General features: G+C 32.7%; 8 protein-coding genes and 1 pseudogene across 12 annotated transcripts; 6 read left to right on the top strand and 3 right to left on the bottom strand.

Annotated features, from left to right (window-relative positions):
* The first annotated feature begins 9,480 nt into the window (after nt 1–9,480).
* LOC132602885 (uncharacterized) lies at nt 9,481–23,205 on the top strand. 4 transcript variants are annotated; one of them, XR_009567886.1, is made up of 9 exons: nt 9,481–9,688; nt 14,618–14,740; nt 14,851–14,946; nt 16,231–16,318; nt 16,795–16,879; nt 16,963–17,158; nt 17,630–17,813; nt 20,901–20,964; nt 21,052–21,123. XR_009567886.1 is itself a non-coding variant. In XM_060315677.1 (8 exons), the coding sequence occupies exons 2-8, from the start codon at nt 14,630–14,632 to the stop codon at nt 22,878–22,880; spliced, it is 582 nt and encodes a 193-aa protein (XP_060171660.1). In that variant the 5' UTR covers nt 9,483–9,688; nt 14,618–14,629; the 3' UTR covers nt 22,881–23,205. The 4 variants fall into 4 exon arrangements, 2 of the variants coding, with proteins under 2 accessions (XP_060171660.1, XP_060171661.1); XR_009567885.1 differs by lacking the exon at nt 17,630–17,813 and having other exon boundaries at nt 21,052–21,127; XM_060315677.1 differs by lacking the exons at nt 16,963–17,158; nt 17,630–17,813 and adding an exon at nt 22,833–23,205 and having other exon boundaries at nt 9,483–9,688; nt 21,052–21,141.
* On the bottom strand, nt 19,115–20,051 carry LOC132602884 (probable carboxylesterase 17). The gene has a single exon (XM_060315676.1). The coding sequence runs from the start codon at nt 20,048–20,050 to the stop codon at nt 19,115–19,117; it is 936 nt and encodes a 311-aa protein (XP_060171659.1). The 5' UTR covers nt 20,051.
* Nucleotides 23,206–26,904: 3,699 nt separating the features above from the next.
* Nucleotides 26,905–29,162, bottom strand: LOC132602047 (LEAF RUST 10 DISEASE-RESISTANCE LOCUS RECEPTOR-LIKE PROTEIN KINASE-like 1.4). Its single transcript, XM_060315070.1, has 5 exons — nt 28,858–29,162; nt 27,902–28,142; nt 27,668–27,809; nt 27,454–27,575; nt 26,905–27,358 (listed from the first exon to the last, which is right to left on the bottom strand). Exons 1-5 carry the CDS (start codon nt 29,034–29,036, stop codon nt 27,203–27,205), a joined length of 840 nt encoding a protein of 279 aa, XP_060171053.1. The 5' UTR covers nt 29,037–29,162; the 3' UTR covers nt 26,905–27,202.
* Nucleotides 29,163–34,446: 5,284 nt separating this feature from the next.
* LOC132602883 (protein FLX-like 4) lies at nt 34,447–41,070 on the top strand. Of its 2 annotated transcripts, XM_060315675.1 has the most exons (5): nt 34,534–34,595; nt 36,383–36,446; nt 38,521–39,101; nt 40,281–40,420; nt 40,501–41,070. In XM_060315675.1, the coding sequence occupies exons 3-5, from the start codon at nt 38,596–38,598 to the stop codon at nt 40,737–40,739; spliced, it is 885 nt and encodes a 294-aa protein (XP_060171658.1). In that variant the 5' UTR covers nt 34,534–34,595; nt 36,383–36,446; nt 38,521–38,595; the 3' UTR covers nt 40,740–41,070. The 2 variants fall into 2 exon arrangements, with proteins under 2 accessions (XP_060171657.1, XP_060171658.1); XM_060315674.1 differs by lacking the exon at nt 36,383–36,446 and having other exon boundaries at nt 34,447–34,595.
* Nucleotides 41,071–47,210: 6,140 nt separating this feature from the next.
* LOC132602881 (GDSL esterase/lipase At2g30220-like) lies at nt 47,211–52,040 on the top strand (annotated as a pseudogene).
* Nucleotides 52,041–52,173: 133 nt separating this feature from the next.
* Nucleotides 52,174–59,408, top strand: LOC132602882 (cytochrome c oxidase subunit 6b-2). The gene is made up of 4 exons (XM_060315673.1): nt 52,174–52,330; nt 56,772–56,860; nt 57,534–57,615; nt 59,122–59,408. The coding sequence occupies exons 1-4, from the start codon at nt 52,319–52,321 to the stop codon at nt 59,173–59,175; spliced, it is 237 nt and encodes a 78-aa protein (XP_060171656.1). The 5' UTR covers nt 52,174–52,318; the 3' UTR covers nt 59,176–59,408.
* Nucleotides 59,409–65,066: 5,658 nt separating this feature from the next.
* LOC132602879 (tetraspanin-8-like) lies at nt 65,067–68,713 on the top strand. Its single transcript, XM_060315670.1, has 2 exons — nt 65,067–65,932; nt 66,964–68,713. Exons 1-2 carry the CDS (start codon nt 65,435–65,437, stop codon nt 67,267–67,269), a joined length of 804 nt encoding a protein of 267 aa, XP_060171653.1. The 5' UTR covers nt 65,067–65,434; the 3' UTR covers nt 67,270–68,713.
* LOC132602880 (tetraspanin-8-like) lies at nt 68,571–71,957 on the top strand. The gene is made up of 3 exons (XM_060315671.1): nt 68,571–68,712; nt 68,765–69,277; nt 71,487–71,957. Exons 2-3 carry the CDS (start codon nt 68,780–68,782, stop codon nt 71,790–71,792), a joined length of 804 nt encoding a protein of 267 aa, XP_060171654.1. The 5' UTR covers nt 68,571–68,712; nt 68,765–68,779; the 3' UTR covers nt 71,793–71,957.
* An 11,100-nt stretch (nt 71,958–83,057) lies between these two features.
* LOC132602878 (WAT1-related protein At4g30420-like) lies at nt 83,058–87,274 on the bottom strand. The gene is made up of 7 exons (XM_060315669.1): nt 86,894–87,274; nt 86,212–86,280; nt 85,982–86,098; nt 85,474–85,726; nt 84,726–84,884; nt 83,952–84,100; nt 83,058–83,558 (listed from the first exon to the last, which is right to left on the bottom strand). Exons 1-7 carry the CDS (start codon nt 87,070–87,072, stop codon nt 83,342–83,344), a joined length of 1,143 nt encoding a protein of 380 aa, XP_060171652.1. The 5' UTR covers nt 87,073–87,274; the 3' UTR covers nt 83,058–83,341.
* Between the last annotated feature and the right edge of the window lie 15,047 nt (nt 87,275–102,321).

Here is a 102,321-nt window from a genome sequence, read left to right as displayed (position 1 = left end):
GTATCAGACACCAGGTGATCAATCAAAAAAAAAGAAAAAAAAAGATAGTCGTTAGAGAGGGGAACGATTGAACATTGCGATGCAAACAACTTTTTTTTCTTCATAAATGCGCATAAATATATTTTTCTAAAAAATAATATGTATGTATAGATATAATAAGCTGACACCGTTAATGCAACAAATATTTATTTAGGACATGAAATAAGATTTTTATACTGCTTTGAACTTCTTGTTCTTATGTCAAGGGTATACCGAAAACAATCTCTCTACCTCTCAAAGTTAAGGTACGGTTTACATACACTCTACCCTCTCCAGATCCCACTTTATGGGATGTCACTGGATATGTTGTTGTATTGACATGAAATAAAGATTTCGAACTAATATAGTTCTAGACTCAAAAGTACTCATAGGCAAATCAAATTACGATAATAGACTGATACCGCTTGTGTAAACTATATAAATATTTCTTACTCCATTGTAAATACATGTAAGTTATTCAACAATCTTTTATCATTAGAATTTAGAACTCTATTTTGCCCTTGTCCTCTTACCCATTTAGGTGGGGATAGAGCAATAGGTGTATGTTCTAGGTACATTAGCTTTTTCAGATCTAGGGGAACGAACAGAAAAGAAGAAACTTAAAAGGAAAGGGAAATGATGGAATACAGAGTGGAAAAGAATTAACTATAAACGAAAGTAATTTCCTCTTCTTTCATGGATCAAAGAATTGCGGTGCTCTTTAATAGTAAAGTGTAAAGATTGTAATATTCTTGGGGACAAATTATAAACAAGGATACATAGACGTAATAGAATTGTAACTTTATCCCCTATAATAAGTTATTGCTCGAAAAAGGTAGAAAGAAAGAAATCACGATAATGGTATCATTCGCTGGAAATGATATCTCATAACCACTTATATTATAAATTTGAAAAAATGACTTTAAAAACATCTGTTGTATTCTTCTATCAATATTAAGTAATTATAAACTTTTATCGATCTTTCGTAAAAAGAGGTACATAACTAATAAAATTTATAATATATCATAAAACGGATCTTCCCACTTTGGACAGAGTGATGCATCTAGGTGGTTTATAATTCACATTATAAGTGATTATTTGTCATGATACGGAATTAATGCGAATTCAGGTAGAGGAAAAAAAAAATCTGTCATAAAATTTCGAAAGTTTATGCTTGAAAATACTATGGTTTAGTTAATTTATTTGATTATACATGATTTCTCCGTAAGAACTCCGAATCTTTTTTCTAAAGCTCATTTCTTCTTCATAAATGATTCGCTTGCCTTGAAATGAACTAGATTAATAGAGAAATTTCAATTCATCGAACCTTTTGATACAATCAAATTAAATAAAAAGCTCCAAAGACACCATAGTCTAAGAGCCCGAATGATGTGAATGAAACATATCCTCCTGCGGGTGAAGGGCTCCCTCTCCCTCCCATGTTTTAGACTCCTCCATAGTTTTCATAGAAAAATTATCCCAACAAATTCATAAGATGTGATCTCATTTTTTTCATTGATTCAGATAAAGACCAGAGATCTTGCGCGACCGATCTAGCATAAAAACTCAACAAGATAAAGAAGTATCGTTAATCTCTTCATACTCGTTCCAAACTTAAAGTACCATTTGTGCAGATAAAAATCCCCTTCGTTAGATTAGATAATGGATTATAATTACAACAACAAAATATAAAGTGGGGTTTAGGGACGGCAGAGTGTACGCTGACTTTACCCTTACCTTGGGATATATAGAGGTGGTTTTCTGTAGACCCTCGACACATAAACGAGCAGCTCATGGATCAAAGTAGTACGAAAAAAAGAATTTACGGAAGCGAATAAGCCATGACAAAAACTATAAAAACATGATAAAACAGTCTGAAAAGGATAATGGATTACAATTACGAAATAAAATAAAAGTTCTACAAATTTATCTAATACAAAACAAACATTTTCTTTCATATCACAGAGCACATTCAGATCCCCATGTTAATCCATAATTTCCTTATTTTCTGGGATAGTGGCATAATAAAAGCAAGAAATCTTTTTTTTTTTTCCAAAAAGTTTAATATTTTGTTTTTCAATTTCCCAAGATTTGCATTAGAAACGATAAATTGAAATATATATATTTTCATGTTTTTCTAAATTTTCGTTGGATCTTACAAGATGAACACTAATTATTGCTTTGGATAATAGGGGTGACATTAAAATATGAATGCTTATTATTGGTTTGGATTCCACCGGTGGGCATAAATATCGAAAAATAAAAAAATCAAACTAGATCGAATTAATTCGGTTCTTCGATTTCAGTTCTTTGGTACTTCGGTCCATTCTTAGTTCTATCTTGGAAAAGTCACACAAATACAACTTTTTCAAATGGTAATTAAAAAGATTACAACTACTTTCAAAATATTACATAAATACAACTTATTCAAAATTTAACTTCTTAATTACAAAAATACAACTTTTCACATTCCTAAAATATTAATAATACTTAATATTAGGAGTTACTATCATTAATGCATATACACTTTTTACTTTCTCTTTCTTTCAAAATCATTAGAATGTAATTATCCAAATAAACATAACAAAATCAACTTCAAATCCCATATTCAATCTACCGTTTTAAAAAGACTTTTTTTTTCTTTCATTTCCTCCTTTTTTTTTAATTTCACTTGATGATGATTCAATTATTATTTTTTGACTAAAAAAATTATTTGAAAATATTAATATTGAGAAAAGTACATGAAAAGATATGGTATGTGAAAATATGGTATAAGAAATGTACATGAAAATATACCTTAAAAAGTATATGGTATATTCAAATTGGTATATTTAACTGAAAAGATGATAACAAAATATTTGTGAATATAATAGTATAAATTAGTGTATTTAAGTTTGTATATTATATATAGTATATAATATAATAATATTATTTGTGTATATAGTATATAATATTATGATATACCTAATATATGAATATATTAATCTATGTGCCAACCAATTGTACTCTACATTAACATATAAAATATACAATATACAATATATAGAAAGAATAATATAATTACTTATGGATTACCACTAAAATTGGATCTTAATTAATAATTGACAACCCATCCCATAAAACTTAGTTTCCTTTCTGCCATCACATATTAATTATTCAATTTTTTCTCTCTCTTCCGTGAAATAGGAAAATTAAATCAATTAAGTTTATATTTGTATATATTTAATATAATAAACAATATATGCCTAATATATACAATAATTTATGTGGTCATATATATATATATATATATATATATATATATATATATATATATATATATATATATATATATATATATATATATATATAATACCTTTGTTTACTATACATAAGAAATTATTTTATATATAGTATATACTAGTTAATATACATAAAAAATTATTTCATATATAGTATATAATAGTCAAATATACGTAATATATAAGTACAAGAATATATATACTTGTTCAAGGAACTGTATAATAAATCATATAAACAGTATTATGCTTTTTTATGGATTAAAATGCTAGCTAAGAATATTGGGATGTTTAGAAAAGTAATTAATGTGTTCTGATATGTATTTAATTTGGTTATCACTAATATAGGAATGTTACACCTCGAAAAAAAATTCCCTTAATGTACAGTGGATAGACTAGCGAATGGCACGAAGTATACGATGTCTTGATAAGTAAGAAATAGCATTTGAGGATCCTAATTGAGATTTCAAAGGCATTTGAGGTAAGAGAAAAAAGTTGTTAACGAAAGCAAAGTATATGTTGTGTGTCGGGCAAGATTTATGAGTATCGAATTAATGATGGCTTAATGATGTCTTGGAGAAGAGTTATAATGTCCCTTAGATTGGTAATGAGGTGTTAAACAAGTGTCAAGAAGGTTCCATAAGGATTGGAGGTCAAACGAGTCGACGAGAACGAACTTCGGAAAGCTGGGCATTATATGGCCCAACATACTGGCCTTATGTTAGGCCGTATGTTGTGACCAGAATGGGTCCTTCACTGGACCAGATCTACGACCATACATACGGCCAGTATAATTTATACGGCCAGTATGTTGGTCCGTAGAATCTGGTCGGGACAGCTTTTAAAATTTATATACGGGACCAATCTCATTCCATTTATTTCATTTTTTCTCTCCACACTTCAAGAACACTCTAGAGAACTCTCCACTCTTCACCCACAAGAACCCAAGAGAGATTGGTGATCAACTTCATCAAACCAACAAAACTAAGTGTAAGAAACTCATTGAAGTTCATCTAAGCCATGAAATTCCAATGGAAGTGAACTAGGGTTTTGGTGCAAGAGAAGTATTTCCACTCAAGGCTTATTCCTACACTATCTAAGGTAAGTTTTATGATCATTCCATGTTGTTTAAGGTAATGAGAGGTTGAAAGACTTGGATTGTAGAAGGAGATAGAAAATGGGTCATGTATGAGAGAATAATGAGATTTTTGAGTTGTAGTTGAAATGAATCATGATTCTTGAGATGTTGTGATTATAAGTATGTTATAGATGACATTTAGAATATGGGATAAGCATTATATGTGAGAAAACACAATAGTGAACTATGGCCATGAGTAGGGAGGAATTGAAGTGAAATTGTGAAATGTGGATAATGTAGACGAATGATGATTGTTGCTTATAATATTGTGAATGTTGTTATGGATGTTTGGGAGTTGATATGTGATATGAGGAAAGTTGTATAAACAAAGGAAATGCTGCCCAATTTTCTCTAGCTTTAGTAAGCACGTTCTTATAATCGCTTAGCTAATGTTAATACGAACTTTTTTGAAGGTAGAAACGCGGGCATCGAAGGAGAACGATCAAACAATAGAATAGCTAAACGAAAAAGGTATGTGAGACTAGTCCCTTCTTTCTAAGGCATGAATCTTATGGCATGATTTTCCCTGCTTCTCCATGAATTCCCTATATTCCGGAAACTAAGAGTCGATGTTCATGAATAGCCATATGAGATAAAGATAAGAGATACATTATGGGCACGATAATGATGATGATGAGCTTAAGTCTAAAGATTCTACAGTCCATGGCATGATGTTTCTACAAAGCTAACGATGTTAACTACGATCCATTGATGCTGTTTATTGTATACACTCACGTTATATGTTAATTCCTTCAAGGTGAGGCAGAATGTTTATGAATGCTCCATAATGGAATCGGGGGTTCACGACCTTATGTCACCCCGATAAAGTATAGTTGTCTTTGAGTTTCTATGCATGTATTATGATGAGTACATGATGATGATATTACACCGCGCCTATATGGCCGGGCAGACACCGCTAAGGTGGGCAGTGTATACACCATGTCTAGATGGCATGGGCAGACACCACTAGTGGGCGGCATGAGATGGTACCCCCGGACGTGGGAGGCCTGGACGCGGGCTAATGATTATCACACCGTGCCTATATGGTCGGGCAACTTATACATATATGCATACATGATATGATGATGATTATGAAGTAAGCCAGTATGCATTATTTCTTTCATAATTGACAGTCAGTTACAGGTTGCTCCTTATTTGATGTTTCCTTAATTCATTGGCGTATTATTATTATTATTATTTATGCCTTACATACTCAGTACTATGCTCGTACTAACGTCCTTTTTCTTTGGACGTTGTGTTCATGCCCACAGGTAGACAAGGAGACGGTGCAGATCCATAAGAGCTATCAGCAGATTTTCAGGAGCCCTCCATTATTCCAGAGGTGCTATTTTGAAACAGTATATTTTGTGTGTATGTATTTTGGGCACGACGGGGTCTTGTCCTGTCCATATGTCTAGTACTCTAGTAGAGGCTCGTAGATACGTATGTGTGGGTAGTATGGTCTCACGGTTTCTCATTGTATGTATATATATTATTTTGATAGCCGGAGGGCTTATGTATATAAGGTAAATATGTTTCAAGTGGAAATGGTTCTTCTATGATTATAAGCATGAGATTAATGAATGACCGCAAAATAAGTAATTGATTGAGTGGTGCTCGGTGGTTAGCCCCGGGTACCCGTCATGGCCCTAGTCGGGTCGTGACAAGGAAATTCCTTATTATTAGCCTTTTATTCATAACAATATTTTTTTATTTATGGTATAAAGTGATAACAAACAACCTAAGGAAACTCTAAGAATTAAACAAAAATAAAGGAAAACAAAAGATAGATGAAAAATTGGGGATTAAGGAGAATAGAGGATAAATACTTGACCCAATTAGTAATGAACCTATAGGCAAATCTAAGTATATGAAACTTAGACCCTCCTATTGTGAATTCAACCAAAAGAACCAAAGCAAATTTGAATCAATTAGAAGACTCAATTGGAAACCACAAATGAGCAATCTAGATGAATTCAATGGATAAGCAAATTCACTTTGCAACAATGAAATCACACTTAGTGTAGGTAACCAAACAAACTATCTATTAACTAAAATCTCTCAATATTTGAGTTCACACAATATTCAAGCTAAATTTTCCAAATGGATGAAAAGAACTATTTATACTAATGCCTATTACACCAAAAGGCCATAAAGTGGCTCTTTTTGCAAAAATACCCACACGGGTCTTCAATTGCATCCAAAGCCTCATAACTTGCAATTATGACCTCCAATTGCCATTCTAACCTCATAACTTGCAAGTATGACCTCCAATTGCAATCTTAGCCCCATTGTTGCACTTTTAGCCATTTTGCGCTTCTAGCCACTTTGCAACTCTTCCAATGCCAACTCCCAAACGTTGTAAATCCGAGACGTCTTCTCTCCAATCTCTTCCAAGGCTTCCTTCTTCATGAACAAGGCTTGCAACTCTTGAAGTTCTCTTGCTTGACTCCTAGTGAATGGCCTTGTACTTGTTGGGTTCGTATTATAAAGTCATACATATACCCTAAATATAGAGTATATATTGTAGATTTGTAATTTAATTAATAGTTATTGATTACAAAATATTTTATTTATTTACTTGTATTTATATAACTTTCTCTTTTATCTTTCCTAATACTTCGATATTTGGTTTTAGGCAAACTCTAGCCCCTTTGCACGGTTTGCCCTTCATATGAACTAGTCTTTAATTTTTTCCCTTTAGCAATTAACTTATGCCTAAAATATATAATTTTTAAAATATTATGATGATAAAATATAAACTTATGTCGACATCATTCGATGCCTAGCCCAAAACAAAATGCCTAACAGCACACACAGAGCCCAAATTGTCATTAACTTCTGAAGCAAAGCCCAAAACCAATTCGCAGAATTGCCCTTCTTTTGGGGTGGTCTTTAAATTTTGCCCCTCATTTTGAAATCTTTAAATTTTGCCCTTCGGCTAAACCTCATGGGTTCCAGGTTCGAACCCCCACACAGTCAAAATTTTAAAAAAAAATTCGCAAGGCAGAGTTTAAATTTCGCTATGCCCCCACCGGCATACACTTGTGAAGGAATCACCAAAGTTATGCTAGACCCAGCATACTTATGCCTTATGGGCAAACTTGGCATAAGTATGCCGGGTCCGGCATAACTTTGATAATTCCTTCACAAGTTTATGTCGGGTCCGGCATAAAAGTTTGTCCATTAAAAGTATGCCCCCACCGGCATAAACTTGTTAAGGAATTACCAAACTTATGCCGGACCCGACATACTTATGCCTTATAGGCAGGCTTGACATAAGTATGTCGGGTCCGGCATAACTTTGGTAATTCCTTCACAAGTTTATGCCGGTGGGGGCATACTTTTAATCGGCAAACTTTTATAGTATGCCACATAAGGCGGAATCTTTCCTTAAGGCATAACTAAAAGTTTGCCTTATAAGGGAAAGTCAATACCTTAAGAAAAAGTTCTGCCTTATGGGGCATACTTTTGGTTATGCCTTAATTAAAAGTCTGCCCCATAAGGCATAGTTCCTTAAGGAAGAGTTTTGCCCCATAAGGCATAACTAAACTATGCCTTGAGGAAAAGTTATGCCCCCTCCGGCATAACTTTAGTTTTTCCTTAAGGACTTTATGTCGGATCCGGCATACACTCCCCCAGCCCTGCCTTGCGAAATTATTTTTTTATTTTATGCCTGAGCGGGGGTTCGAACTCAGAACCTCAGGTATCCAGGGCAAAATTTAAAGAATACAAATATGAGGGGCAAAATCTAAAGACCACCCCAAAAGAAGGGCAATCCGTGCAAAAAAATGAATCATTCGCCTTTCACCATTTTTTTGCACGGATTGTTCTTCAAAAAGCGCCGTTCTTTAATTTTTGGCCCCTCAAAATATATGTTCCTTCCCACTAAAGAAGAGCAATTTGAGTTGCAAAAATTAAACAAGGTTAGCGTTTTTTTTTCTCCTTTCTTCTCTGTTTTTTCTACTATTCTCAATAACTGATATGAAGAAGAGGAAAGAAAAAAAAATAGCGTTTTTTCGTTTTTCTATTCATTGCAATTTCCTTGATATATATTTCTGAGTTACTTTTTAGATTTTTGTTCGTGTAATTTATACTTGAGATAAACATATAGTACGAATAATTTTCCTGTTGCATATTACATACTGAAATCGAACCAAATTAAAAAAAATAACCTAACGGAACCTAACTAAAGTTGGTTTGGTATTCATAGCTTGTTTGACCAAGTTTATTTAAAAAGTGTTTATTTTTTTTAAAAAAGCTAGATGTATTTGGTCAAACTTTTGAGAGAAAATAAGCACTTCTGGGAATCGCAGAAGTAGTTTTTCAGAAGCTAAAAGAAAAATAGTTTTTTCCCAAAAGTCTTTTCCGAAAAGCGCTTTTGAAAAAAATACGCTTGACCAAACAGAAACTGCTTTTGAGTTTGATTTAAATTCAAGATTCATTTTTATATGATATTAGAATAAGATCGATTGATGTTACTGTGTATCCTAATTTGTCCCTTTTGTTATTTAATTTACGCTCCAATTGATAGATCTGGTTGCATTGAGGTTGACAATGGGGAGGATATTATATATATCGATGATGGGGAGAATATTATATGTTGACACCCAATTTTGTCCCTCCTTTATTTCCTTGGGCTTCTAAAATTTATTGACGAGCTAAACACTTTATTTTCACTATTATTTTTATTGCCACTACTATTAATATTGTTACTTTCATTTTTATTATTTTTACTATTAACATTACCAGCATTACTTTATCACAAATTTCAAAATGGTTCGTCATCATTTTATTTTCAAATTTTGTACGCGTTAAATTAATTATACTTTATCAAGTCCTTTGTTTTCTACATATTAATCACTAGTTATCATAGTATATATTGTACTAGTTATTAAATTAGAAGCCAAATTTAAATAAAGGAGGAAAAGGCCAAATTCGGATCTTATCAGCCCACTTTTTCAAATGACTTACCCGACCCGGAGCAGCCCATTATCCAATTACCCGACCCGGCCCAAACGAAATAATACATTTCAGATTAGGTTTTCTCAACAGCAGAGCCGACCCTCAATCTCTCTCTCATCCCTTTCTCAATTTGAACAAAGGATCGGTTGCCTTCAAAATTTCTCAACAGCGCAGCCGACCCTCCAATTCTCTGAAAATACAAAAAAAAAAAGTCTCATTTTTTTGTTATTTGACATCAACTTCAAAATACCAAACATTTTTCTTACTCTCTTTCACTGTACCACAAAAGGTAATTTCTTCCTCTGTCTTAGTTTATTTTCATTCTAGTAGTTTATGAGTTTTGTGTGAATTCATTTAGTAGTAATTTCGTTAATTTAGACAGTCTACCATGTTAGTGTAATCGGAGATGTGTTGCTGATATTTAATAATGTTCATGCATTGCTAGTTTAATTTGATTTTCAAGATGTATTAGCTATGCGATATTCTGTCTTGTGGAATTTATATCTACGTCAGTGAACTCACTAGTAAATATTTGATTAAGCCCGTTTAAACTGAGCGTGTTCCATCTAAATTAATTCGTCTTAATCCATTAAGGTATTAATTTGGTCTGGTTAAGCATATTTATGTTAGTTCAAATTATTCATATTTATATGCTAGTTCAGCTTAGCTGGTACAGCATACTGGTGTTAGCTTAATCGGCATATTTTAAAAATGAAAACTCATCCTGTCGACTGAGCATGTTTCTTTTAGCTCAAGCTATTTAAATGTTGGTCTTTGTAAAATATGTTCGCAGGTTATGTTTTGAACTAGTCGAGCATGTTAATTAGCCTATTTAAGTCTACTTAAACGTTACTCCAGTTTAGTTAGCCAAACAATTGCTTATCTAGTCTGTACCCACAACCTCTTCCCTCTTAATCTGTTCTATCTACTAAGTTTACTGCGATAGTTTGTTAATTGCTGCTGAAATCTTAAGTAAAAGAACAAATACTACACTTTGCAATGATGCATTTTGAGGTTTGAATACTACTATGTTCTTGAGTTGAGACTATGCTCAAATTGCAATATCTTGATGAATGACTTTCTTGCAATTAGATTTTACTATTGTTGCCCCTATAAGATGGTGATGGCTGTAGTAATTAGGAGATGAGGCTACAACTATGATATATTAGATGGTGTTTGGATCAACTCAATAAATACATAGACATATATTTTTACATACATTATTATTACTCCCTCCATCCCAATTTATGTGGCACCGTTGAAATTTCGAGCGTCAACCGAGTTTTTCTTTGACCGGAATTTCTCTTTATGCCTTTGAAATATTTTAAGTTGTTAATTATTGTAATTTATTAGTATTTTTTTATATAGTTTCTAAATATATAAATTTTGCTTCAAAAAACTTAAAGCTTCTATGTCTGAATTCATGATCGAAATTTAAAGGTTTGAATCTCGAAATTCCAACTATGCCACATAAATTGGGACAGAGGGAGTGTTAGACTATAGTTATTTAATACATATTCAATTTATAATTTGTTGGAGCTTTGAGGTAGGGCCTGTGACTTAGTCAACTTGAAGTTCTTGTTTTAAGGATTATAGTTAGTGATAAAGGTACTTTTTTAAAAGATATGAGATTTGTTATTGGGAGTTTATACAACAAATAAGGTATTAATTGAGCAATTGCTATCGAAAATTCGAAATCTTGATTGATGCTTTTTTTTTTTTTTTCGTTATACACGGTGAAACTGCTGGATAGTTATCGTTATAATCGTAATGGAGTAATATATTTGAATTATGCTTTCACAGTTTTTTTTTTGGCTTCTTTATGTTTGTTTTATTTATACAATACAATAGTTGTGGCTGAGCCATAGCTAACTTTTTTGTAACCCTCTCGGCTTTTTGGCTGAGATCAAGTTTAGTATCTTACTTTTTAAATAACTTAGTGACACCATCTCGATGTACTTTGAGTGAAACGATATTCTTTCGTTTATTGTTAAAAAGTAAAATGTATAGCTTATGCAGATCTTATCATTACTCTATGTTGTTCGGACTCTCCAAAAATGTTGCAGCATCCGTGTCGGATCCTCAAAAAGATGCACTACTTTTGGAGGATCTGACATGCACCTGCCAAGTTTTTTGAAGAGTCAGAGCAACATAGGTTATACTTTTGCACCTTTTTGGGGAGTAATATGATGGGACGGTGCATCTGCACACCAAGTCAGACAACTGTAGTTATCTATCTTTTGTCGATAAAACAAAGAGCTTCTTTGTATGCTAGCTTAAAGTGAAGTACCCAATCATAGCTTCGTCTACTGGACGATGTCGCACGGAGCACAAAGATCGGTTGAGCGTAATTAGACGACTAAGTGGACTTAATCATCTCGCGAATTAGCTTTTGAGTTTGATTTAAATTCAAGATTCATTTTTATATGATATTAGAATAAGATCGATTGATGTTACTGTGTATCCTAATTTGTCCCTTTTGTTATTTAATTTACGCTCCAATTGATAGATCTGGTTGCATTGAGGTTGACGATGGGGAGGATATTATATATATCGACGATGGGGAGAATATTATATGTTGACACCCAATTTTGTCCCTCCTTTATTTCCTTGGGCTTCTAAAAAAAAAAAGGAGGAAAAGGCCAAATTCGGATCCTATCAGCCCACTTGTTCAAATTCGGACCCTAATGACTTACCCGACCCGGATCAGCCCATTATCCAATTACCCGACCCGGGCCAAACGAAATAATACATTTCAGATTAGGTTTTCTCAACAGCAGAGCCGACCCTCAATCTCTCTCTCATCCCTTTCTCAATTTGAACAAAGGATCGGTTGCCTTCAACAATGGCAGACCGCGAGTTTGAAATTTGAAAATCGGAACCCTAGCACTCATCTGCTATAAATACAACTTGAAATCGGGGCTCCAATTCTCTGAAAATACAAAAAAAAAAAGAAAAGAAAAAAAAGTCTCATTTTTTTGTTATTTGACATCAACTTCAAAATACGAAACATTTTTCTTACTCTCTTTCACTCTATTACTGTTTTGGAATCCGAGCATCCGCAAACTCGGAGATATTAACAGTCGAGCGTGGATTCGCGACCCGTTCACTGTACCACAAAAGGTAATCTCTTCCTCGTCTAGTAGTTTAGTTTGTTTATGAGTTTTGTGTGAATTGATTTAGTAGTAATTTCGTTGTCTACCATGTTAGTGTAATCGGATATTTAATAATGTTAGTTTAATTTGATTTTCAAGATGTGTTAGCTATGCGATATTCTGTCTTAAAGTGAACTCAGTAGTAAAGCATGCCAGTATCATTTTTAATATAACCTGTTAAATATTTGATTAAGCGTGTGTTCCATCTAAATTAATTCGTCTTAAGGTATTAATTTGGTATGGTTAAGCATATTTATGTTAGTTCAAACAAGATGTTTAATTCAAATTATTCATATTTATTTGCTTTTATTGTCCTGTGGTATCGGTGTCGCTTGCATTATTTTATTTTATATTATTTCATTTCCATATCGCTTTGAATCTCTTAGCCTTATCTGACTTTTTTTATGCTTTTATGCTTTTCTTGAGCCGAGGGTCTTTCGGAAACAACTATCCTACCTTGGTAGGAGTAAGGTCTGCGTACACTCTACCCTCCCCAGACCCCACGATGTGGGATTTCACTGGGTTGTTGTTGTTGTTGTTGATTCATATTTATATGCTAGTTCAGCTTAGCTGGTACAGCATACTGGTGTTAGCTTAATCGGCATATTTTAAAAATGAAAACTCATCCTGTCGACTGAGCATGTTTCTTTTAGCTCAAGCTATTTAAATGTTGGTCTTTGTAAAATATGTTCGCAGGTTATGTTTTGAACTAGTCGAGCATGTTAATTAGCCTATTTAAGTCTACTTAAACGTTAGTCCAGTTTAGTTAGCCAAACAATTGCTTATCTAGTCTGTACCCACAACCTCTTCCCTCTTAATCTGTTCTATCTACTAAGTTTACTGCGATAGTTTGTTAATTGCTGCTGAAATCTTAAGTAAAAGAACAAATACTACACTTTGCAATGATGCATTTTGAGGTTTGAATACTACTATGTTCTTGAGTTGAGACTATGCTCAAATTGCAATATCTTGATGAATGACTTTCTTGCAATTAGATTTTACTCAAAGCATCAATCAAGATTTCGAATTTTCGATTGATGTTTTTTTTTTTTTTTCGTTATACAAGGTGAAACCGCTGGATAGTTATCGTTATAATTGTAATGGAGTAATATATTTGACTTATGCTTTCACTAGTAGAGTTTTTTTTTTTTTTTTTTGGCTTCTTTATGTTTGTTTTATTTATACAATACAATAGTTGTGGCTGAGCCATAGCTAACTTTTTTGTAACCCTCTCGGCTTTTTGGTTGAGATCAAGTTTAGTATCTTACTTTTTAAATAACTTATTGACACCGTCTCGATGTACTTTGAGTGAAACGATATTCTTTCGTTTATTGTTAAATGTATAGCTTGATAGCTTATGCAGATCTTATCATTACTCTATGTTGTTCGGACTCTCCAAAAATGTTGCAGCATCCTTGTCGGATCCTCAAAAAGATGCACTACTTTTGGAGGATCTGACATGCACCTGCCAATTTTTTTGAAGAGTCAGAGCAACATAGGTTATACTTTTGCACCTTTTTGGGGAGTAATATGATGGGACGGTGCATCTGCACACCAAGTCAGACAACTGTAGTTATCTATCTTTTGTCGATAAAACAAAGAGCTTCTTTGTATGCTAGCTTAAAGTGAAGTACCCAATCATAGCTTCGTCTACTGGCCGATGTCGCACGGAGCACAGTGATCGGTTGAGCGTAATTAGACGACTAAGTGGACTTGGTCTGTGTTATCTAATTACCCAATATGATCACTTGAATTCGTTTAACAAATATTTAATACTCTTTTGATTGCATATGAGAGAACCTTGAAAATTTGTTAGAATGGAGAGGACCGAGGCCAAGAATATTCTCTGATGGGGTACTTTGCATGGATCCTTGCTGAAAACAAAACAAAACAGATATATGTTGTAGAATAAAACGATCCACATGAGATAAAGAGCCATGTCTTATAGTCTTTCTTTTGCAAATCTACCAACATGTCTTATAGTCTTTCTTTTGCAAGTCTACTTTTCGCAAGTGTGTATTTTTTGTCTAGTTGGTAAATATTTGTTGTGTATCTTGCTACAGATTTAAGGAGGCATGTTTTATCTGAGTTTAATAGAACACACACTGAGATTGCCGCCTCATCTCCTAAGTCTTCCACTCAATGAATCAATCAGAGGAGAACTTGAGGGTCTCTTTGTGGATAAGGTTTGCTTTCTTCTTCTCTTTTGAGGCTGCATTTTTGTTTTCAATCCATTTCCCTACTCAAAAAGATTTAGCATCATTAAAAGAGACTAACTTTTTGACATGATGCTCAGGTTATTGCAAATTTGGGCCTCGCCATATCTATTTACGATATTCGCTCCATAGATGGTGGTTTTATCTATCCAAGTGAAGGGGCCTCAACATATACGGTATTCTACTTGTTGCTGCAGTTAATTATTCTTAGTTTAACTTAAATGGATTGTGCACACATGTATTATTGCCCCTCGTGAGAGATTCCCGTTTTCCAACCCCGCTCGTTGAAACTGTTTTCTTTTAATATAAAATGATTTCAGTTGATAAGTTCTCTGGCTTTATGAGTATCACTGCCCTGTACTTGGAATTGAAAGTGCACCTTTTTCTTGCTCTAGATTTGAAGGGTGATTATTGGGATCTCACCATAGCCACAACTTTGTTCTAAATTAACCCCCTTAACTGATCCAACCCCCCCCCCCCCCCCCCCCCCCCCAAAAAAAAAAAAAGAGGGTTCTTCCCTCAATTTTCTAAAAGATTAAGGGATGTGATAACTGCAAGTATTTTTGACCTCTAATAAATCTGTTACCCCCTCCTTGACATGATCTATATAAGGATCTGATGTCTCAATCTTTGGAAAAAAAGTGCTCGATATCCTTGTTTTTGCCTATAACAGAATGGTGACCTTTCAATTAGAAGGAAAAATGATGAATCCTGGCTGGACAGCATAATAGCCAAAGAATAATCGATTTTTACTATAGTTTATGAGCTGGTTCTGGAATAGCATTTCAGTTTTTTCAATTGTGTCATGTGACTAAGGGGTCGTTTGGTTCGAAATAAGTTATGCTGGGATTAGTAGTGCTGGGATTAATTATGCTGGTATTATTTCTTATCAACTGTTTAGTGTGTTGTATTAAAATAACATGCATTGCATAATTCTGAATAGTACTGAATAGAGCACTAAGGGGTCGTTTGGTTGAGAAATAAGTTATCGCAGGATTACTTATAACGGTATTAGTTATTCCGCCCTCCCACAAGGGATAAAATAACACTACGAGCCCGGGATAACTAATCCCGGTAATAGTTATACCACGATTTTATCCCCACCAAATGTGGGATAAACTTATCTAAAATTCAATTGCGGGATTATTTATCCCTTATCCTTCGTACCAAACAAGCCCCAAGTATAAGAATAGTGCTGGTATGGTTAATGCCATGCTTTACTATGTATAAGAATAGTACTGAATAGGGTGTATAAGTAACATTGGTATTAGTTGTACTAGACTTAAATTTACCAGACATTGTACTAAATTTTTATACCAGCATTATTCTTATACCAACATTATTCACCTAATACACCCTACCAAACGAACCCTAAGGGCTATAAGCAATCAGCTTTCTATTATTTGTAGTTTTCTGTGATAGCGTGCTCATTAATACAGAATAATCATGGTATCTTGCAGGTCAAGTTTAGACTGGTAGTGTTTCGCCCATTTGTAGGAGAAGTAATAACTGCTAGACTCAAAGAGTCCAATGCAGAGGGTTTGCGCTGTAAGCATCAATTTATTCTCATCCAATTTTTCTCTGTTGAAGTTTCTGTGATATATGTTTTGGAAAACATTTGTCCAAGTGTTGTTGACAACTATCCAGCACTGAGAACTTTTACTTGTTTGAACCATGAAAATATTGAAGGATATTTTAGTCATAGTTCCTTAATGATTAAAAATATGTAGTCTCATTAAATATTAATACAGAACAAAACTTGATGAAAACACATTTTTCTAGTTCAGGAATTATATGCTGGGAATATTTTATTAGCTACTTTCCGCTTTAGTTTGGCAGAGGATAACTAAGTTTTTGCATAATGAAAGGCTTATTCTCAGACTATCATTTGCGGAATTCATGGGCTAGTATAGATTTTCCTTTTCATTAATATTTTTCCAGTGATATATAAGGTGCATGTTAATTGATGAGGATAAACTTTCAGAAAAGGCATCTTAATATTGGTTTCTCTTTGTACTTGGCAGTGTCGCTTGGATTTTTCAGTGACATATATGTACCCGCACCTCTAATGCCAGTTCCATCACGTTCTGAACCTGATCCGGAAAACCAGTAAGTGTTTTCCCGTCTCAACATCTAATCTTGTGGTGCGATCGCATCAACTACTTGGTCTTTCTAATAGGGGCCTTACACAGCGCGGATCCTGATTGGTTGGGGGCCGAGTGCGGGTCTTTCAAATTATCCCTTATTCTAGAATGTGGTGCGATCGCATCAACTACTTGGTCTTTCTAATAGGCCTTACGCGGCGCGGATCCTGATTGGTTGGGGCCCGAGTGCGGGTCTTTGAAATTATCCCTTATTCTTTCTAGAGGGGCCAAATCTACAAAAACAGTAAGGGATAATAACACTTTTGGTCCTTCAATTATTGGTAAACTTTAATTTTGGTCCTTGCAAAATATGATTAAGCACATTTTACCTTCAGTGGTTTGATCCCTTTATATACGAGATAATATTATATTTGAACTATTTTTAGAACTTAATCACTCTCAAATATGGAGTAACAATGCCAGTGGCGGATCTAGAATTTATAAGTCGTGGGTGCTTCACTAATTTTGGTACAAGTATTACAATGACCATAAAAATTAAACATGGGTGCTCATGATCACTTTATATACATTTTTAAATATATTTATGCATACATAACACAATTTTGAGCCGAGGGTCTCTCGGAAACAGCCATCCTACCTTGGTAGGAGTAAGGTCTGCGTACATTATACCCTCCCCAGACCCCAAGATGTGGGATTTCACTGGGCTGTTGTTGTTGTTGTTGTATACATAACACAATTTGATCAAACTGTGTAGTTGCTTCAGCACCTAGACCTCCCAACGTAGATCCGCCACTGTTGGTGAAGTGTGCTCATCAGTGAATTTGGTGACACCCATGATCAGATTCTAATCTTAGGGACAAAAATTTAGTAGGAACCTCTGCAGTTAGGCTATACGATGGAGAGGTTTACTTGGATGGAAAAGCTAAAGGAATAACAAGGTATTTATAGGCTGAGATGAGATGTTACTTATTCTTGAGATTGTTCCCATTGCAGATGACAAACCATATTCTTTGGTTGGTCCTGTCCTCTGTTTTTTTATAAGAATAAAAGTTAATAAGTGTTCCAAGAGTTTATAAAGTTGCTCTTTCCCATTATGTTATTTCTATTGACACACTCAAGTTTTGTCTGGTAACTTAGTATATCTGGACACTTAACTCTTATGCACGGGGGATTCCATTTCTCATTTTTATAGAAACTGTTGAGAAACATGGACTTTGGGCTAATTCAACCCAAAATAGCTCATGAGGTGCATAGTATAGTATAGGCTAAATGTCATAGATTATTTATGCTTTTTCTCATTGTACATAACGTCTGACATTCCTATGTTTGTCCTTTATGTTGCTCTCTGAAAAGGAGAAAATGCGGTTCCCGAAGTTCGTTAAATTTCTATAATTCATCACTATTTTATTTACAACAGTACAACACCATAGACAAACACATGCTGTAGGTGTCATTAGTACAGTACACTGAATTTAGTCTTTCTCGAGAACATTGATCTCAACTTTTCAACTACAGATTAACTTTGAATATTTCTTCGTGCAAGAATTCTTCAAGAATTGGCTTCATAAAATAACATTTATGTCCTTAAACTCTTCTGGACCCCATGCACAGTGAGTCTGGATTTCCCTACTGATATAACTCTATTCTCTGCTTTATCCATTAACCTTATGTTATTGATTCAAGAATTGGCTTTCATAAAATTTAAGTTAAATTTAAGGATCAATCTGGTTTTGTCAAAATGGAGTTCAACTTAACATTATTAAATTCCATGACAAAGAAGACATGAGGAAACAAACAAAGATAAGAAATTGTTACATAATGGTATTTGTTTGTTGATGTGTGAGCCAGCTGGAAGTAAATTAAACCAGAACCGCCGGTACTGATTAAAAATTAAAATTATAATTTTACCATTCCTTCATGGTATCATTGGATTGTGTCCGTTGAAGACAGATGAAAAATCAACTCATTTGTTGATCACCAAAAGTAGTTCTTTGCATTAAAAAATGGAAGAACAGAAACTAAGTGAACATTACAGTCTAAAAAGTAGAACATGTGAAAGGTATTAGAAGAAAAATAGCTTTAGGTAGACAATTTATTGTGGCCTATAGCCAGTCTATAATGTTTCCATCTTTTCTCAAAACAACCCTCTACATAAAATTCTTCTGTCAGAAAAGTAAAGAATTGCCCTTGTTTCCTAAATCCATTTTTCATCAACTGACTATTAAAACCATATGAAATTCTAAAAACTATGTATGAAATCACTCATTTGCTTCTGAAGCAAACAAGTAGTCTCTGATTCAGGATGAAACACATGATAAACGTGAACCTCTCCCTCAGCTTCAACCAGCTCAACTCTTTTCACACCTCTCTCCTTCAAGAATTCAGCGTACGTTACTCCCCTTTCTTTCAAGAAGTTCAAGCCAGCCACAAAAACAATCACTGCTGGAAACTGAGACCATTCATCCACAGATAGTTCAGCATTCTCAAAATTACATCCAAAATAATCACGATTTGTTCCTTGAGGCAAGCTCAGTCTCCAAAACATGTCGTTCATCTCCACGTCCCCTGCTGATCCATTAGCCATCTCTAATTCAGTCCTTTTTTCACTCCCGAAATACGGATGAATTGGCAGCAATCCCTTTAGTCTACCACGAAAACCTTCACTTGTCATCGCGCTAATAGCAACCTGATGAACTATGTTGCCTCCAGCACTGTCTCCAGAAAGAAAAACCCGAGAAAGATCAGCCCTTTTCAGCCATGGTTCATTTTCTAAGTTCTTGATCAGCCATCCCAGTGCAGAATAACAATCTTCATAAGCTATAGGAAGCTTATTTTCGGGTGCAAGACGATAGTCTACTGAAAGGATGATAGATTTGGAAGCAACACTTAAATCTCCAAGAAAAATATGGTAACCGAGCCATGTAGTCGAGCCAATGCAAAACCCACCACCATGGAAGTAGACTAAAACAGGAAACTGCTGGTGAACTCCTGATTCAGGAACATCAGGAAGGTACATTCTACCAAATATTGGTTTCAAGGGGTCAATGACAACATCCTTAGACTTGTAGCCATTGCAAGGTTCAACTGATGCAGTGACTATTTCAGGCTCGAATCGTTTAACTGAACCATTAGAAAAAACTTGGATGTAACCTGGTGCTTCTGCAACTATGGACATTTTCTTGGGAATGTGTAAGATACCACTTGCTATATGGTATGAAAGGACATGCTTTTTATGGGGATTTATATAGAGTGGAGATTATGATACTAGAGCATAGGTACATGATCGAACATGGATGGTAGGTTGATCACACAAAGGGCAATGAATCTTGAAAATGAGTATAGCAAGAATCATGAAAAGAAAGTGCAAGTGAAATGCGAGAGGGATTAAAAAAAGTTAAGTTAATAACGCTCCAGGTAGGCAGTGGCGGACCCAGAATTTAAGGGTCGTGGGTGCAACTAAAAGATAACTACATTTAATATTGTTATTACCAAAAATGAAATGTTGACCAACAGGTTCGAACACAGGTCCCTTTCCACCCAAGCCTTTAAATTCCACTTGGAAATCCAAGCACCCAACTGTCTTATTCGTTTCCAGGGTGCTTTTTTAACATTTATACCCAAATTTCATATATTTCTTATATAACTATACCTAGTCTACGTTGGATTTAACGGGTGCTGGAGCACCACGAAAAAGCACATAGGTCCGCCCCTGAACAATGCAAACTTAACGTAACATATGGGTAGTTAGATAATGTAATAGTATATAATGCGTAAAATCTTTGAAGATTCAGAAAAAAAGGGATCAAAAAAAAAAAGTGCAGATTTTAATGAATTGAAGGTTGAATGTGCTTAGCTAAATATCACACGGATCAAAATTGGACTGAGTCAATATCTAGGGGACTAAAACGACTAACTTACCTTTTCTCAACATCTAATTTTGTGGTGCGATCTCATGTACTGTTTGGTCTTTCTGAATCATACATCTCTTAAGTTTCTTTGCATATGTTTTTATTGTCCATTTTCAGGAACCAAGTCAGGTGGATATGGACGTTTGATGAACAGGAATATCCTATTGATGGCGTAGATGAGGTTGTTGAACGTAACACTTTTGCTACTGTTGCACCGTTTGTCAAATGATGTACTTGAAAATTTTGACATTGGTTTTATGAATTGCAGATTAGGTTCCAAGTTCATAATGTTAGTTATCCTTCAATACCTCTTGAACAAGATAAAGATTCAAAGCCATTTGCACCTATGGTCATAAAGGTATGTCGACTCTTAACTTCATTCCTGCTGTATATTTTTTCCTTTCCTATTATTAAATTGATACTGTCAGACCTCTCTATATCGATCATCCTTTATAACAATATTTCACTATAACGGCCCAGTTTTTGCTGGAACCGATTTTCATGCTGTGTTATAAATAATATGTCCATTATAACAATATTCATGCGGTTATAGAGAAGTTTGATTGTATAATCTTGTCGCTAAGTGCTGGTTAAGAGGTTTTAATGCTTGGGATGCACTGGATTTCTTGTGCCATAGCCCATACGTAAACTCTTGATCTGTAATTACAACCATTTTACTGGTGGCATTTACGTTTAAAATAGGACATTAACTGAGTAGTCGATGATGGAGTATCTGTCACATCATTCACTTCATGAAGTGAAACTTCAGAGGATTTAATCTTGGAATTTTGGATGAAGCAATTTTGTTTATCAGTAGCATTTAGTTACACTAAGTGGTTATACCTTGAAACCGAGTTAAAATGGAATGCAGATCAGTCTCCAGAACCCACTGCCTGATAATCCGCATCTCGCGTCTTATAAGCCCACTGGGCTAAAACTCGAGACTTCTGGTTAAAGGCCGGAGGAATTTTACTAATAGCCTGTTTGGCCAAGCTTATTTTCCTCCAAAAGTACTTTTTTTTTTCTTTCTATAAGTGCTTATTTTAAAAAACAGTAAAGTGTTTGACCAAGCTTTTGGGAGAAAATAAGTGCTTCTGGAGAGTAGCAAAAACAGTTTTTCAGAAGCTAAAAAAAATAGCTTTTGCCCGAAAGTACTTTTGAGAAAAATACACTTAGAAGCACTTTTTAAAAGCTTGGCCAAACATTAATTATTTTTCAAAAGCGCTTTTCAAATTAATTGGCCAAACACAAACTGCTTTTCGCCAAAATTATTTTTTTGAAAAGCACTTTTGGAAAAAAGTACTTTTCAAAATAAGCTGATTTTAGAAATTTGGCTAAACAGGCTATAAACCATGACACTCGTAGGTGGTCACTTTGTTACCTAGATGTCCTGAACTATAATGGTCGGAACTCTAGTGGAAAGATTAGGCTTTACTGGCCATATCTAGTAATCTTTTATTTGTGATACTTAATAGGCGTAGTAGAGCGTTGTCTCATGTATCCCTTCATACTAGTAGGCGTAGTATTATCTTTGTAGTTTCCTGCCCTTTGATTCTCTGCTACTATCTGTTATGTCTTGTACTTTGTATATCGTATTAGTTTGCTGCAGTTACTGTTACTTTTCTTCATAATAATTATTTATGGTATTTTGCCATGGCTTCTTTTCTTTCGTCAATTCTTGTTTGACCTTTTGCCCTACTTTTTCTTGAGCCGAGGATCTTTCGGAAACAGCCTCCCTACCTTCAAGGTAGGGGTAAGGTCTGCGTACACTCTCCCTTCCCCAGACCCCACTCGTGGGATTACACTGGGTATTATGTTGTTGTGATACTTAATAGATGGTGTGTTCATGTCATTTCCACTTTTTGTTTTTCTGCGTAACGCGTAACGTTGCTGAGCTTTTATCCCTTTTCTGTTAATCATAGTCTTGCATATGGTTGAGTTTGAAATTTTTTCTCCATTATTCTTGTTGCAGTAAGACTTAGTGAGCAAAAAAGTTTAGTTTATGCTTATTCCATTAACTCTGAATTTTTCTTGTCTGTACATTATCAGGGATCTCTTGATGCTGATGGACTAGGACCCATTTCATGGTGGATATAGCAGAAATTACTCTAGAATCTGTGACAATGAACTATATTTATTTATTTGTTATTTTGTTGCATGGGCCTTTGGTCTAAGGTAAGAGCTCAGTGCGTGATGTGTGATCTAGGCGCTCGTCATGGGTTCAAACTTTGTCGCAGACAAAATCTTGGTAGCGGAAAATGGTAGAGGAGTGGGTTCATTATCCCACCGAGTTTTGAACTGTACGCCACTGATCCTCAGGAATTTCTGATTATAAAATATTTTTTTATTTTTGTTGATAGAGATAAACAGTGTAATTCACCTCCTGAGAGAGCAGCAAAATGAGATCTTTGGGTTAATTCAAGTTTCTTTTGTTTGAGGTATAAGCCAAGTTCATCTTGGCAGATAAATCCGTATTGCTTTATAGCATGTTTGGTTTACGGTATTAAAATCACCATAAGTTATGCAGATTTTGATACCGAAAACTAAACATTCTATAACTAATACGGTACAAGTTGTACGAGAATCTAAGTATTTTTTTTTTTTTTTTGGTAAATAAAAGATTTCATTACCAAAATTGATGGACAGTACATAGCAATGATCTGAGTATTGGACATTAGCCCCAATACTTCAGCCATACTACCATACTCTTAGACTAGACTATACGATTACAAAGCAATGCACCATACTTTCTACTAACTTTCCTCATCTGCAAGGCAACTAAACATGATAGAAGTTAAGTCTGGTTGGCCATTGAGCAACTGTTGCCTTCATGTTCCCCCTGAAGGGTATTTCTTGAATGATCTTCCTTACCAAATTATCCACCGGCTGTTTCTTGTTTTGAAAGCATCTCAAGTTTCATTCCTTCCAAATATGGTCCACAGCAGCAGCAGCATGAGACATCCTATAAACTTAATCTGTAGCAGTCTTTTCTTTGGCATATTGAGTAGCTAGTGCAAGTTCTGCATCCCAGTTCAAACTGCTCCTTTGTATTCCTTGCCAACACAAGAGTTTCTGCCATTGTTGACTAGAGTATCCGCATTCAAAAAAATAGATGAGAGTGGGATTCATCCATTTGTTCACATAGGGGGCAAGCTGTAGCATTTGTGATTCCCCAATTGTGTAGTCTATCTCTTGTATATAAATTCCCATGTGCAGCCAATCTAATTCTCCACCCAACTTTTGGAAAAACACCTCTGATTCTCTGATAGAACTGCTTTGTAGGAAACCTAGTCATCTGTTGGAGTTCTTGCATTGTATAACCCGCTGCATTCACATGTTTACTTGCCTTCAATATTTTCTGCATGATCCATGATGCTTGTTTTATACTGGATAGAAGGTGAAATAACTAATACTAATACATGAATAAGAGTATCTAAAGACGAAACGCCCTTACAATAAGAAATTTCTAAAAACTAATTCCCATATTTTTTATTTCACATAACAATTTTCGGGCACACAATCCATGTAAGACCTTATACATCAAACCAAATGAACTTTTGGTAATTCCTCAAATACATACAGATATAATTTAAATAAAATAGGTCTGCCACACTGTTTTCGTACACATGGAAAATATAACACTTAGTAATTTTTATGTAATAAATCAAAAGCTACTAATGGGTGAGAACTTTGGGACAAGGTCCTTCACTAAGTACACAGAAATATGATAATAAGTTGATTCAGTTGGATGAATGCAATCAAAGAAAACATATTGTGAAGTATTTGAACAAATTGGAGATATTCTTGTACACAAGGGTCCTGCTTCAAATAATCCAGTTCCGCAACAATCCCTTTTGGTTTCTTTGAATCCTGTCATAATTATGTAAAATAAGAAACCTTTTCTGATTCACAAGAAGAATAAAAATGTGATAGGGGGGAGGTTTGTAGAGTATAAACTTGGCTGAAAATTGAAATTGACACCCACTTAATTATGTGGCTTAGTGATTAATGAAGTGAGTGCAAATCTTGGATATCAGAGCTTAAATTCCAACAGAGATAAAACACTGATTTATTCCTACCCCCCTAGGACACATTTATTATACGAGTTTCACTTTAAGGAATTTATTTTTCTATAAAACCAAAAATGAAAAAATTGAAAAAAATGTTTTCCTCCATACCGAACACACTACCAGTGTGCAAAATCAGAAAAAATAGGGAGACAAATATAAGTGTTAAGCTTTATGTGGTGAATGAGCTCCTTTGAATCTTTGTGTTGATCTGTATGGGAAGCAAATGTTTCATGAAGGCCAATTGGAGTCCATGTAGTAAAGCCAAACGCTTCAGTCTCTAGTGTCGATGTCGTGGGTAGGTTACTCGCAAAGCCCGTTATCTCCAATTCCATGAAGCCCGTTGGCATCATTAAAAGCTGCATCTGTATTCAATTTGTAAAATCCTAGAGGGGTGGTCCAAGCAATTAACAGGGGAAATTTCGTAATATGACCCTTTTGATTAATTATGAGCGTGATAGTATTCTGCTGCCATGTTGCAGATAATATTTGTGTTAGTCATTGCATTTGAATGAGAAAAAACATTATCATTACGAGTTTTCCATATATGCCAAAGGGCAAAAGAAATGAGAGTACTGATAGGCATGTCATAGGGAAGATGATCTAGGTTTGCAGCATATAAATTCTTAGGAGACTGATGCATGTCATTTGCATGGCCAAGTAGAGGAGCAATTTGCTGAAGTAAACCTAACTTCCCCAACGGTGTAAAGCATTAAAACATTGAGAAAGAATATGATGAACAGTTTCTATTTCGCCTTTAGAGCAGTTGGTGCATAAGTTACGTTGTAAAATGTGCAATCTGTGCAAGTGTGCATTCGTGGGCAAGCGATTGTGAGAACAAAGCCAAATAAAGTACTTAATCTTGTTAGGAACAGCAAGTTGCCATATCCACTTAAAGCTGTTGTAAGTAGATGGGTGTTGATCAAGAGAGACTTTACCGAGAAAGTAAGATCTTTAGTAAGACCCCACACAAAGAGTATGACATCTTGAAGGAAATTTTGGTAGATAGTAACTAACAGCTGATCTTTGGATAAAAGGGAGCTCAGAACCATACTTACTTGAATATATTGATCAATTTGAGGTATCATCTTAAAATGAAACCTGCCACATTGATAGCAATTGCAGTAGGTGTGTCCCTCTGCAAGGAATTCCAAATGGTCCACTAAGTTTGGCCCATACAACTTGAGAAAATTCTCCAAAACAAAATACGCGTTTTCTACCAAATTCAATTTATACAAAAGGTAAAAGCAGCTAAGCCAAGAGGGTAGCTGCTGCCTCATTTTCATCTCTTTTTCGTTTCTGCCCCTTCACCCCCATCTTCCCAGCTGTTGTTTTCAAAACATCTAAAGCATACTTCATAGTTGGTCTATTGTCTGCTTCGAGATCCATGCAGTCGTATATAAGCTGTGAGATCTTAGCTGCCGTTTCAGGATCAACTTCTTTGAAGCTTTCATCGACCAAACTTTCTTTGCCAAGTTCAGACGGATGTAAAATTGCATACTCAAGGTCCTTTTTGGCTATCAGCTCCAGCAGCAGGAGACCAAATATAAAAACATCAGATTTCATCGTCGGCTTACCTGTACTGATACAGAAAAAATAACATAAACTGCTTCTACTACAGAAAAGAAGACAAATTATGTATAAAATAAAAAAAATGCATATAATACTAACAACAAATACAATGAAATTTACTCGAGCCAAAATTCTTAATTCATACTTATTTTCATTAGCGCTTTTCTGTTTCAGCCAAAAACCTAGAAATATGAGGTTATTGGCAGAGTCAACTGAGGATTAATGCAGGGTATGTATAGGAACAAGGCATCACAAGACGTCTTCAGTAAAAATTGAAAGAAAACGTTATCAGAACTTAGTATTTATCCGGGATATAACGAACCACAACCAACATCAACTTGTAACTTGCAAGAGAGACAAGATGCTAGGGATGAAATGAAGGAAGCTTCAATATGGAGTAATGGAAATCACCGAAGAAAAACAATGGTGCTAGGACTCTTCAAAAATGTCCACGCGTGCGTGACGCACGGATCCTCCAAAAGTAGTGCATTTTTTATCTAACATGGTGGCTGCAACAATTTTTGGAGAGTCCGAGCAACATAGAAGTAGTATTTTATGACATCGGGAATCAAGGATGCAAGAAATCAGATCATAAGGACGTTAGACAATTGCTCCTCGATGACTCAAGTAACAAATATATTTTCATGCTTACGTTTTGCATAGCGATTTTAACAACTAGACCTAACTTGCACTACTAAGGTATTCAGGAGAAAAGAAAAGAAAAAAAAATACAAAATGATGAAAAGAAAAATGGTGGGCTCTAATTGAGGAAACCTAGACCTAAAAAAACACAGTAAACATCATAGATGAAGAAACGTGAGCAAACATGCCTGTGTCTGGAGCTCCTCGGCAGACAAAAAATTTAAGAGGAATTTCAGAATTCCCGTCCACGTGATTAGAAACGGAACCAAAGTCAAATACTTTTATATTCATTTCCTGCACCCAAAGCAATGCAATAACTCGTAAAAAATGTTCAAATATTTTAAAGAGAAATAGGAAGTAGAGAACACGAACAAGGGCCCAAACTCAACCTCATCTATCATAATGCATGATAAATTAATACTGCCAACTACAACCCCCTTTTCATGCAACCATACAAAGAGATCTGCAAGTTGAATTGCCACGTTTATCCGGTTGTCCCACCCAAAGTCATCTAACAAACAAGGGGAAAAAAAGAAAGTAAAAGAGTATGTTAAAAAGTACAGCAAAGTCACAGTGAATAATAGTCTGAGATGACTTAAATACCAGTAGGAAGCACATCAGACAAGACTCTGGTAAATTTTCCATCATAGACAGCTGCAAGCCTTGTGTCACAACAGAATGTTGACAATTTTGCCAAATTTGGATGCGTATTTGCATTTTTGTTTGTGAATAATTCAATCTCATTCTACAAAAGAACCGTTGACATCATTCAGCACAAGAACAAAAAGGAAAAAAAAAATAGAAACCAAATTCAGCCATATAAAATAGCAAACATACACAAAAATAATATGGACGGTAACTCTGTATAGGTCTGTAAGGAAGGACAAAATCCCATGTCTTAACAAATGCTGATCGTTTTTCAGATCCTTCACCAACAGTGCCATGGAACAATCTTCCGTGGAGAGTCTTCCGGATAAATCTATCACTATCCTGGTTGAAATCAGTAATCTGTTGCAACTCGGAGTGGCTGCAAAGCCTCACCCCACCAACCATCCTTGTCTCAATTTGGAAGTTGAAGCTGCATGCATTTTGGCAAATAGACAAGATCAAAACAAGTGTAACCACATCATCCCAAGCAAGTTTGTTTGATTTAGGTACACAATTTTACTTGAATAGCAAGGGCCGAACAATTATCATCAATCTTGTCAAAGGTAAAATAACATCAAACAACCTTTTGTTTTCGATTATAATTTTGAATTCCTAATCACTACTGTTTGTTTGGATAGTTGTTACGTATTGTTTCATAATATATCGTATTATGTTGTATTGTAACGTAATCGTACTGTATTGTTTAGATGTTTGGATATATTGTATCTTTTCCCATCGTTACATAATTTTAGACATCAACATGTTGAAGAACCTACAAGAAAAGTAGGGTACAGTGTAGAGCTAGGTATATATGATGAGGGATAAAATATGATTCTTAGATATAAAAGTAAAGAGAAAATGAGAAAAAATAAATAAGGTAAATATGCGATAACACCAAATAAGTTTTTCATTGTTACGAAATTATGGATTTTAACGATACGATACAATAAAATTAAACAAGCATTGTATTTAACTAACAACACAATACAATACAACAGTGTAGAGCTATCATACACAGGTATAAAATATGAAGTAATGACAAAATGAAAAAAATAAGGTTACGATAACAAACATTGTATATAATACAATACAACAGGGAACACCCATCCAACATATAGTAGAACGTAGAACATGCATTCATTCACCTTATGTATTCTTGGCAAAAGCGATCAAAATTGTCTAGCATTTTGAGGTGCCTGCATTCAAGAAGCTTCACAGGGGCACGCCAATCAGGAGACTCATCATAGTTGAAAGATTGGTAATGATATGGACAATATCCCCATTCGTGAAGCTTCTTTCGGATCATCTCAATGCCACCCTCCATCTCATACGACCAATTTTGGGGAAACAGGAAACAAATGGGCGGGGGTGCTTTAAGATATAGCCGATGTTCATAAAGTTTTGAAAGCAGAGGCACTTTAACAACAGTCCTTAGTAGTTTATTGAGTTTATTTCTTGTATGGTCATTGGTCACTCAAGTTTTTTTATAAAAGTTTTTATTTTATTTTATTTAAGATAACAAAAATTTTCAAGTATTACTATTTTTCTCAAAAAACATCTAAATATCTCAAAGGTCTCCTTCTCTCCTAGTTGGCATGTCATGTCGCTAAAGCCTCCCCCCCCCCCCCCCCCTTTTTTTTTTTTTTTTAATTTTACTTATAAACATAATTAACTCATTTAATCAAGTTCATAGTTTATATTCAATCAAATATGACCCAGAAGGAACGAACTATCATGCAATCCAAATAAATTAGAATTAAAAGGATAAAAAATTTAAATCTGTAGATAAGTTTTAAAAATTAAAAAAAAAAATGAATTTGAGTTACTTTAGAGCTTTAATTTAATATATTGATAGATATTAACATGAAAAGTTGGAATATCGAAATCATAACATGAAATAAATTAAGAATAAATTATATTTCATATAAGACTAATAGTATAATATTTCAAAATAAAAAATAAGAGTAATAATATAATTTTATAAGATAAAGTATTATAGTAATGAAAACTCTATTTCCTTTGCATGAGAAATAAAAAGATCCCAATGGTATAGAGATGGATATCCCAAAAACACACTACATATATAAGAACAAATAACTAAAATTAAAGAGGAAAATTTTACAATAACTTTATTTTTAAAAAATATATGATTTAATTAGATTTTTTAAAATTTAACCCAAAACGAATGTAACCTTTGTATTATTTGTATAGTTCTATTTTAATGCGGAAAGAATATGTCGTTTATGAAAAAAAATGTTATTTGAATAGAAATATTAAATCACTTGAATTTTAATTTAAATTGAAAGATAATATATTTGAATCGAGATTAAAAAAATAGATTTAAAAAAAGTGGCTTAATAGAATATATGTGTAACACCTCAGACCTTTAACTTAAGCTTTGACCATAATTCTAGACTTAGAAAACCAGATAAAGAATGTAATGGGAATTTTCTCTTCAGCTGTCAGATGGGGATTTACGCTCCAGAATACAAACCATATTTCAGTATACGGTCCGTATTTCAAGTCACAATTTGGCATCAAAATCACTGTGCATTTTGAAATTTGGCTTGCGGAATTTATATTGTTGAATACGGACCGTATTTTGGTTTACAGCCCGTAAATTATGATCATATTTGAGGAGGAAAATAAAGCAATGTTTCTGTTTTGAAATGTGTTAAATTACGGTCCAGGTTTACGGACCATAATTCAGAATACGGACCGTATTTTGGTCCTTATTTCCCAACCCGCACCAGAACCTATAAATACCGAGTTTCAGTTCTAATTATTATTTTTACAAGTCACCCTAGAATGACTTGTTCCTTTCTTCCATCACCAAGAACACCAAGATAAGTCAATTCTAATTATCCCAAGTGAATTCTAACATAAGATTACGAACATTAAGCATGAATCCAATGTTCTTAACCTAGGGTTTTCAAGAAAACCCATTTAAGGGTTCATGACTTAGGCTTTTGGGATCTTCTCAATTTCATACCAGTAGTTACAAGACTTGGAGCGTATACAGGTATGTAAGGCTAACAATCTACGTTAGGGAATGTTCATGATTCTCCCTACGTCTCATTCTTCATACTTATCAGTAATTTGACTCAGAATACAGTTTAGCCCTAGTTTCATGATATGTTGTAGAACTGTTATCTTCTAGGGTTTTCAGTTACAGAATTCGTTCATGGTTGTCAATTTGAATATCATGAACTCATCACGTGATCTTTTTAGACTTATGTATTGTTACCACATGAGTCTTGGTCTAGAAATTCAGTATGCTCAGAAACAGTCAATGTTTTCAGTTCAGTCCAGCATGTCTAATTCAGTTAAGTATTGTTCATTGTTGTTATGGTGCTCTCGTTTAGCTGTGATTGAAACTGCGTTCGGGTATTCTCCATCGATTCTAACCTTTTTCCCATATCAACGATGAACGCTGCTAGTTGGTCACGAACAATTCAGATTTCGTCTTGTATTCCTTGTAACTCTGGTGGTGTCATCGTAATCTGGTCAAGTGCTGGATCGGTTTACTCTGATACCATTTGTAACAAGAGAAGAGATTATTTTTTTGTTACAATTTGCAGAAGAAAGAGAGAAGAGAAGAGAAGATTTGGCTGCATAGTTTCTTAATTGATTCATTTCAATATAGAATACGACGGATATAAAGAAAATACAGCTGACACTGGATCGCATTCATAACTGAATTAAGGACTATACTACAATTATTTGGTAACTAACTTAAGGACTTATAAGCAAACTACTAAAAGAAACATAACTAGACTTGGGGGACTTAAACGACTTATTTAATACTTAAACTTAATTCATCACAATTACACAATTGTGACACAGACCAAAAGTATTCGGAATAAATAAAGGGTTTACGCTTTACAATATTGTATTGTATAGTATCGTAATATATTGTACAGTTAGTTGGTTAAAGTTATACATGTATTAGTAATACATGGGTTAATTATGAGAGAATTTATGTATTATTTTATGTGAGGATTAGTTATGCAGATTGCAGGGTTTAGTTATTCATGTATTAGTTAATCCATCTTTTATCCGGCGTAAAATTATATATAGGTTCTCTCATAACTTATACATGTATTAGTTATGCGGGTTTCTAAATTGCAAACCAAGCACTTTATTAATTTTATACATGACTAACTTACCTCCTAATTAGCTATCAAATATGGTATAACTTATGCAAGAAGAGATAAAAAATTGGCTAAGTCTAGAAGCTCACGACCTCACCGAACGAGGTCCAAGTCAAGCAAACTCTTCGCTATAGAGCTCCCTCAGTGAGACATGATTGAAGATGGGAAAATTTCACCAAGTACGGGATTCCACAAAGCCTCATTGGGCAAAGCCCATAGCGAGCACTGAGCTCGCTGTGGAGCTCTCTTCTGCCGACGTGAAATATGGGCTAAGTCCTAGACGGTTTTGGATGGGCCTTGGAGGATTTATCCTAATACTATAAATAGACTCTTTGCACGATTTTTACAGAACTTTTGACCTAGAGAGAGCTTAAGCAGCGGTGGAGCTCAGGGTCATTGGATTTTACCTTTTTTTATATGTAACACTCATTTTTACGTTTTTATTTGGATGATATGTTGTTTTTCCTCCATGTATACGTGGAGATAAACTCTTTAGTTCTAGGGTTTTGGCCCAAACATGAATGTTGATGTTTGATTATCGTTTATATCTATTGGTTTTTAATCTTTGGGTTATTTATTTATTCTTGATCCTTATTGTTTGATTATTTGACAAAATAGTTGAGTACTATATGTGGCTCGTTAATTGGACTTGAGAAAGGAAATTGTGTAATTAATAAGAATAAGTAGAGCTTGTTCGTGAACCCTAGTTAGGAGATCGTTTCGCTAATGAGGATAGAAATATACCCTTTAGTCTCGCTTAGTTGAATATGGAGATTTAAATGCGTTCTTGCTATTTTCTGATTACCATAGAAATATAGGTGTTAGAGTAGTTAGAATAGACTTGTGAGCAATTCGAGAGCTCATAAAGTTAATATCAACCCGTAAATTAGTAACTCAGGGAAATCAATATATAGGTGTGTGATTGGCATACTCAACTGGATTGTTAGTTGTCATAGCCCTCTTTCTTGGTTGAAGTTCATTATTTGTTTTCTTCTATTTTTAATTAATTTAGACTCACAATTTTTTGGTTTACTTCTTGTATAGATAATTGAGATCGTTAGGCCCCCTGTGAATCCGTAAATCTGAGGAGCATGCCGCAACAAAAGGATGGTCCCCTATGTATTTCATTTTTTCCTTAAGGGTTTAATTAAGTAAATAGTTAAGTACAAGCTTCTCTGAACACTCGATTCTCAATCATTTTATTACATCTACGACCACGTATACTTGCGAGTGCTTTTGAGAGCAACAATATATCTCCTAACGAGCTACCAAATGACCTTGTCTTTATGAAGCGAAACCGGAGAAGATGAAAATGTGAAACAAATGACCTTGTCTTTTTTTTTATTATTATTTATTTATTACATAGGGGTAGAGGAAGGGGAAACGAGGGAGAGAATTACAATATGAGGAATAGAACCCTCATCAACAAAGTAAAAGTTCAGTAGCCAACCAACTTGAAATTTATCTCTTATTCTTTTTAGAGGGACCAAATTTACAAATTAAAGAAAATGTGACTGAAAATGAATACAAAAATATTGTACTTTTTGTGATATTTCCCCCTTCAGATATCTTTTTCATCTCCTTTATACCCCTTTGGCAATTTCGCGTCTGTGATTGAAAATTTTATTAATACAAAGATATGATCTTTTTCTCTTCTTCTCTTCTGGGTATGTTTTAATTTGATGAAAAATCTTCAATTTTGCCAAGCATTGTCAATGAACTATCCGACATCTTTCCTTTTTAGTATATCAAAAAAAGAATAAAATCTTTTTTATAATAATATAACTTTAAAATTTCCATTTTACTCTTAGCGAAATAATTTATAGCCATACAAATGACTTTCTTGGAGAAAAAATTTAAAAAATCTTCCTTTCTCTCTTAAAAGTTGTACCTAATCAAACCCCTTCACGTACATTTGGACGAAGGAAATAGTAAATAACGCATATAATCTCCAAAGATTCAGAAGAAAAAGAATTAAAAATGCATCTGACTATTCATTGAAGGTTAGATATCATAGAGTATCAAAATTGAAATTTGTCCAATATCTAGGGGACTAAAAGTGCAAACTTCCCGAAAAGCAACTAAAAATGTTACAAACATATTTTAGACCATATGTTTCAAAAATCTTCTTTTCTACCTTAATAGTTGTACCTAGTCAAACCACTTCACATACATTTGGACGGAGGGGAATAGTAAATAACGCATATAATCTCCAAAGATTCACAAGAAAAGGAATTAAAAATGCATCTTACTATTTATCGAAGTTTAAATATACTTAGAGCCTGTTTGGATGGGCTTATGCCTATAAGCTGCAAACAGCAAACAGCTTATAAGCTAAAAAAAATAAGTTGGGGTAGTCTAACTTATTTTTTTTGGCTTACAGGCTGCTTTAGATAAGCTAAGTCAAATGGACCAAATTATTTTTTTAAGCTTATTTTAAGCACAAAATGACTTTAAGCTGGCCAGCCAAACACTCAAAAAAACTGAAAACAGCTTATAAGTAACTTATAAGCCAATCCAAACGAGCTCTTAATTAGATGCAACTTATAAGCCAATCCAAACGCGCTCTTAATTAGATATCAAAGAATATCAAAATTGAAATTTGTCCATATCTTAGGGACTAAAAGTGCAAACCTCCCAAAAAGTAACAAAAAATGCATATATGTCCTTGAGACTATTCTATTTTCAAGAAAATCACAATCCTTAACGGGCTATATGTTAATACAAAGGTATGATCTTTTTCTCTTTTTCTTCTTTGGGTATGCTTTAATTTGATGAAAAATCTTTAATGTAAAGGTTGTTTTTACCTTCTAATTCGTTCTTGTTGAATTGGTTTTTTTTTTTTTTTTTTTTTAATTAGTTTAAAGGGAGATGAAATTGTTTACTGATTTAAGGAAGTGATTAAGTAATGTTAAAATGTTTCTAGTATGGATGTATAGCTATTGCTGCTTACTGCCTAGTGGAGTAAAAATTCAATTTTGGCCCTTGGTTTGCTTATTTGTTTATGCCCTTTTTGATTCTTGATTTTTTGTTAAGTTCTCTGTGTGTTTCCTTATTTTTTTTTTTTAATGACATGGGAACCCGTGTCCGCTACCCTTCGGGTGCGCACAGGGTAAACCCATAAGTTCTCTGTGTTTTGTATTGACCCTTTTGGGATTTCAACCTGAAAAGATTTGTTTTTAGATAACCGCGGTGTCTAGGCCAGTTTGGGTGCACCTCGACTATTCCATAGGTACCTGCTAACTCCCGCCAATGCAGGTACCGGATAACTCTGTCCACCAAGACTTGGTCAACTGAGCAGAAATCACCTAGTGTTTTTGTCTTTGCTGGGGATTTGGACTTGAGACGTTATGAGTCTCAACCTTTGTTGCTCGGACTCTTCAAAAATGTCGACGGGTGAGTGGCGGATCCTCCAAAAGTAGTGCATTTTTTGGAGGATCCGACACAAGTGCGGCAACAATTTTGAAGAGGCCAAGCAACTTAGGTCTCAACCCACTCATTAACCACTAAGCTATACTCATGAGTGCACCCTGAAAAGGTTTGTATCATGTGTTTGGGGGTTGGCAGGTTATGAACAGCCTGCAAGAAGAAAAACGTGGGTGGTCGGGGGGGGGGGGGGGGGGGTTGTTGTTAGAGGCGGATGTAGCATAACGACATCGAGTTCATCTGAACCCAGTACTTTTGACGCATAGCATAAATTTATATGGAAAATGTATGAATATTGTAACAAATACTAGTAGATATGAACCCATAACTTTAACGATATAATGAGTTCAATGCTAAAAACGTTAAATGCTGAATCCATAAAACTGGTTATTGTAGTTGGTGGGGTTGAGTGTTTTCTTTTGGAAAGTCATAGTGGAGGCAATGCTAGTAAGTTTAAGAATTTGTGATGCACATTAAGTTTTTGTTTCCTGAAATAGGAAATCCGTGCTAGTGGTTTTATCGTCCTGATAGATTAAAGAAAGTTTGCTCCGTAGATCTCCTGGTCTGGAAGAATATGCGGTGATTGTTAGTCTTTGATCAAACTATTGCTGTATGGAGCTGTAAAGCTTGGAGGGATTGAATTATATGAGGATTAACAACTTTACGAAAGGATTAATTAGAAGCAAAGACCATAATGTTGTTGTCAAAATGGATGTATTAGAATCTTTCTTGAATTGCTAGAGATGATACAATAGAAATTATGGCGAAAGCTTTTCTTATTAAAGCCCAAATGAGTGTAGAAAGATAAAGGCTAGAAAGAAAACTTGCTTTTCTTTTCCTCCGCCAGGCATAGGCATTGTTGTGGCTCAATTAGGAAAGCAACTGGATTATCATAGTTATTTGAAGTTGAAATTAGTGTCATGAATTAGCGTAGAGGAACATGTTCGAAGAGTAATGGAAGGTGACCAGAACATTGACACATTTCTTAGAAGAAGCTCTATATGAAATTTGCAGCATATTTGCTGAATTCACAAATCTTTGAAATTTTGAAAGGTTGACTCTCACTTGTTTTTATAACTGTGGTGTCCAGATCAGGTTGTGCGCACTTCGACTTCCACGGAGTACCTGCTACCTTCCACCAGCACAGTTGTTAGGTAATTCTGTCCACCAAGGCTTGAACAAATGAGAAGAAATGACTTAATGTTCTTGCCACGCTAGGATTTGAACCAGAAACCTCATGGTTCTCAACCCATTTTATTTACGATTCGGCCACATCCTTACCAACTTCGACTAATTCTACGGAGTACCTGCTACCTCCCACTTTGTTTTTCTTCTCCCTAATGATTTTCTTTTTACCCATTTCTACTTGAAAAAGTATGTTCTCTTTTATGTGAACGCACTTTTCCTACCTTCAATCTCTTCTAATTTACATTCTCTTCTAATTTACATCCTACTTCAATTTCACTGATTCCTTCCCTGCCTCTAGAAATCTGCATCCTCTTTTCACTGTTTAACAATCCCCTCTCCCGCGCCGAGGAAAAACACTCACATACAATGAGGCAAATGAGAAAAAAATAGAGACTAGAAACCCACCATTTAACTGAAAAGGGAAAAAAGATCTGTCACTTCTTCCCCCTTCTTTGCCGCAGGAGAAATAGACCAAATAGCTGTAAAAAATTGCCTAGGTACCCTTTTCCAGCCAAATTATACTATTGGAGACTAGTTAGTCAATGTTAACAGTGGACGTTAGCTAAGCGAATGCTGGTAAAAGGCGCAAACAACAGATATTTCTCTTTATGTATAGATTTGGTTTAATGTGGGTCATTTGAATGTAGTAGCACTAAGTGAATGTTGCTTCACATTTCTGGAATGAATTTGGTTGGTTTTTCCCGAATGGCCGCGCTAAAATGTTTTAAAGGTGAGAATGGCTCTTTAATGTACAAGTATGAAAAACTTGGTTGCCTACTTGCTCGTTTTCCCTCGTGTTTAAAACTGGACAATATTTGCTACACTGAAATTGATTCTACAATATTGCTTGAACAATTGATTCAACTTATAAAGGACATGATCCTAGATAGAAAAGTGTGGAGGTTGAGGATTAGGGTAAAAGGGTAGTAGGTAGTCGGGTGATGTCGCACTGTAGGTGAGAGAGTTAGGGGTTAGCCCCCTCTACACGTATTCTCAGTAGTAGTAGTATTTAGTAATCGTATAATTGTGTATTCTTCGATGTGTACCACTAACTATTGCGCTTTTTCTTTGCATCTTGCTCTTTTGCTGTCATATTTTTCTTTTTGTCTGCATCGAATTCCTTTTCCTTTTCTTTTATGTTCCTTTCTTTACTTGAATTTTCTTTCCTTTCGAACCAAGGGTCTTTCGGAAACAACCTCTCTGCCCCACAAAGGTAGAGCAAGGTCTGCATACATCCTACTCCCCAGACCCCACTTGTGGGATTACACGGGTATGTTGTTGTTGTAATTTGTCAGGTGAAGACCTGCCAAGTGACTGTACATCTGTCTTCTTCTCTTGCTCAACAAAAAATTTGAAGGTTGTGAAGAAAAACCACATTGTTTACGGAATAGCTAACCTTTTGATCTGATTCTCTGTAACTTAGCTACAGCTTCTCCTTGCCTGCCAAGTCGTGCTCGTTTTCTGTTCTAAAATGGTTGAATTGGAATGAAACACATAACTGGTGTGATTAATAGTACAACTAGAATTAGCACCCTAGGGTGTGGCCTAGTGGTCAACGAAGTTGGTTGAGAACCATGAGATCTCAAGTTCAAACCCCAACAGTGACAAAAACACTAGGCGTTCTTCTCAAAATGTCCAAGCCTTGGAGTCTTGAACAGAGTTAACGGGGTACCTGTGTTGGTGGAGAGGTAGGAAATACCTCGTGGAATTAGTCAAGGGGAGTGCAAGTTGGCCCAGGCACCACGTTTATCCAAAAAAAAAATAGTACAACTAAAGTTCTAAAAGGTGCATGTAATCATTGGATGTCTTAATCTGCTTAATTTTTCTACAACCCTAGAAGTACACTGTTTTAGTTCTATTACCCAAAGTTAAAATGTTAACTGATGTGTTATGATCTCGATCTTCCCAAATTAGCATTGCTTACCTTTTACGATTCATTGTGCGAAACTTAAGCTCCTAGCCTAAAATTGTTAAGCTGCAGTTATTTTTTTAAAAAAAATTAGCAGCAGTTTTTTATAGTTTATTTTCTCTCCAAAGCAGGTAAACACTTCCTAATTATTGAAACTTTGAAACAAGTATTGGCCCCTTTTAGTTCTGGGGCCTAGTGAAGAATAGATGGCTTCCAGAAGACAAGTACCGGCATCATATGGACGGTCACTACAAGCTCCGGGGATGGCGCTTCAGGAAGAATTGCAAGCTGGCCGCCGCCGCATTGATCCACGTGCTCAGGCTGCAGAGCTAGAGCAACTTGCTGGAGACCATCATCGGTTGGCAGCAACATATGTTGCCTTAAAGCAGGATCTTTCTGCTGCTCATCGAGAAGTAGAGAAACTCAAAGAACATATAAGAAGTAGTCGAACGGAAAGTGACATCCAGATCCGGTTGTTGCTTGACAAGATTGCTAAGATGGATCAGGTGGACCTAAGAACCGTTGAGAGTTTGAGGAAGGATGTGGAAGAGGCCCATTTGGAGGCACGAGAATTGGTAACAGCTAATATGGAACTGAGCGGGAAAATACATCACGTTATGCAGGAATTGGAAAAAGCTCGTGCAGATGTCAAGAAGCTTCCTGAGATGCATACTGAACTTGATACTTTAAAGAAAGACCACCAGAAGCTGCGGTAAGTCGAAGCTTGCTTTTTTTTACCACTACTATTTACTCCCTCTATCGGAAATAGCCTATCTACCTGCCAAGGTAGGGGTAAGGTCTGCGTACGCTCTACCCTCTCCAGACCCCACGTGTGGGATTACTCTAGGTATGTTGTTGTGGTTGTTGTACTATTTACTCCCTCTGTTTCGATTTCATAGACCTCCATATGCATCCCACATATCTAAGACCTCAAGATTAAAGGGCATTTTGGTACATTGTACATATCCTTAGTTTTAGTTTAAGACCACAAGGTTCAAAAGTCTTCCTTACTATCTTAAACTGTCTGCTAAGTAAAACTAAGACAAACAAATGGAAACGGGGGGAGTAATTTTCTTGACTTGCTGTTTAGGTGGAAGCATGGACAAATTCCTTACCCATCAATTATTACCCTTGAAAGAGTTTCCCCTACTCATTACCCTTGAAAGGGCTTGGTTAGTTTGTCGACGAAGTGTCTGGCTATATATATCAATCAACTATGCCTCAATTCCAAACTAGTCGGGGTCAGCTTTACAAATACTTCGTATACATGTTGCTACCTAGGGGTTCTGTAAAGTTAGAGGGTTCTTTAAATCTTACTAGGGGTTCTGTAAAGTTAGAGGGTTCTTTAAATCTTACACTTACTCCAATCGAATGTACAAGTTTCTAACTCAAATAAAAGGACTTCCTGGAGAACACCGGTTCTAATGTGAGTGCAACAACAATAACTAATTATTGCTCTTGTGGATCATTTGTTTCTCTGTGTTTGCTCTTAACCAAGTCCCCAACGATTTATAGAGATTATAGGTCTTTGAGATACTTTCTCTATGTTATTTTGGGTCTACCTCATCGTGTTTGATCACACTTATTCATTATGGTGTCACACACACCTATTGGGTCTGATGCATATGGAGGTCTATGCAAGACACTCAAACCATCTTAAACGACCTTAGCTCATTTTATCTTCTAAATGCACTACTTGTACACTTTGTTGTTTAATATTTTCCAATCTTGTATGATCATATAACCATCTTGACGTTCACGTTTCTACGATTATTGATATGTCGAATGTCCAAAATTCACTTAAATATAAAATTCACTCTTGGTGGGGCAGGGGTGGACTATCTTGATTGTAAAACCCTCTGGATTGATTTATTTTATTTGGAACATGCAGTAAGACCTTCCAGTATGAAAAAGGTTTAAACATAGAGAAAGTTGAGCAAATGAAACTTATGGAGAGAGACTTGATTGACATGGCCAACGAAGTGGAGAGATTGCGTGCTGAGGTGTTAAATGCCGAGAAAAGAGCTCAAGGTATTATGTATGATAGTTTTTGGCTCCTATTATTCTATTGTTCATATAATATATACTAAGAATATTTTCATGTTCCGTAGGTTTTGATCCTTATGGTCGCCCCTACATTAATTCAGATCCCATGTATCCCGCTCCTCCTATGCATGTAACAGCCCTCGTAGACAGTTATCAGAGACCTCATATTCCAGGGGCGCTTGGTGCTATGGGAGATGGAACGTATCCATATGCTCAGGGCGGATCGGGAACTCCACCTCTCCCTGTTACTGGTGACAATGTTGCATGGGGAGGAAGTCGTGATGCTCCACAAGCCAGGAGCTGAATTTTCTGCTCCGTGTAGTTTTGGTCTGCTTGGATGAGTTGATATGTCACCCAGTTCTGCATAATCCATATAACTTTAATCCAAATTTACTAACGCGATTCTTTTCGTGTATAACTTAAGCGGGTTTTAGTAGCTCTAAATTCTAAGGTAAGATTTGCAAAGCTTGCATAAGATGCTTATGTAGTTTCAAAAGATTATAGCTTCCAACAGAATTGTACATTTTCCAGTATGTGAACTAGTTTTGCCTGCACATCAAAATGGAATGTTCCTTCCATTTTTATACTTGGGAGCCTTTAAGAGGGTTGTTAAGGATGAATGTTTTGCTGTTTTATTGCTCACCAAAATGAACAGTTTGATTTTGGGTCCAGATATTCAATAGGTACTAGCTCTAATTTAAATGTCAATGAAATTATCCAACAAGTTCAAGGGGATGCTTATGTATTTGGTCTTAGTTCTTCTAGACAAACAGATATGATGGACATGGAGTTTTAAATTCTACAAGTGAAATTTCATGATAATATCTTGGAGTTTCACCTGTGAAATTTGAAATTCCGTAACAATGACTATTTTTCGATCACAGGGAATGTCAAGTGACTATTTTTTTGTAATAATAAATACGGGATTTAAATGAATATTGACTTTCTAATTAGATCCCACTTGTGAGATTACACGGGATATGTTGTTATTGTTGTTGTAATTAGATCAAAGAAGTTCTAAAACTTCATAAAAAGAAAGCGAGAAACTCATGGATGAATAATGGCTAAAACCTAAGTCATGAGAGACAAAATTTGAAACATTTTTATGGATGACTTTGTTATATAGATGAACTAGACGGCCTATGCTCGTGCTGCGCACGAGCCCAACACTTTAGATTATAGTGCGTTTATGTGTATGTAGTTATTTTTGAATAGTGATTATATATATATATATATATATATATATATATATATATATATATATATTATGTTCAAAACACGATTAATATAACATTGTAGTTTGTGCTCTGTATCTAAAATTTTATTATATTAATGTTTGCTATGAACACAAAATCGGTAATTTATTAATATTTTTTAAAAGAGAAGACTTGTTTAAAAGGAAACTATTTTCTTCTCTTTGAGATAAAACAATAGCAATATTTAAGCATCAGTTGATACTTTCAATTTTAATTCGATTAATTTAAAGGTGTAAAATACTTATTATTTTTTATCAAATTTTGATTTGGACAATTCTAATTCAAATTATTAAATTAATTTTACATGTTTAAAACTAAACAAAGTAGAAATTGATTTTTTATTTAAACGAAGAAATACTATTTTTTAATTTTTAGTAAATATTCTCGGTTTAGCTCATTTTACTTGTCATGTTGTCTTTTGCATGGTTTTTTAAGAAAACGTCGATTATAATTATAATTTGACTAATTTACCTTATTCATTATTTGATCTGCATTTGATATATTTTTTTTTCGACATTAATTTTTTTTCACATTTATTAGAGTAAGAATAAAAATAAAAAAATAATTAAATTCTATCTTATTTTAAAATATTATATTTATTTTAGTAAACATAACAAATAAATGACATGGCGGAATAGCAAATACAACAATTTAATATCTAGATTAGATCTCAGGCTAATATAAAAAAAAATATGTATGGTTTGACTACTTAACCTTTTGAAGAAAAACAATTTCATGGATTGACACGCACGTGGTAATAAATTCATCATTATTGACTTAATGAGATACATTAGAAATTACATGAATATTGTTTGATTTTTTAATAGGGGGTGCACTTTTTTTTTTGGACATTATTAATTTGCACTATTTTTATGCATATATATATATATATATATATATGTTCAAAACACGATTAGTATAACATTGTAGTTTGTACTCCGTATCTAAAACTTTATTATATTAGTGTTTACTATGAATACAAAGTCTGCACTTTTTTTTTACATTTTTTTTTAATATGGGGTTCATTTTTTTTTTTTTATATTACTTGATTTTGTTAATATGTGATCCACTTTTTTTTTTTTTTTTTATATTGTTTGATGTCGTTTAGTATGAGATCCACCCTTTATGGGGTGCACTTTTTTTTTTTTTTTTGGACATTATTAGTTTGTACTATTTTTATGCATATAATATATATATACATATACTATGTTCAAAACACAATTACTATAACATTGTAGTTTGTACTCCGTATCTAAAATTTTATTATATTAGTGTTTGCTACGAATATAAAGTTTGCACTTTTTTTTTAACATTATATTTTTTTTAATATGGGGTTCAGTTTTTTTTTTTTTTTTTTTTTTTTATATTGCTTGATTTTGATAATATAGGGTCCACTTTTTTTTTCCCATGAGTTTGGAGATGGTGAGTGCCATTTTTTTTTTATTGTTCGGTGTTATTTAGTATTCCCTTTTTTTTTTAAGGGACAATGGACGACGAAGCATGAGTCTAAACCCATGCTTTATGTAGTTTTTTTTTTTTTTTTTATATTGATTGGTGTTGTTTAGTATGGGGCCCATCCTTTGGACATTATTAGTTTGCACTATTTTTATGCTTATAATATATATATACACTATGTTCAAAACAAGATTAATATAACATTATAGTTCGTGCTCCGTATCTAAAACTTTATTATATTAGTGTTTGCTATGAATACAAAGTCTGCACTTTTTTTTTTTGACATTGTTTTTTTTTATATTGCTTGATTTTGTCAATATGGGATATTATGTTCAAAACACGATTAATATAACATTGTAGTTTGTGCTCCGTATCTAAAACTTTATTATATTAGTGTTTGCTACGAATACAAAGTTTGCACTCTTTTTTTTTTTTACATTGTTTGTTTTTTTTAATATGGGATTCACTTTTTTTTTTTTTTTATATTGCTTGATTTTGTTAATATGGAGTCCACCTTTTTTTTTCCTGTGAGTTTGGAGATGGTGGGTTCCACTTTATTTACTTTTTTTTTAATATTGGTTGGTGTTTTTTTTTATTTTTTAATATTGGTTGGTGTTTAATATGGGACCACACTTTTTTTTTAAAATGCTTAATTGGTTGGTGTTTTTTGAATTTTTTAATATTGGTTGGTGTTTAATATGGGGACCACACTTTTTTTTTTTAAAGTATTCTAAGTATGTTGTTGTACAATAATTCCATTTGCTCCCACTAATGGGGTGATACGCATGTGACAATAAATCCATCATTATTGATTTAATTGTTTGATTTTCTAAGCACTTTTGTATTTTAAGTATGTTGCTGTACAATAATTTCATTTGCTCCCTCTAATGGGTTGATACGCATGTGGCAATGAATCCATCAGGCTATATGGGTCCACAATTTTTTTTTTCAAAAATTGGAAAACGGATATATATATATATAAGTATTTTAAGTATGTTGTTGTACAATAATTTCATTTACTCCCACTAATGGGTTGATACGCATGTGGCAATAAATCCATCATTATTGATTTAATTGTTTGATTTTCTAAGCATTTTTGTATTTTAAGTATGTTGTTGTACAATAATTTCATTTGCTCCCTCTAATGGGTTGATACGCATATGACAATGAATCCATCATTATTGATTTAATTGTTTGATTTTCTAAGCATTTTTTTTTAACATTGTTTGTTTTTTTAATATGGGATTCATTATTTATTTTTTAATATTGCTTGATTTTGTTAATATGGGATTCACTTTTTTTTTCCCGTGAGTTTGGATGTGGTGGGTTCCACTTTTTTTTCTTCTCTTTTATTTTTATTACTGGTTGGTGTTTAATATGGAGCCCACAATTCTTTTTAAAATATTAGTAGTTGTTTAAAATATGTGAGCCACAATTTAAAAAAAAATATTAGTAGTTGTTTAAAATATTAGTAGTTGTTTAAAATATGTGGGCCCACAATTATTTTTTTTGGGCCCACAAACGGACGTCGAAAAAGTGACCATAAACTGGCTCTAAAGGGTAGAAAAATTGGAAGGTAAATTTTGAGGATTTAAAAAATACGAAGAATAAAAAGACAAATCTATCCTCTACTGGTCCACCAAACCGCGGGTCAATTTTGACCCATTAAAAAGGAATGGCGTCGATACATTTTTTATATTAACAGTTTAAAATTATTCCAAAAATATTTGTATTAATATTTTGACCTACTTAAATTTAATTAATTAGAAACCTAAAGTATGACCAGATACACTGAGACAATTGTGAATCAACAAAATGAAAGCTACCTCTCTAGAACATAAAAGAAAAAACCTTTAGAAAAAGAAGAAAAGTTTAACCTTCTATCTATTCTGTAATTCATAATCTAGGAGGTTAGTAGTTGGGAGGAAAGGAATATTTAAGTTCTTAATTTTGAAGAACTTGTTAGAGATATCCATTTGATATTTCAAAAATGGCAAATCTCAATCAAACTATAATCTTTTTATATTACTGATAAATGAAATTAATGGAGTTGTTACAAAAGAAATTAAAATAAGGAAGCAAAATGTAAGATTGTAAATCATAAATGAGGTTAGTGTTATGAAGTAAAATCTAAGAGGTATCTTTGAGACTATCCGAAATAATTAGGGAATACATTCGTGTTCATAATTTTGAAGGAATTCTGAAACTTTTTTAACAAGATAAGAAATTTCCTCCACCAATCAACACTAGGTTTTGGCTTAAATATTTATCTAATATGGTATTAAAGTTAAATTCTTCTAGTAAGCTTATTTTATAACCTTTCTCTCCATCTATTCTATTGCTCCATTCTCTCTTTCAAGTTAGCTCATCAAGTAACTTTGTGCTTCTCTCATTCTCTCAATTACACTGTTGATTCACGATAAAAAAAAAATTGTACTCGATATTTACATTAAATTAATGTGTTTTGTCATTATTAAGATATTAAAGTTCTATTTATTCGTCCTTTTAATCTGAAGATGATGGTATTTCCTATATTATGCAAGGAAATTATATTCAAGTTCAATCATATGTTCTAAACGAATAAAGAATAAAATCCTTTTGATTTTCGCTAGGTAAAGTTAGCCAGCTTATGACATGGGTTATGAGATCACGAAAATCAAGTGACTTTCTAGTTTCAAAAAGAATATTTAATAACCTCTTGTAGTATTTAGATAAAATTAAATAACCTTTTCGTATGTAAAATCCTTTAAGATGAGAGAGCTACTTCCAGAAACTTTGCCTTTTAAAAGCAAGGAAACATGCATGAATGTTCAATTTAAGAATTCAACATTTGAGTGATTTTCTAGATTTCTTAAAGAACTTAAGTTTTAATTGAAAATCCTTTAAGACTATTGTATTCTGTGAAACATTGACACATGGATGAATGTTCCTTTGTTCTGATGCGGCTGAATGCTGAACCAATTTTCATAATCATATAAAGAAAAAGACTTATATTAGAAGGTAATAAAAAAGATCGACAAAAAACATTCTTTTATTTTTTCCCATACAAGTTTTTTTTTAATATATTTTTATTTATTTAATTTAAAGCATTCGAGTATATGTAAAGAAACGGATCATGGGCCTAACTCAACCCCAAAAGCTAGCTTATGAGGGGAAGATTATCCAAGTCCATATAAAGAGACCACTCATCTCGTTAACTACCGATGAGGGACTTTTTTCATTCTTTAACGCCTCACCTCATTCCCAGGACTGGACATCTGGTGCGTGGGAAATTTAATTCGGGGGCCCACATCGGGTGAGATGGGTCCTGCTCTGATACCATATAAAGAAATGAATCACGGGCCTAACTCAACCCCAAAAGCTAGCTTATGAGGGGAAGATTGCCCAAGTCCATATAAGAAAACCACTCATTTCATTAACTACCGATAAGGGACTTTTTTCATTCTCCAACTATAATAAGCGTTTTCACGCTAATCTATTCAGAACATAAAAATCTCCATTTTTTCACTGAAAAATGTCCAGTAGCCATTGAATGTCGGTGGGAAAAACCTAAATAGTAGTGTTTTCACACTGAAAAATTAGAAGATTTCCCAGTGTTTCAATGCGAACTTGTTTGCCACCATGCATTTTCCCAGTGAACTAGTTCGGTGGGAATCAGGTGGGAAAATCATGTTTTATAGCACAAATTTTCCACTGAATGTCGAGGAAAAATCATTGTTTCTAGTAGTGATTGTTTAATTATAACTAGTAAATGAGTGATAAAGTATTTTTTCATCAAAAGTCTTGTGTTCGAGCTCTATTGGGTATAAGGTCGCTTTTATTAGGGACCGTTTTATCCAACAAAGTAGAACTTTCTAGCATGAATATTTCGAATTTAGTTGGATCCCAACGCGAGTACCAGACACAGGCTGGAAACAATAAAAAAACAGTTGAAGGTAAGGACGGAAAATTTGGTGTTCTTGTTTAATTGGTTAAAATAAAAAATATGAAAATTAAAGATAAAAAATTGTGTATACATATATATATCATTTTCGTTAAGTGACCATCGCAAAATTTTGCTCCTTTCCTTAGAAAATTGTATTAGTTTTTCTAGAAAGCAATTTCTTTTCCGTGTATCTTTCTTTCAACAATTTTCTTTCCGCCCATTGTGTGATTTATAAATAAAAAAAGAAATAGTAAATATATGGCTATATATAAGTAACATAACTTGTGCACGTAACCACATATCTCTGAACCATCAAATACCCATAAATCTTTCTTCTTGAAGTGAATATCAAATTTTTCGTTCCAATTCTTTTAAGCCATGGCACCTAAAGTTTTTTTCTTCTACTTTTTTTTTTTTTTTTTTGCGTGTAACACAATTAAAAGTCAGTCCATGCCCAAATTTACATCAATTCTTGTTTTTGGTGATTCAACAGTTGACTCTGGAAATAATAATTATATTTCCGCTTTAATCAAAGCTAATCATTCACCTTATGGAAAAGATTATTATAATCATATCCCAACAGGTTGATTTCCAAATGGAAAACTTATACCAGACATATATTTTATTAAACTTAAAGAAGCATGGTGTGCCACCATAATTAAACCCAAATTTATTGGAAAATGATTTTAGAAGTGGGATTAATTTTGCATCAGCTGGATCAGGATATGATAATTTAACAAATTCAATTTTTGGAGTAATTCCACTGAGGAAACAATTAGAATATTTTAAAGAGTATTTGGAGAAATTGAAAGGCTTTTTTTGGAGAGAAAGAGGCTGAAAAAATTGTGAAAGGTTCTTTGGTTTTTGTTAGTGCAGGGAATAATGATTTTATTTTAAATTTCTATGCTGTTCCAATAAGAAGGGTTGAATTTAGCATGAAGGAGTATCAAGATTTTATTCTAGACAAGCTAGAATACACTGTCAAGGTAATTCTCTATCACATTCTTGTCTTTTTTCAAAAAAAAAAAAAAAGTTTTGTAACAAGGGAAAATCTTAGAGCAACGGTAAAGTTTCTATGATCTATAGGTCACGAGTTTGAGTCGTGAAATCAAGTATTACTTGCGTCAGGTTAGGTTGCCTGCATCACATTGCTTTGGTGTGTGGTCCTTTCCTGAACCCTGACCGCGGGATGCTTCTTACACCGGATTGCCCCAATTTTTTTATAAAAATGGACTTGGGCTAGTTTGTTGTAACATGTCACCACGTTAATGATATTATATTGTTTACTTTTGATCTAGGGCCTTACGACTTTAAAAGGCGTCACTATGGTTTAAGGCTTACTCATTTATACATCAAATATTCCCGTGTTTAAAATCGATACGGGATTTGTCTAGGATGTTGCTTTTGCCCACACTTCTCAAGTATTTCACCAAATACCAATTATTTTTTACCAGCACAGATTTGTCAACAAAAATTTACGACGAATGAAAAGAAATCACCTATTGTTAATATTTTTGTCTTCTTATCATTCTCTTCTGTACATTTTTTTATGAATATCTTTAGCAAGTTTGAAGGTTTAAGACTTTGTGTATCTGATGTATCAATAGTATCGAGATTAGCTAGTCCCCGATCTTAACTTTCAGGAAAATTTTCCAAAATTTGGAACATTACTTTTGATTTAAAAGAAATCAATCTTTTTACAATGACATCTATAGTGTACGTACTATATTGCTCGGAAAATAAATGATATACACTAATAATAAAAAGCAAAAAGAAATTAGCTATCCATGAGTTTTAAGCTTTAATAACATGTTGGATACTAATATTGAAAAATTACTATTTAATACTGAGTTCAACTCATATAAATAGGTAGTCTAAATAAATTCTACACTAGCACGCTATCTTTATCAGTTGTAATATATAAGTTGCCTTTTTTTTCAAGATTAGCAAATTCTACTTTTTATGAAAGATTATCTATTGATATCTTCTGTACGACTTGATGATAGAAGAAAAACTACTCTACGCTGATGATGTCATATATATACCGTTCGGCTAGCTAGTTTACAAAATATGTACACAATATATAGGTAATGTTCGAAGTATACTAAATATATAGCTAATATATATGCATACCTATCCACTACCTATACAGCCGAAGTGTATAGACAATGTATACTTCAATCATGTTTAGTAAACTAAATATATAGTTTTGGATTTTTTTATATTGTTAGTAAATAAAACTAACACAATTAATTCTTTATGTTATTTTACTAGGAACTTTATGTACATGGATGTCGTGAGTTTATAGTTAGTGGACTACCTCCAATGGGTTGTCTTCCAATTCAAATGACAGCAAAATCTCCACTTCATAGAAGTTGCATTGAAAAAGAGAATTCAGATTCTAAATCTCATAATAACAAACTTGAAGAATTGTTGTCACATTTACAAGCACAACTTCCAGGAAGCAAATTGTTGTATGCAGATGTCTACACTCCTTTATCAGACTTAACCAATATTCTACACTCCTTTATCAGACTTAATCAATAACCTACAACAATACGGTAAGCTTTCAATTATATTGCTTGAATTCTTCAAAAATATTCCAGAATACGTATATGTTTCTTCAAAAATAATATTTTTCTGAAGAATCCGACACGAGTGCAACATTAGTTATGAAGATGTCGAGGAACATAGGCTTACAGTGCAATTCAATTGAGTTATTCAGTTATACAATGTTTTACGTCTTTGCATTCTCTTCACATTATGCTTGACTTATTTTCCGTCTGAATTAGAAAAAAAATTGTGATTACATTATAATACTAGTTTATACTATATATTTTTTGTTCATATGATCTGTCTTTTTAAGGTATTTACACATCACTTAGGAAGTAAAGGATGTTTTGTTGTTAAACATAGTCGTGATTTTTTCCAATCTATCTTTCGAGAATGGGTTGCTTTCAACTATGTTGTGCGGATGTTTAAATAATATCGTTGGGTGCATGCCGAATTCTTAAAAAATAATGCATTTTTTTAGGATACGACACGAGTGCGATAACATTTTTAGAGTGTCCGAGCTACACATTGTTTGAAATTCAGGTACTTAAACAAATTATAAGAAAAAAAATATATCTAAACTTGGTAAAAATTGACGTTGGGTTATGATCCATTTATTAGCTCATTTCAGTCCAAGTAATTTTGCACCCCATTTTACACCTCTAATTTTAACCAAGTTTATACTTTGCTAACCTCCCAGTCACCTTTTTTGTTCTTCTTATAAATCTAAAACCTTTTTTTTTTTTTACATAATTATGACAGGATATGAAGAAACAAAAAGAGGTTGTTGTGGAACTGGATTATTTGAAGCCAACTGAATATACTAATTATCAGATTACTGAGTACTTATTGAAGAATTTTCTCCCAAAGTACTCAAACCACTGAAAGCGTTTGATTTATCACAAAAGATTGTGTTATATTTTCCATATATATGTATGGAAATAGTGTGGCAATCATTAAATAAATTTTAGTTTGTATGTATTTGAGGAACAACTAAAGGGCCATTTGGTTTAGTACGCATTAGTTATACGAGGAGTGTAATACATGGACTGTTTTTATGGAAATTAATATGTGAATTGTTACGCGAAGAATAAATTATAACAAGAATTTTTATGCAATAAAAAAATAAGGGGAATTGATTTTTAGGAATTACCTATTGTAAGGGTATTTCATCTTTAGATGCTCTTATCCACGTATTGCTAGTACACGTATTACTTAATTATTTTACTTTTTATCCTGTATAAAACAGTACGTAAATTCCTGAATAATTTATGCTCGAATAAGTTTTATAATATTTGATTTCCCGATATTATCCGTTTCGCTTATGATGACTTTAATACTGAAAACCAAATATGATATAAAGCAATAGTGATTTATATATTAAGATTAACTTGGCTTATCCCTCAAAAAAACCAAACAACTCCTAAGTTCGTTTATTTTGTAAACTTAGTGCTTTGAAAATCATGACACAAATCACAATTAAATATTTAGTGATAACGGTTTTCTTAAAATCGATCTGCATTCAAGTGATCATGAAAGTATATATTATAGAAATAGTCAACCTTTCTTAAATTTCTGGTTGAGAGAAACATTTCACTTATTGACATCAGGAAAGACTAGTAAAGATTGTTCAAACAATCTTTTATAATCTGGTTGAGAGAAATATTTCACTTCTTACATCTTTTCTTTTTCTCCTTCATTTAACAGTCAAAAAGTATTTCATTTTATTTTATCAAAGATTATTCAAACACAATCTTTTTATCTAAAGACAGAAGATAACTTGTCAAATTATTTGATCAAACACAAATAAATTTTTGAAAACTTGATCAAACAAAATAATGCAACATAAGGTTCACCCAAATCATCTATTCTCAAACTTCATTTGAAAAAAAATTATCACAAGATATAATATACTTTTTAGAAGTTTGGCCAAATTAAAAGGAAATCTTGAAAGGAATTTTTACAAAAAATATACAACCCACCATAATACACTACACCTACACAATCATATTTTTAGTTTACATTCGTATAATCAATTTTTTTTCCGTAACAGTGTTTATACACCCGATATGCAATATTATACAATATTTAAACACTTACGATAAACAAATGTGTCCACCTTGTATAAAGGTATATAATAGCATATAAAAGGTGTTAGAACAAAAAACTAAATTAAATCAGGTAATTAGGAAAAAAAACTAGGCTAAATCGAGTAAATATTCTTTCCCAGTAGAGCGTGATTTTCCAATTAAAACTTCCTTTTTGGTCCAAAATAAATACTCTCTCTGTTCTAATTTAATTATCTTACTTTCTTTTTTAGTGCACCAAAAAAGAGTGTCTCTTTTTATAGTTAGTAATTTGACAATTCAAACATCCTAACATTTTAGTACATTATACATATCTTTAAATTATGATCACAAAATTTAAAAATCTTTTATTTTTTAAATTTTGTATTTAGTCAAACTAAAACACTTAAATTAGGACGGAAAATAAGTAAGTACAAAAAAGGAAAAGGAAAAAAAAATAGAATTAAAATTAAAGACAAAGACAACATGTCAGAATTGGTAAACCTTATGAATCGGATCCTAGATTATAATTAATTAAATCAACCCTTTATTAATATTATAGCCCTTTTTCATTTCGATCTTTTTTTGAAGCTTCTTTCATTGCTCTCACTTGGATTTGCAATCAACCATGGCTGACGAGGTAACACAAAAAATTATTCCAAGAAAAAAATAACCCTAGTTTTATTTTGTTTTTAATTTCTTTTATTTGTTTTTAATGATTGTATTTTTATTTATGTTTTTTTAAAGATTCAATTTTTATATGGTAGAGTACATTAAAAGAACAGATCTTTTTAGAAAATTTTTAGAACCCATGTTGCTTGTTGTTGTGTTTGATGTATATGTGCTTAGATAAATATGTATAGATGTGGGGTTTTTTTTTTTTTTTTTTAATAAGGTGAGTTTTAAATATTAGTCAAAGAATTGATTGTAGAGAAAATATAAAAGAGCATTTTTTAAAGGAAATTTCTGTAGTTTCTTTGGTGATCTGTACAGATTTTTTGTAGAATCCATGTTGCTGGTTGTTGTGGTTGATGTATATGTGCTTAGCTAAATATGTATAGATGTGGGGTTATTTGTTTTTGTGTATAGGTGAGTATTAGTTCTAAGTCAAAGTATTGCTTGTAACCTAAGTTGCGCGGACTCTTCACTTTTGATGCCGCACCCGTGTCAGGATTCTCCAAAAATACACTACTTTTGGAGAATCCGACACGCACCCGTTGAAATTTTTGAAGAGTTTGAGCAACATAGCTTGTAATGGACAAGGATTTTGGTAGGATGGGTAAGATTACTCCACCTCTTATCCAGATGTCTCAGGTTCAACCCTGAGGATGGAAAAAATATTGTTAGGGGGCGCTTCCTCCTTACTGGGCCTTTACGCTGTGCGAATCCGGGTTAGTTGAGGCCCGGGTACCGAACACTAGGTGGGAAACAAAAAAAATGAAGTATTGCTTGTAGAGGTTATTGGTTCTCTAGGTTGTGGATGAATATTAACGTTTGTGTCTAGAAAGGTGTAATGATAAGTTTTTGATATAAGCGTTGTCATGTAAGAAATAAATAAAGAACTAAAACAAGAAGGGGAAAAAGAGTTGAATAATTTGGATGACTGCATAATTAAAGGATTTAGGTATTGGATTCAACTACACTAACGTGTAATTTGGGGCGGATTTAGAGTGATATTTATGGTTTCATGTGAGCCCAGTAGTTTTTGATATATGTTAAGAGTAAATTTCTATAGTTTCTTTGGCGATCTAAACAGCTTTTCTGTAGTTGGTGGTTGTTGTGGTTGATGTGTATGTGCTCAGATAAATATGTTTAGATGTAGTTTTTTTGTTATTGTTTTGTATAAGGTGAGTTTTTTTTAGTCAAAGAATTGCTTGTAGAGGTTATTAATTTTATGGTTTGTCGATGGATATGAAAAGTTGGTGCATGGAAAGGTTGTAAAGTTTAAGTCTTTGATATAAGTGTTTTCATGTGAGAAATAATAAGGATTCAAAACAAGAAGGGGAAAAAAGTTGAAGAATTTGGATGAATAGGTTGTATTGGATTCAACTAGAATGTTGAATGGTGATAGAGTGAAGAATTTTCGGTGAGATGTTGATATATGATAGAGTAAACACAAAAGAAAAGATTTTTTTTTTTAAAAGAAAATATCTTTAGTTTCGTTGGTGATCTGTACAGTTCTTTGTAGAACAGATGTTGCTGGTTGTTGTGGTTGACGTTTATCTGCTTAGATAAATATGTATAGATGAAGTTTCAAAAAAAAATAAAAAAAAATATGTATAGATGTGAAATTTTGTTTCTTTGTGTATAAGGTGAGTTTTTAGCTTTTAGTCGAAGTATTGCTTGTAGAGGTTATTTGGTTTTATGGGTTGTGGATAAATATGCAAAATTGATAGCTGGGAAGGTGTATTTCTTTGGTATATGATAAAGTAAATATATAACAGATTTTTTAGAAAATTTCTGTAGTTTTTTTAGGGATCTGTTGTAGAACCCATGTTGCTGGTTGTTGCGGTTGATGTATATGTGCTTAGATAAATATGTATGGACGTGGGATTTTTTTTTTTTTTTTTTTAATGTGTATAAGTGAGTTTTAGCTTTTTGTCAAAGAATGGGTGGTAGAGGTTATTGGTCTAAGCGTTTTCATGTGAGAAATAAATAAAGAACTAAAACAACATGTATAGATATGGGATTTCTTTTCTTATTGTGTATAAGGTGAGTTTAGTTTTTAGTCGAAGAATTGCTTATAGAGGTCATTGGTTTTATGGGTTGTGGATAAATATGCCAATTGATATCTGGAAATAAAGAACTAAAACAAAAAGGGAAAAAAGTTGAAGAATTTGGATGAATAGGTTGTATAATTAAAGGATTGGTGTATTGGATTTAACTAGAGTAGTTGAATGGCGATAGAATGAAGAATGTTAAGCACTTTTGTGAGAAAGTACTAAGCTTTACCAGCAATTTAGATAAATATTTGAGGTTTCATCTCCAGCTTAAAATGAGCTTTGGAAAATTTTAGTTTGTAGCTTATAGGCTTCAAGTCATTTTTTCTTTTCTAACTTGCTTTTATTTGTTTCAATTGGTATATGATTGGGTAAATATAGAAGAACAGATTTTTTTTAGAATTTTTTGTAGTTTCTTTGGTGATCTAAACAGGTTTCTGTAGAACCCATGTTGCTGGTTGTTGTGGTTGATGTGTGCGTGCTCAGATAAATATGTATAGATGTGGTTCTTTTTTTTTTTTTTTTTTATAAGGTGAGTTTTAGTTTTTAGTCAAAGAACTGCTTGTAGAAGTTATTGGTTTTATGGGTTGTGGATGAATATGAAAATTAGCGTCTGTAAAGGTGTAAAGTCTTAGTCTTTGATCTAAGTGTTTTCGTGTGAGAAATAAATAAAGAACTAAAACAAGAAGGGGAAAATAGTTGAAGAAATTGAAACACTAGGTGATTTCTTCCTATTTGTCCAAGTCTAGGTGGATAGAGTTACCCAGTACAAGTGCTGGTGGGATGTAGCAGGTACCTCATGGAATTAATGTAGGTGCGTGCAAGCTGGACCGGACATCACGGTCATCAAACAAAAAGTTGAAGAATTTGGATGAATAGGTTGCTTAATTGAAGGATTTGGGTATATTGGATTTAACTAGAGAAGGTGAATGGTGATAGAATGGGATTTTTTTGTTCGTATATGGTGAGTTTTAGTTTTTAGTCAAAGAATTGCTTGTAGAAGTTATTTGGTTTTATGGGTTGTGGGTAAATTTGCAAATTGATATCTAGGAAGGTGTAATTCTTTGGGATTATACTGGGTATGTTGTTGTTGTGTAATTCTTTGGTCTAAGCCTTTTTATGCGAGAAATAAATAAAGAAGTAAAACAGAATTAGAGGTTTTTTGGGTTGTCACGTGCGAGGCCGACACATAGTGACATGCCAAGGCCAAGGCTCCGACGCATAGCGACATGTCACAATTAGAGGTTTTTTGGGCTGTGACGTGCAAGATTGACACAGGTTTTTTGGATGAATAGGATTTGGGTATTGGATTCAACTGGAGTGTTGAATGGTGATAGAATGAATAATTTTTAGGGTTTTGTGAACTAGTACTAAGATTTAGCAGCAATTTAGATAGATGTATGAGGTTTGAGGTTTCCTCTCCAGCTTAGTATGAGTTCTAAAATTGTTTAGTTTGTAGCCAATAAGCTTCAAGTATTTTGCTTTTTAGTGAGATGGTGGTAAGTTAATCCAATTTATGTCAGGTTAACAATTCATGTAAGGCCAAAAACACATTCAAAGTTTTCACCTTTGAGATTATGTGAGGTTTGTTTGTGGAAATGACTGTTCAAGCTTCTCTCAATATTTTTGATGGACAAGTTTGCTAAGTGTCACTGTGTTTAAAGAGTGGGACCGCGTAATGTTAAACAGAAATTACTGTTGGTTTTCACTTTTGAGGACAAGGAACCACTTTCTTGAGTGCTTATTTGGGTGTGTTTGATATGGAGGAAATGTTTTCCTATTTTCCCATGTTTGGTGGGTCAACTCCAACATCAGTTAAATGTTGGAGTTGGGTAAAAATGTATTACTACTCCCAATATTTAGGGATTCAGTTCACCAAGGGGTAGCTTAAATGATGATTGGATGGGATGTTTACAGCATCGTAGTAAAGATTTTTTTTTTTGGTTATGACTTTTTTTTATATCCGATTTCTTTCCAAATAATGTGAATATGTTTACGTGTTACATTAAGTTTCTCGATCAAATTTGCAATTTGGTATAATTTTTTTGGTTTTTGGAGTGAGCTATATTTCTGCTTCAGAAATTTATTTGATACAGCTGTTTCTGCATATTTTGGTGTTCAGAAAGCTTCAGTTCTAGAATATAGAGAACTTTATCATTCTTGTTGTATTCAGCAAGTATTTTATATTGATAAAAGGCAAAAACAAATTATAACTAAAAATGGAAGATAAGTGGCAATGACCTCTCGTTTTAAGGTGTTTAAGAATATTCTGTTACTTCGCGAATGGATTTACTTCACTTAGATTGCGTTTGGTACTTGTTTCTCATGTTCTATTTCTGCCTTCTCCTGTGTGGCTTTCAGATTGAACTTAAGACTGCCCCAGCTGATTTCCGGTTCCCAACAACCAATCAAACAAGGCACTGTTTCACACGCTACGTTGAGTTTCATAGGTAAACTCCCATGTTTTTTTACACTGTTTGGTGCTTCACAGACTTGTTGCTTGTGTAAGCATGATGTTTAATGGATTAAGAATCCCTTTAGAAGACTAGGGGATTTTATATTTATTTTTTCTATGAAAGAGAACGACGGCTTGGTCTAGGCTAGTGTTTCCACCAGATTAAAATCATCTGCTAAAACTAGGGGCTTGGTTCGAGACCTGATAAATTCTACTCCTCCGTCCCAATTTATGTGAAGGTGTTTGACTGGGCACGAAGTTTAAGAAAGAAAGGAAGACTTTTGAAACTTGTGGTCTAAAATAAGCCATAAATATTTGTGTGACTATAAATCATCTCATTGAGGATAAAATAGGCATTTTAAAGTTAAATTGTTACTAAATATAGAAATGTGTCATTCTACTAAAAAGGAAAGAGTGTCACATAAATAAGGACAGAGGGAGTATGAATTTATGCAGCCAATCTTTTGAAAAAAGTAAAAGAAATTGTCAGTCCAATACATGTGGTCAGCTTTTAGAAGACCGTTTAACTTGATTTTGCTTTTCTAACCTTGTGAGCTTGTTAAGCTTGAATTGTTCTTGCAATATGTGGATCGTCTGAAGCTGTTGTTTTGAGGCTTTAATCATTTTCGTCGTTGTTTTACTAACTCTTACTTCTTTACAAATTTCAGGTGTGTTGCTGCAAAGGGTGATGAGGCTGTTGACTGCGATAAATTCGCAAAATACTACCGTGCACTTTGCCCTGGTGAATGGGTGAGTCATATGCTTATAAATTGGATTTTGGTGTTTTTCAAGTTATAAGGTATCTTATAATTTGTGGCGGGTCATTTTTCATCGCTTTGCCTTTTCTCATTATTTCTTCTCCCCTTCCATTTCTCGTGGTTTATTGATCTCAATTGATCAAGCTTGGATATTGGAGCTTTACTTGCCTTTGAAAACTTTACCGAAGTTTAAGCCATAAATTTAGGTACTAGGTTAGTTTTCCACCAAGGCCTAGACAGACGGGAGGAAATGACATAACTTTTTGTCTCTATTGGATTCAAACCCTTAGTTTCCCATTTTCTTTTTCCCAACTTTATCAACCACTAGACTATACTTTTGGGTTCCGTTTCAACTGTCTATCTTGATTGACTGGCATTCATATAAAGCAAAGAGTTCAATTTTCTTCTCTATAAAGAATTAGAACAAACACGAAATTTTTTGTATTGGAGTGTAAAAGTTTTGAAGTGGAGATCAGTTTGTGACTCCAATCTTTTCAATTTTGATTTTTTATTGGTACATGAATTGGTCCTTTTATTTTCCTTTGTAATAAGGTACAGGAATAAGTTGGGTTTTCTGTAAGATTCCTCTGTAACCGAAAGCCACCTGTATAATTTTGTAAAAAACTGATCTTTCTTTCTTTCTTTCTTTCTTTTTTTTTTTTTCTCGGAAAACTCTTTCAAACTTTTTTATCAAAACATTACCTAAATGGTTTTAGGCAAATCAATTTCTCCAAAACTCGAGGTTCTTTATATTTCGCAGTTATCCCTGCATGGATGTCTAACTAAATCAAAATGACTCCCGGTCAACAATATTCGATAGAGTGCAAGTTGCCTGATTACTGCATTCCTGTGATCTGATCTAGGAGTGACAAACAGACGGGTCAGGTCGGGTCAGATATTGCGGGTTGAGAACGAGCTAAATAAAAACGGATAAAATATCCGACCCGCCCATATTTAACACAGATAAAAAATGGGTTGACCGACGAATGATATCGTTATTATCCATGATTTCAGGAATAGGTGGGTGAAAATACAAGATAAAAGCCAAAAATAAGCTAGACTCCCAGGAAGCAAGAACTCATGAAAAAAGCAGACAATATGGATATTCATTTTTTAGTGGATAATATCCATATTTGGTCCATTTTTAAAGTCAGTTATCGAACCAATGTTTTCTTAACCATTTTGCCAGCCCTGGTCTGATCAATGTTTGATATTTCCAGTCCCTCTTGTTTGACCTTTGATGTTAAACTATAAGCTAAAATCTTAAGGTTGGTTGTTGTAATGCTATTCTCTCTTGTTTTACGTTGAAGCAATTCATTCCTTTATCTTTTGTCATCACCTAAGTTGCTCGGACTCTTAAAAAATATTTCCTCACCGGTGTCGGATCCTCCAAAAAAACGCATTACTTTTGGAGGATCCGGCACGCACCTGTTGGCATTTTTTAAGAGTCCGAGCAACATCATCACTAGTTATCATGTTAATACGCCTGTTTCTGCAGGTCGAGAGGTGGAACGAGCAGAGGGAGAACGGGACTTTCCCAGGCCCTCTTTAATTAAAACATTGGATCGCAGCATCCTTTTGGTTCATGCAATATTGGTTTCCATTTAATGTTCTTTTTTGAAAGGTGAACCTGGTTTAATTTTCTTTTGAATTGTCAAAGGAGTCAATAAGGAACTTCTTCCTAATTGTTGTTGAAAAGCCTTGGAGCTGTATACAGTTTCTCAGTTTTTATTTTTTGGATGTTTGTTCTTATTCAAAGTTCAAAGACATGGTTTCTTCTGCTTCTTTCTTGTTTGTTTTTTTTTCCTCTCATGTTGGGAATCAGTATAGCTCTTTCATTAGAAGAAACATTGTTGAATTGTAACAACAGTAGGACAGACAAGTCTAACTGTTCAATAAGTCCTGGAGGATCTACCACTATCCCTCCTCACCACCGCCGCCTGTCTGTCATTTGCGCATGACCTGCACCCTCCACGGATGGAATTTTTTGGCTGCACTCTCTGTTTACATCATTCTAATGAATACATGGCCTGTTTTTATGTAAACTGTTATCACTTAACCATAGTTAGAATTGAGGTGGTAATGTTTATTGATAGTAATGGTTAAAGTGATAATAATGTATGTAAAAGCACACGTTATGTATTCATCGGATTGATGTAATCACCAGTTGTGAGTTTCTTCTCTTGGTGGAGGATGAGATGTTGGTCTTAAGTGCTTTTTGGGACAATGTAATAAGGCTGGTGGAGTGTGAATCTTCTCTAGTATGAAAGGAAGATGACAATTATGAACTTGTCATAATGAAGAAAATAAACAGTAATTGGCGTACTGTTTTTACACTTTAGTGTGTCAAAAAATGAAAAATAAGAAAGAGAACAAATAAGCATTCTTAATTGAAATGAAAATTGGATTAATTATGAAGAAGAAAATGATAAACAGGAAAGGAGAAAAATAAAAATTACTCTTTAAGTTCTTATTAGACCAACATGGTTGAACCTAACATATATTTTTTGCTGCTATTATTCTTAACGATGTTGATAGTGTTAGAAAAAGCAGACTAAAGTGCAAACTAAAGGGCCCGTTTGGCCATAAGAATTATTCACTTTTTTTCTGAAATTGTTTTCACTTTTTTCCGGAATCAGCAATTGGCCATGAAAATTCTAAATACAACTTGAAGTTATATTCCGACATTTGAAAAACAAGAAAAACTTGCTTTTCAAGTTTTTCACTTTTTTCACAACCAAAATAACTGCATTTCAACAAAAAATACAATTTCAAAAACTATGGTCAAACACAACTGCAACTCCAACTCTAAAATTCAAAAAAAAAAGATTTTTTTTTTGTTTCTATGGCCAAACGCCTACTAAATATATCAACGAGTTCAACGATATTACTGGATTAATTAATTTCGAAAATTGTTGTTAATTAATTCAAAGTTAAAAAGAATCGATATGTAACTCTAGGATCAATTTATTGCTCGAATCTTTTAAGTAAGGCATTTCTTGTTACGTTCGTTACTTTCATCCATTTATTTGTTTTAATTAAGTAGATCTTATCTTACGTCTATTTAACACTTATGCAGAACTTCTTTCTTCTCCTTGCTGTCTTGGTCAAATCCAAAACAATAACAAATGGATACTTTAAAGATTACAAGTGTACTTTTGTCGTTTAATCCAAAAAATAAACAAGGAATTAGGTTTATCTAGGCTGTGTTATCCATGTGATATGCCTCAGTCAATGAGATGTTCCCTCACTTTTTTTTCCCTTCCCAATGTTTTAAAAGATGGTGGGAATTTCATGGTGGCTTTTGTTTGAAAGTAATTGGAAAACTGAAGTTGAAGCTCACTTTTTTCAATTTTTTTCAGTTGAATTGATTTTGTAATTAAAATTGTTCTCCACGTTCTATTTTATCAATGTCATTATTTTCTTGTTAGTTCATCTTTAAAATGAATGACACATTCTAACCTTAATTAAACGTTGTTTTATAACCTGTTATAAAATTTAATTTCTTTATAATGGTATCTTTCATCTGGATATTTTATTATTGTTACAGCTAATGATGTTACAGAGGATATATGATATATCATAACATGAAAAATCAGTTCCAAAACTTAGTTGTTATAGTGAAATATTTTTATAGAGGAGGATTGTTTTAGGAAGATCTAACAGTAGCATTTATAAGATCACAAGTTTAAAAAGTCTTATAACAATACTGATGTTATGTCATATTTAGATCAAGGAAAAAAAGGATTTAAGAATTTCCAGATTCAAACAAAGGTTAAGACTTAAGAGAATGAATCTAAAATAAAATGAGAAAAATTAGGTGATCCATAAATGAATGACTGATAACTTTAAGAACATTCGAAGCAAGTTCATTTTAGTTTCACATAATATGCTTGTGCTACAATAAAACTCAGAAAAGTTCACATTTTGCACGTTACGCGGAGTATAGCATATCTGGTCAACGTCATGAATAGAAACTTTATAAAAATTCGATTGACTACGTGTAGTCTATGAATTTTTTATAGTCATATAAAATTAGAACATAGAAAATATTACCTAATGGTGACGGACAGACCCTTTTATCCCCGAGCGTGTAGCCAAGTCCCTATCATACTAATTATCATTTTTACTATATTTTATCATTAACGTTTCTCACGAGTTTATGTTACCTGATTGTGTAAATAAATTCTTTACACCATCAGTATAGCTTCCAGTGCAGAATGTGAGAGATTAGCTAGCTATGGATGGTTTCAGGAGAAGTAGAGGTAGGCCGAAGAGTATTGGGGAGATGTGATGAGACTGAACATGACAAAGGTCCAGCTTACCGAAAACATGACCTTAGATAGGAGACTATAGAGGACACGAATTAGGATAGAAGGGTAGTAGATAGTTATGTGTTGTCCTACTTATTCGTTCATACTACTTATTCAATTTCTGCTACTTTCTGTTATTTCTTGTATCTTGATTGTCGTATTGATTTGTAATAGCTACTGCTTTTTTCATATTGTCTATCATGTTTTTATAGTATTTTGCCATGACATTTTATACTGCTTTAAGTTGCTTGTTTTTGTGTCGAGGATCTACCGGAAGTAACCTCTCTGCCTCTCAAAATAGAGATAAGGTATGCGTACACTTTACCCTCTTTAAACCTCACTTTATGGGATTACACTGGATATGTTGTTATTGTTGTTGCAGCAGCATGAGTATAGGTTCCATGATTTTAAGTTAATCTTGTAATTATTGTTTTCCTTTTCTTATTTCCTTAAGACCTTTTCAAGTATTGTACGTAATGATTTAATTACGTGTGTATTGAAAATGATCGTTTGGAGCTTTCAAGACTTATTCACCACTTTGAAAAATCAAAGATGACTTCTTCACCACAAGTGAAAAGAAACAATTATTGCTGTTTAAGATATTTTAACATCTGGGACTTGCTTTAATGAAAGATCACTATTTCGTGGGTCTATTTAGGTCGGTAGGTGTTAATAAAAAGTGATTTTATTTATTTTCCACTAGATAATCACTTTGACGCACTAGCTAATTTGAATTTGTGCCTCGTAAAATCAATTAAAAAATCTTTTAACGGAATTTATTTCAAGAAATCTCTTGACGCCCTAGATGCTATATTATAATTTTTAAATTTTTGTGGCTTGAATCTGAAATTTCTGTTCATATATCATATATCATATATCAATTAATTAGGTGCAAATAATCAAATGCAAATGAATTTTACTGAAATTAATATCTTATGAGAAACTTTAAAGTGGTGAGTTCAAAGTCTACTTTTTCTCGCGAAACTATAACTTTCTTCCTATTTCACAAAACGATAAATCTATTATGCAACTTGTTGTAATTAAGATTCCACTTATCACTTCAATTTTATATGTGACTTCAACTTATTATTCTAGGGCCACTACCCCTAGGAAAATCAATAATTTTACTACTACTACTACCACTACTTGTACATAATACATATATTATTATCCTACATGGCCAAAAAAGATAAAGAGCTAATCTAAAGGCAAAGAGTACATGGGTTTTGCATTGCTTCTTTATTGCCAAGTATTTTGTTTAATGAAGTTAATTCCTTTTATGCTCAAAAGTAAGAAATTCATCTTCTTCTTATAGGAGAAACAGGAAAACGAATGCCATTATGGCCTATAGGCAAACATATATGGTACTATTGTTAGATAACTTTGTGTAATTTTTTTAAAAGAAATTCCAAAAAGAAAAATATGATGCAAATAAGGATTTGAAATTCACCACGTTCCGTACTTATTCAAAAACAATGAACATGATGTACAAGATCTGAATTTTACATTTGAGTGTGTTCTGCTAAAGAACATCCTAGTGCACAAAATATGTCCATTTCATCTCAATTTCCAAAAAGAAAAGCATTATTTTTACATTTACAATAACATACCCAGCGTAATCCCATAAGTGAAGTTTGGGAGGGTAGGATGTACGAAGACCTCACCCTTACCTTTTGCTAGGTAGAGAGATTGTTTCTGATAGACCCTCGGCTCAAAAGCAATGTATGCGAAAGAGGATTGTATAAAAAATAGGACAACAAAGTAGCAAGATACAAACAAATGCAGCAATATATAGTAGTACACATTGAAGAAAAAAAAACTATGTGATAACTAAAAAATACTATTAAAACGGTAAACACTAGTTTGCTCCTTGCATGACACCCGAGTTCAAGTCTTGCTTGCAGCACTTCGATTTCTGTTTTTTGTTGAGTTTGTTTTACGGCTTCTCTACAAATAAATTATAAGTCCACATATTTCTCTTGCTTTATTTTTATTCCACCCCACCCACCCACCCACACTAGTCACAACAAAAAATAAACAGCCCTAAATCCAATGTTAATTAGAATTCTTTTTTTTCTCATTCTAGAGACATTTTTTCCTTCCATTCTTCCAATTTTGAAGTTTATACTTATATTTTGCTAATAACTTATCAAAATTATTAAATTCTTAAAAATTTGATAAGGGGGTTCAAGAAAAAGGAACTGGATGAAAAAGGGTTAAAAAGTGTTGTTACAAAAAATCGAACCCACAACCATGGGCTCAATAATAGGCACCTCAAACCGTTGGGCTGAGTTCTCCAATATATTAAGGGGATGCAACATTAATATTTATACATGAATCAAAAAATTAACCCCATATATATAGTGCAATTTTCTGATGAAGGGGGTTCGATTGACACCCCTTGCACCCTTATAATTCCGCCCCTGGTGCCCCCTCTGCGTCAAACTCTTGGGTCTGCCTCTACTTGTACCCTAATGTCGACCTTCATACCTTTTTATCTAAGGTTATGTCCATGTCCTCAGTTAGTTAAAGATGTGACATATCCTGTCTATTCACCTTCCTCCCGTTCTTCTTCGACCTACCTGTACCTCTTTTAACCTCTGCTACATCCAACCTATCACACCTCCTTATTGGCGCATTCTTGCACCTCATGTTCACATGCCCGAACCATCTTGCCTCTTTTCCCTCATCTTGCCCACCATGAAGCCCATTTCTATCTTTGCCCCAATAACTTCGTCCCTAATCATATCTTTCCAACATATCTGAACAATCTCATCTCCGCAATGTTCATCTTTTGAACGTGGACGTTGTTGACCGACCAACACTCTGCCTCACATAACAAAATTGGTCTAATAATCACTCTGTAGAACTTACCTATAAGCCTTGGCGACACATTTTTATCACACAATACCTCGTAGATGAGCCTCAATTTCACCATCCCGCTCCTCTTATTAAGACCATAGAATGTTCGTGCAAATTATGACCTTCGCCTGAAATGTGAGCAAATATATCATGTCGATTGCTCAACCGTACTTCCGTACTTTGGCTATCTTACGTCGACCCACACCTCATCCCATTCGCACAACCCAAAGTAGTTAACTCCACGCCCACACACGTCTTTGTAAACTTCTACGCCCTTCCTCTCTAAAAATCACACCGATTCACTCATAACTTGTCTACTATATATATTCTCCTTCAACTCCTCCATAACTTCACCAATTCTCTCCATATTTTTCAGTTTTCCCATCTTGTTCTGTCTTGTTTTTGCTCAAGACCACTCATTCTTGAATCTTTCTCTTGTGAGTATCACTTATTTTTGCTCAAAACCTCCAAATTTCAAATCTTTCCTTTGTTGGTCTGTCCAAAACTCCCAAATTTCCAATCTTTCACTTGTTGGTCTCTTCAAAACTCCCAAATTTTCAATCTTTCACTTGTTGGTATTTCTTGTTTTTAGTCCAAAACACCCAAATCTTGAATAAAAAAAAATTAAAAAAAAGAATGGTGCGTTGTAGCAACAATTTAGTTGGGATTCTAAATATAGTAACTTTACTCTTATCAATTCCAATTATAGGTGGTGGTATATGGTTATCAAGACAAGCAAATACAGAATGTCAAAGGTTTCTTGAAAAACCAGTAATAGCATTAGGTGTATTTATATTACTAGTTTCATTAGCTGGTATAATTGGTTCTTTTTGTAGAGTAACATGGTTACTTTGGGTTTACTTACTTGTTATGTTCTTATTAATTTTGTTGCTCTTTTGCTTTACTATATTTGCATTTGTGGTTTCTAATAAAGGTGCTGGTGAAAAAATTAGTGGTAAAGGTTATAAAGAGTATAGATTTGGAGATTATAGTAATTGGTTACAAAAAAGAGTTGATAAGAATTGGAATAGGATACATAGTTGTTTGCAGGATAGTAAGATTTGTACAAGTTTGATTCAGGAGAGTAATACTAAAGCTGATGATTTCTTCAAGAAACATCTCTCTGCTCTTCAGGTATTGCAAAGTTTTTTTGTTTTTTTTTTTTAATTTCATATTTTAATAATGTTTTTTTTTATGTATATGCTTGATTGTTTTGTGTTTCATGTATATACTTGATTGCTTTGGGTTTTATGTGAAACCCCTTTGCCAGAAAATCATATTGTATATACAAAGTCAAAATATTATTTTATGTGTATATGGTTGATGATGAAAAATGACACTGTATATATAAGGTCAAAATATTGTGTTTACATGTATATAGTTGACGATGAACCCCTCTGTCGGAAAATCATTCTGTATATATAAAGTCAAAATATTGCTTTTACGTGTATAGAGTTGATGATGAATCCCCTTCGCCGGAACGTATTGTATATATAAAGTCAAAATATTGATTTTACATGTATATAGTTGTTGATGAACCGCTCTGACCTTTTTTTTGTAGTTGATGATGAACCCCAGAAAATCATATTGCATTTATAAAGTCAAAATATTGTTTTTACATGTATATAGTTGTTGATGAACCCCTTTGTTGGAAAATCATTCTGTATATATAAAGTCATTTTTTTCATAGTTGGTTTGTTGTTTAATTGACTATAGAAGAACCTACTGTTTTGGTAGTTGACCTATACTTGTCTGAATTTGGGTTTTGCTTAAGAATTTGAGGGTTTTAGTTAGTTCATGCAATTTAACTTTTGCTCATACTTCTTGCTATGTTGATTAATGAGCTATTGAAAGCCTATAACTACACTCAGTAACTTTTCTCTAGTTAGTTATGGACTTTGTTTTGCTTTACTTTACATAAAGTTGAAAAAACTTGGTCCTTGCTCCTCTAATGTGTGACCCCCCCCCCCCACCCCCACGCCCCCCCAAAAAAATAAAAAGAAATCCTGTCTTTTTGAAAAGTGATTCTTCAAACAGAAATCATAGCTCTAGACTTTTTTATTATTGATCATCTTTAATTAAATCCAGCGTGGAAATGATCCTCTACCATATTATTTGTGCAACCTTACTATAATATGTCCCTGACATGGTTAATTATCTTGTAGTCTGGTTGCTGCAAGCCATCAAATGACTGTAACTTCCAGTACGTGAGCCCAACAAACTGGACGAGGTCACCGAGCTCATCCCTTGACAATCCAGACTGTTCTAAGTGGAGCAACGATCCGAATGTATTGTGCTATGGATGCCAATCCTGCAAAGCCGGGCTGCTAGACAACATCAAGAGTGACTGGAAGAGGGTGGCTGTGCTCAACATCATTTTCCTCGTCTTCCTCATCGTCGTCTACTCTATTGGATGCTGTGCTTTTAGGAACAACCGAGAGGACAATTCTTGGAAGCGTTATCATCCTTGAAAACGCTCTTTTTATCAGTTCTAGTGGTTTTTGTTGCGTATCGTATAGACTAGATCGTTTTACTATGAGTTTATGCTCTTTCTTGTACAGTGTTTTTGTTCTGCTAGACAGTTACTTTGGATTTTGGATATATGTGAATTCCTATTATTGAATTTTTCGTTTAGATGTGATATTTTTTAATAGTTGCTTTGGATCCACAGGTGTGGTTTTCTTGATTAGATGAGAGTTGAGACTCTTATCTCTTCTTGATTAGATGTTGACTTTCATCAATTCATACATCCTTTTCAGTTGAACAAACTTGTGTTAGATTTGTATGGTGGAGAATTTTGCCTCTACTTCTACCGTAATGTCGACGGTCATATCTTTTTATCTAAGGTTATGTCCATGTCCTCAGTTAGTTGAAGATGTGGCATATCTTGTCTATTCACCTTCCTCCGGTTCTTCTTTGACTTATCTGTACCTCTTTTAACCTCTATTACATTCAACTTATCACACCTCCTTATTAGCGCATCCTTCCATCTCCTGTTCATATGCTCAAACCATCTTGTCTCTTTTCCCTCATCTTGTCCATCATGGAGGCCAATTCTCTCTTTGCCCCTAATTACTTCGTCCCTAATCATATCTCTCCAACACATTCATCTGAGCAATCTCATCTCCGCAATGTTCATCTTTTAAACGTGGACGTTCTTGACTAGTCAACACTCTGCCTCACATAACAAAATTAGTCTAATAATCACTCTGTAAAACTCACCTATAAGCCTTGGCGACACATTTTTATCGCACAATACCTCATAGGTGAGCCTTAATTTCACCATCCCGCTCTAATACACTGTGTGACATCATCGCCAATCTCCCCACCTCCTTAGATTATGAACTCAAAATACTTAAAGCTCTTTCCCTTGTCTCCATCTTCACTTCCACCTCATGGTTTAAAAGGATGAAGATATTTCTTTCTTAAATTTTTGTTGGCTCTTACTTTCCAAGACTAACATCAAAAGTTGACCGTTACGTTTTGTAAACTGCAGCGGGACTCACACCTCATCCCACTCGCACAACCCAAAGTAGTTAACTCCACGCCCCACACGTCTTTGTAAACTTCTTACCCCCTTCCTCTCTAAAAATCACACCGATTCACTCATAACTTGTCTACTATATATATTCTCCTTCAACTCCTCCATAACTTCATCAATTCTCTTGTGAAGTTTTCCCATCTTGTTGTCTTGTTTTTGCTCAAAATCACTCATTCTTGAATCTTTCTCTTGTGAGTATCACTTATTTTTGCTCAAAACCTCCAAATTTCAAATCTTTCCATTGTTGGTCTGTCTAAAACTCCCAAATTTCCAATCTTTCACTAGTTGGTCTCTTCAAAACTCCCAAATTTTGAATCTTTCACTTGTTGGTATTTCTTGTTTTAGTCCAAAACACCCAAATCTTGAATCTTTCACTTGTTGGTATTTCTTGTTTTAGTCCAAAACACCCAAATCTTGAATCTTTCTAGAAAAAAAAAAGAATGGTGCGTTGTAGCAACAATTTAGTTGGGATTCTAAATATAGTAACTTTACTCTTATCAATACCAATTATAGGTGGTGGTATATGGTTATCAAGACAAGCAAATACAGAATGTGAAAGGTTTCTTGAAAAACCAGTAATAGCATTAGGTGTATTTATATTACTAGTTTCATTAGCTGGTATAATTGGTTCTTGTTGTAGAGTAACATGGTTACTTTGGGTTTACTTACTTGTTATGTTCTTATTAATTTTGTTGCTCTTTTGCTTTACTATATTTGCATTTGTGGTTACTAATAAAGGTGCTGGTGAGAAAATTGGTGGTAAAGGGTATAAAGAGTATAGATTTGGAGATTATAGTAATTGGTTACAAAAAAGAGTTGATAAGCATTGGAATAGGATACATAGTTGTTTGCAGGATAGTAAGATTTGTACAAGTTTGATTCAAGAGAGTAATACTAAAGCTGATGATTTCTTCAAGAAGCATCTCTCTGCTCTTCAGGTATTGCAAAGTTTTTTTTTTTTTCATGTATATGCTTGATTGTTTTGTGTTTTATGTATATACTTGATTGCTTTGTGTTTTATGTGAAACCCCTTTGCCGGAAAATCATATTGTATATACAAATTCAAAATATTGTTTTATGTGTATATGGTTGATGATGAAAAATCACACTGTATATATAAGGTCAAAATATTGTGTTTACATATAAAGTCAAAATATTGATTTTACATGTATATAGTTGTTGATGAACCGCGCTGATCTTTTTTTATAGTTGATGATGAACCCCAGAAAATCATATTGTATTTATAAAGTCAAAATATTGTTTTTACATGTATATAGTTGATGATGAACCCCTTTGTCGGAAAATTATTCTGTATATATAAAGTCAAAATATTGCTTTTACGTGTATATAGTTGATGATGAACCCCCTTCGCCGGAACGTATTGTATATATATGATGAAACCCCTTGGCCAGAAAAGTTTATATAAAGTCAAAATATTGTCTTTACATGCATATTGTTGATGATGAACCCTCTTGGCCAAAAAATCATATTGATGATGAACCCTTTTGTCGGGAAATTATATTATGTATATGAAGGCAAAATATTGTCTTTACATGTATATAGTTGATGATGAACCCTGAAAATCACACTGTATAAATAAGATCAAAATATTGTTTTTGTTCATATATAATTGACGATGAACCCCTGCGCCAAAAAATCACACTGCATATATAAGGTCAAAATATTATTTTCCATCATTGGTTTGTTTTGTCCATGGTGTAAGCTTCTCCATGCTATTTGTTATGTTCTAGATCTGGATGTTTTTGGTCTTGCTCGTGTGAAATCTGGTTTTCGTTTATGAATTTAGGGGTTTTGGCCTGTCCATACAAAAGGATCTTTTCATGTTTGTTTCATTTTTTCATAGTTGGTTTGTTGTTTAATTGCCTATGGAAGAACCTACTGTTTTGGTAGTTGACCTATACTTTCTGAATTTGGGTTTTGCTTAAGAATTTGAGGGTTTTAGTTAGTTCATGCAATTTAACTTTTGCTCATACTTCTTGCTATGTTGATTAATGAGCTATTGAAAGCCTATAACTACACTCAGTAACTTTTCTCTAGTTAGTTATGGACTTTGTTTTGCTTTGCTTTACATAAAGTTGAAAAAACTTGAGGACTTTGACACTATTGGTTGGTGGTAGTGGTTGTAATAGGTCTTTTTATGTAAAGGGTTATACCTTTACGATCATTTAAATCTGTTTAGTGAAAATGCTGATAAGCCTTTTTATTCTTCCAGAAACAACTTTATTTTGACTCTATAAAAGTTGAACAAAATGTTTCATTTTCATTTCTAAATGTGGTTGTTGAGTTAAAGAGTTGATCCTTTTTGTTTCCTCAAAGAAAAAGCTTGAAAATTGTCTTAAAGGTTGAGTCTTTTTGCTTAAAGGCAAACACCTTAAAGCATTCATATTAATTAGATTGCCTCAAAGAAACAGCTTGAAAATATTGTCTTAAAGGTTGAGTCCTTTTGCTTAAAGGCAAATACCTTAAAGTATTCATATTAATTAGACTGCAGTGTCGGAGCCACATGTTGGAAAGTTATACTACGCCAATAGGCAAACAATAATATTTTTGTATGTATATAAATTTTTGAATACCCTTGACATTAGAGAAGTACATGTTCATTTCTTAGGTGTGACATTTATGTACCTTAAAGCATTCATATTAATTAGACTGGCGGAGCCACATATTGGAAAGTTATACTACGCCAATAGGCAAACAATAATATTTTTATAAATTTTTGAATACCCTTGACATTAGAGAAGTACATGTTCAATTCTTTGGTGTGACATTTATGTATCTATTTTGAATCCCGCCACTGTGTCAGGTTGTAGTTGTAAAAATGCATCATCAATCAAACTCCTTGCCGAGGGCCTGTGCACCCACGGGATTAGTCGGGGCTCAAAGAGACTCGGACACCCGTGGCTAATAAAAAAAAAAATGCATCATCAATCCTTTTGCTTTTTCTTCTAGATGGGTTCTTATAGCAATAATTATTTTGCTCGTGTATACTAGTGATAGTTGCTGTTATTGTATCAATAATTCTGTTTTATTACATTGTGATGGAATCCAGCGTGGAAGTGATCCTCTACCATATTATTTGTGCAATCTTACTATAATATGTCCCTGACATGGTTAATTATCTTGTAGTCTGGTTGCTGCAAGCCATCAAATGACTGTAACTTCGAGTACGTGAGCCCAACAAACTGGACGAGGTCACCGAGCTCATCCCTTGACAATCCAGACTGTTCTAAGTGGAGCAACGATCCAAATGTATTGTGCTATGGATGCCAATCCTGCAAAGCCGGGCTGCTAGACAACATCAAGAGTGACTGGAAGAGGGTGGCTGTGCTCAACATCATTTTCCTCATCTTCCTCATCGTCGTCTACTCTATTGGATGCTGTGCTTTTAGGAACAACCGAGAGGACAATTCTTGGAAGCGTTATCATCCTTGAAAACACTCTTTTTATCAGTTCTAGTGGTTTTTATTGCGTATCGTATAGACTAGATCGTTTTACTATGAGTTTATGCTCTTTCTTGTACAGAGTGTATTTCTTCTGCTAGACAGTTACTTTGGATTTTGGATATATGTGAATTCCTATTATCGAATTTTTCGTTTAGATGTGATATTTTTAAATAGTTGCTTTGGATCCACAGGTGTGGTTTTCTTGATTAGATGAGAGTTGAGACTCTTATCTCTTCTTGATTAGATGTTGACTTTCATCAATTCATACATCCTTTTCAGTTGAACAAACTTGTGTTAGATTTGTATGGTGGAGAATTTTGCGTTTCCTGATACTTTCTTTTTGGATTTCTCACCCGGTGTTTAATATTTATAGTGGGCCTCGACTAAATACGAAAGCGCTTCAAAACAAAGGTGACTCTATATCCAAGTCTCGAACTCGAGATCTTTGAAGTAAAGATGGAGGACTTATTACTTTTATCACACTACTTGTTGGCCATTTCTTGATTTGAACTTCTGAATGGTTGAGCAATAGCTAGAAGAACATAAACGAAGATAATATTATCTAAAAAACTTTCTGTCAAAAGGATATCTTTGAGAAAAGATCAAAGGACATATGGCACGTTTATTGAGTTGGGGACAGATAGTGACATGTTATATTGATTTTTTGACCCACCATTTCATGTTCAATTTGCTGGAATCTTGTCTTTGGTTTAATTTTTATATATCTATTCAGGATTTGATTATAATTCATGTGACTTTGGTTCAACGACAAAGACACGTGACATGTGTAATGTAGATTAAGTAGACACGTGACATGTGTAATGTAGATTAAGTTCATGTTGCTGGTTTGATTCTTATCTAAGATGAGCCAGACAATTCTTGAAGGAAATCTTCTATCTTTTAGCCAAGACAATAAGAGAAGTTTAAAATTAAAGCCAAAGTAAAATAAAGAAAGAAAAGAAAGTTAGCGGGACAGTAGAAGAAGAGGAAAAAAGTTGATGTGATCTTTTGAAAAAGAAATTTTGTTCTGCTACAAAACCTATCTAATTGATAAGAACTATATCTTGACCTCAAATGCAGGAATTGGTTACATGAATTCTTATTGAGCATATCACTTTATTCGCTTGTTTTAGAGTTTAGACTAATAAATACACAAATAAGAAAATCGAAATAAAAATACTAGATTTTTTAAAATTTCTATTGATATATAAATTTTTGACGTGACTAAACGATCTCTAGAAAACATAACTTTTAAGGTAAATATAATGCATGATTAATAATAGTATTTGCAATCGTCTAGATTAGGGCTGTTCACGATTTTGGTTAAAACCAAAATCAAACCGAAAATTTAACCAAACCGAATAAAAAAATCGACATTTGGTTTGGTTTGGTTTGATTTGGTTTTAAATTTTAAAAACTGATAATATTTGGTTTGGTTATGGTTCTATTAAAAAATAACCGAATAAATAACTGAACCAAACCGATAAATTATATACATAAATTTTATAATTATTTATATGTATAATATTAGTTTTTCATAAATAATTTTAAATATTTTATACCTTTTAATCATTAATTTGATATTTGGTCTACTTATTTCACATGATTGTTTAAGGCTCATGTTTTTAAGAATATGTCCAAGCCCATGTCTTTAAGTCTTTTAACTCTTTAAGTGTTAAGTGTAAACCTACTAACAGAAGCTCACGTTAGAGTCTAATGTTTTTAACTTAAATTTTTAGCCTTTCTTTGTCAGCCATTTGATTTTAGGTTGTTTCTTCTTCTTTTTTTCGAATTTATACCTTTCTTTTTTCTTGTTTGAATGAGTCCTAAACTTCTAATATTTTTTATATGAAAAGGACAGAGGTTGTAGATTTGGACGTTCCTATAGAAGATATTTCAGTAACATCAACATTTGCTGTAACTCAAGCACATCGTAATGCCCTAATACTTCTTCCGTGGGTAATCCTCCTAAAAAGCATAAAAGAACAACTCCTTGTAATCGAGACCCTAGCCTTGGGGATAATGATAGAAAAACATCTGAAGTTTGGAATCTTTACACAAAGTTTTGTTAATAAAATGGGAGAATTGAGGGCAAAATGCAATTATTGCCCCAAAGTTTGGGATTATTACACAAAGTTTTTTTTATTTCATATATTTTCATTTTAATTTTAGGTAGTCTTTATGTTTAATTAATATGTATGTTTGTAAACAACAACTAAAAGCTCCTATGCTCTACTTTATTTCCAGGTATGTGTATTAAGATGACAAAAATGATGCAGCCACTACTAAGTTAGTTTTTAGCTCTATATGTAATAGTTTAGTAACTTTGGGAAACTTGAGTACTACACTATCACTAATAGTGAAAATGTTTCTATGATGTATGTTTCACCTTAAACTATAAATAAAAGTTATCATTTGAACAAAAAAAAAGACATGTCTTTTTCAACTTTTTAATGTTTTATTGATAAGTCTCATGGCTGCTAGTCATAAACCGAAAAATCGAACCAAACCGACAATAACCAAACCGGTGGTTATTATTTTATTTGGTTTGGTTATGGTTTTAGACATTTAAAAACCGACTAAATTGGTTTGGTTATGATTTTAATCAATAACCGATCCAAACCGAACCATGAACACCCCTAGTGTAGATATAGTCTCTTTCATCATGCTCTATTTTAAGCTAAGTCAGCATGGATTTCGAGAGATTGTAGGTCACTTAATATAACTCCTTATTCCCATATAATGTTAGAACTATCTTGTCTTCCTTTTAACACTTTCACTCACTATAGTTTTACTCATATATAGTGGTGCATCGGAAGGTCAGAAGCATGATATGATATGATGAAAACATCTCAAACTACCTTTTCTCATTTATTCTCGAGCTAATATTATATAAGAATATATGATAATGGCTTAATATTTGTAATAATATCTTGAGAAATGATTTGAAGTTTGCGATTCTAGTAATGGATAAGTTAAAAAAAAAAAAAAAACATGGATTTGGGCCGGTTGGCAAGTGAATTGATTAATGAGGCCACATGGTGAAGACTTGAATCACATAAATGAGGGTCATTTGCACTTTTGTTCCTATTTCGTGGTGGTCTTTAATTTTTGTCCTTCAAATGGCTGGTCTTTAATATTTGCCCTTCAAAATTGAACTTATACCTATAGAAAAATTGGTGGCCTTTAATCCACAAGTTAATGCAGTGCCCTTTAAGAACTTATGCCCCTATAAGCATAAGTTTGATTATGAAAGGCAAAAATTAAAGACCAACCCATTTGAAGGACAGAAATTAAAGACTAGTTCAGTTGAAGGACAAGGGACAATTTGAAGGATTTCCCTTTGCTGGGGTGGTCTTTAATTTTTGCCCTTCGCTAAAAATCCCTTGGTTTTGGGTTCGAACTTTCGCTCAGTCAAAAAGTTTTTAAAAAAAATCGCAAGGTAGAGTTTAAATTTCAAGGCAGAATTTTGCAAAATTCCATTGGCAAGACACATGACTACCAGACTTCTATTGTGACGGCAGATTCACTACTCATTTTAATTGAACTATATTGCAGACTCCAGCAAAATCATATACCATCACATATAGCTCTGAGATGCTTGAGCATAAGGTTCACCACTAATTAGATCCTTGTCATTGGATATAGTAAAATCACTTGAACGGTGAAGTGCCCTACTCAAGACCAAAATGCAACAACTTAATAGTGCAAGATCCTTCTCTGCAAAACAATGCTTTTACAGTTGCTACAAGTCTGTAGTTGACCACTGCTTTTGCATATTATAGGGAAACCTGAAACTTTGTAATAGTTATTTACTTGTAACATTTCCTAACGCTACAAATTTGATGGACGTTAAAGAAGAAAGTTTGAAGTGAATGATTAAAAGAGAGCTTATTGAAGACCAGATGCAAGTTCCACTGTTATTGGATCTGCTTCCGGTATTTAGGACTTTTGTTAATAATCTTAACTAAATCAATCACTTTTGGTAGGCCAAAATTCTGCCTTAAGGCAGAGTTTTGAGGCAAAATTCAGGTCAAAATTTTGCCTTATGACAAATTTTTGCATGTGCAGAATTTTGAGGCAAAACTCTAGCTTGCGAATCCAAAAATTTGCCTTGCGAAAATTCCTTTTTTTTTTTTTTTTTACTAAGTGGGATTCGAACCCAGAATCTCGGGGTATTAGGCGAAGGGCAAAAATTAAAGACCACCAATTTGAATTGCAAAAATTAAAGACCACTCAAATGAAGGCCAATCCGCACAAAAAAAAAAAAAAAGAAGAAGAAGAAGAAGAAGAAGAAGGGGAAGCCGTGCAACCTTTAGGTAAACGGGCTCAAATGATTGAGTCAATTTAGGCATCATGGCCCATAAGCAAATCCACTATTAGGCCTATCTCAAATCTGGGTTCACCTTGTTATTCCAAGGTACACATTTCCTTACTAGATTATATTTAGGTACTCAACTGGTCAAAGAACTGAAAGAGCCCTATAAATCATTTATAAGCCAAGTGGTCTAATCACTAATGATAATACTTTACGAATTATACCAAGATAAACCTCTCTAACAAGTGAAATATAAAAAATAAAAAATAACTTATAGGGACCCCTAACTTATATTAGCGAACTATACTGGGAACAATTTACAAGAAGCAAAGAAAATGGACCTTCATTACAATCACGAAATTCGTTGCAACTGATCGTAGAATAGTATTTTCAGTAAGTCATGTTATCCCAATTGTAGAATCATTGGCCATTATTCTCCCTCACAAGCCTTTTATCCCATCATCCAGCTCAATGATAGAGCCGTGATTTTCATTAAAGGAATTCAAAATATGAAGAAATATTTTTTCTTTAGCTAAACCATATTCACCCAGGCTTTCACCTTCCGTGGTCGTGGGGGATTTGGCATTATACCCCTACCTGGTTATATAGCATAAAAGAAACAAATACAAACATAAGGTGCAAGGGCGGAGCCACACCTATTCAAGGGTGGTCATATGAACACCCTTCATCGGAAAAAATTGTCGGATGCCTATATTAAATATAGAACTTTGTGGATATATACTAGTAATGAACAACTTTTACATAGAAAAGAAGGATAGCCCAACGGCTAAGGGTGTGCAAACTCTCGCTGAGGACGCGAGTTTGAATCCCGGCTGTGTATTTTCTTCATGTGCTATTTTTTTTTCCACACATCCCCTGTCCTAACATATGAACACCCTTGATGAAAATCCTGGCTCCGCCCCTGATAAGGTGGGGGACAGTGGCGGAGCCACACCTACTCAAGGGTGTTCATATGAACACCCTTCGTCGGAAAACATTGTCGGATGCCTATGTCAAATATAGAACTTTGTGGATATATACTAGTAATGAACAACCTTGACATAGAAACAAAGGATAGTCCAGCGGCTAACGATGTGCAAACTCTTGCTCAGGATGCGAGTTTGAATCCCAATTGTGGCAGAATTTTTTTATTTTTGCATTAGAGGCATTGTGTTTTTCATGCGTTGTTTTTTTTTTCCCCTCACACATCCCCTGTCCTAAAATATGAATACCCTTGCTGAAAATCCTGGCTCCGCCCCTGGTGGGGCATATTGAGGCCAAGGATTCTCTCCTTGTGCATATACATGAAAAGAGCCTATTGAGGCCAAGGATTCTCTCCTTGTGCACAGATCTAAATCTAAGCTTCTGTACTCCTCAAATCGCAAAAAATACAGATCTTGTTCATAGGAGTACAGTCAGCAAATATGTAACTAAAAATCTAAGCTTTATACAAAACTTATATGGTATTTGTGACTTTTCATCTTAAAACAGATACCTGTAGCCTGTCCATTCGGTAAGGTCCGATTGCTGTCCCTAAAAGTTTACTAAAAGCTAAAAAATTCAATATTTACAATATAAATATAAAAAATAATTTGGCCATGCATATATATAAATATAGCCTTTCGGTGAAGGGCCCTAGCTCTGTCAATCTTAAGCTAATTTGCCCATATTTTTTTAGGAAAAGATCGAAGCAGTCTTTGAGTCGTCATAATAAATCTTTATAGTTAAAGAGTTATATAAGAGCAAGAAAAGAATATATAATATGTAGGGCAACCCAATTGACCATGCACTTCTGAGTTTCATATCCTCAAATTCAGTGTCTAAACAAACAAAGCAATAATTAAATTATGTAGTAGCTTAGGAGTACTAGGATATATGTCGTATAATAGTATTAATTTATTACTAAACAGCTGTGTTATTGACGTAAAGCAAGTTGATGCTGAATATTGTGACAAAGATGCATGTATGCTTTGTCATGGTCACGTATATACTGCTAATTGTTATATTTTATACATATGCTACCTAATATTGATAAAACTTTGCATTAGATCAAAGGCTCAAACATTATAGTCCTTCTTTTTTATTTTTTATTAACATACTAGATGTTGATGCCCGTGCAAAGGTCTAATATGAGCTAATGTCAAACATAATATTAGTACGACAACATTTTTGTTCGAAGAAGTACGTACAGAAAATTATTTAGTTTCATTTCATCTCAAAGTTTTTATTCCGTTAAAATCTTTACATTCTACTGGTCCTAACCAAAATTTTAGTAGTATAATTTATCAAAGTAACATAACTTATTATTTTTTAATTATGAGAACATTCATTTCTCAAGTTGTAAAGCACTAAGAGTCTAACGTTCTATCTGTTTTTTACTATCGCTTAACGCTATAAATTTATTAGATTTGCAAAGATATATATTTGCTTCTTAGGTTGAATTGTATTTTATACAACAACCGTGAGTCATTATACATTATTCTCCTGAAGATCAATCATTTCTTATTTACCATTCACAAATAAAATTTAGAAAGTTTAACGCATAATTCAAATGTGTAATTTATCTCGACGGATAGCAGAAAAGTTGTTAGCATGATACAATATTTATACAACAACCGTGAGTCATTATACATTATTCTCCTGAAGATCAATCATTTCTTATTTACCATTCACAAATAAAATTTAGAAAGGTTAAAGCATAATTCAAATGCGTAATTTATCTCGACAGATAGCAGAAAAGTTGTTTGCATGATACAATATTTGCTTCTGTTCTTCTTTCATAATAAAATGATATATTATTAATAAGTACTTTTACCATTTATATCAATTTAGTGAAAATATTATTGTGTTGTCTCACATCATAAATGTATTTTCTTTAAAATTTAATTAAATTCTACTAAAGTTTATGTTATATAGTTACACATCAAATTAATCTTTGACCCATATATTTTTATTTTATTTTAAAATTTATTCTTATTAATGTTAATTGGTTGTATAATTTCTCAAATTGCAATTATTTTGTCAGTTTTTTAAATAAAAATTCGCTTGAATATTTTTACTTATATTACTACTAAGTTGTATGTTTAAAACACGACTAATATAACACTGTGGTTTGTGCTCCGTATAATTTTTTTTTATTATATTAATGTTTGCTACGAATACAAAGTTTGCAAAAATTTATTAATACTTTTTAAAAGAGAAGACTTGTTTAAAAGGAAATTATTTTCTTCTCTTTGGGACAAAACAATAGCAATATTTAAGCATCAATTGATAACTTGAATTTTAATTCGATTAATTTAAAGGTGTAAAATATTCTATTGTTAATGTATGTAGATTGGACCTAAACAATACTTATTATTTTTTATCAAATTTTGATTTGGATAATTATAAAATTAAATCAAATTTACATTAGTTCAAATTATTAAATTAATTTTACATGTTTAACACGAAACAAAGTAGAAATTTGATTTTCTATTTAAACGAAGAACTATTATTTTTTAATTTTTGGTGAATATTCTTGGTTTAACTCATTTTACTTGTCATGTTTTCTTTTGCATGTTTTTTTTAATGAAACATCAATTAGAATTAGAATTTGACTAATTTATCTAATTTATTATTTGATCTCCATTTAATATTATTTTTTATTTTACGACATTAATCTCTTTTCACATTTATTAGAGTAAGAATAAAAATTAAAAAGTAATTAAATTCTATCTTATTTTAAAATATAAATATTTTAAGTATATTTATTTTAGTAAACATAACAAATAAATGACATGGATGAATAGAAAATACAACAGTTAAATATCTTGGAGATACTTTGAGAATTATATGAATATTGTTTAATTTTTTAATATGAGGTGCTCTTCTATATAGTAGTAATAGTAAAGTAATACATATAATTTTTTTTATCAAAATTTGATTTGGATAATTGTAATTCAAATTATTATATTAATTTTATATGTTTAAGATGAAACGAAGTAGAAATTTGATTTTCTATTTAAATGAAGAACTTCTATTTTTTAATTTTTAGTAAATATTTTTTGTTTAACTCATTTTACTTGTCATGTTGTTTTTTACATGTTTTTTAAGGAAACGTCAATTAGAATTATAATTTCACTAATTTACCTTATTAATTATTTGATCTCTATTTAATATTATTTTTTCTTTTATGACATTAATCTCTTTTCACATTTATTAGAGTAAGGAAAAAATGAAAAAGTAATTAAATTCTATCTTATTTTAATATATAAGTATTTTAAGTATGTTGCTGTACAATAATTTAATGTGCTCCCACTAATGGGTTGATACGCATGTGGCAATGAATCCATCATTATTGATTTAATTATTTGATTTTCTAAGCACTTTTTTTTTAACATTGTTTGTTTTTTTAATATGGGATTCATTTGTTTTTAATATTAGTTGTTGTTTAATATATATGGAGCCCACATTTTTTTCCCAAGAGTTTGGATGTGGTGGGTTCCACTTTTTTTTTTTTTTTTAATACTGGTTGGTTTTTAATATGGGGCCATGAAGGACTTCTTTTTTAATTTTTAGTAAATATTTTTTGTTTAACTCATTTTACTTGTCATGTTGTTTTTTACACGGTTTTTAAGGAAACGTCAATTAGAATTAGAATTTCACTAATTTAGCTTATTAATTATTTGATCTCCATTTAATATTATTTTTTCTTTTATGACATTAATCTCTTTTCACATTTATTAGAGTAAGGAAAAAATGAAAAAGTAATTAAATTCTATCTTATTTTAATATATAAGTATTTTAAGTATGTTGCTGTACAATAATTTAATGTGCTCCCACTAATGGGTTGATACGCATGTGGCAATGAATCCATCATTATTGATTTAATTATTTGATTTTCTAAGCACTTTTTTTTTAACATTGTTTGTTTTATTAATATGGGATTCACCTTTTTTTTTTAATATTGCTTGATTCTATTAATATGGGGTCCACTTTTTTTTCCCGTGAGTTTGGATGTGGTGAGTTCCACTTTTTTTTCTTTTTTTTTATTGCTCGATGTTATTTAGTATGGGGCCCACCCTTTTTTTTTAAGGGACAACGGACGATGAAACATGGGTCTAAACCCATGCTTTATATAGTTTCTTTTTTTTATTGGATTCACCTTTTTTTTTTTTAATATTGCTTAATTCTATTAATATGGGGTCCATTTTTTTCCCGTGAGTTTGGATGTGGTGAGTTCCACTTTTTTTTTTTTTTTTATTGCTCGGTGTTATTTAGTATGGGGCCCACCCCCTTTTTTTCTTTGAAGGAACAACAGACCATGAAGCATGGGTCTAAACCCATGCTTTATATAGTTTTTTTTTTTTTTTTTTATATTGCTTGGTGTTATTTAGTATGGGGCCCACCCTTTTGAACATTATTAGTTTGCACTATTTTTATGCATAATATATATATATGTGTGTGTTTTCAAAATACGATTGATATAACATTATAATTTGTGCTCCGTATCTAAAACTTTATTATATTAGTGTTTGCTAAGAATACAAAGTCTGAACTTTTTTTTTTGGCATTGTTTATTTTTTTAATATGGGATTAACTTTTTTTTATATATATATTGCTTGATTTTGTCAATATGGGATACTATGTTCAAAACACGATTATATAACATTGTAGTTTGTGCTCCGTATTTAAAACTTTATTATATTAGTATTTGCTACGAATACGCATGGTGTTTAATATGGGACCCACAATTTTTTTTTAACATTGTTTATTTTTTTAATACGGGATTCACTTTTTTTTAATATTACTTGATTTTGTTAATATGGGGTCCACTTATTTTTTCCGTGAGTTTGGATGTGATGGGTTCCACTTTTTATGGGGGGCCCAAAATTTTTATTTTTTTTACAATTTTATTTTTTATTTTTGTGGGCCTGTTTAATATGGGGGGGGGGCAAATTTTTTATTTTTATTTATGGGGGGAGGGGCTCAATTATTTTTTATTTATTTATGGAGGGCCCACGACGGACAACGAAGAGCGAGTAAAACTCACTCTTCTAAATAGTAGAAATATAAACATGCAAGTTGGATTAAAGTCTGCTGATTAAAGAATCCTTATAGATGATTCATCAATCCTTAAAGTCTCGTTGGAATATTTATCAATTATTTATGTTCGGCGGCGGAGCTAAAATTTTCACTTAAACTCACAATATAAGAAATAAACACATGAAAAAGTCACGAGGGTTTAACATTTATTGTATCTACATAGTTTTTTCTTTACCTTTACACATAATGTGATTTTCTGGCTAAGAGAATTTGGATTGCTCCTGTTATTTTCCTACTATCTTTAACCAGATTTAACAATCAAAATGTTTACTGAAACAATATCATTAAATTAAGTCCCAGCCCACATATTACACCGTGTGTCTTTAAAGAATTTAATCTCTTGACGTTGTCTAAGATTTCGAATTAATTTCTTCCGGGATAGATCAAAACAAAACAATTCTATAATAGCGGCACTTTAAATTTAAAATGTCCAGCGAATTCAAAGAACGGTACAAATTCCATTTGGCACTTACTTTTATATTCAAAAATAATGTAGAAGAGGAATTCGAATTTGAGTGTACAAATTTGAGGCAAGGCCTCTATATATATAACCAACGAATAGGTGTTGTGATGAAAATGTGCCTTTTCGAAAAGAAAAAAATGGTGCTGCCTTAATAGAAAAAGGCATGTGCCCTTTCGAAAAAAGCCATAAAAAATAATAAAATTCCTTTATTTTCCATTTACGCCACCACAAAACCTACAGTGCCTCCATAGCTCCCCCATGTTTATGTCCTCCTTCAACATTGGATTGATTTGAAGATCATTTTTTTTTTCAATGTTCCCATATGTTGGGATTAAAATAATAAGTTGATGTGAAAGCTAATAAAACAAAATTTCAAACGACGATAATCAAAACAACAAAGAGAAATGTATTATTGAAAGAGAAACGACAATATCCAAGGAAAAATATAGTTCTGACTTTCCAAAGGCTGGAACATACGTGTGTACCACTTTTATTGTTACAGAAAAAAATAGTAGTAACAAAATTACTAAACAAATTTTATAGAGAAGGGAAAAAAGAAAATGCTAGCTACATACAACACAATAATTAATAAATGCTCATACATATGAGGGAAAATATGACTACTTGTCACAAGTTTAATCTTTTTTTTTTCCTTCTTACACTACTTATCATCTTAATTGCTTGTTGAATTTTTAGTCAAAAGTGGTTCCTCTAAATCTATTTTACAGCTTGTGATCAGATCTGAATTAGAATCTTGAATTGTAATTGTAGTTTCTTGAATCTGTTGCTTCACTGGCTCTTCCTCTACAATAATTTCCTCTTTTTTATCCTTTGCCTTTCCCCATAGTACCACATATAGTCCAAATATCACAGCCAGAGATCCCACCAAGCTGAAATTCAACAAAAAGAATCATTAAGCAATCTTATCATAATATATTAATAAAGAAATGAAAATTAGCGATAGATAATCTTTGTAGTTAAAAGTAAAATCTATAGATAATCATATTTAGTGACGGATTATCAAATTTTTTTATTTGCTACGAACTATTTAAAAATAGATTGGCGACAAGTCCATAGCTAATTCTATTTTTTTTATTTTTTTTTGTAGTTAAAGAACTATAAGTTTTTTTAAAAAAAAATGGATCATACTAACTCCAATCCATATTATTTGTCGACTCTTCAAATAATTGTTAAAAAATGAATTTCCTAATCTGGGATATTTAAGAAATAATTAAAAGTTAAAAGAAAAAACTGATAAAGTGGAGAAGATTTTAATAATTTACCTTCCAGTGTACATTTCTTCTTGCATAAATGCCGAGGCAAATACTGTCACTATAACAGTGCATAATGGATTGAACATAGCTGAAAATAATGGACCTCTGTGTGAAATGCACCAAGCTTGCCCAAAGAAAGAAACAGCTGACGAAAATCCCTATTTATGAAAATACAATTTATCAGTCTGTTAATTAGTGAAAATCTAGCGATCAAGTGTGTTTGGTATAATGGAAGTCATTTTTCATTATTATGAATCTGATATTAATATCCAAAAGTTTCATAAAAATACTATAATATTTGATTTGTTTACCGAATTCAAGAGTCCAATTAACTAGTTATGGACCACGGACGTGAGACACTACTACAACATTTGGTTCGAGAGTCCAAGTAACTAGAATGCGAAGGGCGAAAGATAACTGATTTTACATAATAATGCATGGGCATTAGGTATGCATGCAACACAAGAAATCATTTTCGAACGAGCCTAAGTTGTGGTTACACCATGACTAATTAATATTAATCTTAATCACCTTAATTCTTAATATGTATTTTTCTAGAAAATATCTTTTTACTCGCCAACTAAACATCAGAGCATTAGCTAGGAATTTTTTTTTTTAACTAGAAATGACTTTTGTCGTGCTGAATTATTTCCAATTGTAGTTTGTAATATATATATATATATATATATATATATATATATATATATATATATATATATATATATATATATATATATATATATATATAGATAGATAGATATAAAACAAGAAAAATGTACTTACAGTGTATAAGCAAGAAATGAGCTCCAGTGATGAAGTAACTTTCCAGCTATTGATATCAGGTTCAAAGAAGAATGTGACAATTGCAGCTTGAATTGCAGCAAATAGGCATAACCAGGCTGTTAAAGATAGATGATCTGGGCAATTTGCTGACAATGACACCTGTTCACAATTTAATAATTAGCATCATGGAGTACATACTTAGCTACTTAATAATTTTAAGGTTCTTGAGAATATATATATCATTCTTTTGAAGTGTGTGTGTGTGGGGGGGATGAAGTACTTTGCTTTGACTACCTTTCTAATAGAGTTACTTTTTTAAAAAATAAAATAAAAATAAAAACAACACGCCAGTTTGAAAATATTAGAATCTACCGCTCATGATCTTTCAAAATAAAAAAGATATTTGTGATTAGCTATTTTTAATAAAATAAAATAAGTAGGGTCAGAGTAATTCATAACTAATTACTTAAATAGGGATTTTTATTTTTTTTTGGCTTTATGCGTTCAGTAACTTCTTCTAGTACGTTTCATTTTTTTATTTTTTTTGTATAATGTTGGATTGAGATGAGTTTAGATAGGAAGCATGCATGGTCAATGAGAATTCGTAGATTTCAACTTGTTTCGAACTGGGGTATAATTGTCATTTATGCATCTAGTATACAAAACTACTAATCCGACAAATTTCGTGTTACGTAAGACCCAACAAAGGAGAAAGTACCCTAAGGTTTTAAGAGATGTTAAGAAATACCTGCAAAATGAGCCAAAATGACCAGGAAAAAGCACTTGCAACGAGCAAAGTTACACCAAGCGTCCAATTAGAGTCCAAATTCTCACTACTTTTTTTGCCAAGAACTAACAATAATCCATTTGTGGGAATGAATTCTGAATTTAGCAACTTTGGCCCTTTAATTAATGCCATTGCAACAGCTCCAGCAACACATAGAATTGTCCCAATCACCTTTGATATACTTCTCAAGCTTTTGATTTGGACTTTCTCCAATCTAAATTTAACAAACAATTAACAAAAATATTAATTGAAATATTCACTGATAAAACTATTAGAAAATCGCTAATTTCCAACAGATGTTCTATCAAAATTTGGCTCGTCGAAGGGATGGATGCTCCGCTGGAAACATTATTGTCGCGTTAAATTGATGGATTCTATCGGAAATTAGCGATTTTCTGATAATGTTAACCGTAGTTTTCGAGGAATTTTATGAGTAAAATTGAAAGATTCTTGAGTTTTTGAAACTTACCCCATGACCCATGCCATGAGAAAAGTGAATGCCGGAACAAGATTTCCAGTGGCACTTCCAATAGAGGATGAGGAGTAGTACAAACCAGAAAAATACATATTCTGATTTAATGTCACACTGCATGAAAATAGAGATAAAATTAATAAATCTTGTTATTTATGTACATTTAGTATATAATTTATGTTGGAATGTTTTTCTTAAAAAAACAATATATTATTTGCTAAGCTTACCCCATGAAAGCAGCCAAGAATATCAACCAAAAGCTCTTCCATCCCAAGCACCTACTGCCTGTTTTCCTTCTGCAATAAAATTAAAAACAAATAAATAAATAGCAATTTTTAGTATAATTTAAAACAATAGTACAAGTCCCTACATCACAAAGAGTGTAATACCCTTAACCAGAAATTTCGAGTTCAAGCCCTAGAAATGAAAACCCTAATAGGGAGCAACTTTCCTTTTAAATGAGACCTAACCGATGTGAATCTGGATTAGTCAAGTTAGTGGATCTCAGATGCCATATGATTAAAAGAAAAAAAGTATAAGACCCTACAAAATACGATAAAAATGCAGGTTCACCCTCTTTGGGACATTCAAAGTGTATTTGGTACGACATAAATCAATTTCCTCAGAAATATTTTTTGATATTCAGTTAATTTGGTGAACGAAAAATATTTTTCAAAAAATGAAAAGTTCCAAAGTTTGTTTTGGGTGGATTTGATTGTCGGCGGGTCTCTTTGTATGTATTGTCTGAAAAGAGGAGGACTCAATGATTACACATTGCTGGAATCAGAAACTAAAATTCAAATAAATAGGAAATTCCGTAAAAACTTCTTTCGAGGAATGAATCAGACCGAAGTAGGTAGGGGGTGGGGACGGGGGTTACGTAATTGGAGAGTAAAATTGTACACATACCTTGGCACAAAGGCAATAGGAGCAATGAGGAGAAAGGCTATAGTTTGTCTATAAACAACAAAAACTCTAGAACTCAACCCTTGTACAAGAGTAGCTCTAGTAGATAAAGTAACACCAGCATACATAAATTGCAAAGCAATCATAACAATTGTGGGCTTGTAACTAGTTTCGAACCCCATCTTTTTGCTATATAAAAAAGATTAAAAGTTATATAACAAAGACTTCTTGTGATGATTATCTTTGTTGTGATGATTTGATATGGGAATTTGCTTGATTTATAAGCAGAAATTGGGGAATAAAATGATAGTAGTAATTAATGAATACTTTAGTACAACTGTCTTATATGGCATTACCGAGCAACTAGTAGGAAAGATAAAAATTTAATGTGATATGGTGTGGATTCATGAAGGTTCCTAGCAACCAGTTAAAGATATGATATTTAAGCCCCGTTTGGACATGGTTTGAACATACAATTTGAACATTATAAGTCGTGTATTTTTTTATAGACATAAAAATCCACAAATTGTGAAAACGATCAAAACATTCTCAATTGTTATATAATCTTACCAAATGAACAAATTATAGTTTATAACAAAATTAGTACACTACTAGAAGGCTTTTCTAAAAAATGCAACATCAATTAATCAAACTTTAGTTCAATAAATACGAAAATTTAACATGAATAGTAATGTAACTACTCTTTAATATAACCCTCCCACATAAATTAAAGGTTGGTAGAAGTTAATGAGATTGGTAAATGATTGATGAGATTAATTGTTAAAAATATCTACCAACTTATGAGTCTTTTTTTACAAAATATAAATTTATGAATTAAATTTTATATTTAAAAAGTTGAAACCATGGTTTCAAACCCCAAATCATACCTTTTGAGATGATTTAGGGTTTCAAACCATAATTCCAAACGTATGTCCAAATGCTGTCAAACCATGGGATGGCCAAACGCCTACTTAAAATATTTATTGGTGAATTTACATAATCTCTATTATCGACCACCTTAAGCGAATGAATGATTGGGCATATAATATGGTAGATTCATAAATAAAGTGTGTGTAACATACACGTGGCGCCACGAAGGCGTAGTGCGTATGTAAATTTTATGCAAGTATTATCGATTTATTATAATAATTCGACTTTGAAGCTTCACTTTATGTCGCAAATTAATAGTCATTTTGTGAATGTTATTTTTAAGTGGTATCTACCTATTGTATATATGCATATAATTTATTTAGGAAAAATATTATTTAGTTATAGATATATAAAAAAAATGTTTTATGCGATACCATGAAAGATGACGCCTGTTATTAAAGGATGTCACTGCCACTGTGGCGCCACATCATGCAAAGCTATAGAGTTACAATAAATTATCATGATGCTATTATTGCAACATTTTTTAATATTTTGCTATATATTTGGGATATTTATATGCAGTTAATTGGAAAAGATATTAGATATGTTGTCTCTGCATGTAACATCAACAAGTTTGAAAGAAATTTTAAATAATTACAAGAAAGGCAAAGTTTGCATGGAATTCTCATGCTCTAAACTTTCCTTTTCAGAAAAATAATTATTGAAACCGCTATCGTATTATGGAATTTAAAATTTTAGTTTGTGGTTTAATTCAAAAACTATTAGATAAATGCATCCAAAAAAAATTAAAAAAATGGTAGAAACTAATATTCTTGAATTGATTAGTTCAAAAGTCACTAAACTAGATGAGTATTAGGGAATGCTACACTTATTTCTCATCGCGATTATGTATGCATTTTTTAAAAGCCTTTAATCAACTTCCACTCTCGTTGAGTCTCCTCTCTTTATTCTGAAAAATAAAAAGGCCAAAAACAGAAAAAAATTGTATGTAAGCTGTGTAAACCACTAAATCTTATAGTCTAATGATAATGGTGGAAGTATCCCACACATTAGGTTTGGTTTAAAAGAATTTATAATCGAAGTTAGTGAATTCAATCGGACCCATAATCTAACCCACAGTTATGATGGTTGTTTTATGTGGTTCGTTAATGTATTATTTTTTATGAAATCATGTTTATTCCTATTGTTTTTAAAATTATATTGTATAGTGTTATAAATCCGTTGTAATTTTGTAGTTAAATAATCATGAAAAGGCCCAATTTTTAATTTGGTTCTTTTTGCGTGATTACGTATTTCATTTCCCATTATATCCCACCCCACCCGACAAGCACTCACGCCTCCACCACCCACCCAATGACCACCCCTACCCACAACCTACTTATTCTTTAAAGTTCTTATTTTATCATTTATCTTAGTTTTATTAATATCTATAAACTAGTATGTAATTAAGAGTTAAGGGGATATTAGTAAACTTACATATTATTACACAGTATCATACAGTCAAACCAAACAATAAAAATATTATTCAACCACAAGAAATAATATAATCTATCCAAATATTATACTCATTAATACAATATAATACAATACAATACCATACTATATTACACGATACTGTACATTATGAAACCATGGGTGACGACCATCCAAACAGAGTGTTCCGCTGTATAATAATTCTACTCTTCCAGATTGGGTTGGATACTCGTGTTTCACTTCCCACAGAAAAGGGCATATGATTAGCAAGTAGCTGGCAAAACTTTTTTTAATGAAAAAAAAGGTGGCCCTGATGAGTAGCTGAGTCAGAAGATTTGGATTTAGCAATTATTAATGTTAAAGAGTCCAACATGGCATGATATTGATAACAAACAACATTTGTTCTGTCATCTAGTATATGACTATGACTATGTTTCCTCTTTTAAAATATATAATGAAGTGACAGAGTTGTATCCAATTAATATACGGTCCCATGTTCAATTTTATCAAAACTTTGAGAACATAGGGTTTACATGTGGACTACGTAAGTATGAAGTGCACTTAGCAGTGCGGCGACTTATAAAATTATGTTTATAATCAAACAAATCATAATCATATGGGATGATGTAGTACTACAACAGTACAACTTAATATTAATTATTAGCCTTCAAGAAAAATATATCACGGAGGGTAAAAATCTACATAAATATATAATTTCAGATATAGATCAGGTGATATGACACGTCTAATTGAACAGAAAATTCATTTATCTTTTTTATTAATTTTTTAGGCTTTTATCCACTTTTCCTATTTATCTATTACCCTATTTTTACCAAAAGTCACGCCCTCTTTTTCTTACCTACTACATTATTTTTACAAAACCGAAAAGACATTCCTTCGTAACCAAAAGTCACATCCTCTTTCCCTTCTTTTCAGATTAACGAAGAAATTATGATATGCCTAAAATCCAAACATAAGACCAAATGCCTTTATTCAATGAACGTTTAACTTGCCCGTGTTCTTGCAATGTTATCAATAACAGTTTCCTCCTTGCTTGTCTGTTTCTCTTATCTCTTGATCACTAACGCCTCTTAAATATGTTTGAAAAGCCGAAATGTCTTTATTCATCAATGAAATTTGAACTGGCAAGTTTTGCTCTTGGGACCATAGTAAAATACTATAGAATCTTTGTGGAATATATTGACAAATTAAATATAAACGTTCTTTTGAAGGTTATCGCTGATTTAATCTGCTGTTCATTTCGGATATTCATTTTTTCGCTGGTGAAAATTTGACCAAATTTTGCTTCTGCGTGGATACGGCACAAAATGCATTGCAAAAGAATTCCATACAAAATCACAGCAGCAATCTGTTTGCTAGTTAATTAATTAGATTCTTTATCTTCAAATGTTGTAATTCTAAAGGGTGGTCGTCACAAACCTTGATGTGTTTTTGTAAGCTCTCTATGATGGTGATTGCATGCTTATTGGTACTAAATAATTAATTAATATTATTTTGGGGAAATTTGTCTCAGTAAATATTTGTAGTTGATAAAATTTTCTTTTATATTGTTTTTTTTTGTAGCATCATATGAAAATTTTTAAACTTTTCACATGGAGGCGACCGTGGTATCCAGTTGGAGACAAGATAACGAAATCTGGAATAAACAAAAAAAAAAAAAAAAACCTTCCTCTTGCACTAAGTTTTAATAGCATGTGTGAGAAGGTTTCTTTGGCTTTTATGGAGCATAGTTTTTTCAAGTAAGTTTTCTTTGGCTTTTATGGAGCGTTGGTTTTCTCATATAAGTTTTCTCTGCTTTCTATGAAGCATTGATTTTTTTTTAATTTGTAAAATCGCTATATTGTTTGGGATGCAGCCATGCAGGATGAAAGATATAATGCCACAAATAGCACAACGGAAAGTAGGAATATGCATATGGAAATGGCTAAAGGAAAATGTGAGGTACATTTTTATAAATTAAGTTACTCTATATAGGTATCTTGATAGACTTTTATACTGGACTGTTATGAGGTATATATATATATAGACACACCGCACGAAGCGCGGGTTAATTGACTAGTAATATTACATTATTAGGCATTAGGTTACCTTTAACTATTAATTTATGGAAGATACTATCTTATTTTTATTAAATAACAAGTCTCATATTTAAGAAGATTTACCTGTAAATATTCTTAGTTACACTAAGAGTATGTATAACTTAAATTCTTTTTTTAGTTTTCCACTCGGTGTTCGGTATCTTGGAGTCCGACTAAATTCGGATCGCACACTAAATGGCTTATTTTTTAGGGCGGCGCTCCCAACAGATTTTTTTTCCATTCTCAAAGGCTCAAAATCGAGATCCTTGATTAAGGATGGAGGAATCTCAACCATTCCACCACAAACTATATTGATAACTTAAATTTTATTATTGTCATTGCATCTTGTGATAGAAGGGGAAAGATAGAGAGGGAGAGAGGGAGAGAGAACAAATGGCGACTCTATAATCATATTTTACGCATTTCACTATAACAATATGTAACTTTTTGTATCAAGTCTGGTTATAACATGAAAAAGAAACATATAATAACCTGCAATAAGCGGTTTAAGACGTGCTAACAAAGTAAAAATTAAAATGTATGAGTGGCTTATTGTACTTATATGACTACGAAATTCACATACATATATTTTTGATTTTTAATTCAGTGTTCGATATCTATTTTGAGGTCTTACCGGTTAATTTGGATTCGCTTTGAAGAAATTGATTTTTGGAAGGTAATGCTAATCAAAAGCATAATAGTAATGATTTTTTATACTGAGATTATTTTGTTAATCCCGATAACCAAACGACTACGTAAGAGCTCCTATTCTTCCTGTCAGAATTATGACTAACGTAAATTACTTCAGTCATTGTCACTGCATGGTTATATAAATTGATGAGATTTGGTAATTCTGACCCACTTGTTCCTATAGTGTCAATTCTTATTTAAGCCCCGTCGGTCTATAGATATAAAAAAAAAAACATTTTTTTTTGAAATTTTAGTTGGAGTTGAGTTGGTCATAGTTTGTAAAATTATAATTTTTGGTAAAATGTAGTTGTTAAAAAGTGAAAAAAGTGATTTTTTTTAAAAAAAAACTAGTTTTTTGAGTTTTTGGTATTTTGGAATACAGCTTCAAGTATTCGAAATTTTCATGGCCAAACGCTGATTACGGAAAAAAGTGAAAAAAATTTCAGAATAAAGTGAATAATTTTTATGGCCAAACGGGGACTTAGTAAAACGAAAAAAATAAAAAAACTCAAGTTTATCGACATTGCTTTATAATTGGGAATTTAAAATGTACTGAAACATCAAAACAATAGAGAATTGTTAAAATTCAAAGTCACTATCAGTGCCACTGTCCAAAAAGAAACAAAAAAGACTGAAAAAGAAGCTGGAAATAAGTAGTTTTTTTGAGTTTTCACCCGGTATCCAATATATATAATTACTAGATACCGGAGCCCGCCCAACATATGTTAACCATTTTATTTTTACGCAATAATAAGACTCCTTCAACATATTTTATGACATTTTTTGTAAGTTACATGTGGAAAAATAAAAGTTTTAGGAGCAAGAGTTCAATAATTTATGTTATAGTATATTTTCTTTGTTTTAAGTTATGTGACCTTATTTTTTTTTTATTTTAAGAAATGTGCTAATAATCATTTTAAACTGCTAATCAAACCTTAATCACCATTTCAAAACTGATTGAATTTTAATTACTTTTTAAAATCCATAAACATCATCTGAACGATCATACCCTAAGACTAAAACGTGATAATCTTTAAAACTTCATATATATGTACTTGGAATACATGAACTCCGGGAAATATTCCTGGAGTTGTATAATCTTTAAAACTTCACATATATGTATGGTAATTATATGTCTCTATTGTATGATATAACACGGGCATATAATTATATGTGTGGTATAAGATACTCTTTCTATCTTTATTTTTACGCGAACTATCATAATTATGTATTTACTAATAAATTGTGTTGGCTATTTTGATGCTTTATAATTTGAAACTTAATACATTGGAAGATGGCTGCTTATATTAGTTTATTTCCAGAATATTAAACATTTGAATAAGACCAGAGTAATGTATTTCTTAAACATATTTAATTAGTTTTATTACAATATTGCAGTTAGTCTTGTTACCTAATTATACTTGTTTCTTCAGATATTATTCCTTATTCATCACAACTTTTAACCAGCTGTAACTTTTCAAAATTAAATCTGTTAATAAAATATTTATTTCAAACCAAAAACTAATTTTTAAAAATAATTCTTACCAGTGTTTCTCTACCTATTTGACATATTAACTATAGAATACCTAAAAGCTATGTAGGATATATACTTACTGAAAAAGTTATGGAGAAAGAAAAAAATAAAAGATGCAAATTGTCACTTAAATGTTTAAATGGGGCCCACCTTCGCAGAGGAGTCATTTAAGAAGTGTGCAAATGAAGCACGTGGCTTCAAAATCTAAGGCGGACTCACACTTTCACTAAAGTCACCTAGGCACTTAATTGGCCAAGCGAGAAAAAGTACATGCATAAAATAATTGAGTACAATATTTCTAAAACACAAAAAATATGAAATACCAAAACTACCCCTCTGTGCAAACAGGCATGTCGACGATCCTGATTCTCAAACCCATGCTTCTATAATAGTATACGAAATACCAAAGCTACTCCTCCGTGCAAACAGGCATGTCAACGATCATGATTCTCAAACCCATGCTTCTATAATCTCTGCACGGGCCCAAACACAGATGAAAATTAAGGTGAAAAAGTAATTTCATGATCTTTTCTAATAAAATCAAATGTTGATGTTTAAAAAATAAATTAAGTATGATTAAGAAGTTGCACTTTCTTAGAACTGAATTATTTCTAATTCTCGAAAATAATACTCCTTTTCATTAGAGCTCTAGATAAAGAATTATTAATTCTCTAATTACATCATAAGTCAACCATTTTAAATAAATCCATATAAGATAATTTGATTAATTTGGGATAAAAGAGAACTGGATATGATGAAATAGTAAAGTTTTTGTGGAGCCCACATGGTGATGATATTTGTTTCCAACAACGTGTGAAGTGAAAGCTTTCTCGTGGTAGAAATATTGAGACTTCAATTAATTTGGATTGGTTTTTAACATTACACAGCAACCCAATGGAGGCTACAACAAAAAATAACCTTAACTTTTATTTTATTTTATTTTATAAATTTTAACCAGTATATAGCATATAATCATCTTATAATCTGTAAACTGATCAATGTATATACACTATACGCTGAGTATACCACAAAGATAACAAACTGTTACGGTTAGGCGGATGAAATTCTTTTTAGTCAGTAGGCTAAAAATGTAAAGATCATGTTGCATAAGACCCAATAAAAGAAAAGACGCTCCCTACTGAAACTTTTTCAATACATAAAAATTGAGGAATTCGATCTATCTCATAATAATGTTCTATTGTAGAACGAATAATTCGAGAGTATATGCCCTACCTAAAACTTTTAAGTAAAAATATTAAAGAAATGGGTTTCTGTCAAGATGCTGTACTTGGCCAATGGATAGTTAATGTGTTTTATCTTATTCCAAAAAAATAGTAATATTCAATATTAAAATTGGCATCTTTTATGTGGCGATTAGTCACTTGCAACACCATTAACTAATTAAATGAATACAATTGTCCTTGACAATAATACCATGTGACATTTCTACTATATAATATAATAAAAGAGTGGGTTCGAGGCAAGATCGTCGTCCATCAAAGTATTGATGTAAATAAAAGCAAAAGTGAGGGCACCACTCCTACTACTACACTGTGATTATCTTCGAATGGAATCCAACGTGGGATCCTCAATGATGTAGTGATATTTTGCGTGGACCGGATATTTACTACTCCATTTATATAAGCATAAAATAATAAATATTTACGGTAAGATTTTTTATTTATTTCATTCGAAGAAAAAATTTCAGATATAAGATATGGTTAAATTTTACTTCCACATTTGGTTATTGTACAAAATTAACAGAATATTAAAAAAAATGTGTTAATTAATGTTTAAAAGATTTTTATATCTTTTAATAAAATAAAAGTAAATTATGTTTAAAGTGTAGGAATATTACTAATAGTCTGGTATATCTTATTAAGTAAGTTGTAGTCATTTCTTATTAATAAGTTTCTAAAGATACATGTTTCTGAAATATTTATTCTCTATTTTAATCAAATGCGTGAATAAAGATATTCAAAGAAATATTTATCTTCTTTATTAAATTTCATAAAATAAATACATAATAGCTTCTTATTTATAATTGTAATTTATTTTTAATAATTACATTTTAACATACTTAGTACAAATATACCTCATAGGGTGAAGGTGCATAATTTTCGTAGCATAGGAGGTATAAGTGTTTGATTTTAAAATATAAGAGGGGTATCCGAAACTCATAATAAGTTCATGAAAAATTAAAGCTAAACATCGAGGAAACTAAAAGAAAAAAGGTGGATTTAGATTGAACTCGTAAAACATTAAGACGTGTGTACACATATTCTTTAAAAAGGGATTAAGATACAGTAGCTGTTTTGTACTTTTTTTATAAAAAAAATTATTCGTATTACATCCGGAGAGAGAGCAATTAGGAAAAAGGAACTATATACAATTAATGGGATTTGAGCCCTTCATTTCAATCGTGGAAGGCAAGGAGCTCGCCAAAGCTAACGGTCAACCCCTTAGTCTGTACGTAAAAATATAGGATTATAACAAATGCTATTTGAATTGTAATTGTGTTTATGTAATAAAATTTTCATAATTTTGTTATCAGACCGATTCATTTTTCATGTTGGGCCCGTGCTTGCACGGGCTTCACATTATCTAGTTATTAGCTAAATAGATTCATGCCTTGTAATGGCTCCTAAAATAATTATTGTCCTATCTCTTTCCAAGAAAAATTATGATTAACTTTTAGATCTTGAGAAAGAGCATATAGAACAGAACATTCTTTATGTGTTAGAGGATATAATAGAGTTTTCTTTATAAATATTTATAATCGTTCGGACTATTCAACTCATTAACATAAGGTTTTGAATTGAAACAAACATTCTTTCGTTATTTTAGAGCTACACTTCAATAAATTTGTGACGAAAATAATTTCTTGTTGATCTTGGTTTTTTTCCCTTCAATTGTCGGCTCTCTTTATTTCAGGCTCACTCTACGAGTTAAAAACTTAAGGTAGAGGTTTGCATTAACACAATTTTTTTTTTTACTTAGTTGAAATTTTGCAAAACTCTGCCTTAAGACCAAACTTTTGCCCGAATAGACGTAATTTTGCTACGAAATTCTTCCTTGCGATTTTTTTTAACTGAGCCGGGATTCGAACCCCAAACCTCATGATATTAAGCGAAGGACAAAATTTAATGACCAGCAATATGAGGGCCAAAGATTAAAGACCAGTGACTTTGAAGGGCAGTCCGCACAAAAAAATGATACTTAGTGGTCGTTTGGTTTAAGGTATAACATGGGTTATGCCGGTACTAATTTTTATACCACGTTTGGTATAAGGTATAGATTTATCCCGGGATTATTTTATACCTTGTACCAAACGTGGTATAAAAATTAGTGCTGGAATAACTCAACTTATACCTTCTTAACCCACTTATACTGGGATTATTTTATACCATCTTTCAGATGGTATAAAATAATACCAACAGATGGTATAAATTAGTCCCGGGATTGTAATCCCGGGACTATTTTGACCTCAAACCAAACGACCACTTAGAGTCTTAGACCACTTTGAAACTTCGTGTGTAACAATTTATTTGTGATATTTCATATTTTAGTTGTATCATTCAAGTGTTTGGTAATAGTGTGTAATTTTTTAAAAAATTGTTTTACGATGCATAAAAGATTGAAGATTGAATGAGAAACCCTTGAGGTGAAGCCCAAATAACATTTGGGCCTGCTTCGACAATTAAAACTCAAAAGGGACTTGTGGGATTTTAGGGACTTTTATTATTTTCATAGTATTCATGAGAGTGAAAATTCACGCCCTATTTGATCGTGTGCTCAGTTAATTTGTACATACCTTTTCAAATCATCATTGTTGTAGCTGAGTTTGTTAGATTCGTTAAAAATTGAGGTTTATTCTTTATGATAATTGGAACTTATGTTATAAATTTGAGCTCATTTGGAGCAAATTTGGTGTTGAATCATGTGATGACTTGTTAAAATTAGAATAACAAGTTATTTATGGGAAAAAACGTGTTCACCTGAACTTTATGCAAAAATATATGAAGTTCAGCCCTACAATATATTTGAACTTCATGCTAGAGTGTTTGAAGTTAAGCATTATATACCTGAAGTTCAACCTTATACACGCCTAAACTTCATGCAAAATTGCTTAAAGTATCACACATTTATATGCCTGAACTTCGCACAAAAATGTTGAAGTTCTGCATATATTTGCCTAAACTTAGTTAAAAATGTATGATGTTGACCTTGGCATGCTTGGCCAAACTTCAGGAGAAAATGTTCAAAAAGGCCACACTTCAAGTAATAAATGTTTGAAGTTTGTCAAACTTCAGACACAAAATTTTGTAAGTTCAATTCCGTATGTCTGAAGTTGTTTTGAAGTAGATAAATTTGCAATAAAAAATAACTTTAGTTACAGCTTAAAATCCCAAAATCGGCTATTTGTGCACTTCACCAGTTTTGGTGCATTATTTTGCACGGATTGGCCTTCAAAGGGGCTGGTCTTTAATTTTTTCCCTTCGCTTAAAAAAGTGGCCGAAATACCCCGAGGTTTTGGGTTTAAACCCTCGCTCAGTAAAAGAATAATAATAATAATTTCGCAAGGCAAAGCTTCACGAAAATTCTGCCTTATAAGGCAAAAGTTTGCAAGGCAGATTTTTTTTTTTACTCTGCGGGAATTATAGGCCTAACTTTTCGACGTATAGGCCCAATTTTGCTATGAAAACACTGTCTTGCGATTTTTTTTTGACTGAGCCGGGGTTTGAACCTAGAACTCGGGGTGTTTTAGATGAAGGGCAAAAATTAAAGACCACCCCCGGATAAGGACAATCGTGCAAATTGCCCGTTTCGGTAAGTATGGTGAGTTAAGGGTTTTTTCAGCCCAATCTTAACCCAGCCCAAGGCCTAAGCAGTCTGCTAGCCTCACGGGCTAGGCCAAGTCCAGCCCATGACGCCATACACAATTTTTAAAAGGGAAAATTTCAGAAATATATAAGTTGGTCAATTACATTGCAAAAAATGCCCAAAACTTACATTACAAAAAATAGCCCAAAATATACAAACATATACAGACACTTAAACCAACATATACAAACATATAAGAAGAGAGAGAGAGAGAGAGAGAGAGAGAGAGAGAGAGAGAGAGAGAGAGAGAGAGAGAGAGAGAGAGAGAGAGAGAGAGAGAGAGAGAGAGCGAGAGAGAAGTTTAGGTCATTTTTTGTAAAAATTAAAAAAAATGGTCAATTTTGATAGCATTGTTGCCCCAATTAACATACAGTGTTTTCTCATTTTAAAATATATTTAGAAAAAGAAATTGAATGTCCCAAAGTCAGTGAATAAAAACATACATTCAGCTTCCTTAAATCGGTCACTCCAAAAACAAACAAACAAACAAACAAACAAAAAAAAAAAGTATGCTGAAAAAGATAAACATACAATGTATATACTAAATTAATTCATCTAAACTTTTTTCGGTTAGCCGATTGATAGTAGCGGATTAACATCAAGTGCTGAAAAGCATATTTAGGTATTGAAGCTGATTTTATAAATAAGTCGTTACGTGTTTGGATGGAAATGTCGAATTCAATAACAACAAATTAGAGTGTGATTGTTCAATCCAAAAGTCTTTATAAATCGTAAAATTATATGTCGGAAGTGACGTCCCCAACTTACGGCTTTTAATTGATTTTAGCTCATAAGTAATTTTGGCTTACCAAACACATATACAAGGAAGATAGTGTTTATAAGTTAGTTTGTTTGACCAACTTATAAGCTTTCGAATAGAGACTCTATGATTGGTTAGAAAATGTGTTTCAACCATCCAAGATGATTGGATTCAATGGAAGCTTTTGAACTTATTGATTTTGCGAATATTTCGACCACGATATTATTCCTCAATCAGGACTAAAGCCCGTAGATTAATGCTAATGCCGACCACCCTCTGTACATATCTTTGACATTGAATTAAAGCACCCCACGTTTGACCCAATACTAAAATAAATGAGTAATAAATATTACTTTTAAGTCTTTTAACAGGGGAACTATATATTGATTATAGAAGGGACTCACTCACATGGCAAGTTTAATTCTTGCATTTAAAATATTTCTAATTTTCCAGATTACAATTGCTGGCATATCATAATCTTGAACCCTAGCTAGGAGCTTAATTAATTGGCAACTTGCTTATTCTAGATATTAAAATATAGGTCTCATCTCTCTTGGGGTTTCGGGAAAAAAACACTTGGCTATTATTTCTTCATGTCATGAACAGATTTTGGGTAGGGACTCGATGGGGAAATACAATCCAAGGAATAATTAATACACATAATTATGTTGGAGCAACTTGCTTGAGAAATGAAATTTTTTGCCCTCGAAGATTTCTAGAATATGTGAAACACGTGCATTAAGAAGAAGAAAAAAACAAAATATATTTACGTATACAAAATGAAAAATACTTATGCACGATCATGTTTAACTTTTTCATGTTGCTTAAAAGCAACTATTTCTGTTTGGGTTTAATTAAGTTATATACATCGTCAATATGAAAAACTTTTTTACATTATCAGATAGCCCAAACGATATATTTACATGTAAGTATTCTTAATGGGAGAAATATAATATCAAAAAATATGATAGTTTACTAGATGTATACCATGTAAAAGTGACCTGATGGTATAATTTCTTACATTGACGATGTATATATAACTTAAACTCTTTCTGTTATGCATTATATTTCATATAATAGATCGGCTAAACACATCGTCCTCGGCCATTAATCCTTGCATAACCACCAAAAAATAATATGTATATTTCTACTACACACACAATCCAACCATGTATGAAGATTAGCAGGGGTGGGTTTAATGTATAACTTATAACGGGTTCATCTGAATTCATTAACTGATCTAGCTTGCAATTACATATGCGTTTAAAATTCCGTTAAATTAACACATTTAAAATTCCATTAAATTAACACAAATAAATTTCAAACTCATTAAATTATATGAGCTATAGAATTTTGAACTCGCTCTGATAAAGTTCAAATACTAAAACCGCCTCAGACAGTACTAGAAGGCAAGAGGATAGATATAACATGCATCTCTAGGGCTCCTTTCTTCTAAGTCCATTTCTTTACTTATACATGCATGTGTCTGCATATACAGTAGCAGCAGCTAGTATATAGTACTATTAGTGTGACTTGTGCTTATATGAAGTGTTATGTTTATTTTTTCTATTATCCAAGAATCGAATTTCATTAACAAAAAAAAATCATATACAACAGGATTGAAAAGTGACCAATTAAATCTATCTCTACAATCTTGTACAATATTAAATTATATGGACCTAAATACATCTCCGCAAGTACCTCTAGCATATATAAAAAGTTACTACAGATCACAATCTTTAAAAGTGTGCGGACCCCAAATTAGTATGCGTGTCATCTTCTCTATCCCATCTTTAAAAAGAAACGTTTTTTATTTTTATTTTTATTTTTTATAACCATGGTACCCGGTAGGGATAATTGTTAGTATCATCTTGTTAGGATTCTGAAAATTGAATTTCAATCAGAATTTGCTTGATAATACTACTAGCCACATGAAACACAGCTGCCGTATGTAAATTTGTGAAGTACGTAACTTTCAAGAGTTGGTTCATGTCTTCAATTAATTTTATATCCAACATAATGCTAACGAATCTCTTATTAAGAATGAAAGAGTACTTACCATTCTACCATAATCTTATTGGTAATTGTAATAGTTATTAAGAAAACAACAAGGTAAAGAGTCAGGGTGACTAAGAGCCCGTTTGGATTGGTTTATAAGTTGGTCAAATCAGTTTATAAGTCATTTTTAATTTATTTGAGTGTTTGGCAAAAATAAAAAATAACTTAAATTAAGTAAAAAAGTGCTTAAAATAAGTCAAAACCAAGAAGTTGCTCAACCCAACTTTTTTGTTGTTGTTTAAAAGCCATTTTGGTTTGACCAACAACTTTACCTTTTATCCCTTATATTTTTTATTAATTTCAATACTACCCTTACTTCTAAAAACCATTTAAGCATTTTTATTCAAATACGTAACTGCTTATTTATAAAACAACTTTCAGTACTTAAAAATGCTTTAAGCATTTATGCTTAAAAGTTATTTTCTTCCGACTAATCCAAACAGGCTCTAATAAATGTGGAGTACGAACTTAGATGTTTTGCCAAACTTTTTGGTACAGTACGAATGGAGATATTTGATTCCAAGTTTATATATTTTAATTGATCAACCTATCTTATAAATCTAGACATTCAACATATTTCACTTACATTTCTTCTCAAAAATTAATCTCTTCAAACTCCAAAGAGAAATGCTGGATCTTTGAACTACCACTCAAAATTAGATGAAAATTTTCTGAAATTTAAATTGCTCATTTGAAACTTAAAGAATTTTTTGAATCCGAACACATTGTATTATCACTTCACTTGTGAGAACTTTGAACTCTAGCACCCGGCGTTGAAGTTGTTTTGTACTTTAGCAGCAGATATTTTGTACAAATTTTATTTCCCTGTAAAAAGTAGTTGTTTCTCAATTACATATCAAATTTTGGCTAAAATTTAAATAAGCGGCTAAACTAATTTCACCATTTACAGATAATGAAAAATTAGTAACCAAAAAAAAGGTCCAGTATTTACAAATATCGTATTTATGCATTTTGTTTTGCGCGGATTGCCCTTCTTTTGGGGTGGTCTTTAGTTTTTGCCCCTCAAATTGGTGGTCTTTAA

The sequence above is a fragment of the Lycium barbarum genome, chromosome 7, assembly GCF_019175385.1.
Source record: "Lycium barbarum isolate Lr01 chromosome 7, ASM1917538v2, whole genome shotgun sequence".
Classification (NCBI taxonomy): Eukaryota; Viridiplantae; Streptophyta; class Magnoliopsida; order Solanales; family Solanaceae; genus Lycium; species Lycium barbarum.
Note: the sequence above shows the minus strand (reverse complement) of the source record. Positions and strands in the feature narration are given on the sequence as shown.

Bases quoted from the DNA above. Each gene is read 5' to 3' on its own strand.
- LOC132602885 (XM_060315677.1), top strand. From the start codon at position 14,630: ATGTTTTATCTGAGTTTAATAGAACACACACTGAGATTGCCGCCTCAT. The intron at 16,319-16,794 runs GTAAGCATCAAT...TGTACTTGGCAG, and splicing joins CAATGCAGAGGGTTTGCGCT to TGTCGCTTGGATTTTTCAGT. The intron at 21,142-22,832 runs GTATGTCGACTC...GTACATTATCAG, and splicing joins TTGCACCTATGGTCATAAAG to GGATCTCTTGATGCTGATGG.
- LOC132602884 (XM_060315676.1), bottom strand. From the start codon at position 20,050: ATGTCCATAGTTGCAGAAGCACCAGGTTACATCCAAGTTTTTTCTAAT.
- LOC132602047 (XM_060315070.1), bottom strand. From the start codon at position 29,036: ATGGAGGGTGGCATTGAGATGATCCGAAAGAAGCTTCACGAATGGGGA. The intron at 27,810-27,901 runs GTATGTTTGCTA...GTTCTTTTGTAG, and splicing joins ACCGTCCATATTATTTTTGT to AATGAGATTGAATTATTCAC. The intron at 27,359-27,453 runs GTTGAGTTTGGG...CTTTGGGTGCAG, and splicing joins CATGCATTATGATAGATGAG to GAAATGAATATAAAAGTATT.
- LOC132602883 (XM_060315674.1), top strand. From the start codon at position 38,596: ATGGCTTCCAGAAGACAAGTACCGGCATCATATGGACGGTCACTACAA. The intron at 39,102-40,280 runs GTAAGTCGAAGC...TGGAACATGCAG, and splicing joins AAAGACCACCAGAAGCTGCG to TAAGACCTTCCAGTATGAAA. The intron at 40,421-40,500 runs GTATTATGTATG...CATGTTCCGTAG, and splicing joins TGCCGAGAAAAGAGCTCAAG to GTTTTGATCCTTATGGTCGC.
- LOC132602882 (XM_060315673.1), top strand. The intron at 56,861-57,533 runs GTAAACTCCCAT...TACAAATTTCAG, and splicing joins CGCTACGTTGAGTTTCATAG to GTGTGTTGCTGCAAAGGGTG. The intron at 57,616-59,121 runs GTGAGTCATATG...CTGTTTCTGCAG, and splicing joins CACTTTGCCCTGGTGAATGG to GTCGAGAGGTGGAACGAGCA.
- LOC132602879 (XM_060315670.1), top strand. From the start codon at position 65,435: ATGGTGCGTTGTAGCAACAATTTAGTTGGGATTCTAAATATAGTAACT. The intron at 65,933-66,963 runs GTATTGCAAAGT...ATTATCTTGTAG, and splicing joins AACATCTCTCTGCTCTTCAG to TCTGGTTGCTGCAAGCCATC.
- LOC132602880 (XM_060315671.1), top strand. From the start codon at position 68,780: ATGGTGCGTTGTAGCAACAATTTAGTTGGGATTCTAAATATAGTAACT. The intron at 69,278-71,486 runs GTATTGCAAAGT...ATTATCTTGTAG, and splicing joins AGCATCTCTCTGCTCTTCAG to TCTGGTTGCTGCAAGCCATC.
- LOC132602878 (XM_060315669.1), bottom strand. From the start codon at position 87,072: ATGGGGTTCGAAACTAGTTACAAGCCCACAATTGTTATGATTGCTTTG. The intron at 85,727-85,981 runs GTAAGTTTCAAA...TGTTAAATTTAG, and splicing joins CTCATGGCATGGGTCATGGG to ATTGGAGAAAGTCCAAATCA. The intron at 84,885-85,473 runs GTATTTCTTAAC...AATTGTGAACAG, and splicing joins CATTTTGGCTCATTTTGCAG to GTGTCATTGTCAGCAAATTG.